Source organism: Gallinula chloropus, assembly GCF_964237585.1.
Source record: "Gallinula chloropus genome assembly, chromosome: 2".
Classification (NCBI taxonomy): Eukaryota; Metazoa; Chordata; class Aves; order Gruiformes; family Rallidae; genus Gallinula; species Gallinula chloropus.
In genome coordinates this window covers 77,295,951-77,440,129 of record NC_140086.1, presented here as the reverse complement: position 1 = coordinate 77,440,129, position 144,179 = coordinate 77,295,951, and the positions used below count along the sequence as shown (strand labels likewise).

Sequence of the window (144,179 nt, the reverse complement as noted above, 5' to 3'; positions counted from 1 at the left end):
GCATTTAAATTACCTCCCCTCTGTTTATTTGCACTTGTGTAGTACCAAGTTCTTGGGAGGAAATTTTCCTTAAACATCTTGGTTTCCCCTAAAGAGAAGTTGTATTTAGATTTCTTTGGTTTCCTTTGCTACAGTTTGTCTCACACTGATGAAGGAACTCACACATAAAAGGAAAAAGAAATAAATGTATCATCTACTCTGTGCGTGTCTGTGGACAGGATGAAAACATGGACTACCCTGATGAAGAGAGAAGAGGGAAGTTAAGAGCATCCTGCTTTCCCAGAGGACAGTTTAAGGGAAGGGAGAGGGCCAGACAACTCTGCTCTCCAGAAGAGGGTTTCCACTCGATTCTTTTCCAATTTCTGGTCCTTTCAATTCTGGTCCTTTTAATACTTCCCCTCACATCAAGACATGTGGCCACAGCAGAGGTTTCTCTATGACACATGAAAATATAGACATGACACAGAAAATATAGTTCTGCTGCCTAATTAAGCATTCAGTGGTGGAAGAAGACAGACACTTCCTTTATCTCAGCTCTGCATTCACAAGATCTGAGTCCCCCTCATACTGTATCTTTCTCTTTCCTTGGCAGAGGACTAGAGACTCCAGTCAGGTATCTCCTTTCTGGTTATTGCCTGGAGGTGGCACGTCCTGCCGGGAGGCACTGAGCATCCTCGGCATGTTCTGCCCCACATGTTCTGACCAGTTGGTAAGGGGGGAAACGAGCTGGAAGCCACTGCTGGGACGGGTGACAACTGTCCTGTCAGAAGCCTGGAGACGGTATTTTGGCAATCCGGGAAAGGTACAGCCTTTGCCTTAATTGTGAACTTGTTTTGTTATTTGACTTGTAAATGTTTCATTGCACCAGTTGCCATATTAACTTTACAAGCAACATAATGAAGCGTAATTGGCACAAGGGCCCAGTGTGAACTAATTGATCTGGAAAAAAACCCATTTCAGAACGCAAGCGGGAAACATAAGCCTTGACTTTCCCTAGATATTTCCAGGAGGGATTTTATTTACCAATAGTGAGAGAGTGCTGAGAACTTGCTAGCAAGCTGATTTAATTTTTGTTGTTGTTGATTGGTCTATAAAAATGGCACCTTGCTTATCACCTAGCAATGAGATTTACCAGCATGGACTTGTATATTGAGCTGTGTTTGACAGCGAACCCTGCTGAAAATGTTTTTTTTTTTCATGAATAATAGGACAAACATATTTAAAAAAGAAACCCCGTTGCTAATTTTTGTTGCAAAGGTAGATATCTTCAAACAAGGTTACTGAGATAGGGAAACCTGTTCTAGCTATTAAAAAAACCCTGTCAGCACTGCTGTAGGATTTTGCATTGTGCTAGGCTGTACAGCATGCTTTAAAGTTAAACCACCAGAGATAAGTTTTTGCCAATCAAAAAATAATGACACAGCCTTCAGCTTCAAAACCCTTCAGCTGCACCTCTCTTCCATCCTTAGCTAAAGCAAAAAGTACATTTTTCAATACTGAAAACCAACAACAGTAACAAAAAAGAGAGATCTAATGTTTGGTTTTACAAATTTGCCTTTTGTTTATGCACGTTAAAGGTAACTCTGGGACTGTGATAGCCTATAAACCCCTCCTTGTGTTAGAACCAAAAGCATCCCTTGTGGCTCTGTAATAAATAAATAAATAAATCTGGGGGTTTAGAACTATAGCTGTGAAAGATAATGGAATGCCCTTTAAATAGCTGAGAAATACTGTGATTTAAATGAGGACTTGTTACAGCAATCTTGGTGAGATTCAGTTGTGTTTATGTGCACAAAACACCATTATCCTTCTGCAGAGAGGATCCTTTGCCGATGCCACTGGGACAACTCCTGTAGGCAGACGCGACAGCATGTAATGGGCAGAGTTTTGGGTAATAGGTTCATCTCGGCTCATATTCATGTTTTTGATGGGTGTCATTGTTTTTTTGCCACAGAAAGTACTTCTAAATATTTGAACAGCACAGTCAGAAGGCTCCTGACACTCTCAGAGAGCAGCATGAGGGAGCTTTCCTGTGATTTTACAGCCAAGAGAGCGGGAAGTGAAGCCAGCACAGTCCCTCTAGTGATGGGGAGGCAGGCTGAGGGCTCCCCTGCCTGAGGGGGACTGAGAAGAGACAAACATGTGAACCGAAGGGAGAGCCACGTCACCCAGCTTGCCTTTGAGCAGGTTACATTCTCTTTCTCTCCTGGAGTGACAGCAGTGGGTCTTTACTGGGATTCAGAGTTCCTTCTAGTGGCATCCTCCATGCTCTTCACCCCTTAGCAGGCAAGACAAAAGATGTAGAAAACACATCAGGACTGTGAGAGATGCAGAGCTGAGCACTCTGAGAGCCAAACTCAATTTGCAGGTGATTTCCCCACTGAAATGTCTGGGAGTGAGTCATGTTGGGCTGTGTATGCCGAGTGCTGTGCTGGCACAAGCGCTGCCGTAGGTAGCGTTTCTTTTCCTGTGTGGTGGTGCGTTGGCTCAGCACAGATGATGCAAACCCCTGCCAGTGAAACACCTGGCTTCATGCAATGGGTGGGTGTGCAGGAAGAGTGGATGGGGTGGGCCAGAATAAGGAGACCTCCCCAGCCCACCACCAAAGCTCAAAACCACACCAGGCAGAGGGTACATCTGGCCTGTCAGCAGGGATTTGAGAGGAAATGAATGTTAACCATTCATTAAGTAAATCAATAACCTTCTCTCTAAATTGCTGCGAAGCCTGTTGCGACGAGAGGGAAGGGTGCAGCCAGCCAGTATGCTTTATCAACCGTATTGGCTGACCCATCTTGTAGCCTGGGAATCATGTCTCTTTCTCAGTCCCAGGAACATTGAATCCTTATCACACCTCCTGCTCCCACATCTTGTGACCATGCTGTATGATACACAAAATACACTGACGGATTGTTGCCCCTTCTGTTCTCACCAAGACGGCGTGGGGCCTGGTCTTACTAAGCTACACAGGCGACTGCTTGGACAACTGCTCCATAGGCTCATGGCCTTGCTGCTCAAGCCATTCTGCAACACTAAATTACAGCATTTGAGCTAATTAAGCAGGCCACACTACTCTAGCGTGCTCCTCAGGTTTGGTTGGGAAGCAAGGCATGGTGCTGACAAAGGGTCCACATGTCTCTGGAGAGCAAGAGGAGGACTATCTTCAGCATGTCAATACCTAGGCTGGAGACTGAAGCAGGGATTACCTCCCAGGGTAGGGAGGCTGCCGACACAAGCTGGGGGGGGTTGGTTCCAGAGCAGGTTTTAGTGAAGGCTGATGGTGAAAGACATGTTAATGGGCTTTGGAAAGCTTTGAGGTCCACTGGGACACACTTCTGACAAGATTCATGGGAGTTGGAAAAGTCCCTATGAATAACAAGAACAGACTCTGGTCCTCTGAAACCAACTGTCTTGGTTTCCAGTGGAGTCTCATGATGTTCCCATTATTTTGCTCAAAGTCAGAGCTCCTGAAATCACCTGCTGACATTGAAATCACATTTCTAACCTAGAAAGGTGAGTAAAGGGAACAATAAGTACTCTGTTTTAAATACCTGATGATTTAATATCTGGTGATTTGTGTTGCTGAGTACAAGATATTTGAAAGCTTGAGTGTGGCGGTCCCTGAATTCTGTGACACGTTCCCTATAAAATGATGCACAAATTGAGAGCAGTCCCCAAAGTCCCAGCTTGTCTGAACTAATTCTGCTGCAATCTGGGATACAGATCCCACTTTCCCAATGATTGCTCGATGACTTTGCAAGTTATCTATGAGTTAGGAAAAACCCTGAATAATTTGAAATGTAGCAGTTGGGAAACAGGTGTCTGGAAGAACAGCTGGCTGACAGCTCTGGTGAGGAATGTGTGTTTACTGGTTAGAGGTAAAACAGGCAATCCCATGCCACATTGCCCCATTGTTCTGCTACACAGGCAGAATACACTTTTAGAAATAATAGGCAGTGCAGCATCTGTAACCCAAGGAGTTCTTGGTTGCACTTAATTCCAAGTTCTACACTTCAAGCTTTTCATGTGAGGCCCAAGGACATAATAAAGTGACTTCATATGTCCAGCCTTTCATTACTGGGGAGCAGGTTTCATTAGCTATAGATCTGTGCTGGACTTTGAGAGAAGTTTCTGCAGTTGGTGATCAATATCACACCTTCTGTAAGAGAGATTCAGCCTCTTGGGCCCTGATGTAATTAAGGCAGCCTAACACTTTCCCATTATCAGGGACCTCGTTCTGTTACTTAAAAATTCATCAAGTTTTAAATGCTCAAGCAAAATGCCTTAGGTCTTAGGAAAGTTGTTTTTATGACTTTGGGGGTTTTATTGTTACCCTTATTTGATTTGCTGCTTTCAAGAAGGGAGAAGGAGAAAGGACAAGGTGCTGTTCTGGCACGTTAAGAAAACAACTCTGGTGTCCTCTTTGAAATTTGTTTTTCTGTAAATGTTTTGATGACTTCTTTTTCCCATGCAGTGCAGTTTTCCAGCCCTTTGAACCAAGCCTACTAGTGATCACTCACGGTGTGTTCCTGGTTTTCAGAGGGTCTCAGTTCCTTCTTGTCAAAGTCCTTGATCCATTTTTCAAAAACACTGATGATTCACCGCTGCACCTGAAACACACCCGTGCTAAAGAGAGGGAGCATCCTGTAAAATTCCTAAGGGAAAGATGAAGGTTAATTAGGCACATGTGTTATGTATCTAAACACATTGAAATTGCTTGCCTTCTAGGCATTGTCAAAATACAGGTCCTAAGCACCTCCGGGATGTACTCTCAATTTGCAGGCACACACGACCCCTGTCTCCTTGTGCTTCATCTCCTTTGAAAAAGCTTTTTAAGTGTGTGACAGGATTTATTTCGCAGTGAACCATTCTCTTTAAAAAGCCAGGCTTTACTTCACTTACATTACTCCATTTTTTCCCACCTTTTTCACCAGGAAATGTAAAAGTTAAGGTGAGATGGGGATTAAAATAGTTTCTGAACTATCTTAATAAAATCTGAATTTCACAGATTCACTGAATTGGATTGCAGGGGTTGGAAGGGACCTCCAGAGATCATCAGATCCAACCCCCCTGCCAAAGCAGGTTCCCTAGGACAGGCTGCACAGGTAGACATCCAGACAGGTCTTGAACATCTCCAGAGAAGGGGACTCCGCAACCCTCCTGGGCAGCCTGTCCCAGGGCTCTGTCACCCTCACCCTGAAAAAGTTCTTCTGCATATTGGTGTGGAACTTCCTGTGCTCCAACTTGAGGTCGTTGCCTGTTCTGTCCTCACAGACCACTGAAAAGAGGCTGGCTATTTCCCCCTGTCCCACACTTCAGATATTTATAAACATTAATCAGATCCCCTCTCAGTCTTCTTTTCTCCAGGCTGAACAGCCCCAGTTCATTGAGCCTTTCCTCGTAAGGGAGATGCTCCAGGCCCTTAATTTCTGCTGGATTGCCTTCACTTTAAGGAAACTCCTGTTTTTACCAGCCCCCCACCTACAAAAACGTAGCTCAGAAATTTTTTAACCATGACTCCTCACGTGCCTGGCACTGCACTGTGGTCCCTAATCAGGCAGTGACGTGATTTGGCCTTCCTACCTGTGGTGTGAGCAGCACAGGTAGGAGCTCAGATCCCGTGGGATGGGCTAAGTAGGATCTCCTCCTCTGTGCAAAGCAGCTTCTTTGAGAGGAGGCGACGTACATGCTGCTCCCTGCCAGTCCGTTACACAAGAATTTGTGAGACATCTGTGGATTACTGGCATGAGGATGCTTGGATTATGTAACGGTACACGGCTTCCAGGCAGCACTTCTCATGGGTAGGTGATAAAGTGCTAACACACACACAGATTAAAAACCCAAGAGGTCAGTACCATTGTCCTCAATCTACATACTGTGTGGCTGGCTTTGAGGAAAGAGCCTTTTGTTGAGGTCAGAACAGTGGCAAAGGAGGAGGCAGCTTGTGTGAAGATTTAAAACTCTTGAGCAGTGTGCCTGAGTGAATGAGGCTTACTTACTTACCTGTTTCACACTTAAGACCTATGTCTGGATCTGAAACGTGCCTCAGTTACCATTGTGCCATCTTCCATTCACAAAATTAAATACTGCTAGTTATCTGCCTGTCTCTGACGTATATTGGGCTGCAGAAGCAGCAGTCCCTATAACTTGGTTTCCTTCATGCTTTTCATGCTAAGACCCTGTCTTGAGTCACGTGTAGTCTCTGTGTGTGTGTGTGTGTGTGTGTGTGTGTGTCCAAGCACGTGCACACATGCAGGCTGGGATCTTCAAAGCTATCTCAACCTGATCTTGAAAAACCTTTTAGAAAAAAGACCTTTTGCAAAAATAAGTCAGGGAAAATATTTTTAGGCATATGTATCATGGGGGGAGTTTCAGGCTTTAAATTTGTTATGTCGGTGTCTGTACTCCACGTATGCCCCATCCCCACCAGGCCTCTGCTTTAGCCCCTATGAAATGAAACAAGACCACTTTCTTCCTGCAGTTTTTCCCGTGGTTTGCTTTTTTGGCCTGCAAGCCCTTGAGACCAGAATCTCTGACTTAAACACACTGTCTGGCTTGTCTGGGCCCCAGTGTTATTCCAGAAACTTGCTGTAGCTTCACTACAAGAGATTTATATGATTTTGATATAGGTTCTTTGATCAGCATTTCAGAATGTACTGAAAGAAAAATACGCTTAGGAAGAGGAGTGTATCTCAAAGGGATGATCATTTGTTTGACCTTAATCTGTCATTGGCAAAGCTTCCAGGCTACACTGTATTAGCAGATGGATAATCGGCTCCAGCTGAAATTACTTGCACAGTTAAGTAGTTTATTTTCTCATTTTCCTACAGAGAGAGTCTCTAAGAGCAGGGCTGGCACATCAGTGCTCACGTACATTCCCGTACTAACGTGTTGGGCTCATTGTTTCAACTGCTTGAGTGAGGACCTGAGGTGTTGCCATCTATTCTCCAGTGCTTTGTGCAAGGAACAAAAGCAGGATCCAGGTCACTGTTGCTTTCCTTTTTTGTGGGGGAGCCTGGCACAAAAGTGCAGCACCTACTTCTGCCTCATTTGAGACCTATTTGAAAGGACACGAGGAAGGAGGTTTTTCAACGACTTCACTGGATTTTGAATCATCTTCAGGGTTTGGGTTTTCTTTGGGGTTTATTGGTTAGAGTAGCCTGCAGATCTTCTCTGTATTGAGCTTTCCAGTGATGTTGTTGTGTCGTATAGAGAGAAATAATTAAAACAGAAATTTACCATAGCAGTAAGCAAAATCAGAGGTTCGGAAGAAATGGGATTCAGATGATAAAATCACAGAAAACTATAGAATGAGCGCTCATTCTGCATGCATGCACTCTTATTGCTCCTAACTTTTGTTAAGAGGTTAAAGAGGGCTCTTATGAAGACTTCTATAAAAGTGTAAGCAACAAGAAAACCAGGAATCATCACTGCTGCTAATTACACAGCTTCTGATGACTCTGACATCTCTGGAAAGGAATTCCTCGCACCATGACTGAATCAGATTTGCATGTTGTTTTGTCAAGATGACTATTCCCCTAAATTATTCGACTATTATTACAGCAGAATTAAGTGGTGTGCCATTCTTGTCTGTGTCCAAAGCATAGCATCTTATTTGAATACATTTGATCTAGAGTGATGTTGATCATCAGTTAAAACAATGTAGAAAAAAATGTGCACAAACTTAAGTGTCACATCCAAGAGTTTTACTGGGGAATAATGGATTTATTTAGGCAGAAATGACACAGAGATATTTGCATCTAATGAATTATAATACAGACATTAAGTAGTTACAGAAATGTTTTATTTTTGGTGTGGTAGAAAATTGTCATTTGAAGTTGACTTCATGCCTTGACATATAAACCTGACATAACTGTTACCAATGACATGGGGTAATTTTAATGAACATAACTGAAAAAAAATTAAAAGCAGGTTAGTTTTGGAACTCCCATCTCAATTATATGAATTCTGCCTATATTAACCCCAGACAAAAGAAATTAATTCTTAGTAGAACCATAGGTAAATGACATTTGAAGAAAACTGAAGAAGAGCAGCAGTTCCTCTTCTTGAAGTTGTAGAATCTGAATAAGAAAGGGATTTTTAATTCTTTTTTTTTTAATTTAAATAAGGAAAAGCTGTAGCAGCTGGAGAAATGGCCACAGATTTTGCAAGGATGTTCAGACAATCTAGATTTTGTGGCATAAAGAAAAGCAATTCGGGAACAGACAAAATGAAGCCAACACTGTGGAGACAAATATGGGCTGGTGGTGCTAGTCTTCCAAATTATTTCGTGTATGAGTTGCTGTGTTCTGTAACTACTTAATATTTAGATACTATCAAGTTTTTTGGAGTTTGCTTACTCTGTTGCTACTCCAGTTATTGAAACACTGGACCTTAGCACTGGCCTGAGATTCCTGCCAGGAGGAATTGTCCCTAAAGCTATTTGACCATCCTGTTTTATGTCCACATTACAGGTGAGAATTAAGCAATTTTTATTTGGAGTGCGGCAGACCTCAGTGGCACAAAGTGAGGAGAATTGCCTATTTCTTGTGAGAATTATTTGGAGACTGCTGTTGGTCTGATCTGCTCAGGATTCATCTACGGGCAGGGAGAAAAGGTGCTGGAGTAGACATACAAACTGTGAGTTGGCCAAGAAGGCCAATGGCATCCTGGCCTGTGTCAGGAACAGTGTGACCAGCAGAACCAGGAAAGTGATTGTTCCATTATACTCTGCCCTGGTGAGGCCATACCTCGAGTGCTGTGCTCAGTTTTGGGCCCTTCACTACAAGAAGGATGTTGAGATGCAGGAGTGTGCCCAGAGAAGAGCAATGAAGCTGGTGAAGGGTCTGGAGCACAAGTCCTGTGAGGAGTGGCTGAGGGAGCTGGGGCTTCTTACTCTTGAAAAAAGGAGGCTGAGGGGAGACCTTATCGCTCCCTGGAACTACCTGTAAGGCACTTGCAGAGATGTCAGGGTCGGGCTCTTCTCGCGGGTGACAAGTGATAGGAAGAGAGGGAATGACTTGAAATTGCACCAGAGGAGATTTAGGTCAGATATCAGGAAGAATTTCTTTACTGAAAGGGCTGTTAGGCACTGGAACAGGCTGCCCAGGGTGGTGGTGGAGTCACCGACCCTGGAGATATTTAAAAGACAAGTGGATGTTGTGCTTAAGGACATGATCTAGAGGTGGGCTAGGCAGGGTTAGGTTATGGTTGGACTTGGTGATCTAAAGGGTCTCTTCCAGCCCAGGTGATTCTGTGATTCTAAATGCAGTAAGATTGATGTAACTAGTTATTCACTATAGAGGCATGTGACATTTTAAAAAAGAAAAAAAAAAAATAATTTTTTTTGTTATTCTTCTGGCAACCTCGTAATGTGATGTCTGTTGTTCCACTGTAAATAATTATATTCTTAGTTGAGTGGCTGAATTAAGTATGAAATCATGAATTTTTTTGTTTACTGCAGAATAAAGCATGGAAATGACAAAAATACTTGCAAAAACTACATGAAACTGTTTTTGATGGACTTAAAATTTACAGGCAACATTTGCTCTAGTTCTGGACTTTGCATAAATCAGCATGCAGTGGCATTTTCTTAATGTCACTAATGACATTTTGGCCCAGAGGGTCTCAGCTGACTTTGTTCACTACAGAATTGTACACGGCGTGTCCTAAGGGCAGCTACTGCATCACTGTGTTTGTTTACATTACTCTTTAAGCTGCCATCCCCAGCAAGTGTAATTAGTTGTCCAGTGAAACAAGATCTTTCATTATCATCTTTCCTAATGCTTAATCTAAGAATAGTTCTCTGGGATATTTGTTATGTATGGAGTTGTTGTGGTTTAACCCAGCAGGCAGCTAAACACCACACAGCTGTTCACTCATCCCCCAACACACACATTCCTCAGTGGGATGGGGGAGAGAATTGGGAGGGAAAAGTAAAATTCATGAGCTGAGATAAAGACAGTTTAATAGGACAGAAAAGGAAGAGGAAATAATAATTATGGTAAAAGAATATACAAAACTAGTGATGCACAATTGCTCACCACCCGCTGACCGATGTTCAACCAGTTCCTGAGCAGCAGCCCCCCCAAACAGGTTTTCCCCTCGTTTATATGCTGAGCACGACATATGGTATGGAATATCCCTTTGGCCAGTTTGGGTGCTGGCTGTGCTCCCTCCCAGCTTCTCGTGCACCCCAGCCTCCTCGATGCTGGGGTGGTGTGAGAAGATGGGAAGTCCTGGACTTAGTATAAGTGCTGCTTAGCAACAACTAAAACATCAGTGTGTTATCAACATTATTCTCATCCTAAATCCAAAACGCAGCACTACACCAGCTCCTAAGAAGAAAATTAACTATCCCAGATGAAACCAGAACAGCAGCAAACGAAATGCTTTCTTCTCAGTGTGGTGAATAAAGTTACTGTTGTCAAATGCTGAATGATGAAAGACACAGTTTACCCCAAGGCACTGTTTTCAGTGGATAAATGAGGGAAACTGGACACTGATTTGATGCATTGTTGTTGAGGTTGTATGGCAAACTTAGCGAAGAATGTATTATTCCAGGCTGTTACAGGATTATGTCAGCCAAAGGGACAGCTAAGAAAGTAAAAAATCTCTTTCCAGGGGGAAGACAACCCCATTGAGTATCTGATAACAACAGTATCTGCTGTTACTCAAGCGATGCTGATGGGTGAAGGCAAGGTCAGTGTAGGCTAGCTGAACCCTGATATGCTCTATACTGATGTATACAGGAGGGAAGTCTGGTAACATCACTAGCCACCTTACCGTGCTCTGGAGAACAAGAGGAGTGTACCTACTGTAACAGAGGTATGTCTTCATCACAGCATCCGGGCAGACGGTGTGCTTTTCGGTGCCAGCTCTCAGAGCTTCGAGGGTAGGATAGGAGTAAAAAGTGCTCCCAACAGAGTGTGTTAGGTTTTAACAAAATGTCAAAATTCCTTATGAATCAGACTTGCATTAGGACTTGTGGACACAGACCACTTCAAGGGTGTTGTGAAGCTGCACCCAGGATGTCTGGCCTCCTACCCATAGGACAGACCAGACATGACACTGAGTGCAAGCAACAGTTTAGGCCAGTGCTGTGCTTACCCGACCTCGGTGGTTTGGTTTTGTCCAGTGAATGAATATTGCCCTCTTCCCTCTGACAAGGTTGGTGTCTGCCTGGACAGAGGGGATATGCTGTCACCCAATGTGTGGTGCCTTTTGGCACATCATACTTGTAAGGCCTTGCTGTCTTGTTTCTTCACAGCACGCACTATGTTAGTGTTAGTACTGAGATCCTACTGATCTCGGAATAGTGTCATAAAAAAGTGCACTGAGGGCCAAAGGATGTAAAAAACCGAAGTATCTGACTTCTGAGAAGGGCTTCAGTGCACAGGCCCCGTGCTTTCTGCATGCCACAAAGATTAATTATTGTTCAGGCAAAACCAGTGTCTCTGAACAGCATGTTCCCCGGGAGGTTGATATGCTCCCCAGTTTAATTGGGTTACTGATTCCCTTGCCATTAAGAAGAATCAGTTTTAGCTGGAGAGTAAGGCAGTAAAAGAGGTGACAGAGCAGCTCGTTAGCCAGGGCACTCTGGCTCACGACTTGGCTTCCGTAGGCAGAGAAGGTGGAAGAGGCAGTAGAAACTACGGATGTGGAGCCGGGCAAGCGGGAAGGCAGTCCTGACATTTCTCTCTGAATCAAGGTGGTGAGCCCAGTCTGTGTGTGCTATGTTTGACTGATAAAAGATAATGCCTTGCCAATATTTTCAAGAAAATGAGGAACAGGGGGGGTTGTTTGATCAAAAATAAATTTCTCAAATAATAATAAGCAAAACATGCATTTTACCAGGCTGGCACCAATGCGAAGAAAGGGAGCAAGTTAGCACTGAGATTCTGATGTGAGCAGGTTGGACCAGGGCAGAGGTAACTACAGCGCTCAATGCTCCCCCTGTAAAATGCCCTTCCCTTCTTGTCTGAACCTAGCTGCCCAGTTTTCATTTTAATTACACTGTTGAACAACTCTGCTGCAGCTGGAGTAGCTGGAAGGAAAGACAATTCACCTCCTCGCTTGAACTGCTCATCTGTCATGGCAGAATCTATGGAGTAAGGAGATGAAGTCTGGCATGTAGCACTTGGCACAAGCAGAGGACAATTTGCCTTGGATTGTGCCCCAAATAAAAGTCATGCAGTCTCTGGACTGCTGGTGTAACGTTGTCCTTCCCCCTAATTAGGTAAAAAACCCTAATCCATTCTAGAGCATGCACAGTTTAAACACATGTTTGGGAGTATTCATTAACCATAGCCTTGGTATGTACAGATGGAGATGAAAGAAGTGACTCATGGCCCTATTCACCTCTTCTTGCCCTGAATCCTCTGGCAGTTGTGCTTCTTTCCTACAGGGTAAGTGTTTCACTGCAAGTAGTGGAGAACCTCAGGCTCAGCACATGCTTGTTCTTTATGCCCTCATAGGATCTCTGTCTCAACTGGAGAGCTTCTGAGGAGAGGCTGGGCATGGCATTAGCCTGACACCAGGAAATTTGCAGGAGACCTCAGATGAGCAGTAATCCATCATGCTTCAAATTTATTCATACCCCCTCAAGCAGCCAGGTTGGAAGCTACACGTGTGTCCTGGTTCTGGCCAGACCAGAGTTAACCTCCTCAAGCAACCAGCCCAGGTGAGCTGAGTCAGCCCAGGCTGTTTCCATGCCACCTGACATCACTCCCCCATAAAAGGGCTGGTTGGGGAGGGGTGCCCTTGGGTGCCTCCAGGGCAGTCTGAGTGTGCCTGGGGTGCTGGGTCAGTTCTTGTGTTGTGCAGCACTCTAATTGTCGGGTCAATAAGGTACTCTGTTATCACTGGGTATAAGTGAAATTCACAGTGGGCAGTTATTGTTCCCCTTTCAGGGTGCTTTTGTCAGCAAACTATCCTTATCCCAACCCAGGGAGGCTCCTCTGGGACTGAGCAAGCGGCACGTAGTGCTCAGCCACTGCCTGGGGCTGAACCACCACAATGTGAAAGCAAAAAAGATGCACCAGTGGCGGGCGAGTCTCCACAGCGCTGGACAAGGGTTGTGTAAGCAAAGGCCTTTCCCTGGGTTGGGGCTCACACAGTCTGCCCAACAGCTTTGACAGTTCCTACCCCTGGCGATGTTGCAGTGGTTACTTAACAGGTTAGCAGGAGATGGCTGCGGGGGTTCATGCTGTGCAGACCTCCCTCCTGTGTGGCTGTATCTGGATCGCTGGCTCTTTCTGGGCCTCCTTTCTCTAACTACACACGTGTGAGTAGCAGCAGCTCTCAGGTGACTTAAAGGGGAGATGGGTTAATGAATGTGACACGCTGAAGTGTCATGGAGGAATGGCAAGGGGAACACAAATGACGCTGTTTCTACCAACACAGATTTTTTTTAACCGGACCCTGATGCCAGTGGGATTTCTCCACGTGTTCCTTCCGTGTTTAGGTGAGCATAATAAAAATCAAATGAACTCTGATGTGCATAGTTTGAGTCTTGTTTTTCCCTCTGTTTTCAAGAAAGCCACTGTCAGCTCGGCGTTAACGTGTTCTTCACAGCCTTCCATGAGAGGCGACAGCTTAATTTCTGATTTAATGAAGAAGCAAAACATGGCTTTTTTTGTCAAATCATCTTGAAATACTACACAGAGGGAAAAGCCAGATGCCCAGCTATGGCACTTTGTTTCTTGGCTGAATACCTGGAAAGTGAAGGAAAATAGCTTTAATAATAGAAGAAGATGTTAAGGGGAAGTCTTTCCCAAGCAATTAGATTCTTTCACAGTAATGCTTTCTTGAAAGATAATCTGATTAAATTCTTTTGGTCAGGAGCCTATTTTTAATTACATACCCTAAGGATAGCTCCAAGAGATAAAACACTTCGCTCACTTGGTTTTAATGGCTGTCACTAAACCCTGAATGATTCATATGATCAGAGAAGCTCAATTTGTGCATAAATCCTAACTCATCCCAGCGTGAAACTATGGCTGGGCAGAGATCTTTATTCAGTCATGGTGACTGGGAGAAATTCCTGGAGAAGTGCCACATTCTCACTGTGTGGGTGAGCAGGCACTGGCACAGGTTGCCCAGAGAGGTCATGGAGTCTCTTGTTCCTGGAGATACTAAAAAGCTGCCTGCACATGACTGTGGGCACTGTGCTGCAGATGGACCTGGTTTTGATCAAGGGGTTGGACCAGATTATTTTCAGAGGTCCCTTCCAACCCCGACCTTCGTGTGAGTCTTCCTGTTACTGCCTCAGGGCTTTCTGATGGCAAAATGAGAAATTTCCCAATTTTATTTCACTTCAAATTTTTAACTGCATCGGAAAAGTAAATTTGCAGATTTCTACCTCAAGACAATGCTCTAATGAGAATATGCTCGTTACAGATGGAGGTGTCTGAGCCCATTAGCTGTGGGTGTATCTGAAAAACAGTTCTTAGAGCATGTGGGTACAACACCCACGCCCCATTCCCTCTTCTTCAGTCACTCAGTACCGGTGCAATTTCCCTCCCCCCCTTTTCTGGGCCACATGCCCAGGCAGCAGACCAGAGCATTAAGGCACCCCATTAAAGAGCCTGGCTCTTACTTTGCTTGGGAACAGTAGCAGCCTGGTACTTGGACCATGACGTTCTTGCTGCCTTATTGTTTGGGAACAATAATGACAATTTATCACCTCCTGACGGCCTGGTACACCTGTAGCTGGGCCGTGGCCCAAAACAGGGTGATGCCAGAAAAGGTCTGAGACTGTGCAACTGGTGGAAAACACCAGAATATTTTGCCATCCAAGCTGGGTTGAAATGGAAGAGTACCTGACAAAAGTCAGTTGCTTCAATCCTACAAACAGAGATGCTAAATGAGACCCTTTGAGCTCTCCTGGGTCACAGCGGCCTGTGACCGGCATCTCCCCAGACCTGGGGCAGCACTCCTTGAGGAACGTCTGCTGACAAAGCCAACAGAAGGCCAGGGTGCAGTCAGCCTCCTCGAATATCAACCATCACCCGCTGAGGAATGTGGAAATTTTACCTGTAAGATAGCATCCTTTGATCACCTCTCTGCCTACCTGTGTGTTTAAACATACACACCTCCCTTTATGAGTGTGGGTGTTGTGTCTCTGGGCCCAAGCATTTCTGTCTGTCTGTGTGCACCTGAATATTTTGTGTCTATATATTTTTGTGGAATAATTGCTGGGGGTAACTTAGAAACTAAACTTAGAAACTAAACATTTGAAGGAGCGGTTCTGCATTCACGAAACATGCAACTGATACGCCGAGCATCCTTGTCACCATAAGTTCCTAAACATCCTTCCTCACAGTAAGTTCCAGGCAATCCTGAAGGTTGGTAATGTGAGGGGAGCTTGACATTCTAACCCTGAGAGAGCTGCACAGAGGCTGGGGCAGAGTGGAGACATCGTGGCCAGGCTCTGTGGTAACACAGGAGCTTAGAGGTTAGAGGGGACAGACAAGCTGCCTGTTTGCTACCCTGATCCCACAATCTGCCATGTATTTGACAAAACGCTGTCCTTGAGTAAACTTTGTCCATTACAGCATCACTAATAAAAAAAGCACACACTCTTTTAGGTGTGGCCCTGGTAGTTTATGGAATGTGACTGGAACGAAGGTTTATTGTGATATGGATTCACAAGTGTGCAACTGGAATTATAATGATAAATTTATAATGATTATAAATCAATTGCTACACTTAGCACATCAACTGTCCCATACCTCTCATAAGTTTTCCTGGATCGGACTGGGCAGATCCTTATCTTGTGACTTTGCTGAGAAAGGACCATTTTCTTAATATTTAGACCAACAACTGCCTTTTGGTGGACGAGCACTATTGGTTCTGTGAGCGTTGGTGATCATGTCCAAATTAGTGAGGCACTGGAATGGGTTAGTGAGGCCATGGCACAGGGTGCCCAGAGAGGCTGTGGAAGCCCCATCCCTGGAGGCATTTAAGGCCAGGTTGGATGGGGCTTTGGGCAAACAGAGCTAATGAGAGTGTCATTGCCCATGGCTGGGGGTTGGAACTAGATGGTCTTCGAGGTCCCTTCCAACCCAAACCAGTCTGTGATTCTATAGTACAGAGTAAAAGGACAGATTAGGTAACACACTGCCTTGTGAAGAGAAGCCTGTGGTTTGAAACATAAATACTGAGACCCTGAGGAGCAATTAGCACACAAGCTGGATGTACACATTTTCTAGTCCAAAGTGCTGTATTCCACTGCTAAACATATTGTAAAAATCACAGAAAAGAAAAAAAGAATGCCTTAAATGACCGTTATAGAGTGTTAAGCTTGCTTCAACGGGACAGTTTTATACCTACAAGACAACCAGAGTCCTATGAAAGAATCAAGGGAAAAATTAACATCAGAAGAAAGAAAACTCACTGCTGTGGAAACAAGTCATCAGCAATCCGGCAGCGCTGCAGCACTGCAGCCAAACCATCCCATTTGGCTGTGGGCCTGCTGGTTGTGACCATTTTCAGCATGTGGCTGGTTGTCATAACTCAGATTTGGTATTTTTTTCCTTCACACTGTAGGTTAAATCCCGATCACTCTTTATATCTGTCACCAGGTATATCACACTTGAATAGTAAAAATAAGCTGTTGCTCACAGGGTATCTTCAAGGTCGAGCTACACATTATTTAGTTACGTATGCAATAATGTCCTGAACTAAGGCCTATACATTGCTTTTAACTAAAAGCAGGGTAGCTGCATATGATCAGCACCTTTGTTCAAGCTTAGTAAAAGACAAATGGGCTTGATTATTAAAGTACCTACTGGAATACTCACTTTAATCAGAAACTTCACGTCAATTGTTTTAAGATATCAAAGAGATCAGGAAAAACGGAGGTTCACTGATTGCTTATTAGCAGCATTCAAACCTTGTCGGCTTTTGCGCCGCAAACTTTGCTTTGGTAGATCAAATAATTTCTTGGTTCCTAATCCAGAAGTTATTTTCTTGAGGAGCTTTCAGGAAACAAAGGTTCATAGCCAGTGGAAAGGTCTTGCCTGTATTTCTATATGGAACACAAATACGTTGTGTGACCTGGGGAAACTCATTATAGTGTTGATTGCATCACTTTCCTCAAAGAAATTGAATACATCCTTTGCTTTTATTTACTTGGGGAATTATTTCATCAATACTTGTAAACAACAAATGCTCAGTGGAAGCTAAGGCACAATACTGTTTCTTTAGAATTTTTTTTGGAGCACAACAATACGAAGTTAAATTTGAAACAGATGAAGGTTTATAATTTGGCTTCGAGGTGAATTGCATTTTCCAGGCTTGGCAACGTTTGCTGATGTTGAGCCCATGTGTCAGCCCCAAATTAAAGTAAACTCACTGTACCACCTACACTATGGCCACCTCTATTTTTAGGGTTGGTGAGTGCATGGCCAGCATGCTAAGTTAGCCACACATAATGTAAACCTCCTCAGCTGCTGAGCTCATTTAAAGTGCACGTATAACACCAGGAGATGAAGCCCATCACTCTCCTTACAGAGGCCAAACCTCCAGGGCTGCTGAGCGGCTGCCCGTTTGACGCAGTGTGGCCATCCATGGTACATGACCTGTGGGGCCACACCTCTGTGTTAAGCCTCTCAGCCTGTGCTGTGAGAGGCAGAGGAGGTTTTTCTTAATGCTGTGTCGTGGGTGAAAATGTTTGACACAGTTATGATTTAGTAGCAATTAGTATGAGTTAAATCAAAGGTTGAATTTTAGCAGTGTTCAATGATAGACTAATTTAAAGATTTAGAAGTAATTCACTAAAATATATTATGATCAAACCAGCGACTTAATTACAGATCTGAAGATGACAAGGCTCTGACTAGATGACTAGATTATATTGTATCTTAAATTGTATAGGTACATAGATATATAGATATGCATATATATTGTGTTAGGGGTTAAGATATGCCCAATTTATCATAGTTCCGGTCATGTTCCCTGCACTGAACCACCACAATTATGGATTCACAGATAACAAAATACACCTTCAGTCCAGTCCTATTCCATAAACTATCAGGGCTGCACCTAAAAGACTGTGTGTGTTTCGGTATTACAGTGACACTGTAGTGGGCAAAGTTTACTCAAGGACAGCAGTTTGTCAAATACATGATTGCCAGGTGAATAGTATTGCAGTGAGCCTCTGGACACCCTGGGAAGTGTCCCAGGTATGCTGCGCTCTTCCTCTAACTTGGAAATGGTTATTCACAGCCAGCAGCTGCACTGAGACTACGGAGAAAAGATCGACTCCTCTAACATGCCTCTGGTTTCTGCCCTCTGGACAGATGAGTCCCTAAAGCACCGCTCTTAGTAGTGGTCTGAAAATTGTCATTAATTACCATAATTTGCTTGTACTGACTTTACTGCAGGGCAAAATGCCTCGGGGAAGTTGTGGGATTTGTTTGCCCATAGTGGCTGATGCCGGTGAAACTGCCGCACGCTGCCTCCTGTTACACGGATAGGTCGGTGGCAGCAGGAAGGGAGTTTTGCCCCGTGCAATGCCATGTTTTGTTCCTCTGTTTCTGACTTTGCAGCTGGGGGCCAGGGGAGTCATGTGTGAGACAGTGTGGGCCACAGCCTGCTGGTCCTCCAGTCCGCCCCCTTGTTTTGCTGCCTGTGTGAGAACCACGAAGACCCATGTGCACCATGAGCCCTTTCCCAGGTATTTCGGAATACAGAGCATGTATTCCAAATATGCACCAGAGTACCTATTCCAGTATGCACAAGGCACTCACTTTCCTGGTTGCGTAGTCAGGCATTTTCTGACGTGAAAGATCTGAGTAAGGCCTATTTATTGCTGCTGTCGTAGGTAGCACCAATTAAAATAGCCCTCGGGAATCCCTGTGTCTCATCACTCAAAAGTGCACTCTGACTACTTCTTTTCTTCGACATCGAAAAGGGAGAGCCTGGACTTCCTTCTTTCCCCTCACCCCCAGCCCCTCCACCCCAGAAAAAAAGGCTTGGCTGGAGTAGCTGGTATTTCCATGGTATCCAGCATTTGATGCAGCTATCGCAACATAATGAAAATTAGGTGTTTGGGTTCTTCCATTAGCTCTGAATGTGCATAGCTAAAAGTGTGGGGAAATGAAAGTCTGGGGAGGGAAAACAGTGTCTTCATTTATGATAGGTTTGTTGGGTTTTTTTAATTTATAAAGCCTTGTAGGATTTTTTTTGCTACTCTTAAGGTAGGTGAGATGCAGCAAGACATCTCTGAGCTCTGCGCTCTTGTTTTTTTCAACACTGGGTATAGTAAGACTTTTTCAAAACTGAATTGCTGCCAGCTAACCTAAATTGGGGCTGTGCTTTGAGGAAACCAATTCCCCAGCAAGTGTGGGCACAGCCTGTTGAGGAATGGTAGCTCTTCCTCTCTGTCCATCTGCCAGCTGCCTCAGCCCACAGTCTGCTATATTCCCAGCAGGGAAATAACTAACGAGCTTCAAAACAAGAGAGCAAAATAGTTGAACATATTTTGAAATAGCAAAGCCATTAAACAGCGATTTAGAAAATGCCATCATATTGGCTATCACAGCTGAAAAAGAGAAAAGCAAGCTTAGTATTAGCCTTTGTGATACTTACAGGGCAGGTAAGAAATCATTCCTGGGCCAAGTTTATCTTCTAACATGACCCGTGAGAAGTACATAAAGCAACACATATGGCAGCTTAAAACTCAGTCCATTTGAAAGAAAAGGAGTAAAGGATTACGGTGAGTGTGATGAGAAGTTAAATAGTCTGTCCCCCCATAGCCTTTTCAATAAAAGCACTGAAAGCTTTGTTTTCTCTGAAAAATCTACACGTTGGATGCAATTTACTCTATCTGACGTGGTGATGTGCTGTTTCTCATTCTTTCTATGCATCTGTATATGAAAGGAGGATATTTTTTTCTCCTATACCAGCACTTGGAAGTTATTTGTACTGCTACGCACGCAGAATACGAGATCTCGGAGTACTATTCATCCTGGGCAATATCACATTTTCCCCTCTGGCTGCTTTTCTCCTTACCTCTCGTCCAGCCTGACAGCGAGCGCAGTGCTGCTGTCAGGTCTCATTGTTGCTACCAAAAGGTCTCCTTTCTGGTGTGAGACAGGCGGAGTACCACTCTGCGCAGGGCAGCTCGGGAGGAGCGGAGCCCAACAGCGCTGTAACGCAGAGTCTGGCTTGCAGAGAATGCTAAGAACGTTTAGTGACGGTCTTCATAGTTACAGAGCTGAGCCAGAACTGAAAAAGTGAGATTTCTTTAGGAATCCCTGTGATGTTTTTACTCACAGTGGCAAGGGGAGGTGCGACCCACCTGCACCTGAGGCAGTGACACCCCCCCCCAACTCCCCAAGGGGATGTCCCAGTGTGGTCAGGCTGAATTTGCATCTGGGCTCTGCTGGCCAGCCACATCATTGCCGTCAGCAAGCCTTCTGCCTCCCTGCCTCCGCTCTCCATTTGTCAAACAAGATTAATTGCAATCAGATTTTCCTTCCCGCTACTGAGATTAGAAGGGTAAAGCCAAGCGTGTCTGTGAGGGACTAGGGTGGCATGCTGTTAAGAAAGCGTTTTGTGGCCTTTGTGGAAGTCTGTCTTCAGCAGCACGTGGTCAGTCAGGAACGTCCCTGATCTCCCACGACCCTTCTCCATCGGGGAAACCAAGAGCATAATCTCATTAGCTCATCTGTGCCGCTGTGCCTTTGCGTTCTGCCTGCACGGCGTTCTGCAGGGGAGCAATGAAACCTGTCACAGGGGAACATGGCTTAAAGCCTTGCTTTCCTTTCCATAAGATTCCTCCCCAGTGCTGCTCCCAGGTTTCTACAGGAGATAAGAGGGTTTTGGTGACTGTGTTTTTATTCCCTCTCTCAGGATTTTTCTCTTGCACTTGTGGGATTCTCTGAGCCCCGTAACACCAGCCCTGTGATGCTAGTTACTACACCTAGTGTACTGTCTTCTGAAGTTCAAGCACACAGGTACAAAGATACTGCACTCTAACCACCAGCCAAAAGCAAAGGTTTTCCACACGTAGCCCGAGTGTGTGAAGTCTCACTGTCCCATCAACATGGGGTTTATGGCTGGCCACCAAGGAGGTAACATGGACTCCAGGGTGCCATCTGCTTGCGCACAGGAGTAAATATTACTGGTGTCAGTTCAGTATCCAGCTAAACTGTACGTACAAGTTTCTAGCACTGGAGTTCCCACAGCTTTTTGGGCATCAGCTTATTCCAGACCTCTTCCATTTTTGATAGGGCAGTGTACAACCTAGGTGTATACCTAAAGCAGGAGCCTTACAAGCATGCCACAGAACATAAGAAGTGCTTGCAGGATTACTCATAGGTCCTGTTCGCTATCCTCCTCTTCACGGGGTCCAGCACAGAACTCACCTATTATGCAGCTGTCTGCTGCAAGCTTGTGTTCAGTTCATGGTTCACTGCAATTCCCAGACCCTTTTCTCCAACACTTCCTAGATTATTTGGTCCCAACTTCATCCTCTTTGGTTTTTTTCCCCTCCTTTCCCAGTCTGTTTCTCCTATTTGTTAACTTTAAATTCAAATTTGGCCCCTGGTATATTTGGGGGAAGGAGGCAAAACACTGATGTCCTGAATGGGGTGAATATGGGCACAGTAACTGCACATCCCTTGGAAACTGGTAAAAGCGTGTTAAGAGGAGAATTTGAGACTTGCCAGCATTGCGCTGTCTGCTCTACATTGGCAGTGGGAGAGAGAAGTAGTGACTACAAACTTCATTTAAAATCTAAAAGATCAGCACAGTCAGTTGGAGCTGAGCCGGGCTTCTGCCCCCGGCTGCCCAAGGACGTCAGAACACGCAGAATCTGGCAGGTTGCACCCAGACACGCTCCAGCACACGCTGTCAGCGTGTGCCTCTTTCCTTTTGATTCAAAGTCACTGAAACTACAAAGCAAGGCCTGCTCAGAGATAAGCAGGCCTTTGCTGCTTTGCTGGATGAGGCCCTCAATCAATCTTTCCATGAGGTGTGAATACAGGAATAAAAGCAAGGTTACCTACTACCAGGTTTTTCTGCCTCCTAGTGAGAAGGATGAACTTCTGGGGTTCACACCTGTATTGGGCTGGCAGGACAAAGAGCAGGTTGTTACAGTAGCTCAGTACCGGCCCTTAAGTGAAGAGCAACGTGTGCTTTTCAGAGAGGCCCTCAGGGTAAACACGCAGAATAAGGAGGCTGCACTTTTTAGTCTTGCTTTCAGTAGAAATGTCACCTCACACCAGCATTTAGCAGCGGCTATGGTAGCCTGGTTATCTGGAAGGCTCTAACAGCTTAGCCTGGTTGAGCTCCTTTGCAGAGCTTCCCCTAGCTGTGGGACCATCTGTTACCCACCTCACTGGTACTTTTTCTTCCCTTGATTGGTTTCACACAGGCCCTTTAGTTAATTTTGAGTTAAGGTTGTTTGGAGAAAAATCACAGTGTCATCTGCAGTTGTGTTCCCCCTTCCACCCCCACCCCCCCTCCCAATTTGATGGAAAACATCCCATGATGAAAAGCATCACTGAATTCCCTCAGTGGAAAAAGGGGGCATGGGGGATTTTCTCCAAAGCTGGAAGGTTTCTGCAGGTAAGCCTATAAAACCTGCAGAAGAGAGTAATGATTACAAGCCTTTACTGCCTTCCTAGGTGACCTCCAGTATTTTTTCCATTAGACAGAACAGCTCAAAAAATCAAGTCTCTTTACTCATACAGTTGACCTTTTATGCCTATATGCACATACATTCATACATATATATGTGTGTATATATATACATGCTGTTGACCTTTTAAATATATACATAAATAATATATAAGCTTTAAGTATACATTATATATGTGTGTGTGTGTGATATTAAAACTCACCCAAATCAGTCTCATTTCCTTGGGGATTTTCTCTTTAATTTAAAAATCTCTGGCTTCCAACTCATACAGCTCATGAGTGAGGCTGTAGAAGGATAAGGGAAAGGAAGAGATATTGGACAATTCCTAGGAGCCTCTTGGAAAAGAACCCACAATCTTTGTTCCTGGAAATTGTTTGGTTTGGTTTGTTGTTTGGTTGGGGTTGTTTTTATAATTTCTGACTCCAAGCAAGAGCTAGAGAATGCTGGCCTAGGGAATCGCTACTGTGGAGAAGATTTTTAGAAGCAGTAGGTCAGAAACAGAAGAGCGATGCCAGGCTCATGGAACCTTGACTCACTTCTACTGTCATTTTGTCACAACAAACCGAGTCCTGTGAAGTCCTCTGGGCTTTAAACAATTCACATTTCAAACTGAGGGGGGGGGAAAAAAAGAAAATATCAAGGAATAGCTTTCAAATAATATCCTCTGTATTGTCTGAAATACTGTTGCAATAGGCCAAACCATTGACAAGTACAGGAGCAATCTTACTTTGAGATGTTAATTTCCAAAGCCAACACCAGTCACCTGCTGGCTGCAGGAAAGGGGCTTTTGCAGAAGTGCTCATTGCACGTTTCTGCTGTGGGATTTGTCTGAGATCAGCCATTCTGCCTGTCCCACCCTGCCTTCAGTCTGAGTTTGGCCTGAGCCCCTTCGGTTGAAATGCTCTCATATCTCCAGTTCACAGCCCCTGAGAAGAAAGCAGAAGCAGCACAAATGTCAGCCTGGAAGGATTTCCATTTTGGCTGGGTGTAGGTCACCACACGGCTCAGGCTGACTGGGGAGCCCCTCAGACGGGGGATTTGGAGAGCTGTTATGTCCCTCCTGTCCACCCTCTTAGGTCCAGACCATAGGTACCCACCTGCAGCCCCAGCCCCTGTGTCCTGGTCTGCTCCCCAAGCCTGTGTGGGGCCTCCAGGACAGTGGGAGAACCAGAGGAGAGCACTTAGCTGCTTGCTGGTGGGACAAAGGATTCCAGGGTCCCTAGTGGGGTTGGGAAACAAAACCTCAAAGAAATGGGACAAGGCAGAGTGAAGGAGGTGCTCTGGGCCTATGCCAGGAGGAGGTTGAGGGCTACCCCGATGATGTAAAGGCACCAGAGCTCTCCAGAAGCTAAGGAAAGGGCTTGTGCAACTGATGCATCATCAAACTATCCCTGCACCCATACTGCTGTGCCTTTCCTAAGCAGTGAAGCGGGAGATCCCCCACTGATGCCTGCAGCCGGCAGAGATGCGACAAAGGCTCACAGGAGAACGCCGCGAACAAGATGTTTTTAGGAAAGGGAACAGCACCTCGGTGCACCCTGTGCCAGCAGCCAGCTCTGTGGGGCTTTGCCCACACAGAGTGTTGGGCCATGGCAAGGGAAGTGCTCCAGAGCTGCTCCCATTCCAAAACATCCCCTGTTCTCCTCCCTGTGCTTAACACAAACCACTTCTCCATGAAAACCTCCTGAGGCACTCGGTGAGTGCTGCCCCATGCCCCGGGCAGCGCCCCTTGCCCCTCTTTCCAGGAGGAGCCCTTGTTCATCAGACACTTTCCAGCTTTGCACCTGCCATGGGCAACTGGGATTTCGAAGAAAGGATGGATTGGTTTTTGGCTCTTACACCAGGTATTGCTTGCTGGGGTAAACTGGTGGTGGCCTTGTTTATCGGTGTGACCAGACTGCGAGCAGCAAGAACCCCTGGGTGCAACCCACAGCATCATGCCATAAAGCAAAAACCCACATGGGCTCTGTTAATCAGGCTTGCTTTCTGTGAGTGCAAGGAGCCACAGCTAAGGCTTTTTTTAGCAACTGTGTGTTTGCAACTTGCTGGGCCACTGCCCCTACGGATCCCAAGGTGAGGAGACAGAGGGGGCAGCCAAGTAGCTCTGCTCTGCCACCTACCTTAGTGCTGCTGCCTGGGTGATGTCACCCAAGCAATGCCATGAGGAACAAGGGGGAAGCTCGGCTGTCGGGAACAGGATCCCCAGTCTTCAGCACTGGGGTTTTTGTCTGCAACCAAAAATCTGCCTGCTTTCCAGGATCTCATATTTTTCAATGGCATGCTGTAGCAGTTGCTTTCTTCCAATACCAAGTGAGGAATTTAAGTGCAGAGACAAGGCCATTATACTTTGTGTCAGTATCTGCTTTAAATCAGCATTTCTACCTGAGTCCTCTTCTGGTTTCCCATATAGGCACCTACAGCCTAGGAAAGGCAGGACTGCATTTAGGTATCCTGGCTTCCCTGCATCTCCATCCCTGTCAGGCGTGCAAATATCCTTCCTCTTTTTTCAGTGAGACCCTGCCGGGCTTGGGACTGGGGCAGGAGGTACGGCTTCAGAACAACTCCAAATCCCCCAGAGACAGCCATGCAGATTTTCAGAGGGACCCCTTCCAGCCCTGGGCTCTTATCCTGCTTCTAATCACGGCCGTTCCCATTAAGACTCTGCCCCCGGAGCCAGGAATAGACCAGAGTAATCCCGGCGCTCGGTAGCCTTACGGAGAGTCCTGCAACCCGTCCTAGCTCAGCTCATCCTGCCAGGCCTCGCCACACACAGTACTACGGGAACGAGCTGGCCCCCACCCGCCAGGGCCCGGCTGCTCTCCACGCGTGCCTCAGGCACCAGAGGCTGCAGCGCCCTCCGTGCACCCTCAGCTACAGTTCCTGCGTTGGAGTTTGCAGCTTAAATGATGTAGCTTAAAAGCAGCTCACAGCTGGCGACTCTTTGTGTGTATCAGGTGGACCCTGGATGGGTTATTGACTTGCTTTCGCTCTGCTAACGGTGTTTGCTGATGTGAATGGAGCTGTTGGCTTAAGAGCTCTCCTGTTAGTGTTTCTGTATTGCTCCTGCTGAGGCAGGTGAGAGGCACACCCGAGGTGGAACACTTGAATGTGCAGCACGTTTGAGAGGCACAGAGCACAGGTGAGGTTCTGCCCGAGTGCCGGGAAAGTGGAACAAACAGCAGCCTGGAGAAAACAGCCTTATTCTTCGTGCAGTCTTGCAGGGAAGCCCGTGCCAGGGTGCCACATGTGGGTGCTGGGACAGAAGATGCGCCCAGTGAAGTCAGTGAGGGCAGAAGCTTGTCCTTTTTACTGAGGGAACTGGGCTTGTTCAGCCTGGAGAAGAGAAGGCTGCGGGGGGACCTCATTGCAGCCTTCCAGTACGTGAAGGGAGCTTATAGGCAGGAGGTGGTTCGACTTTTTAAAAGAGCAGATAATGGCAGGACAAGGGGGAATGGACTAAAGCTAAAGGAGGGAAGGTTTAGATTAGATATTAGAGGAAGTTTTTTACAGAAAGAGTGGTGAGGGGCTGGAACAGGCTGCCCAGAGAGGTGGTGGATTCCCCGTCCCTGGAAGTGTTCAAGGCCAGGTTGGATGGGGCCCTGGGCAACCTTGTCTAGATAATGCTTGGAGGTTGGTGGCCCTGCCTGTGGCAGGGGGGTTGGAGCTCTATGATCCTTGGGGTCCCTTCCAACCCAGACCATTCTATGATTCTATGATTCTATGATTCTATGATTCTATGATTCTACTACAGTGAGGTCACTGCTTGCCTTGTGAAGTCACAGCACCCAGTCAGAGAAACACTGCCAAAACAACAGCAGGCTGAGCAAAACAGGGTGTTTGGCTTGGCTGGGGAACATCTCTGGTCGGGAGGTAATGCCACAGCAGCACAGGGGAGTGGTTCCTGCTTTTCAGTGAAGGCTTTGAGTATCGGTGAACAGCATCAGAGAGCCCTGGGAGCACACAGCTGGGATGGGGATGGGGATGCTGAAGAGCTGGGGACAATCGCAGAACCACAGGCCTGACGGGAGGAAATGAGGGGAAAGCCTGCAAAGAAGTAACAGAGGGTGGAAAGAAGCCTGCACTGAGGAACAGAGGGATGTGGAGAGCACAGCCTGTGTGGTGGGCACTGTACTTAAACTGCAAACTCATGGTGGCTCCTGTGTGTGTGCAGGGTCAAGAGGAACTGGCCGGGATGTGGAGTCTGATGCTTGTAACTCAGGCATGCACAGGCCATTTCTGACCCCAGGTGAGCAGCACTTCTGTTCCACGTCCCAGCGGAGAGTGGGGTGATGTCACTGGGATGCAGCTGGGGTGCAGTTTTTGTGCTGAGCCTGATGAAATCTCACCACTGATGAGCTCAGCAAATACAGTGATCTTGAATTATCGGTCCCTGTGAGAGGGAAAGCCACATTGTGTTTTTCCCATGGGCAGGTATTGAGCGGGGCCTCCATTTCTCCCCAGCCTTCGCTTTTCACTTCTCCCCGCCCCCACACGCTAGGGAAGCCTGAGATATGGTGTGACCATCTGAGCATCTGCCAGTCCCTTCAAAGGGCATCTGTAATCCCCTGTGCTAATCTTCCTGCAAGAGGAAGGGTGCTTGTAGGCAGTGCTTGCAAATCCACACCCAAAACATTAAGCTTGTTATAAAACCAGGCCTGTTGTGTCTGCTGACTCTTGTTTCCAAATAAATTGTTGCAGGTGAGTAAGTTTATCCTTCCTGTGGACTTCCTTTGAAATGTACCTTCAGCTTAAGGTAGCACAGCTTGTTTCACACACCCTCCTTGAGACGCAGTGGCAGCACCCAGGAACTGCTGTCATTATTCACTGCACTAATGGTGCTGAACGTGATGGGCCACAGCTTTGAAGCGACCTCTGAAAGCTGCACAAGCCTGCAGATGCAGCAAAAGCAGGTGGCTTGATCCACGTGTGTCTGGACATCACACGCTGGCCCCATGCAAGGAAGGGCCTGGGGTGTACACTGGGACCCCAGGAGAGGGGCTGAAGTTCCCTACACCAGCACGGAGTGGGGCACACTTACGACTGCCCACAGAGCAAATGCAAGGGGGGCTTTAGCATCAGCTGAAACATGTGGTTGGTTGACAGATGACTTCTGTGTTGCTCTCAACCTTTTTGAAACACTGTTAAGTCCTGAGAGCGCTGTCAGGTCTGCACTTACTCAGGTCACCGTTGCCTTGCCCCACGTGGCAGTTCATCTGCTGGGGTGTGGCAGGGCTCCAGCTGACCATGGTGCTGGAATGGAGGACTGGTGCTCAGCTGGCTCCTCTGGCAGCAGGAAGTGCTTCAGAGGTTGCATTGGCACAAAGGAAGGAACGGTGTCCCTCCCTGGAAGGCACTTCCATGCATCCTCCTGGACAAAGGGCTGGGTGGGCAGCAAGGAGACTCCCTGCTCCAGCTGATGTTTGGTGGGTGACCAGCTGGGCAGGGTGCCCGTGCTCAGGAAGCATAATCCTGTTCATGCACACCGCCACAGGCAGCAGAGACCAGAGGACAAAGGCCTGGCAGAAAGCTGGGACAGCGACATGCAGAGAAGCTCCTGCCTGCTGCTGAATCCCTGGATACATTCACGGCGGGAGGGAAATGTAATTGGGGTAACACCTCTCAGCCACACAGCAAATGAGGGAACACCTGCTTCATCAGCTCTTGCTCTGAGGTGGGGACCCATTACTGTGGAAAATGAAGCAAACAGGCAGTAAAGCACATGTTCTCTGGGGTGGGTGCATCTTACTGGTGCCTCTGCTGTCCTCTGACCACTGGACACTCTGACCTGCTCTCAGAACTTCCCACAGAAGCACTGGCCACCTCCGATGAACACAACCAGCACTTACGGCTTTGACACAGGAAGCGCCTCTCTGGTGCCCTCCACACCTCTCCCAAACCCAGCACCCCTGTCCTCACACAGATGCCTTTGGGGCTGCAGCCTGAGGTTCTGTGCAATCCCCAGTGCCTGTGGGTATTGCCAGGAGGGCTGCATGCTGATATGGGATGGCACCTGATGTCGGGTGTGGTGGGCTGACCCTGGCTGGAGGCCAGGTGCCTGCCAAACCCCTCTGTCACTGCCCTCCTTAGCTGGACAGAGGAGGCAAAATACAACAGAAGACTCCTGGGCTGAGACAAGGACAGGGAGAGACGGCTCATTGGTTACTGTAACAGGCTAAACAGACTCCATTTCAGGAAAAAATAATTTAATTTATTACCAATCAAATCAGAGCAGAATAACGAGAAATAAAAATTGAATCTTAAAAGCCCTACCCCTTCTTCTCAGGCTCAACTTTATTCCCTATTTCTCCACCTCCTCCTCCACAGTAGCACAGGGAGACAGGGAATGGGGTTTTTTTGTGGTCAGTCCATCACACGTCTCTGTTGCTCCTTCCTCCTCAGGGGGAGGACTCCCCACACTCTTGCCTTGCTCCTACGGGGTTCCTCCCATGGGAGACAGTCCTCCACCAATTTCTACAGTGTGGGCACCTCCCATGGGGTGCAGAACCTCAGGACAAGACTACTCCAGTCCCCCACAGGGTCACAAGTCCTGCCAACAAACCTTGCTCCAGCGTGGGATCCTGGGTTCCTCTCTCCACAGGGCTGCAGGTCTTGCAAGGAGCCCTCTCTAGCGTGGGCTTACCAACCAGGTGTCAGAACCTTCTTTAGGCACCCACCTGCTCTGGCATGGGGTCCTCCATGGGCTGCAGGTGGGATCTCTGTTCCCCACCATCTGCCATGGGCTGCAGGGGCCAGCCTGCCTCACCATGGTCTTCTCTATGCAGTGCTGCAAGGGAATCTTTGCTCCAGCACCTGGAGCACTTCCTGCCCCTTCTTCTTCACTGACCTGGCCGTCTACAGAGCTGTTCCTCACACATGTTCTCACTCCTTTCTTCTAACTGCTGCTGGTGTTGCAGTTTTTTCTTGCCCTTCATAATTCTGTTACCCCAGAGGCGCTACCACTGTCACTGATGGGCTCAGCCTTGGCCAGTGGTGGGTCTGTCTTGGCGCTGGCTGGCATTGGCTCTGTCAGATACAGGGGAAACTTCTAGCAACTTTTCGCAGAGGCCACCCCTGCAGCCTCTCTGCTACCAAAACCTTACCTTGGCAAACCAAATACACCAGGCTGCCTCTTTGTTGGCCTCAGCTGGCTGACCTCGGTGGTGGCTTTGTAACCCCAGAGTGCAGCAGCCTGAAGTGCCATCTGAACTCTGTGCAGCATGGGCTCTCTTGCTCAGCCCACAGTCACCACCAAGGAGCCATCTCTTTCTGAGCTGCAAGCTCAGGCAGGGTCTGAGGCACTGGCCAGAAGTTGCCAACTTCCACATTTACTGAGTCTTGCTCACGTTTCAGCTTAATTGGATGCTCAATCATAACAAGTGTGAAACAAATGACAGCGGATACCTGCCAGGCCATTAGCAACTTGGGTGGAAAAGGCAGGTGAGGAACCTCAGCCGTGCACAGGCAGAGGGTATTGCCCAGCCAGAACGTTCCAAGCAAAGGAATGGTGGAGGAAACAGGCAAAGGATCAAGGGAGCAGGCAAAGGATCACAGATCACAGCGCAGCAGCTGTGAGTGCGACAGGGTTTAAACAGAAAACCCCTTGCAGGCTGGGAAACACACATATCAATGCTTCAGCCTGCATGATGAGATGGGATTTACTCCTGGCCATTTAATGGTGAATTTCCAGCTCTGTCAAGTGAGAATGTTTTCTGTCAATAGTCCTGCAGCGATAGTCCTGTCACTATGTTTAAGCAGAGATGTACCTTCTATACAGATCCAGCACATGGAGACAACAGCAAGCTTTCAATTTCTTTATCTTTAAAGATAAGGTTGATAACCAACCTGATAAGCCTATCTAAATCTGATGAATCCATGAGAAATCACAGGGAGATACAGAAAGAGGAGTCAATAAGGCATTAACAGATGCTAGAGTTGCCGCCCGTAAATCAATTTGGAAGTGTCCAATGTGCTGCAGTTTGTAAAATATACCTTAGGCTGTAATTGTGACCTGGACTAAGTTAGGAAAGAATAAGCAGCAAGAGCCAGGAGTGAAGGACCTGCAGAAGGCTCTGAGCAGTGCAGAGCTGAAGGAATAAATCAGCTCCATTGCTCTAGCTGAGGAACCAGTGAGGTCTGAGCAGCCTCCGACTTCTCTGGTTGCCCCACGCCAGTGCTTTGGGATGAGCTGGAAGGACAGCAAAACTGGAACTGGGAGAGCAAACAATGAAAATTAAACTGCTCTGGTGAAGGGAATTCTGAAAACATCAGCCTATGCCCTGAAGAATATTGCTATAAATTGATTCATGTGTGCTAGAAAAATTCACCTCATGTCCCTGTAGGTAACAAAGCTGATTCAGCTGAACCTGTGCTATAGATTTTGAGTGTGGTGTCTTAGCTGAAGTCTGAAAGAGCAGGGAGTAATGGCAGCAATGACAAGAAAACCCTGAGATTCAAGTGTCTGTGCGTTTCATCTTTACAAAATCTCTCTCTAGCTGAGTAGCTGTTGCTGAGTGACGCCCACGCTATCAGCCTGGGTACCACAGGTCCTCCCCTGGAGAAAATGGGTTTGACATGTGGGCTCCAGGGGCAAGGGAGAAGCAGCAGCATCACTACAAAGGCAAGTGAGCAGAGGTGCTCTGGGATGAGTACTGTCCATCTCATCACAAGGGTGCCGGGGCACCCCCCTCCCTGCCCCATTCAAGGCACCCCATTTCTGTGGTCCGATGGGTGAGTGTTAACGAAGCAGCTGCGGTTCAAGCCCCCCCCCCCCCAGAAACGAGGTGGTTTCTGCATGGTGTGTGCCCTGGAGGGAGTAATCTGCTCCAGACTGTGGTCTGCCATGCCCTTTGCTAGGCTAGATGCTGAGAACTTGTTTGCAACTTTGCCAAATACCTTGGGGTGGAGCCCAGCAAAAATCTGTCACAGCTGCAGGTCAAAAGCTGTCTTTTCTGCCTGCCAGGCCTTCATGAGCTGTTTGGCATCACAAACCAGGCTGCTTCCCTTTTGGCTTTTGGGTAGTCCCAAGAAGTTCGTTTTTGTCCTTCAGCTTGCTTTCCCCAGCTCCCTGGCCCTTTCACTGCCCAGAAATGTGCATGCTGACCACAGTAAGACCTGAAAAAGCCATTATGAAGCTTATTTTATTTATCTCTGCCAGAAGAATGTTAAAAAGAATATGTGGAAGACCTTTTTCAGGGTGAGGGTGAAAGAGCCCTGGCACAGGCTGCCCAGGGGGGTTGTGGAGTCTCCTTCTCCGTAGATATTCAAGACCCATCTGGACACCTACCTGTGCGGCCTGTCCTAGGGAACCTGCTTTAGCAGGGGGGTTGGACTCGATGATCTCTGGAGGTCCCTTCCAACCCCTGCAATTCTGTGATTCTGTGAATGAATAATTTGAGATTTCACAGATTTTTTTCATCATTTCCAGGAAGAACTGTGAACACAGCACAACCCTGAGTAATGTTTTGTATGTAAGGAATAGAGGGAGCACTAAATATGAAAAGTCTTCTCTGCCATGTTAGAGAAAAATAATTTTATTCAAGTAGGCAGTATACATCTAAATATTCAAGTGGCTGCAGGAAGCCTGCAAGGCTTTGTTATCAGTGAAAGGAAAAAAATCCCCGAGCTGCAGGTGAGGGATGCACCTCCCCATGTGATATGTGATCCATGGGGGGAAGGGTGCTGCCACTCATGAACCTCCCACTCCTGGTGGATATCCACTAAAATGTTTGACCCATAGGAGAAGAGTGCTTTCAGCTAGATGGTCCCTGATGTGCCAACAGCTGGATTATCTAACCTGTATAAGTTCAGTCTGGTGTTTAAGGAATTCCCTAGGGGCACTGTACGGTTGTTACGTTGGCATCAAGGGCTGCGCTGTTTCCATGTCAGGCCTCCTGCTTACCCTGTGGGTTACGGTTGCTTTGCTGCACTGTGAGGATATCTGGGGCTGCCACCCACAAGAACATGCTCTGGAGATCAATATTGCCCAGATATTGATCTGCCTCTAGAAAAGCACCACGCTGCCAGCACAGTCAGTGTCACAGCTCTGCAACGGGGCCAGGCCATGTCCCTGTGGCCCCTTCCGGGAAGCTGCAACCTGGCAGCGGTCCTACCTGGGGAAACGCAGCTGTGGGATTTCCTCCCTCCTCCTCCTCCTCAGGAGGAACCATGGAGACTGGGATGTGTGAAACATGACGGTATTAATCATGCTGTTAATGGTATGGTAAAGGAGAAGAGGGTATGCCACAGACTGGAGAGAGATCAGCTGGGAAAGATGATGTAGCTGGAAGTCTGTGACTTGTTTGGATGGGAAACCAACATAAGCGTGCTACTGCTGGGAAGGGAAAGCGATCTGGGAGCTTACCTAAGCTGGTGGCCTTTGTCTCCCATCAGTCACTTTGCTCCCAGAAAGGCCACGGCCAGAATACACAGTAGCTTATACAAGGACCCTACCCCAGCTTATTACCCTTATTACTACTTACACCCTGTAGTATCCTGCACTACAAAAAGGCCGTGGTTTATCTGTTGTCCTCGATTTTCTTATAAGGACGCAGACACTATCTGCTGAGCACTCGGTCTCCACGTGGCAGCCATTACTTGGTTAGTCAAGGCATGTCCTCTGCAGCCCAGCGTGGGTGAGCTGTGCCGTTACCTGCATGCTGGGGGGACAGACTTCCTAGCACCAGCTGCCCCCTACCACAGGACGGAGGCTTCTCCCAGAGCTCCAGAAAGGAAAATGTTCACCCCCATGGGTTTGTTCCTCAGGTGTTTCCCCAAATCCATAAAGGGTGGAAGTGGGGGGAGAAGGAACAATAGTTTTGGATTGGTTTATGATCCCAGAATCCAGCATTTTTTAGGGGAAATTAAACCCCTAAGATAATTTTGTATCATTCAGAATGTTGGGGTTTAGTGGAGGAAAACGTCTATTCTGATTGTGATTCTTAACTACCAATTTAATTTATAAATTAAAAAATCCCGGGATGTTTAACCTTTACTCTTTAAAAAAACACCCCAAAACCCAACAACTGCTCAGGTGCTTTGTCAAACTTCTGCAATTCTGAATAAATGGCATTTTGTAGTGGAGATGGTCAGAACAGTTTTGCCCAGCTGCTCTTATTACTCTTTTGATAGAATGAGCAAGAGGACAGCAGGAATGAAGTTGGAAGGGCAGCTGGGAAGTCTGCCACTGGAAGTATTCTGTGTCATGTAAAGTCGAAGATCCTCAGGCAAACATAGCTAGAGAGAGCAAATCTCTCAAAGGGCTAAAATCCCAGCTGAGCCTCCAATTCACTGCGCAGGAGAGAAAGGGCTGTAATCTGCTAACGAAAGCAGATGTACGAGAGTCATTCTGGCAGCTACATCTGTCATGGTTCCACCTCCCCACCCCACCCCACCCCCCTGCCTTGTTAAGCCCACTCTCCCTTCTAGTCATATGTGCTTTTCTCAGAGATGACAAAAATAGGCGAGCACAAATGTCAATCACACAAAATCTATTCCTTAGGACAGGCAGTCTTTCCTTGTCCTACCTTAAGGTCTTACTGAGCCCTAAGGCTCCCTCATTCCTTAAGGAAAAGGCTCTCGTTGCTCTGGCTGGGAGTCTCTGGGGTGCTGCAACACACACAGGCGCAGCGCTGGGGAGACATGCTGGTCCTGGCCCTGCACTGGGCACCCCTCAGGCTCCCTGCACTTTGCTCCTCACCGTGCACAGAGGGGCACCAGGGACCGAACGGCTATGAGGAAACTGATGTTGCTCCCGCCGCATTGTGGAGCTCCACGTGTTCTGAGGGGCTCTGCAGCACCCAGGGTGGCACCAGCTGCACGCGTAAGGGAAACCGGCCCTTGCTCAGGCCTGGTTGCTATGAAGCTCCATCTGGCCACTGCTGTAAAAGATAACAGGAAGAAGGGCTATAAATAGGTTAATAACAAAAGGAGAGCCAGGGAGAATCCCCCACCTTCACTGGATGTGGGGGGAACCATTGTGATGGAGGATGAAGAAAAGGCTGAGGTACTTCATGCTTTTTTTGCCTCAGTCTTTAGTAAGTCTTCCAGGTTCCCAGGCCTTTTAGCTGACAGCCGGCTGAATGTGAGCCAGCAGTGTGCCCAGGTGGCCAAGAAGGCCAACAGCATCCTGGCCTGTACCAGGAACAGCATGGCCAGCAGGACCAGGGAAGTGACAGTTCCGTTGTACTCAGTGCTGGTGAGGCCACACCTCGAGTGCTGTGCCCAGTTTTGGGCCCCTCACTACAGAAGGACGTTGAGATGCTGGAGTGTGCCCAGAGGAGGGTGACGATGCTGGTGAAGGGTCTGGAGCACAAGCCCTCTGAGGAGTGGCTGAGGGAGCTGCAGCTTTTTAGTCTTGAGAGGAGGCTGAGAGGACATCTTATCGCTCCCTGGAACTACCTGTAAGGCACTTGCAGGGATGTCGGGGTCGGTCTTTTCCCTCGGGTGACAAGTGATAGGCTGAGAGGGGATGGCTTGAAATTGCACCAGGGGAGATTTAGGTCAGGTATCAGGAAAAATGTCTTTGCTGAAAGGGCTGTCAGGCACTGGAACAGGCTGCTCAGGGAGGCGGTGGAGTCACCGACCCTGGAGGTATTTAAAAGGCGTGTGAAGTGCTTCAGGACATGGTCTGGAGGTAGATTGGGCAGGGTTAGGCTGGGGTTGGACTCGATGATGCTCAGGGTCTCTTCCAGCCCAGGCGGTTCTGCGATGCTGGCAGCGCACAGCCCGCCCAGCGGTTGCTCTGGCCCTTCGCAGCCCAGCGCCCAGGAAGGAGCAGGGAGATACGCGTGCCTCGCCACACAACAGCTGCTGCTGGACCGCCGCTCCCCAGAGAGGCGGCGCGGAGCGGGGCCTGGGGCCGCCCCGCCGCTGCTCAGGCCCGGCAGCGGGTGTCCCGCTGCGGGCGCTTCCCTCAGCCTGCCGGCCCAGGCCCGGGCGCCCGCACTACGCAGCCCCCTCCGCCCGGGCTGGGGCACCCGGTGCCGCTGCCGGTGCCCGCCGGGCCTCGGCCCCGCGCAGAGCTGCCCCCGCCAGCCCTCAGTGACAGGGCGCGTCTCTGGGGCACGACCGCGGGCACCCGGGCCCAGCCCCCGCACCGGGCCCGCGGCCCCTCCCCACTGCTGTTACTCCTTCCCGCCAGCAGGCGACGCCCTTTCCCCCCGTTCGCCGCGCGGGGGTCCTGGCGATGTGGCGGCTGCCCCGGGGGCCGCCTGCACGGAGGTGACGACAGGCGGAGGGCCAGCGCGCCCCGTGCCGCCTGTCCGCCCTGGCTTTTCCTCTGAGATCCAGCCACGCCGCACCCGGCGTACCTGCAGCCCCTCCCCGCGAAAGGAAGGAGCGGGGCTGCCGCCTATAACGCGCAGGCAAGCGCGTCGGGCTTTCCTTTGAACTAACCGCCAGGCAAGATGGCTCCGCAACCCCAGGGTCTTCTGCAGCAGCGGACGCCCTCAGTAAACATGGCACCGGCTCCGCCCCCCGCATCGCGGGACCTCGGCGGCCGCTCCGCCCACGCCGCGATGGCCGCTCCCTGTGCGGTGTGGCTCGGGGACCCGGTGAGGCGGCAGCGGGGGCTGCGCTGGGGGAAGGGGAAGGGGAAGGGGAAGGGGAAGGGGAAGGGGAAGGGGAAGGGGAAGGGGAAAGGGTCTGCGCTGGGGGAAGGGGGCTGCGCTGGGGGGAAGGGTGTCGCGCTGGGGGAAGAGGGCTGCGCTGGGGGGAAGGGGGCTGCGCTGGGGGAAGGGGGCTGCGGGGGCAGCGGTGGGGGCTGACTCGTGTCCCGCTGGCAGGTGGAGCGGGTGCCCTGTCCCTACGACGTCCATCACCGCGTCCCCCGGGCGTCGCTGGAGAGACACGCCGCGTCCTGCCGGCTCCGCAAGATGGGCTACTCCGCCGAGGAGGAGGTGGGCACCGGGGCCGGCTCCGAGCGGGTCACCCGGCTGCGGGGCACATGAGGCTGGCGCCTGCCCGGCCGAGCGGGCGGCAGCGGCCTGAGGCGGTGGGGCGGGCCGGGCCGGGGGGGTCCCTGCTGGCGGGGGTCGACCCGGCGGCCGAGCCCGGAGCCGGTGTCGCTGCGGGTGGCCCCGGGGCTTTGACCGAGCCGCTTGGTCCCGCAGGCTGAGATGTACGACTCCAGCTTTTTCTACGAAAACCTGAAGGTTCCCACCGTCGCCATGGGTGAGCGGCAGCGGGCGCTGCGTGAGGGGACGCTTGGGGGAAGGGGGCATCGCGGAGGGTGGGGTTCGAGGATGGAGCCGGGTCCGGGTCCTTAGGGTAGCGCACACACGTCCCTTGCCAGCCAAAATTTCCTCAAGGCCTCTTAAAAGAGTGTTCTAATTGTGTAGGTGTGTTTTCTCACCCCCGTGTTGTGCCTTGATATACACTCGCTATGCTTCTGTCACTCTGTAATGCTGCTGTGTGTGTCAGTCCTGTGTTTTCATCTTAAAATCCAAGTAGTTTGTTTACTATTTTTTTAACTACTTAGGTTATTTTCTAGTTTCCGTGTCCTCCTTGTGCAGAAAAAGCATATCAAAATGCATGCTTAGAAGGTGGAAAAACTGGCTGGAGAGTTTGGGGCTACAGTACTAGTAAAGAATACAGTTGTAACATACATGTATTTCTTTTTCCATCTCCATATAACCTGGAATACCCTTCTTCTACCCACCCCCCAGTTAAAATATGGAATGGATGAAAATGGTATTTTCAGTTCAGACCTTGCCTTTTGCAAGAGTAAAACCACAGTGTTCTGTAACGTACCATAAGACTCGTAACAAAGGTTGGGGAATAAAGACCTTGGGGAATAAAGACTGACTCTGCCAAGTACTGGATGTAAGAGTTCAGTGAGTTTCTGCCCTCTCTACCTGCAGATAAAGATCTGCAGTTCCACATTGTCAAGCAAGCCAGAGCTCAAAGCGCGAAAGAAGGTACCGGCTACAGTGAAGGTAAGTAGCAAGAAGATGCTGAGGCAGCTTCCTCAGCTCTTGTGTGGAGAGCTGCTCTTGTCTTCCCCCCCACCACCCCCCCCCCCAGCTTCCTTGGTTCTGCTTGTGGCCTGCTGTGAGAAAGGTTTTAAATCTATTTTTAATATCTCTTCCCGTTTATATTAGGGAGCATATCTACTTTCTCTGCTTGGGGCAACCAGAATTTGAGTCTGTTGTATGCACGCTTCTAGTCCTCACTCAACGCTGCAAAATCCAGGGGTTTCTTAAAGCTCTAGTCGTTTACTTCCCATCCTACTAGAAACACTGTGCTTTCTCCCCCCACGTTTTCTGATATTTGGTGCTTTGTGGCCCAAATTCTTCTCTTGCTGCCTCCGGCCTTGTTCTTCAAGTGATGGGGTGGGGAGGAGGAGTGGATTAATTTTTATCTGGAGCCTACGGCTTGGAAATTCCTGCAGTGCCTGAAAAATATGGTGTTTTTGGCCCATGGTGTTTTAGTTTGGTAGACTTGTAACTATGGGAGAAGTGTGTTTGTTTGTTCTGCTCTCCTGCCTTGCCAGACAAATACAGCAGTACCTGCTCAGGCATGGAATTTCGTCTTGTCTTTGCTTCTCTGGCATAGCAAATTGAGCCTTAAGAGACAGTTGCTTGGGAAGGAGTTTTCCTGTGATGGGTGCTGTGTTTGGAGTGTTGTCAGGTGCATGTTCTTTGGAAGAAAGTGGTAACTTGTTAATTTGACACCAACACATCCAAGTAGAGAAGAAGCAGATTCACTTTTTATGGAGTGGTTGCATCGCACAGGTACATCAGCGAGCCACTAGGTGCCAGTGTTTGCCTTCTGGATTTCTCTGCAAGCTGGTATCTCCCTGAAGATAACATTAAAATAGCGTGGAATGGTTTTCATGAGGGTATCTTGGCCTATTTGAAGATTTACCATCTTGGAATTGTTTGTGTAATTAAAAGTCCTTGGCAACATTTGTTAAATGGAACTCGTATTTCATTGTAAATTTCCTTTTGACTAACAGTCAAGTGGGTTTCTTTCTTTGTTTTTAAAATTCTCACCATGTCTTGACTACTGGAACATTAGAATAGCTCTATAATAAGGCAGGAAGGCTGGTCTTCATCACAAGTTACGGAATTCCTGTAAAATCACAAGCGTGGAACTCTTAGGGCGCTTCTGCGGGCTTCTGTGACACAGCAAGAACAGTTTCATGTTTAAGTACCTTAGTTCAGGTTAGAAAGTTACCTGGTTTAGGTTCCCAGTGCAGTAAGGAGGAAACCTTGTGGTTTAGGTTGGTTGTTGTAAATTAGAGTTACTCTGATTCCTCTTGCTCAGAACCTGTAGCGAGAGCAGGATGTGAAGGGCTGCCCAGCTCCCATCATGACCTAGCGAAGCGGTAGCTTTGCTGCTGGGAGGGCTCCTCTGCACTCCCTGCCCTGCCTTAGGCACCGGCTCTTCTGTCTGCCTGGAGACAGAGGTCCGTGTGGGGTTGTGCCTGGCAGGGGGAAGGTTGGGCTGTGGGGAGCAGGATTATGGAGGTCAGGTCAGTGGCTGTGGGGAACTGGATGTTCTCGAGTAAAAGACTTTTCTGCGGGCAGTATCATAGAATACTCTGCCCTGCATCTTTAGGGAAGTCGCTTTGCTGCTGTTGCAGTGGATTTGTTGGATTTATTATTTAATGGATTTATTGTTTGGAGGATTTGTGTTTAATCCAGGGAATTGGAAGAGTGAGTGTGGGGCCTGTCACAGAATCACAGACTGGTTTTGGTTGGAAGGGACCTCAAAGATCATCTAGTTTCAACCCTCCTGCCATGGGCAGAGACACCCTCCACTAGACCAGGTTGCCCCAAACCCCATCCAACCTGGCCTTGGACACTGCCAGGGAGGGGGCAGCCACAGCTTCTCTGAGCAGCCTGTGTCAGGGCCTCACAGGCTTCACAGGGAAGAATTTCTTCCTAATGTCTCATCTAAACCTGCCCTCTCTCACCTTAAAGCCATTCCCCCTTGACCTGTCACTACACTCTGTGATAAACAGACCCTCTCCCATTCACTCAGTTCGTCCCCATCATTTGGGGAAAGAAGAGTGTGCAGGCAGCGTGTCTGCTTTCATGAAGTTGGGCATCTGAACTAATCTGGTGCATTTTGAAGGTGCTTTTGTAGCCCTTTAGGTATCGGTGCCTCTGGCAGTCTGTTATAAAAGCTCTGTAGAGAAAGTGACAGTGTGAGTGGGAATGGTTTGCACAGCGCCCAGCTACCTAGTCTCCTAGGAGCTTTTGTTCTCCCTGGCAGAACAGCCGCTGTTTTGCAGTTGGCACTTTACAGAACATTTTGGGAGGAAGACAAAACCACACGTTAGAGTTGCAGCTTCCTTTCTCTTGCTTTAGCTTGTGAGCCAAGAGCTGAAATTGATGGGACAGTACAGTGTGTCCTTCTGATCCATTCCAGTACAATCCCTTCGCTGTTAGTTACGGGAAAACCTGTGTGGGGCTGGGGAGGAATTTGGGCCTTTTCTTTTGTTTTTCTTTGAGCAATATTTATCCTTTCAAATTAAGGAGGATGAAAATTCTTAGAGATTTGTAGGGGAAGGATGAAAACAGTATGGGCATCTGCTGCATTGCTGCTTGTTTGAGCTTCTCTGTGTTTTCCTGTGTGCATAGGCTGTGTTACTAATAACAGCTGTTTGTTCAACCTCCAGGATCTTACTCATTGCTGCCTGTAGAAGTTCCTCAGAATCACAAGCGTTTCACCTGTGACCTGACTCAAGCCGACCGCCTTGCTCTTTATGATTATGTTGTTGAGGAAACAAAGAAACAGAGGTCTAGATCCCAAACCGTGGAGAACGACAGTGACCTCTTTGTGGATTTAGCAGCAAAAATCACCCAAGGTTTGGAGAATCCTCTGTTGCTGAACTTAACCCCCAGAACTTTCATTTTAGGTAGATAGATGAGTTTTGTTCCAAGCTGATAGGACATGCTTGTGCTATTTTTACTGTGAAAAGCACACTCACAGCGAAGAGCTGGCATCAAGAAGCGTTGGCTTGGTAGCTTTTATGTTGTCTCCCCCTGAGAGCACCTCAGTGCTCTGCTCTTGGTACACACACGCTGTATCTTAGCGGGTGGATCTTTCGTCTTTGCTGCAGCTGCCTTCAGGTTGCTTCCTGCTGCCAACTTACTGTGCAGCTTGGAACAGTGTTTGCTGTAAGAGATGATGAGATTAAAGATCGCTTAAGAGTAAGAGCTGAACAAGAAAGGTTGGCGGTCGTCTGATGGAGTTCTTGAGCAATATAGAAATGGGTGTATTGGACCAAGGCCTCTCATCCCTGTTGAGTCATGCTGGTCTGCAACTGTACCAAGTGCAGCATAAGCATCTGTGTTACCCTGTGGGCCCTGCCGTGCCTGGGAGGCAGGAGATGGTGTTTGTCATCCACACAGGTAAATGTTTTACAGAATCTGCTTTCTCTGTGGCTTACTGCAATACTGGCTTTACAAACAGGGCCTGTGTGTTGCAGGTGTAGGAACCAGCTCACAAGCCTGTCTATTGATTTGCATCACTGTCAGGAGACTGAGAGTGCGTAACATTTGCTCGGGGGCTTTTTATTCCTGTGTAAGCTGCTAGCAAGGAGGTCAGGGGGGACGCGTGTGCTAAATAGCGGCTAAGCTTTAGAAAGAACACCATGTATTTGACGTTTCAGACTTACTACTAAAGCACCAGCCATGCACACCTGCAAGTGTGTGTGTGTCCTGCTGCTAATGAGCATTTGCATCATTTCCAATTGTTTGCTAGATGACAGCCAGAAGGGTCCCAAGTCCCATCTCGAAATCCTGGCGGAAATGCGAGACTACAAAAGGCGGCGGCAGTCGTACAGGGCTAAGAACGTTCATATAACAAAGAAGTCTTACACTGAGGTGAGAATCTGAAATGTTTGGGGTTTTCTTCCCACAAAATTGCTTACTGTGCATCAACATGAACGGTAATACACCCTGTCAGACAAAGAAAAGGTGTCTCTGTTTCTGGTGCCCTGCTTTATTGGAGTTGCGAACCACAGAGGAATCTCTTCCTGGGTTTTGTTTGTTGCAGTTGAGATACAAAGACCACAACCCTTCCTGACTGTTAGATTTTGAGTGTGAAAGTGCCTGCAAGCTCCAACTGACTGTCTGTTGTCAAGTGGAGCCAGTTCTGCAAGCAAGGCTTTCCATTGGAACCTCTGATGTATAAGGTTTAGGCGGGGGGGGATTTTATTTTTTGGAGGTGTTTACCTTCTGCTGCCTGGTTGCTAGTTCAGGCCACTACCATGACATGCTGCTTTTCTTTGTTTTTAATAACCTATCTTAATCTCCAGGTGATTCGGGATGTGATTGGTGTGCATATGGAAGAACTCAGCAACCAGTGGCAGGAGGAGAACAGGCTGGATAATGCAGAGATATGTGAAGGAGGGAAGTCAAAGTCTTCGGGAAGGTATGTCACAGCTGGCAAATTCCTCAGGGATGGCAGCAGCCTGATAGCCTGTAATGTTATCCTGTTACCCCTTTCTAATAGGACACAGACCATGGTTGGCTGAGACATACACACCCTTTAGTTATACTAATTCTGTTAAGCTCTTGGCTGGTAAGCTCTGTCCACATGAAAGATGGGGGAGGAAAATGAATTACTAACTTTCAGGGGTGAGGAGATAAGTTGCAGGTGAACAGGTGGTTTCTGGGGAAGCTGGGCAATTAATAGCATTCCTTCTGTCCAAATACATGCATATATATATATATATATATGTATGTATGTGATAGCTAGGGACAAAAGGCTGCTTGAAAGTACAAGTACACACTTTCTTCCCCTTCCTACCATGTGACAGGAAAGGCTGTGTTCCACATAAAATATCCCAGACAAAATGCTTTCATAACTTTGTAAATGTGGGGACCCTTGACAGTGCTTACCCCTGTGGATGCTGCTGTGCTAACTCGGTGTGTGGCTTGTGCATACGTGTTTCTTCCTCTGTCAGGCAGCACTGCACGCTCTTCCAAACGTTCGTTGCTGAACTTACAACTAGGTCACGATTCCCTGTTTGTCTATGTGCTTCTTTAAGATGAAAATGTTGCTGAAACAAAAGGTTTGGTTCCAGCATTGAAGTGCAGGTGAATGATGCAAAGGGTCTAGAGGAGATCAGGCTTGCTGGGTTTTCCAGCTGTTGACAGGAGCTGAAGGAAGCTGGTTAAAAGCAAAACAGAACAAAGATGCCTATTCCATGAGCAGAGGTGATAAGGCTGAGAGGCAGCCTATGTAAGAAATAACTGGATTAAACAGTGGGGTGAGATGTGCTCGTACAGATGCAGGGACTTTGGGCCTCTCTTAGGAGATAGTGTGTTTCTTAGGGAGGTGGGCTTAATGCAAGGTGTATCCTCTGTTTTACACCATTGGTAGGTCACTGTATTACAAAACTGGTACAGAAAACCCGTGAAGCTATTTTATTGGATAAAATCAATGGCTTTTTCTTTCCAGAAAGGAGGAGAGGCGCTCAGCTTCGGTGGACTCACGGCAGTCTGGGGGAAGCGGTAAGGACACTGAACGCTCTCGACACAGGAGGGAGGGCAGCAGGAGTCCAAACAAACGGAAAAGGAGTCGTGAAAGAGGCAAAGACAGAGATTCTCGGAGGAAAAGAGAAAGGTGAGGAGAAATAGAGACAGATGACAACTCCTTCTGAATCGGGCAGCTGTAGCCTTTCTCTCTGAGAAGTTAGTGCTGAGAATTAGAATATCTGGAGCAGCTGAAAAGCTGGGCTGATCCCATATACAGTATAACAAGCCAGAGGCGTGAGGCTACTACTACTAGACAGAAATCGCTGTGAGATCATAAACTGTGATCCAGACTGCAGAATTTACTGAATTTCATCTGAAAGGTGACACTTTCAACAGCACACTACAGGGTTAGTGTAGAAGTGTCACAGGCTGGTTTACTTCCTTGATCAACATACGCGTTACCATATGCACAGGGAACCTATTTTCCATTTAACATAAACTGAAGTGTGCTTGTCATGTCTAATCCTCTGCTCTAGATTGCACTGGGAATAAATAGGGTTATTTGTTTCACTAATGTCATAGAATCACCATTTAGGTTGCAAAAGGCCTTGGTGGTCATGAGATCCAACTATTAACCCAGCGCTGCCAAGTCCTCCACTAAATCCTGTTGCTAAGCACCACATCTGCACATCTTTAAAATACCTCCAGGGATGTGGACTCAACCACTTCCCTGGCCAGCCTGTTCCAGTGCTTGGCAACCTTTTGCATGAAGAAATTTTTCCTCATATCCAATCTATCCCTCCCTGGCACAACTTCCATTTCTTTTTATCCTATTGTTTCTTACTTAGGAAAGAGATACCCACCTGGCTACAACCTCCTCTCAGGTAGCTGTAAGGAATGATAAGGTCTCCCCTCAGTCTCTTCTTCTGCAGGTTAAACAACCCCAGTTCCCTCAGCTGCTCCTCATAAGGCTTGTGCTCCAAACATTTACCAGCTTCATCGCCCTTTGGACTCAATCCAGCACCTCAATGTCTCTCTGGCAGTGAGGGGTCCAAAACTGAGCACAGCACTCAAGGTGCGGCCTCACCAGAGCCAAGTATAATGGCACAATCATTTCCCTGGTCTTGCTGGCCACACTATTCCTGATACAGACCAGGATGCCACTGGCCTTCTCGGCCACCTGGGCACACTGCTTGTTCAGGCAGCAATGTAACAACACCTACATGCAGTCACTTGACTAGTTTTTCTGTTGCTGCCTCAAAACAATGCTGTTGCTCTTCAGTAGTTCTGGACATATCTTTAGGCAAAAGAAAACAATACCATCAAGCAGCGCACGTTTGCATCTGCAAGACTGAAGCTGTTTGAGCAGAGACAGGGTCTTGTGCAGAAGAATTGCTGCCTTGTCCCTAGTGTGTAGGAAAGAAATACTGTAGATAACAGCATGGATGGGATGCTTGCTTGTCTCAAAATTGGCTTCATTACACAGCGGTGCCATTCATCCTAAGCTAATTGCCACTATAGCTCTGCCTGACAAGACTTTAATTAAAACAGCATGGGAAAGAGGCTGCCTTAAAATAGTTTACTTACTTTCCTTGGGAGAGAACGATTATATTCAATGAAAGCTTTTGGTTGCCCAAGGTTTTTTGGGGAGTGGGGGGTGGTTATTGTTGGTTATTTCCCCTTCAGACTCTCAGTCTGCACCTAACAGCTCACATGACGTTTGTGTGTTTGTTTCAGGGATGAAGACAAATACCACAGCCACAAAAGAAGAAAGTAGAATCAAGAACCTGAGCACTTTTTGTCAGCTGTTCAAAAAAATTACCTGCACAGGAACTGTTGTTACAGCTGTTTGGCCAGGGACAGTAATACAGCCTATGTAATATTGGTGTTGCATCACAGCTGGCTCAGAGACAGCAGTTGGTGGGTACAGAAGAGAGCTAATCCCTGGCATCTAGAATCAGCTAGAACTGGAAAAGGCATGAAGAAAGCCTTCCTTGTACACTCCCACCCGACACTGTCACTTCTGGGAACAGTGTTCCAAAAAAAAAAAACAGTGCTTGCTGTCTAGTTACAGCATCTACCAGAGGTGAGAGGGTGGATTTCAGAGTTTTCCAACAACCTAAAGTATCTTCAGCTGCAGCTAGTGGTAAAAGGACAATAATGGGAAAGTTACTGTTCCCAGGGTCATGCTTAAAGAAATTTAGGACCAATGTCATCTGGCAAAGATGAGAATACAGCTTTCCACAGAAAGCAGCAGGGTACCAAGGACACTTGCAATGCTACTGATTACCGTTTTTCAAACAGGGGCTGTGTACCCATTTCTTTCCAGAAGTAACCAAGAGGAGTTCCCATCCTGCACACTAATGTGTAAGTATTAGCAGTAGAGGTTGGTGAAACAGTTAAGACATGTAGGTGCATAATAAGGGAGTGCAGGAGGATTCCACTTCAGTGATATTTTTATTGTATCAATTTCTGGTCTTGTTAATGCCTCAAACAGTGTGCCTGCAGCACAGTCACTTGTCATCAGTCAAGCTTGTTACTTCAACAGCTTAAGTAGCTATGAAAGAACAAGGTTGTGGATCCATCTTTCCTAGAGTACTTTCTTGTGCTTGATGGAGTTGCCAGGAGAGGGTGCTGCTGGTTTTGGCTGCCACTGGTACTGGAATCTCTCCAGTGTTACTGAAGCCACTACTATGCTGTTTCTCATCTCAGTCCACCCCTCCCCCCAAGTGTGATTATCTGTCACTAAATATGTAGTCTAATTCTGGTTGGTTTAGACATCTGTACCTACTACAGCTGTTCGACTCAGAACCAAACTGGACTCCCACAGGCCTTTCTCACCTACATGACAAATGCAGTAGCTTTTCCAAGAGGTATTTTAAAACAGACCTTAGACAAGTGGATCCAAGAATGGAAAAGGATATGTAACTTCTCAAAGGGTCCTAATTTGAGGGGAAAACAACATGCAGCTATTGCTGTCTGTTATTGAGTTGAGGTTCTAAGGGCTCAGGTTCCCCTGAAGTTCTCTTGAGTAAGGTCTGGTAGAACTCGTAGTTTATTAGAGCTTGTTCATGCAGAGAAGGTAGTCAGAAGACAAACTGTACCTGTGTTAAGAGTCTAAGTCAGTGCTATCCCAAAGTGTAATGAGAAGTACACCAGTTAGAGCTGTCCTGTCTTCTCTAAGTTTAACTCTGCGTTTTACTTTCCTTACAATCACTTGTGAGGTATAGGTGAGAAGATCCATAACAAAATACATTTTACTCAGTGTAGAAGGTATCACTCCCTCGATGTGTGAGCATCAGTGTTTGAGAGGCAGGAGAACAGTGGAACTGTAACATCCACTGAAGACCATTTCAAGAGTGGGATGAAGAGAAGGAAGTGCCAGAGAAGAGAATCTTGTATTGCCATGTGCAAATAACAGTCTTTTGAACAGAAACATTCTTGCAGGTGTTTATTCCTTTCCCCCCGGCCCCCTCTGACCTGGTGAGAAGAGCAGGCTGGATCACAACAGTGTGGAGGGTTGGGTCACAAAGTTTCTCAGCAGCACCATGCCACTTTGTTGGTCGCTGGAGAAGAACAAAGCAGATGTTTCAGAACAACACTAACATGGCAAATCCTTGTGTGTTGGGCAAGATACAATTGAGAGTTACACTAATAGCAAGAGTGCCATTAGTGAAAAGTTCTTGCTGAAAGTTGTCAGTTGGGTAACTAATGACAAAATGAGGCAGTTCCTTTGTGTACATGTGCATCTCTGAGAGCCCATGTGTGCAGAGCTGATTGATAGCAATCTGAGACAGAGACTGGTTCCAGATGATGGTCAGGAGCATCAGCGTCTGTCTGCAAACGCACCACACAGGCAGCACTCGAAGGAAGAGCCTGTTGCTGAGTCTTTTAAAGTCATTTCCCAATAAAGTGCATTTTGTGTGACCAGATAGAACGAGTATGAGTTTATCTCAGGGCTGGATTTGAAGACACCATAGTTTTCACACATCCCTCACGCTAATCCCAGCAGGGATAGATGCCGTAGCTTGATGGAGTCTTTCCTCCATCCACTAAAATGTGAGGAGGTTTTGACAATGAATTTTGTGGGCATGAGACTTCACCTACCCAACCCAGGTCTATTAGAGATGAGAGTTTTACCTGTAGCAGTTACTATGACTTGGGCCTAGTTAGCAGAGCTGTTAGCACGAGCCTGTGCATTACAAGTTCTGCTTTTGCCAACTTTTACAACAGCAAGAACAGTGTTGTGGTGCTGAAGAAGAAAGGTGCCCATGCTATGCAGATACCCTATTGATCATGATGAAGTGCAGGTGTCCAGAAGCATTCAGGACAAACAAGCTGCAAGCACTGACGATGGTGACAGCGCATCAGAAACTGGCAGCACACTTTGAACGGACTGATCATCAACAGGGTGTTCTCCACCCAATCCTGTAAGAAGGACACCTAATAATACTGGGGTAACCAGAGTACAAAACCCAAACCAGCGCTGGTTCCAAGGGCTCCTGACCACACACGAGCATTTGGGACCATCTTGCCAACCCCCAGGGCACTGGAGAGCACTCAGGGGACCCACACTAGGACCACACACAGCACGGTTGGTACTACTGCCTGCCTGACTTTTCTGCTGGACTGCATGCTTTGAAGTCATTACAGAAAAGGAAAGTCACGGAGTAAGTCAGGACCTGGACTCAATGATCCTTATGGGTCCTCTCAGTAAATTCCCCCTCAGTATCTTCTATGATTCTATTCTACAGTTTGTGGAATCCATAAACTTGTATATATCTGCAATTAAAGTATACTGGGATCCAAATCCACGTAGCCTTCACACCGCCACTTGGTCTTCATTGTTTGAAAGGTGAGCATATGACATAGAGGCTCAAATACTAATGGCGTACAGGCTGCCTGAGATCCTCCAAGTCCTCAGAAATAGCACAGAGATTTTTAACTCCAGGTTTCATAGTACATATATGTGTGTGTGTATGTGTGTATATGTATGTACAGAGACAGTATACCATTAAGGTGATCCATACGCTCCCTTCGTGCCCAGTCCCAGCGCTCCCACCTGCCCCAGAGTGTGCTCTATGCAGTTTAGCAGTAAGGCCTTTGACACCACACTGAAAAGGCTCTATAGATAATTACCTGGCCTTGATATAGGAGAAACATGTCATTCACAGAGGTTCATCATCTGCTAACAAACTACTGGACAAAGTAGTTTTCAACCTGTGCGTCTCCTGCTGTGGAGAACTTGTCAGTTCATGGCAACTGAAGCCTTGAAAAGCCAGAGTCAAAGCTAAATAGCCTTGGTGACTTAAGCAAGTATTCTGTATTGCAGTGCTGGGCACAGATGATGTCACTCCTGTCACTGACAGGACTGATCATAAACTATAAACCAAGCTCAGAGCAAGCAGAAAGAAACAGAACAGAGTAGAAACCTACCCCACCAGCCCAGCTTGGTACAAATAGCAAAACAGGATGGGACTATGTCATGTCCTTGTCCTTTATATCCATGGAAGGCAACAAACCCAAGGACCATGCCAGGAAGGACAATTTGCCACCACAAAAATTGAAGAGCCAGGCCATTTAAGATCAAGTACATACTAAATGTTTTCTCAATAAAGTTTCTAGGGAGAAGTAATTAAGGAGAAGTGTGATATAAACTTCATGTTTCAAGGGGGAATCCCCAGTTTCTCTGATTTATAATCTATGTTAAAACAAGAGAGCAGCCCATAAGATGCTGCTGATTCCAGTTCCAGTAAGAGGCAGATAATATAAGTCTGTATAGAACTGCTTCCTACAGAAAACACTATACCACCCCATAGTGACTTCAGTATTTCAAAGGTGGGTGGATAAATAGCAATTTATCATTTACCAGTCCAAACCCCAATGTTGACCACTTAACAAAGAATAACTGTGTACACCTTTGATACAGTCTTAGTCAAACTTTACTCCTGTACCCAAAATGAAGTTTAAAAGCTTTATGAAATTAAAGGTTTATGGGGAACCCAGGAGCAGTCCCACACATTACAATTCCACACACGGAGTGTTACTTACGCTTGCTCTTTAATTTTGTGGAGGAAGGCTTCAGTTGTCTCCTCTGGTATCTCTCCATCGATGCTGGCCAGATAGGAGTAGAGGAACGAGAACGTTTCAAAGGGAATGCGAGCCGCTCCACCTTCCGGGTCCCTCGTTAAGATTTCACAGGCGTGTTTCATTGAACTCAGTAACGACTGTAGTGGGGGGTTAGTTGAGAAATGAGAGGAACAGTGTCAGAGCCACGAACATCCTTTGCACACCATGACAAAATCCACACAGTAAGTCACTAAAAGCCAGTGTAAATGAGATAAAGGCTTGATCATTGTTACCTAGGTCTCAACCCCAAATTTCCCCTCCAGTGCAGGCACAGGGATGGAAACAATAATGAAATTCTAGTAAAAAATGGGTTAAAAAAAAACCAAAACCAGAATCCCATGATGTGTCAAGACTGCATGGGGAGTATCATGAGTGTGGCCAAACTGCTCTATTCTGCTGCTGTAAAAGCTAAAACATCACTGTACCTAGCTATAGTATGTACATATATGTATTCCCATGTATCGCCTTGATAAATCTAAATGAAGTCTCAGGAGCAGTTAAAACAGACGTATCTACAATACCCAGAAAATTCATATGTTTCAGGCAATATATTTTGCTATGACATAATAAATACTATATGATACTAATTTTCAGGAGTGTTATACACAAGCTCCATTTTAGTAGCTAGCCGAAAACACGCTGAGGCAAAAAGCATTTGGACAGTGTTTCAGTTTAGTCAAAGCCAAATAGCATCCCAGTTCCCTTTAGAGCAAACATGACTCAAAGTATTAATTCCAAATATACTTTAAAAAAACCTTTATTTGATACAGTGTCTATAATCCATTCCACACAGGGAAACGTGTGGAAAAATTCAGCATGGAGCTTCATGGAGTTAAAGACTGGTTGGATGCCATTAAACCAAAGAAGTAAACAAAAAGAAAACACAGAGGCCTTTCTTAACCCAAGAGGTAATCTTTTTGCTGTAACTTTTTAAAAATTTATCCTTACATCTTCACTAAAAAGCAAGCAATGACTCTTTACAAAGACAAGTATTTCCTAACAGTAGAACAGCAATATTTAAAATAAATGCAGTATCTGTTCAAGATCTAGAGCACAGGCCAGAGAGGTGTCATTTTATAATCCCCTAATAGTTTTACTTCACAGTTCCTCCCCTGGAAGGCCTCTGTGGGGTTGGAGGGGCAGCTGATGGCAGCAGGCTCAGCACTGGCCTTCCAGCCTCCGCAGTTTGGTAGCGTGTTAGTGCTGCTGCCACTCACAGCACAGCAAAGTTATTCACACTGATTTACCCACTTTCCAAAAGCAGCAGGCTGCTTCTCTGCTCACTTCTCCAAGGATGTAAGAACACAGCAGTGCTTTACGGAAAGATACTTTACATGACTGGTGTTTCTAAGAAACTCTGAACCACAGACTGGTTTGGGTTGGAAGGGACCTCAAAGACCATCTAGTTCCAACCCCCTGCCATGGGCAGGGACACCCTCGCTAGCTCGGGTTGCCCAGAGCCCCATCCAACCTGGCCTTGCACACTGCCACCACTCTCACAGGGAAGAATTTCTTCCTAATACCTAAGCTAAATCTACCCTCCTCCAGCTGAAAGCCATTACCCCTTGTCCTATCACTCATGCCCTTGTAAACAGTCCCTCTCCATCTTTCCTCTAGGCCCCTTTAGGTACTGGAAGGTTGGTCTAAGGACTCTCTTCTCCAGGCTGAACAAGCCCAACTCTCACAGCCTGTCTTCAGAGGAGAGGTGCTCCAGCCCTCTGATCACCCATGACCCTGTTAAACTATGAACACAATTTACAGCTGCAGGAAAATGAATGTGAATTGCTTGTGTGTGCCTTTCTCTCTGGTTTAGGAAACTGAAGTTTAGGTTTCAGTATGTAGAGTGGAAATTAAATCACTCAGTATCACAAAGGATGGATTGATGGAGGTAAATTTAGACTTTAGCTTTTTCAGAATAATATTCCTGTCACTGTGTTTCTGTTTTCATATTTTTTAATAAGTAAACTTGCTGTTACTTTTTTTTTAATTAAGAGAAGAACCCAAAGTACAAAATCACTTTGGGGGGGATTGGAATCAATAAATGCAGAGTTGAAATAAATATATATATATACATACACACATACACACAATTGCATCACCAGGTCAGTTTAACATTCAGAGCTTCCAGATATTGCAAGTGTCTCAAAATATCAACATATATATTCTTTTTAGTACCCCTTCTTCCCTACTATGTTATTAAAAATATTACACTTCATAAGAACATCATCTTTGTGCTCTTTATAATACTGAGCTCTGTTGAAATGTGCTGCTGAGATTTTATTACTGACATTAAAAGAACTAAATGTAGATTTAGCAACATTAACTGCTTCTGTGAAAAATGTAACTGACTACACAATGAATTACAAATAGATGTTTTAATTCCTCTTTCCAGTTCCCCTCTGTGGACATTTACACTGATGCATGGGAACACCATTCCTCCTATCGCCCTCTCTCACAGTCCAAGCTCCCTGTGAACACACTTACTCTTCTACTGCCCCCCCCCCAGTCAGCGTCAGACATAGTCCCCTCTTTCTGGTTAAGCTCCCCTGACCAGAACCTGATGGGTAACAGAAGTAAACACACAAGCCACTTGGCCAGCTGCTGCAAAAGCAATCACTGTTCCCCAAAGTCCAGTTGCATTAATTGTTCTATGATTTACCTCATATGCACTCATATATGACCATTTGGATACTGGGGCTCCTGCTGTGAACGTACCTCTCCCAGCACGCTGCACCCAAGTGCCAGAACCTTCATCCATTCCACTTCCTCACCAAAGTCATCCAACTGCAGGATGGCTTTCAGCTGCTCCTCTGGCAAGCACAAGTGCCTCCATTTTTCCTTCAGCTCTGCAACACTCACCATGCCTTTGGGAGAAAGCTTTAAACAAAGACAGGGCACCACAATAAGAACTCCAAAACACAGACAGCCCCTCTCCAAAATACATCAAATACTTGACAGTCTCCCCAGCCATCCCCAAAACATTAGCTAGCACCCTCAAATGCACAGTGAATTTCATGAAGTGCAGTTTGTACCTGTTTGTGCAAGACTTTAAGGAGTCCTGGAGTCAAACCAGCGTCTCTCTTCTCCCTTGCTAAAGGCATTTCAATCCTCTCCTTGACGGGAAGGGGCTCGCCTTTTGACAGCGCTGAAAAATACCTGGGGGAATGGGAAGAGCCAGACACCTCAGTGCCCGTGGCTGCTACAAGCTGCACAGAACTAAAGCTTCTACAGTTCAGTAAACAAGTCCGTGTGCACTCCTGTGCAGGAGTGGCAGTACAGCTCCCATCTCCCCGTGCCCAGGTACCACCTCTATTTTTAGTGGAAACCAAACCTCTAGGTGTTACACATTCCTTTCTACAATGCTCTAATTCTTAAGGCATTTTGCTTATTTTGTGCCTGATATTACCAGCCCTTCTTGGCAAAGCCAGAGAGGGATACAGTAACATCAGAGCGTGCTTCCAACCAAAGTGCAGGCTTTCCCCATTTGATTGATGAGCACTTGAGGGCTCATTCGTTTAACATTCCCCTCACATGCCCTCTTGAAAAGCACAACTGGGTATTTATGCTGTGACTGTCTCATCAGCATTTCTGCTAGTTCTGTCTGCTCCAAGAAAATATTTAAGCACAGAGCAGACAGGGAATTAGATGTGTGCCCTTTCAACCATCAGGCTGCCACTGCCTTAAGAGCAACCACCTCTGCCCTAACTGGCCAGCAATCTGCACCAGGCAAGGACAATTCCATTTTCATCCAGCCAGCAGCGGGTCTAACCTCAGGGTTTCTCCACTCATCCCCTCTCACTTACCCTGGCCACCCATGTCTGTGCCCAGGCCACCCCACTGCTGTGCAAACACTCACCGACAGGCACAGCGAGCAGCACTGCGGTACCCAGTTAATATGCAGAGATGCTCAGTGGGTGTGTAATGCCTGGGCTGTTTTTCCGACGGATCCATTTCCCTGTCTGATTGTTCACAGGGACAAGCACTGCAATGCCAGCTGCCTGGGTGAAACCACAGCCTTGATCTGCTGCTGGTGGCTCCCAGACGCAGACCTGGGTGCCCTCGCACAAGAGCACATTCCAGAAAGGGGTACGCAATGGGTAGCAGCCCCCAACCCATCTGCGGGGTACCCTCTGACCAACCTGGTGCAGCCTCTAAGCAGAGGGCAGGGTCTGGCAGTGGCGTGGCCGTGGCAGTGCCACACAGCCCCTCTCTCACCAGCCCCACGTCCCAGCAGGCTCAAGCGACCTGATGGTGGCCACTTTGGACTATGCAGCTGGGGCATGTTCCCTGCGCATCCATCTCCCTGAGGCACGCCCACTCCACCCCCATCATGTTCCTAAAACACCCCACGCTGTCCTAAGGTGTTCCTGCTGCCTTTCTGCAACGCTGCAGCTCCAGGAAGCTGGGAGGGGATACAGCCAGGACAGGTGACCCAAACCGGCCAAAGAGGGTGTTCCATGCCAATCACATGATGCTCAGCATAAAGGGGGGCTGGTGGGAGGAGGAGCACATGGCTCCAGGACACTCAGTTTTTTGGAGACAGTCCAACTTCAGGACAGCTCTGAGCTGTATGGCCTGAGTTGTGTGGTTTGGTGAGAAACTGCACTGGGTATCACCAGTTTTGTGTATTTTGCTATTAAGTCCTGTTACTGTTATTTCTCTCTCTGCTGTCCCAGTAAACTGTCCTTATCCTGAGATTTGGTTTTGGTTTTCTTTTCCCTTCCCTCCACCCCCCACCCTCCCCTTAGAGAGAGCAGCTGCATGGTGCTCAGCTTCTGGCTGGAGCAAAACGATGACACTAAGCAAAATTACAAATTAGAAAGCTATTTTCTAGGTTTCCTTTAAGCTCCAAGAATTAAGTCTCATGTTAAAAAAAAATGTATTTTTTCATGTGGAAATCAAACTATTTTGGAAATAGACCGGTCCTAAACCTCAATGAAATATAAAATAAATCAAGTACTACAGTATCTTTAAAAGGCTTACGTGCTGCATTAATGTATAGAAGCATATATGTAATATACAGGGCAGTTTAATTTTCAAAGCCAGCTCCAGTGTACAAAAACCAGGAGCAGTGAGATTCTGTGGGTCCATAAGCACATCACTACTTCATCATGTGATCGTCATACTTACGCAGCTGCCCACTGCAAAAGATCCTGAGGTTGAGTCCTAATAGCAGCTTTAGTAAATTGCTTCAGGATATCAGGTAGCTCAGGGGGGATTTTGATCTGCTGAGCACAAAATATGGTTTCTGGAAGAGGCATGGTCTGCTCCTGTTCAGTTATGAGGAGCTGAAATAAATAATAGTAAAACAGGAGTTCACAGATGCAGAATGTCACTGAAAAACTGTACGGGCACATGAGAGCCAACCGCGCTTGCACCCAGACTCCCTCCGGTCCTACTCGACAGCTGGAGCTACTGGAGAACTGACTGCCTCAGAAGGACAAGTAGACGAGCACTGTGCCTCCCTAGGAAACTTAAACTTGATGGCAACACCAAGTAAAAGACTGGAGCTTGGACACCAACCACAGCTCCAGGCAAGGAGCCACTCCACACGTCAAGATGAAAGCTAGCTATGCTGACAACCCACCGCTGCACGACGAGGAGGGGCCTTGTCATTTTTGTACAGAAGCTAAGAGTGTGCAGACTGCCAACTTTCTAATATGTTTATATATATAAACAAACACACAACGATGTAGCAAAAAGTTAGTAATTTGTGCTCCTGTCAGACTCCACATCACAAAATTAGCGAGGAACAAAACACTCAGGTGTGCTGCAGTTAAGCACTGTGCTTCACTCATAGAACTAACTCTGCAGGTAGGTCTGTCTCATTCACCGTGTAACTTATTTGTTGCAAGGAACCCTGGTACCCAGCACCTAAGCAAAGGGACAGATATTGTATACTCCTTCTCCCATTATAGCCATGGAGCACACGTGGTGGGAAATCTGGGTGCTCATCACTGCAAGCACCAACTACAGCCTGCTTAAGTTGATTCAGCATGAAGAGCTCAAAACATGTCAGATATTTGCAGGGGGGAAGAAAGGTGAAAGCAAGAGTATCAAGAAATTAATCAGTGTAACACTATCCTTTATCCCTTTAGGGTTTTTTATTTCTAATTTTTGAGATGAAAATAAGAGTATCTGGCAGGTGATGTCTATCATGTGATTACCGCTATATTGGGGAAAATAAAGTCAGTGATGGAAAAATGGGACTGCCATGACTCAAGGCTCCTTTGGGGATCAAACCATACTCAGAGCTTCGTTTCTGGAGCAATGCAGACAGGGTACCGCATCTTCATTACTCTAATGCAGCAAATATGCATTGGGGACAGACGTCAGAGCACCTATTTAATTACTACATCAGTCATGCACTTTCAGTAATGATTCAAAAATGCAGCTCTAGCCAAGGAACTAAGGCTGAAGGCAAAAACTTGGTAATTGAGGATGAACTAAGGAACAGATAGACCTTGATGAAGGCATGCGTGTGTGTACGCATGTGCCCCTGGGAAGTAGTCAAAGAAAATATAACTAATCAGGGAAGAAAAAAGGCAGGGGTGGGGAGTGAGACCTGCTTTCCCATGGTAAGCCATTAATCATGGAGTCACGGAAGGGCTGAGGTCGGCAGGGGCCTCTGGAGACCATCTGGTCGAGCCCCCTGCTCAAGCTGGGCCACCCAGGGCCAGCTGCCCAGGAGCAAGTCCAGGCAGGTTTTGAGTTATCTCCAGAGCAGGAGACTCCAGAACCTCTCAGGGCTGCCTGTGCCAGTGCTCTGCCACCCTCACGGTGTAGAATGGTCACCTGATGCCCATGAACGCACCCGGTGAGCGGGGAGGAGCGCGGGCAGGCCTGTCAGCCTTCGCAGCTTTTCCCACTGCCCCGGGGCATCACTCACCATTTGCCCGCTAGCAGGTGTTACCTTCCCGCTAAACACAGAGGCCACCTCATCCCTCTCCTCTCCTGGTCACCTTTACTTTCTCTCTCCCCCTCCACATACCCCAAACCAGCCCGGGTGCTGCAGCTCCCTCCCCAGACCCGCAGGCAGGGAGCGGCGGGACAGCGGCCCTGTGTCGGAAGGGAGCGCGGCTGGCCAACGCCCGGCCTCAGGAGCGGCCCGTACCGCCAGCTAAACGCCGGCTGCCCGCTCCCTCCTCCGGGCCGCCTCGCTGCCTCGCCGCGACCCTTCGCAGGCCGCCACCAGCCGCCGGCGCCTGGGGAAGCGCAGCCTCCGTCCCTTGGGACACCCCCCCGCGCCCACTCACAAGGGCAGCACCCGGCCGAACCGCTATCGCTGCGCCAGGCCTGGGCAGGGCGCCTCACCTCTCCCTGTGCCGCCGTGCTCCGCGGCCCCGCTGCCCGGCAACGGGGGCGGAGGGGAGAGGAGGGGTGGGTATGTGCTGGGAGGCCGGCGCTTGCTTAACGGGGTAAGGCGGCGGCCAGGCGAAGGAAGGGGGCTTTTGCCGACGTTGCAGGGCAGCACCTGGTTTCGAGAAATGTACGAAGAGACCTGAAACACCTGAACACCCTCACGGGCAGAGCCGGGAGGCTGCTGGAATGGTCGCCCAGGCTCCCTGCAGCCCACTGCCCCCCGCCCCTGCCCCCCGTGTTCCTCAGCCGTGAGGCCATACCGCTGGGTGCACAGGCACAGCGCGGCCCATCTCCCCGTCCTGCCTTTGGCTCTCCTACCGCCGTTACAGGCTCGGATCAGATGTGAACAAACGCTGCGTGCGTGGGGCAGCCTCTCCGCCATTCCCGGCACTTGTGGTGGCTGCTGCCTCAAGGGAGAGCTCAACCAGAAGCACAACTGCAGCTGAGCCGCCACAGGGCTGGAAATCCAGGACAGCAATGGCACCCAGGGCCTGCCCCATGCTGCACAGTGCAGCACCCACTGCTCCAAACCGGGCAGGGTCAGGGCTTCACAAGGCAGCAAGGGCTGCCCCACTGCCCCAGAACGCCAAGGAGACCAAGTGCCCCTCTCTGCTGCAAAGCCTTGGTAGGGCGTTACAAACCCACTGCTTTCCCCACCATGGCCTCTGTAAGGACATTAGCAAGTGGCAGGCAGAGCAATGCCTCCCCTCCCACCCTCTAACTCGGGCTCTAAGTAGCACAAGCACTCAAATGAACTTGGTAATAGGATTATCCACTTCAGAAAGCCTTCACAAGCCCTTCCTCCAAAGAAACTTAGATGCTGCACACTTGAAACAGGCCAAGCCATTACTGAAAAAGACTGCAATCTTATTTGAAGCCAGCCCTCCTTAATCCACACTGTATCCCCACTGGTGAATGCGTAAGGCCATGCAGGGCCAAGATAAAATAGTCTCTGGAAAACAAAAAGCACACATTTTAACAATGGTTTAGTCATTCATAAAATGTGAAAACTGCGCAGGCTCCAGGCCAAGTATTGAGCCTCGGTACTTTGCAGACACCTCCAGCTACAGGTAAACAGCAAACCCCTGACAGATCATGACATACCTGTTCTTTAAATGAGTAAGACCACTCTAGGAAACAGTACCTGTGGCACGCATTATCCTGCTGGGGTTTATGGAATGAAATTAATTTCACAACGCAGTTTTCCAAAGGTGTCTAGGGGTAACATGGAAACAACAGAAATTTTGTATTCTCTATGATCCCTGGACACACATAGAACTATCCTAAAGATGCTCAAAAAGTAAACCTTGCACCCTCATTTCTTCCAGCTGTTTGGTCCAGTGCTGGTAAAGCTGGAAAGCTGCCAGAGCATATTATGTGAAACAGGAGCATGTAATTGGAAAGTTTTCCTATGACTATTTCATTGAAACTCTGTGTTTTGAAAACAATGTGAGTTGCAAACTGATGGAAAAAGCAAAAGGCTAAAACTGTAATACAAGAATGAAAAATGATTGGAAAATGAGACCAGTTAATTGCATACTGCTCTAGAACATGCTTCATCTATAAAGGCATAACTGAATTCAGTTTTGAATAAATACTTACATGTAACAAAAATGAACAAGATGTACTGCATCAAGTAATAAAAAAAACAACTGTGGGGGACATGCCAAAAGAGGGCCGTGGGCACTGTTCTCCTCTCTCCTTTGACTCCAGCTGGCCAGAGATTGTCATATACTTGACTGGAGGGTGGAGGGGAGAAAAAGAAAAACCAAAACCCAGCAGTTACACAAGTTACTATTGTCTTTACTACACAGTGTCCAGATTTACAAGCAGAACCATGTGTCCTGCACATTTTCCACTTGTTAGTCCCATATTAACAATACACAAATTTATGTGCGTAATTACTCGTGTTGGTTAAAGTTTGGCATATTGGGGTATCACCGAGTCCTTTTTAAGAAGTCACTCATGCTTCAGGGAACTAATAATTTTAGCTAAAAATAACATGCTTTTCACATGCAGCTATACTAAAACATCTGCCTACAGACTACTGCAGTTCATGGATATGTGAAAGGAAGGAGACAATCCATAACAAACTAGAAAGAGTAAATCATAGAATCACAGAATCTCCTGAGCTGGGAGGGATCCATAAGGATCATTGAGTCCAAATCCTGGCTCCCCTCAGGGCCAGCCAAATCAGAGTGTGGGACTGAGCGCATCGTCCGGATACTTCTTGACCTCAGCCAAGGTCGGTGCTGTGACCCCTTCCCTGGGGAGCCTGTTCCAGTGCCCGACCACCCTCTCAGTATAGAACCCCTTCCTAATGTCCAACCTAAACCTCCCCTATCACAGCTTTGTACTGTTCCCTCAGGTTTTATCGCTGGTCACCAAAGAGAGGAGATTAGCGCCTGACCCTTCACTCCCCCTCATCAGGAAGCCACAGACTGCAATAAGGTCTCCCCTCAGTCTCCTCCAGGCTGAACAGACCAAGGGGCTTCAGCCTCTCCTCATAAGACCTCCCCTCCAGACCCTTCACCGTCCTCATTTGCCTCCTCTGGACTCTCTCCAGTATTTTTCTGTCCCTCTTGCACTGTGGCGCCCAAAACTGCTCACAGCACTCGAGGTGAGGCCGCACCAGCACAGTGTACAGCGGGACAGTCACCTCCCTGGACCAGCTGGCAATGCTGTGCTGGCTGCACCCCAGGATGTGGTTGGCCCTCCTGTCTGGGAATAACTTCTGAGATAGTTGATGAGTAAAATTAAGATCAAAAGGTAGCTGAGGGAGGGAGGCTTCAGTTTCAAGGGCTGGTGGTATGACAACAGTTGCTAACTATATGCAGGTTAATGCAAGGTTGCTTAGGGAAACCTGGGATTACACAGGTAAGTGATGCAGCTGTTAGGTCAACAAATCCCTTTCAAGAAGGAAGAAAAAGAGATCACAGGCAGTAACAGAGAGGGACAATGATGAGTCCTGTAGAGTGTCTGGGCCCAAAGTTATGAAGGTTGTAAGGCTTAAACCAGTTTCGGTTGGGAAAATGCTGATGCAACTCTATGAAGACACAGGGATTAAGTATACAAGTGGAGCTTCAGGGAAATGAACAACTCAATCTTCTTAGATCCTGAATACTCTCACCCATTTTACTGATTATTCTTTATATAAAACAACCACAGCATTTACCAGTATACCCTGGACACATTGGTTGCTTTATAGCAGCGTTACCAGATTTCAGCTTTGAAATTCTTCCTGTGCCCATGACTCCTGGCCACGACTAGCTGAAGTATCCCATAGGTACTTCATCATGAAGCAGCAGCATTTTGGGATTTAGCACATGCTGTACCCAGCTCCAGCAGGCCACTTACACCATTTGCACCCCCTGAACATGGCACGCCAATGCAGATCATCACTGTCTGGGTTCAAATACGTAAACCTATTTAATATAAACAAATAACGGGCTCCTTTTGTAAGCAAGGATGGCTGTTCTCTATAGCTAAAGCTAGTGTCGTTTTCCAGGAGCAGGAACACTCCTGGAAAGCCAAATGATTTATGTAAAGCAGACAAGTAAGGTTAAGTGACTCCTTCATCCCAACCTGATGTCTGACAACTCCATATACATTTAAATTTCCCCCAAACAGGGGAAAAAAAGCATGCCTGTGCAGCTTGGGCATTGGCAGCCACTCAACAAGTTAGTGCAGTAGCAGAGAAAACACCATGCAGAGCTGTGAAATAATCATCTTGTCGCTCCACCCCTCAGTATCATACTGAATTAAAAACAATCAGCTTATTTTGGAACAATATCTGACCTTTGGAAATACCATCTTCCAAAAATGTCCATTATTGAGTAACATTGCTTTTGGCATGTCGTTTCTCAACATATGGTGACTTCTAAATGAACACATCAAAACCCAAAGCACATCTTCTCTAGAGTAATCTCAGACTTAATAAAATTGCTGTTAACCATGCACTTCTTCAGTTCCCATTAACTGAAATCTCAGAGTAAGAGAGCCCTGAACTAACTTACCATTGTGCTTGGTAAAAGTAGTTTCCTTACACGTTTCAGAACACAGCTTCCTTTTTTCACATCCTGAACATCATTCTACTACCAAGGCTGCTCCCTGTTGAATGTTTGTTTTCTCTACCCCTTCTAAGTCCCCCACTCATGGCCAGGCAGCACAGTTCCCAATCACACAGCAAGCAGCACACAAACACTGACCCTGCCACAAAGAATTTCCAATCTAGATATAAACCGACAGACAGAGGAGCATGAGGAGACCAAACCACACTGATCCACGTGCCAGGCAGTGGGATCAACAAGCCACAGTCACATGTGCTTCTTTTTAAAGGTAAACAGCTTGGTACAGAGTTCTCTGAATAACAGTAGGGCTGCTGTGCAGATTTTTATGAAGACCTTTGCTGAAGCTTAGGGGAAAGCAGGTAAAGAATTAATGCACTCAGCTGACAGGTGATTCAATTACTGTACCTGGTATCTTACTGAGGAAGTTACTGACAGAAAACAGTTATAGGTTCCAGAGGGCATGCAGAACTAAAAGCTAGTAACTTAGGGCTTACCTAGAGGAGAAGGGGGAGTCAGAGAAAGGATGCAGAGTTTTAACTCAATATAAAATCATCTGTGTAAAAACAGGCAAAGCCATGCTGCAATTAACTTCTTCCAGTACACAAAAGCTAGCTACGGAGCCACCTGTCAGTTCTTGGAGGAAGGCCTGAGGAACTACTGACAGCATTAGATACTCCGCACCACAAAGGGGATACAGTTAAGCCAGTACACATCTCCCACCCCTCCATTCAGGAGCCAAGGTCAACACAAATTGTGGTGAAGGCACACATGCAGACAGACAGAATTCCGTCCCCACCTGAAGAGTAATCACAGAATCATAGCAGTTGGAAGGGACCTCCAGAGATCATTGGGTCCAGCCCCTCTGCCAAAGCAGGTTCCCTAGGACAGGTCCCACAGGTAGGTGTCCAGATGGATCTTGAATATCTCCAGAGAAGGAGACTCCACAACCTCCCTGGGCAAGATGTAACGTTAAGACCGCTGCACGGCTCTAGCACACGTGGAAGCCGCTGGCACAGAGCTTGTCAGCTGCCTCAGGAAGAGTCAGACAACTTACACGCTCGCTATCAAGTTTCTGTCCCAGAGGAGCACACACAGCACAGTAAGGCAAATTATTCCAATTTAAACCAGCAGAAAAGTAGTGCTATGTAATTACTATTCTATACCACCTCTGCCTTCTTTCCCAAAACACACATAGAAGCAAGGAGATAAGGAGATGAGGGGGGTTTTGTGGGAAGTTCACAATGCTTGTCGCTTCACCTGGGATCTATAAAGCGGTGCAAAAACAAGCACCACAGTTGGATTTGAAACCAGCTCTCCGTTACAAAGGGTGAGTACAGACAGTGTAACCCCCATTAAAACAGCTATCACATCACACGAATGGCTCGATGCGGTTTTTCTCTGTATAACAGTAGCAAGAACCAGCACAAACGCTTTTTCTTAATAAATTTTAATGTTAAGACCAGTTTGTCTGGATAAAAACCATGAAGTTACAAGAACCACACTCCTGTAAGTTCTGCGTGATGCGCAGTAGTGCTCACAATATTTGAGTGGCAAGACCATTTCGGAACCAGTTATGAAAGGGATGTCAAAGACAGAGTCTTGGCATGAAGTAAGAATGCACGTTACCAGTGAATCTAATCTTGTGAAGATGTAGCTGTCCCACAACGTACACCACTGTAAACAGTCAAATGCAATATTTATGCACATCAAAAATATATGGGGAAAATACTCAGTTTAGCATTTAGTCAGCAACAGTGAATGAGAAATATTTTGGTTATTTTTTTATGATTTAATTTAACTGGGAATTTCCTAAGAAATCACTCCAAAGAGGACAACAGTGATTTTGTAAAATAGTAGTTTCTGACTTGCTGATAGTGACAGCCAAATCCCCCTACCACTAGATTCAGATGCATTTGGCTTGTGCTCAGTGCCTTAGAACATGAGTCCAGACACCAAAAAACACACTACCACCATCACAGCCTGGACCACATTAGCTGAAAAACACTCTAGATCAGAGATGCAACATCAGTAAGAGATGACACTCTCAAAGCACCTGCTGGAATCTCAAGTATGAATTATATACACATGCAGTTAAGTACAGAATACTGAGGGACAGTGTACCGGGTCACGAGTTACATGTTCCATCAACTTCCTGATTAGTGTGATGGATCCTCACATTGTCCCCATTTAATCTAGGAAAGATACTGCAATCCAAGCATGTGATTTGATGCTACTTAAAGCTCTGTGATACTGTTACGTATTTTCTTTAAAATATCTACATAAAAAACCCCAAAACATTACTGCAAAAGACTTCTATCTACATATAGAAAGGACACAGACTTGATTAGGTGGCTCTTGTTTGACTGTGTCCTTGCAAAGAAATCTGCTAACTTTTCCTTGCCTGTTTTAATAGCATCTGTGTTTTCCTGCCTCACAGGCAATGCAGTGAGAGGCAAGAATCACTTCTCTCAATATTACTTCCATAAAAATTCACAGTGACCAATTCTGAAAGAAAAGAGATCTATTTTTTGTTGTGGTGGTGCTGGGTTTTTTCTCCTTTCTTTAAGTAATTGTGCAATGTAAAATTCATACTACAATTTGCAACTTTGGTAACTTAGAGGAAAAAAGATTTCAAGCTCTTTAGTTAAGGACCAGGTTAGTATGCTGCTTATGCTACGTTCTTTGTTTCTGTGCAAACACATCAGAAAAGGTTCAGCACTCCTCTTGAGGGACTGAAAAATCCCATTACTGATGAGAAGTCGGCTATAATTTGTGAACCTATCTAATTTTCCTTGGTAGCTTTACATGCTTCTATCACCTAGCCTTACTAGATTTTGTACTTCCTGTCTCAGTTCCCAAAAGAAAACCCAGCTGAGCCTCACCAAGTACATCTGAATTCTCAGAAGAGGAAATATTTTATTGATTTAACAGCAACTGTACAATATTACAAACTCAGACACATGAAAAACAATTAGGCAATAGAAAAATGTACAACAGCTTTGGTGTTATACAAAATAATAAAAAAGACTTGACAGCAAGATACATAGTTCATTATGTTCTCACCACAGCCACTTTGTTTCCGACTGTAAGACAGTGACTTACTTCTGATATTCTGTGTGGCCTTTTCCACTTGTGAAAAAACCATCCTATCTTACTACAATAAGAGCTGTTATGAACACCATAAAGTAAGCTCCAAATTTTATAAAAACCATCTTGCCTCTTTGCACTATTGCTTTGTGGCACATTGTCAACAGAACAGCAGTCCAAAATAAAGTGACAACTAGATTTAATAAATTAATATACTTTTTTTTTTAAAGATGTACAATGCACATTCTTTTTAATCCAAGGTTTTAGGGTGTCAGGATACTTCTATTTACACATGTGCAGACCTCAGACAGCATTGATAACATCAGAAAATGCAGATAAGGTAGAGAGCCTTAACTGCTATCTGGATGCTACTAACAGAATCCAAAACAATGCTGAGAGTATTATTGAGATACCCAAAGACTGAAGAGTCTATGAAAAAAAAGACATGTAAAGGCAAAGGGAAGGTCAAGATGTTTAATATGACCATCTATTCTTGTGAAGACTGAGGTGGAGTTGTTGATGTGCCTTGTTTACCAGACTTCCGTTCGTAATTCACAAGTCGCTGCCCAACAAGGTACCTGGGGTTATGGCAAAAACAGCCAGAAGTTAGCAAACGTTAGTACCGTTCTGTAACACAAACCCACCACCCTCTTCACTGCCCAAGCAGCTTTCTTATCTCAGCAAAAGTTACTCTATAAGTAATCTGTCCCCCCTTAACAGTCTTCAACCATTCTTCTCTTTTTCCTCACCATTCAGGAATTTCGTAGTGGAATACAGGGATTACAGGCTTGTGCTTGCACCCTTAGCTTTGGTAGTCCTGCAGTTCAAATCTATATAAACCGAATTAAAGTTTGAAGTGTAGTATGTCTGTATTATTTATATACCCAGCCCCTACGCTGGATGATTCTTTTAAGAGCATCTTTGCAGCATCTGAATCCCTGCCTCTTGAACATCTGGAACAACCCAGCTATACAACAAAATCAAAGTGCTAATGAGGTTTTAAGTTCAAGAAAGAATCTGCCACAATGCAGAACATGCATTCGGCAAGAGAGGCTCAGCTCATGTTTCCAGTGAAAACCACTCTGGTTGAAAAACAAAAAACCTAACAAAGACTTGTATGTTTCTATAATGTATTACATCAAAAATTTAATTAAGCACATTTCTAAACCAGAAATCTCTACTGGCTATCATGACTATGTTTGCTCACTTCCCAAAGTGAGATCATTAAGTTGTACAATCTTCTTGTTATAAGATTTAATAATTTATTATCAAAGTAATTTCCACTTATATTTTCACAGCTCTGTGTACTGTCTACATGCCTTATTTACACAAGCAAGCAACTTGTAACACTAACACAAGTTGCAATTCCAGCCCTGTTCTAACATTTGGCTCAAAACCTGTTTCTCAATGTAACTGCCAGCTATACACACTACAGGAGGCCAGATACCACAGAACATGTTATGAAGGCAAGTGGCAAAGAGTATTTCAATCAGCTGATCAAATTAAAGGTGTTTAAATATAAATTGATCTGCTGAGAGTTTAGTTTTAGTTACAGCTCTTAATATTTCTAGAAACTACTAATTTCACATTTATACCAAACAATGTATAGGTCATTTCCTAACATTTAAGATTCAAATAAGGTTTTAGGTTTGACTCCTTATGTAGTTAGTGGAAAGCAAAATCATTCTAGGGTAACTCAGGACAAAACAAAACAAGCTCATTTATTTGTTTTCAATACAAAAGAAGCCTTGAAACACTTAATGACTGGGGTCCAAAATAACCAACACATAAATTGATTAGGGTGATGAGATAAGGTAGTAAGTGTAACAGAAGAAAAGCTCAGAAACTAAGCAGGATAACCAGAAAAACTAACACTTTATCAGGCATCTAAGTAACACAGAATAATAATTACTGAAGACATCAGAAAACACTACAAGATATGGTAAAGACAAACCTCTAGCAAATCACATTAATAGGATAATTGGACTAATGAGTAAAAAAAGTAAGTTATGCAGAAAAGGTTGGAGAAATGGTTTTATTTCCAGATATGTCATAATTATTATATTCACTTGTCCTTTATGACTACAGAGGGGGAGACAAACAAGCAATCAGCTTTGTAAGTTGGACAGAGTGGAGTGCCCTCAATTCATACAGTCTAGTCCTATGTTTATCTACCTGAGCCACAAAGAAAACATTTGCCTGCAACAGCTTAAACAGGTCTCCCTCAGTTTGTCTAGAAAGCTTCTTAAAATCCCTTATAGCCCTAAATACCTACACCACCTGAATTCAATCTGAAGCTGTTACCACAATTTAAAGTGGAAGAAATAAAAGTCCCATGCTATATACTCACTTGTCATTTTTAATATGTTCGTAAAGGCGCTTGAACTGTCGGACTTGGAAGGAGAGAATTCCCATCAGAACCACCACCATAAGCAGGAAAGGGTAAATCCGTCGCTGAACCAGGTTTTGCATCTCAGCAGTAACTCCTGCAAAAGAGAGGCACAGCCTTCACAATCTCACACTGCTAAACTCACACAGGCATTTCTGCCACTGTACCAGCAGAAATGTCCTTTTTGTTACGCTGTAACTTCAGTAGAAGTGTCGTGAAATCAACAACACATCCATTTATCTCTGAGATCTCACATGACAGCTGCTGTGCTTTTTCATCTAAAGCACCAATGCTGGAAGTTTTCATTTAACACAGTGAAAATTCCATAGTAAAAATCCACAGTAAAAAAAAAAAAAGAATTGGCTTGTGAGGTCTTATTGTCTTCTGGACACCTCGTATCAGAAACAAGTTGAGACTATAAAATCCTGCAATCAAGTGAGGTGTTAAAGAACAAAATGGATTCTTGATGTTAATCTGATGTCAGCATGCAGTTAACATCAGAGTTAGCTAGCAACAATGACAACTGTTGATGAAAAGGCTCATCTCCCCGCTTCTAATAAAATTGTTTCCCTCAGTTATGAGACAGGAAAGTCTGAAAAAAGCCCACCAACATAGCTTACATTTTATTTTAATACTGAAAACCTCAAAACAAACCCTTTTTTCCCCACCTGTTCTATGCTTCCTTTAGAATCTGACAAGTCAAAAAAAGTAGCCCCTGTATGGATAGCTCTTAAAGAGACTAAAATTAAAGGCTGATTGTCCAAAGACGACATGAATTTATCATCCCTTTCCCAAACTAGCTAAATACCCATGTTTCTGTCATTAGGTATTAGGCAGTCCCGTACTCTTGGTGTATTCTGCATTTGTTTTATTTAAAAAGCTTGTCATAATAAGGTATTGCATTTCTTCAAAACACCTAGACATTTAAAATGACACAGGAATCCTTAAGCATTTAAATTTGCTGGCAGAGTAGTGGGATTGGTTTGGGACTGGGTTTTTTATTTTTTCTTTAAATAACTTAGAGCTTGAAGTTCTACGTCCACAGATATATTTACATTGCCCTAAACCATCAGATGGTAAACAGGTACTCTGAATGTATACATACCCAACAGAGGTACAACACCAGAGGCTATGATGTATGGTACACACAGGGAAAGTAACAGAACAGAGATGACAGGTGCTGCCAGTTTTCGGATTATGAAGTGTAAATCAATGTTCCGAATCCCATTTGCATATACCTAAAAGGAACAAGTTAGAAGGAGAATGGATCGATCATGAAAGCCATGCTTTGCACTTACAGTAATAATTAAAAGGTTTTACAAAATTCTCCTTATGAGAGGAAAAGGGTGTTCCCAACTGGAAGAAAACCACGATAGCCACAGGCAAAGGAAAAACTCTGCTAATCTGCATCAGCAGACTTCCAGGAAATAATTTAAATCGTGCCAGGAGAGCATCTTAGTCTGGAGGAGCGTTGGGATTTTATTGGAGGAGTGGAAGGGGCCAGCTGAAAGATTGCTAGAGCTGTGGATGGTGTTTTTGTGGGTGACTTGGGATCACTTGTTGTTAAATTACTGAAAGAGGATCCCGTACACGCTAACAAAACAAATATATCTAATTTGGTAACACAGGCAGAAAATAAGATCCTATTTTGTACTTGGCTGGGCAGCCCAGAGCCTCTGTATGTGGGGTCTTTGCCTGAAGACAGGGCCTTGCCAACGTGCTAGACTGAAGATGGGAAAAGAAAGGCCGATCTCAAATAACTACAACATAAAGCTAGACAATGGCCTGTGTCCCACAGCCTGGCTATAACAATTTATAAGAATGGCTCCAGTGTGTGTGTATAAAACAGGTCCAGGGAGAGCATTCAAAAGAAGGAAGAGCCGTGGTATAACATACTAAGGCTACTTTTCTGCAGTGTGACACCTATAAAATGATCAGTAAGTGGTTTAATAACCAGGACTACACTCATCAAGGAGGCACCTTTCGTACAAAGGTCTGGACAGGCGCCCCAGCCATTACATAGAGTGCAGGGCTGAAAAGTTACCTTTCCACACAAAATATTTCATTGAGGTGACAAGTGTAGAACTTAAAGGTTAAAATTAAGATAAAAACACAGCTGCCAAAGAAAGCAAGAGGCTGTGTGACTTGGAACTGCCTCCTTGCTTGTCAAGATAATGACAGCAATATATTATCTAGTAATAGTCAGAGATGAATGGAAGCACTGTCTTTCATATGCAGTCATCTGTGAATGAGGGAATCTCTACAGCTCTGGAGAAGGCAGATTGTTTTTGGTTTTGAGTGGTAGACATAAATGTTTCCAGTATTTGGACATATGTTCATTCATCTGAAGAAATAGTGAAGCTTCCTGCTTTAATACAAACCTGGTAAAGCTCTATATGTATATATGTATACATGTATATATATGTATACACAGCATTTTCTTGATTTCAGATTTCTAAGGTTTATTATATATGCAGTATATAGAAGTTAAACAGATTCTACAAGACCAGGTTTTTACTCAAATTACTTAGCTACTACAACAGTAACTCCCTTTTCTGACTCACACATTCAAAGAACGTTCAAAATGCATCATATAGATAATTCACGAGTAATTTTTTCCTACCTGTTCAATCACAGTTTTCAGCCACCACTGGGGACCCATCAGTGTTATGGCAGCGATTATTTTGGCATGCAAAACTCCAAGAGCCCAGTCCTAATTTTGGAAAAGGGACTGTTAGCATTAACCTATTTAAATAGTTTTGACAACCAAAAGCTTTTACAGCAACTGACTAATGTTACAAGTGAAAAATAATTTCCTAAGAGAAAGAGGATGCTTGCACACTTAACTGACACCTGTTAAAATACTCAGCTCCCTGGATCCAAGAAAATCAGCTACTATTATTAAACCCGAGTCAAGTGCAAAATAAAAGCTTACTTAAAGCAACAGAATAACGTTCTGATTCAAAATAATTAACACTGGCAACTTTTATCTAGACATGTTATCTAGAAGAGAAACAGGGTACAAAGATGCTCACACAAGTCAGCAAACAGTTTCTTTTTTAATTCTTTTAGAATTTAATTGTTCACAAAACTCTACCCCCTGAGAAAAACTAAATGAAGCCAGGCAATGCTCTTCACAAAAGAATGTCATCCTCTTTGGAGGAAAATTTATGCTTTAGCATATACCAAAATTATTATGGCTTGGAATGAAAAAAAAAAGAACACAATATAACTACAGCCTTTTAGTAAACACAGCACATGAGTCAAGCCTTTCTGGATGACAGATATTTCAGTAAAACCCTCCAAAAATAGAGTGCAAAGTATAAATTGACAAGGCAGAATAAACAGCTACAGAACTTGTAAGACTTATGACATCAGTGGTTAATTAACTTTCTTAAACCAATGGGGAAACGTTGGGGTTTTTTTTTAACAAACAACTTAAAAAGACAGCTTCTGTTAACGTCTATTACCCCAGATACATTAAAAATTTTTAAAAATGATTACAAAAAAGTCAGTGTTCAAGTTGTTTTGTTTTCTCAGGTATATATAACCTTTGTATGACTGCTGTCTTTTGTGAAAAATTGAAATTTTTCTCAATTTCAATAGCTCTTCATTAATTTAGAACAAGTCTCAAATGCCTCTAATCCCATATTTTGAAGAACCTCTGCCACGTTAAAGTATTTCAGTATATTTAATTCCAAACTTTTGAAGAACGTGCAAAATTTAAGTTTTCAGAATCTCTAGCTCTATAAATTCTTCCCAAAAGTGTGGATCATCTACCACCACTGCAATCTTATGATGTTCTGACTTATTAGTCATTTATTTAAACAGACACCTCCCAAGTATACCTGTGTTATAAAATAATGGAATATTCAAATTAGCAGTCAAATTCTTGTTTATATTGTGGTTTTCAAACATTTGGACACTGAAAGTAAATGAAAGCTTATTTGCAGACAGTGTAGGCTAATCACTGTCCCTAGACATTCTCTTGTTATTCAGTAATATGCCTTGTTGATCTTTTGAGTTGCAGTTCCCTCAGGGTTTGAGTTACAAGTTCTTTCATAATTCAGCCTAGGTGATGCAAGCATTTGTCACCCAACCCACTGCTCTTCAATTTCTTCCACCAACTTATGGGAAAAAAGTTTGCATTCCCTTAACTTCAGAGTCTTGACTGAAGAAAAACAAGAGACTGTTGTATTCATGATGTGATATCTCAACCTAAAAACCAGAATGATCCTAAAGCCCATAAAAATGTCATTCACAGCATGTATCAGCACTCAATTAAAAACTTGTATGGAAAAAACCCCATCAGATGAAGTTCTGACAGCAGGCAGAAAGCTTTCCAGAAAGGTCAGACAGAGTATGTACATCTGTGCATAGACAGCTATACCAAACTCTGCACACAACTGCACAGTTATACTACTGAACTGCAGTCCACTTGATCACTGAAATACAAAGATCCTCTGACGTCATCCCACAAAGTTCAGCTTTTCATACTTTAAATTCCTAAGTATATCCTTTTGGTTTAAATAACCCTCACATCCAGACTGGTTGCCTTTTCTCTACCACATAAAGCCATACTTAAGGGAAATGCTCTGAAACACCAAATCAGCATGAAACAAGAACTCCTGTACCCCTTATACTTCTAAGTCAAGAAACCTGTCAAGAAACTTATCAACAGCAGCAGAACACCAGGAGCAACTGACCTGCCAAGGATAGAAGAGAGGTGTTTGATCCAAAGGAACTCTCAAAGGTGCAACAATGACCAGTTCAAACAGAAGACCAAGCAAAAGTGGGACCACACCAGCTAGTAGTATAGCCACTATTAATGTCTTCATTATCTAAAAAAACCCCCAAAACATTTAGTTAGCATGTTTAGCAGAGGATTCTTTAACTTCAAAATGTAAATTAAACATGAGCAGTGAAAATTTTTATTACACCCATAGTTTTGCAATGCAAACTTTCAAGCTTGGATCCTATTCCATGCCCCCCTCTCCAGAGACAATGCTTACTGGTGTCCATACAGTTTTAAACCTTAAAAATCACTTTTGACTGAGTAGAGAATACTATCTTTGCATAATGTATAAGCAGTATATAGATACATACACTTAACATATATACACAAATATGTATTTGTGTGTGCATATATAGTCTATATGTACACATATAACTCTGTATATTGGAAAATTAAAGAATCTCTCAAAAAACTACTGGATTTTCTCCAGTGGAAACCAAACGTTAAAGATTCACTCATTATGAAATATTTCTGATGAAACAATTAAACTCTCCGAATACCACGTCTCAATCTTTCTTTAGTCTAGAACTCTCTTAATTTACATGCATCATCTAGAAACTGGATACAAAACTAGTCTGACCTAATTCACATGATCAGGAGAAGAGACAAAGGACAAGTAGAACATTACATTTTAACTCTGAATAGAACTAAATAGTATAACTAGCTTAAGATTTCCCACATACCCGTAATTTTAATGTAGGAAATGTAGGAATACATTAAATACACACAGATTACTCTTCTGTCTGTAACAGCCCAATAAGCCCACAAGCATGTCCATCACAAGATAACATTTATGCTATGGGTATTCTAAATTACTATACTTCAGCAAGAGACGTAACATAATCCTCAAAACCACGATAAAAACTGGGATACAAATTTCTTGCTGTGGTGAGAATCTAAACGCCTGGTAATAAAAAAGGGATATTTCATTTAAATATTAATTTGAAAGATCCAGCAAATCAAAGATCTTTCTGTAAACATACATTAAGCTACTTTGTAGACACATGCTCATCACTACAATGTCAGCTTTAGTAGGGTTTTTTATTTGATAATGTCAAGTTGCCAACTGAGTAATAGTTAAGCTTCCAGATGGATGTGAACATGTAAATGTATTTTAGGACACATCACATATGGGAAAACATAATGCAACATATTCCTTTTTAAAGGAGGACAGAAAAACATACATGTAAATATATAGGCAAAATTTAGGCTGATTGCTTAACCTTGTGCTAAATTGACTTCAAAGATACAGGTAACCTATGCAATGGAAAGGCAAGCTGCTTTAAAATGCTCTGAAAAGGAAAGCATAGTATACATTACTATGTATATATTACACATTATTAATTAATGAAACAAGGTTTTTTAGTTATTTTTTTTTGATAACTCAGTAAAAACCTTTGTCAAGACTCACCATAAGAGACCATTCTTTGACCTTCTGAAAAATCACTCTACGCCCCTGTGGCATCCAGGCAACCAGCACTGTCACCGCCCGGATAGTCAGCCAACAGACATAAAGCCCACAAGCAGCTGTGTACAGTTCATGGATTTTGGCAGTCCCCGTCCAAAATGACATTAACCATCGGCCAGCAAATACTGAAAACACAAGCACTGTTAATTAAGGAAGGATACCTATTAAAAAAATACTTACTGAAATTTATTGTTAAATATCAATGAACAAACAGCATTCATCATAAACCACTCTCTTGGTACTATACCCACAAGGCAGGAATGTGTAAAGCACTATGTAAATAGTTGCATAGATGATGCCAAATACATGTGCAGAATTCTCCCCCCAAATTTCATTACACCAGCAATGATGTGAACTACAGCAAAAAAAAGCACCAAATACTGCACTATTCAGCACATAAACACTCATCTTCAGAACTGCAAAGTCAATAATGGATTAGTGCATAAGCTTGAATTTAAATCTCACGAGCTATGTTTGGGTTAATGCACTGCCTCACAGTTTAAGATTTACTGATGGTTCTTTCAAAACCTCTCAAAAATAGTAGACTTATTTGCAACATTTCATTTTTAATAGCATTTCTTTGGTTGTATTATAGTTGAACTATTTTATGTATTACTATTAAAACCATCCATAACTGATCTCAACACACTGTTGGCTTTAGGATCGTTAATACAAGGACCTAAAACCAACATGGTACTCCAGTAGCCAGCTTGTGAAATTCAAGGGAGTTTACATGTTAATTTCTTCCAAATTGTTTTAAAATAATCTGTATAATAAAGTGCTTTTGATCTGCTTAATGTACTTATATATATTTACTACAATTTGATGATGTACCACTAAAAATGAGACAAAATTTTCCATGCTTTCTCGTTTTAACTATCAACAATGGTTTCAAAACATCTGTCATTGTTGAGAATGGCAACGTGCTGAGTTGTTTTCTAATCACAGTTTAACAATAATAGACTTACCTGGTAAGGTAAGGCAGATAAGACTAGCAATCAGTAATGTTATGCACATGAAAACAATCAAAAGAAATATCTGAAGGAGGAAAGAAAAAAAGAGAAACAGGTAAGTTACTTGACCAAAGCAAAAAAAAATCCCAACCTCCATCCCATAAAAAGCCATGTCATCCTAGAAAGGCAGCTAGACTGGAACATTCAAATAGCAGCTCATGTTTCACCATGTAAATAAATCAGCGATGTGAGATGTTACCAGCAGTAACACCTCAGGTGTTGTGTATGACTTAAGAGTTCACATCAGTTGTCACAACAGTAAAAATTAACATTGGAATATAGAAAGACTGAAGTTCTTTGTTATGTTACATTAAAAAGTAACCTCTACTTCTGCACTGACTGGCATAACTCTCAATTAACCTTGAAAAGTTTCTAGCTCTGTATGCCAGATAAGCAGGACAACGGTTTTATAAGAAGCAAGACCCTGCTGAGAATGTTCTTCCAGATGCCTTCAGGTTTACGGGACAAGCATCTGACAGCAACAGCTGGTGGCTCCTTGGCTGGGTTTACATCTTAGAGAAGTCTGGGGGTACTGGACTACTTTGAATATTGGAATATCTCATGTGCTATTGAGTTCTGCTTCATTAATCAAAGACACACAGCAAGCAAGCTCACCATGGGAAACCTAACACCTTATCATAGCAAGCAGAGAAAGTTACATCTGTAAGACACATTTTCCTTGATGAGACTTGTGGGGACAAGATAGACCAGTCTCATCTCTACGTCAGGATCTTCAGCACTGCTTAAAGAAAGGAAAATCTTGCAGATTTTTCAATCTGCAAGGATAAAGGATGATCCCACAATAGCCAAATCCTTCCCAGATGAACACCACATACCCTTTTTCATACAGAATAGTCTCTTTAGGGTTAGGGATCCCAAAGCACTGGAGAAGCTTTGGGAGATCCCCACAAGAAAAAAATTATTTAAAAAGGGAATGAGTTGGGAGAATTAGCTAGACTGCATGATAAAACTGATAATGTAAGTAGGATAGTAAGAAAAAAACCCAGATCTTTTAATTTTGAGAACACCAGTATTTATTTATTATTTTTTAAAACTTCAAACCCAATTGTTTTACATGTTTATTTGTAATTGAAATAACATGGAGGATCAGTTCTTACTGCTTGCTCAATCCATATGAACATGACTGAGTTCCAGTAGAAAACTTTCATACATAAAAACACCTGAATATAAACTACCTTCTTCTATGTTCTTACAACCTGGTTGAAATGAAAATAAAAATCAAATAATGAAAGCCTAGAAAAGATCAGTTGTTTACACTGGGGTTTTTCTGTTTGGTTAGTTTTTGCTGGGTTTGAGGGATTCCCCCGCCCCAAATGCTTAAAATCCTAATCTAAGTAATTAAAATATGGTGGTATTTGGTAGTGGAAGTCTGTGCAGGACTTTTTTGTAAGATGAACTTAAAGTAGGGACAAGGTAAATATACCAAAAATGACAACTGAAGCACATACAATGACCCTGAATGAGTCAGTAGTTAAATATCTCAAACAAGTGGAACCAGGAACACAGAATCACATCAGTAACTAACGTGTTTGAGACTCTGCAAGTGCTTTGTCATACCTCTTGATGAAAACAGTGGAAAGAAATTAAGTTAGATCAATTTTCTTTTTATTTCTACATTCTGTAGAAGTCTTCAAAGAACAATTTAAAATGTCTAGACAAAGGTAAGCAAGCAAAACCAACTTCTGACAGCTGAATAAGCAGCTGCTCAGTTGTTATCATCAGTTCAATGTCAGCACCCCAAATTACTGCAAGTTCCTACTATGCAGTGGTCTGAGGGACAGAAGATTCCAGCACTTGTCCTTATACAGAAGCATCCACAAAAATAAAATATCCCATGCAAAGGTAGTTCCAGAAAGGATTTAACGAGTGCCTTGGTTAACACACCCCTTCCTTCAAAGCAGTATGTCCACATTACGTTTGTTACATACTGCCAGGTCACAGTCAGTGAGAATCCAACTTTAATTACCTTAGCAGCACAACAGAGAACTAATTTCAATTAACCTGTCTGTCATCCCATCCCATTTCACACGATCTTGACTCAGTCCAAGGGAAAACATCACAATTATCGTATTTGCTTTTAAAATAACACCGAAGTCTTATCTGAACTTTTAAACATGTTTAACTAATGCCTTCTGCGTATTTCCTGAGTTTTCAACTGGACCAGTTTCCTGTCCCAGCTCAGCATGTGTATGTTTTAGCACAGGCACCCACACTAGGAAGGGAAGAAAGGAGCAGCTGCCACAGAAAGATGACCCTGTTCCTTTCAGCAGTAAGTGTGCAGTTATGCTAGATTACACTGGCCCTCCTCAGAGCATGCTCTGACTCCCTGTTATGATCTAACTGAGGTAGCAGCAGCTGCTATGAGAGGGGCAAACTAATTCTGCTTGCCTAGCCTTTTCATCCATGAGCTGCTTCCTCCCACTCTTTCCTTGACAAGAGTGTTGTAACTCATGCATTCCTGTGGAGAGCCATTTTACAGGCTAAAAACAGTGGAGGGGATTAACTCCTCCTCTTCCCCACAAAAATATCAAACCCAAAATCAACCCAACTTCAGGCATCCAGAAACTCAACAGTTATGAAATCATAAAATATTTCCAAATTTGCTTTCAGTTCTACTGGATTGAGATTTGTAGGAAGAAATAAAGCACAAAGCTTTATTTTGTACTTTGTTAGAAGAATTCCAGTAGTTTCAGCTGTTTAAGGAAACTTCAGAAGCAACATTACACTGTTCTAACTTTAGCCATTGCTTCCATTCTTGAGTTACACCCTGAAACCACAGTAAATGTGCTGTGTTTAAGTTTGTATTTGATTAACTCAGAGTTCTGGCAACAACAGTTTATATTGTTTGACCTATATATATATTATTCTAGAATTTTAAGTATTTGCCAACACCATTTCCTTTCTCATGACAGGGATTTTAGAACTTTTGAGTACTGTAACTCTTTTCTATGTTTACTAAAAATGGAACAGAAGTTCTCAATTTAATTGAATAAAGACAGAAAGTTTAAAATACACTTCAGCTACAAGGCCAAATTATGCCCTTTGAAAGTCACACCTTGTTAGAGACATTCAAACTACCTGCTCACTGGGGGATTATTATATTTCTCTCTTTTACTAACTTTCAGGAAAAATAAAAAAGATATGACCTAATATAGAATAGAAAACACATACAGGATGTATAAATAAAATGGTAATTGCAGGCCTTAAGTTACAGGCTGAAAAAACCCTATGTGAGAATACCTGTGACACTTTCTAGAAAGATGCAAATTGTTCAAACTGTTCCAAACACAAAACAGCATGACCCACCGCTTCAGATAACATGAGGGCCAAATCTTTCTTACAACAAAACCCCCCCAATACCCATTTTTCAAATGTCCTCCCTTTCCTCTTAATGCATGAGATACACCTACCCTGAGCGGGAATTTTAAAGGCCTACGGTAAGGCTGGAACCCCACAGGTCCTCCTTGTTGAAGTATGGCTTGATGGGCTGCGTGAAGACCTTCTCCCACGACTGGAATGGCATTATTGTTGCGAGCATGCTGGTTGTTAGGCTGCTGGTTTGCATTGTTTTCATTCTCTTCCTGGTCACCAAGTAGGTAAGAATGGAGATCCCTGGAAAAATAAAAATCTGAGTTTAATTCTATTTGATATGAATGAGAATCTTACAGAAAAAGACAGGCCTACTCAGAATGAGTTCAAATTGTACAAAACTTAAACAGGAGTACTCAAAACTTATACAGGAGTACTGTCAGAATCTTGACAAGTAAAATACACCGTTTTCTGGTAAGGTATTCAAATGTAATCCTAAACACAGAATTTCTAAGAAAAACACCAGTGTGGATGCAGATTAGAACCGTGGGAATACAGCCACAAATAATGACCACTTTCTCTTTGCTTTGAAAACAACATATGGTATTAAAGTTGACGCATATGCAAGGAAAACTGCATTGATATTTCAGTTCATATGAGCAGGCAGCTTAACTGACAGCTTTTATTTTACTACTACTAAACTCTATTGGAAGCAATTGCCTTCAAACCTAAACCATACAAGGATGATACTGTATTGCTATAGACGTGTTTTCCAAAGTACAGTCAGGCAGAGTCTTTCAAGAAGATTCTAAATTGCTCAAAACCCAAAATCAAGGTTAATTTTTTCTTGACTAATCTGACAAACAACTGGTGAAATAAAGGATACATTCAAGTGCTAGAACTCTGGTAGTCTAAATTAAAGAACCTTAGTTTGTGTAATCATTTACTGTAGCTGACAAAGATAGTTTTGCCCCTCTCTAATGGCTGAACTTTTAACTTTAAGCTGAAGTGAATAGTTTTAAATTGGAGATTTTCATGTTCTACATTTTTCCTTTGCATGCTTTCCTTCTTATAGTAAGAAATGAAAAGAATTTTACTTAGATGACTCATGGAAATGCCCTGCTGATACCTCTAATTTTTTCATATAATAGAAGTTAGCAAGGTATTAGTCACATGTCCATATATTTTATACTAAGCAAATGCTGTAATAATGTATCAAAAATTACTTGTCAAAGACTGGTCCAGAAGTAGGTACAACTTAGAGGAAAGTAATTCCATAAATAGTCATATAGTGATTTCCTCTTGCGTATTTTTCTGCAAAATAGCTATTAAAGCTACTTGGTGGGATAACTCTCTTGAAAGCATGCTGCTTTTCAGTTAAAAGGCTAAGCTGGCCACAATGTTTGCAGTTGATTTTGGCTTTCTGTACTTACAGCAAGTATCCCGCAGTCACAGTCCATGCTCGTACAAGACCTTTCAGCCACTGCCTTGTATGTCCTTGTTCTAGCAAAGCCGGAAGCACCACCTGAAGCAAAAGGAGCTCTAGGGAAAGTTCACTTACTGGAGCGTCACTAGAAACAACGGGAGGAGCAGAAGTCAAACATAAGGAACACCCTGATGGTAGTCTTTTACACTGAATTATATCTTAACACCACCACAATAAAAGAAATACACTGGATGCCAACAGGAACAATCCTCACATTTTTGCAGACATTCTTCCTTATCCAGAGCACAGATTAAATGTGCATGAATCTTTAGACACACAAGAAGTTTCAGAAAAAGTGTTGAGAAAGATGGTATCAGAATGTGATTTGCTTCTATTATTGCTTTTTCAGTGGTTATTTAGAAACAGAAAGATATATCTAGCCTTAAAAAAGAAATCAAATTACACATATTATTTTGTTCCTGAAGAAATGATAGGAATAAGTGTGAAAAATAAGCATGGCAGCAACTTCACTATCAACAGTTTAAAGGGAAAAATGTTTTGAGAGCATATAAAGGCCAAATAGTTATCATTACGGAACTAATTCAAAATGCCTTGTATTTTTCTTTGTAGCTACTTGATCTATCCACATCCTTTATGTCTTTTTGTTCTTCCAGACCAATGAAGTTTAGATTACTTGAAAACAAGCAAAACAACATCCCAAACAATGTCACATTGACAGTCAAAGAGCACAAATATACTTTTTTCCAGTTACAGGGAGACTGACATTTTAAATGCCTTTTAAATTACATGCTTACCTGTAGAGCATCACATTATATGGAAGAAAGTTAGGCAGGAGATACTTGATAATGCGTATAGGAAGCCAGAGCATGAGCAGTACAATTGATCCAAAGACAATCTGCAACAAGGAAGTTACAAGTTAGCCCCAACAGCAGAAACAACCAAACCTAGTTTCTCACCCATCTCTCTGACATGTTTCCTGTGCATGCTGGGTTAGCCTTGGCTAGCAATGAACCAGCTGATTGCTCATTCCCCTCTCCAGCAGAATAGCGAGAAAACAGAATGAAGGCAAGGTGACTTCTGGATTGACAGTTTAATAGAGAAAGCAAAAGCTGTGTGTGCAGACAAAACAAGTATTTCATTCACTACTTCCCATCAGCAGACAGATCATTAACAACGTGCTGTAAACCAGGGCCTCAGCACACGTTAAGGGTTGCTCGGAAGGCAAACACCATAGCTGTGAGCATCTGTGCCTTCCTCCTCTTTTCCCACAACTGTTACTGCTGAGCATGATGTCGCATGGTATGGAATACTCCTTTGGTCAGCTGGGGTCAGCTGTCCCAGGTATACTCCTCCTCCAAACCCTCACCTTATTCACTGGAGGGGTGAGGGAGCCAGGCAGAGAAGGAAAGAGGGAAAGCCTTGACGCTGTGCTATAGCCAAAAATGCCTGTGTGTAAACAACACTGTTTCAGCCACTAATCCAAAGTGCAGAAGAACGTGGGCTGCTATGAAGGAAATGAACTCCAGAGGCAGACCAGCACACTACTATGCCCTCACTAAACAGGGCTGTGGCTGAATGAGCACTGGCTGGCCAGCTGACAGTTAGGGTAATGTCAGTTTTACTTTCTTCCCCCTCCCCCATCACTGTGGTTACTAATTTTGGATTCTTCTCTTTCCTTAGCAGTTGAGTTTCCAAGCAACCTGCAGAAGCCTCAAAAAATTATTTCTATTTCCTCACATTTTAAAGTGGCTGAAAGATCAAAACGTAGTAGGGTAGATCAGGTGCATGAAGACGATGCACTTTTATAAATCCTGTTTCCTAACAGAAACAGATTAAAAACCGATTACGTTTTAAGCACTTTCTTACATTTCTTATAAATGCACCACTAGAGACAAAAACCACAAAAAAGAAAGTGCTTAATTGTACAAAAAAAAATTAATACCCATTTTTCTTGAAATTTAATAGGTTATGTTCTGCACAAGAAACTTAAAAATACTGAGAAAGAAATAACTTGAAAATTAGGACTTGTTTTTTGAAGTGGTAAGCTGTAAATGATTGCCATTTGGGTCCTGCACTCCAGCACGAGGCTGGCAAAAGTTCTGAACCAATTAGCTAAGCAAATCAAAAGGTGAAGTTCAAGTAGTCACCAGTTCCAACACAGCCTGAGAACCTTTAGTAATAAGATCTTTGCTCCTATTTGGGCCACTTGCTGCGACGCAGTTTAAGGCAGCTAAAGCTTTATGATTACCTAAGGAGAAAATACTCTTGAAAGGTGGACAGGTCAGCTCCACTCACACAATGAAGGGCTCTCTAACAGAACTAAGATCCCTCTATGACCTTTCACCGCTCAAAGTGCTTCAGGTGTATTAATACAGAGCATCAAATGTACATGCCATGTCTGCTGTGCAGACTGGTATACCAGAAACATCAAAGATGGCCCAAGACCCTTCCCTTACTGGATGCCCTGCTCTGAGCACACCCAGTTACATCAGGTTGCTCAGAACCTTATCCACTAGAGTTTTGAGTGTCTCAAAATATGAGGCTCTTGTTGGCAACCTGTTTCAGTGTCTAACCACCTTGAAGGCCAGAAAGTTAAATACTTAAATACACAGTAGCACATATAGGAGCTAATATATGAAATTTTCTTTCGAAACACAGGAATTTGAGAAACGTCCTTACCACTGATAGGATAAACCTCCTGAGATGTCTATAAATGGGCAAGTGAATCATTTCCTGCACTGGATTAAAGTCTGGATCATTCAAATTCCTGAGAAACCATAAGACACCAGGTCTCAATACCTGAAATAGGAAATGGAAAACAACCGTGAAGAGAAAGTTTTCTTTGTATTCTTTGTTTTTCATTTTGGGTAACACTGCTGCAGCAAGTTAATTTTAAACATAAGAGGGAATAGAGGTATTTCTTGAAGAAGGTTCAACAAAATGGTACAGAAAGAAAGAACTGAAATGTATTTATATTAATTTAAAAGCAACACCCATGTTTAAGGGCTCTCTGGAACCTAAAAATCTCTCAGTAAAATAAATTGTAAAACATCATTATCCACTGCAGTAAGTACTAATGTGGACCCTTTTTACATGTAAGTCTGAAATCCAATATATACACAGAAAATACAGTAGCAGCAATACCCACAAGTGAAAGATTTAACTGACAGGTCAACATGCAAGCTTCTCTAACTATGTTACGTAGCTATCTTGTTCTTATAGACTTACCTCTCTCAGTAAAAGAATGAAGGATGCAAAATAAAAGACGTAAACCATTCCAACTAACCAGTGCAGAAACATTGTTGTACCTGGGGCAGACTGAAAGCTCAATTCTCTATCTTTCAAAGTGGCATCAAACATTTCCTAGAAGGTAAGTAGGAAACAAATACGTATTAACTTTGTCAAACCTTCATGGTTACTCATTTTGTTTACCCTAGTTCATATATACTACTATTAGGCATTTAATTTAAATGTCTGCCTTGTGCTAACACAAATAATTATAGCATTTAATTACAAAACACAGAGTAAGTTACAATAAGAACAGTAAATAAAGATAAATTTCTAATCCATTCCTTCTGACAGAAACTACAAAGTAGTCAATTCATATACTGTATAAGTTATTAATCAGTTCAAGTGGCACTTTGATGAAGTAAATACTTCATTAAGTAAAACTATTTCTCCTGAGGCTAGAAGAAATTAATTTCCTCCATTTGAAATGACTCAATTTTTTTTCAGGACAGAAAAAAATTCCAAGCAAACACAGCATGCATCTTGGTTAAAACAGAGATTGGACAACTATTAAAATACGAAGCCATTACCATTTCACATAAAGTTCTTGTTGTAGCTATCTTAAGTACACAAGTTTCCCTATATGTAAGCTCATTATCACAGTGGTCTTCTAAATGCAGTAAAAATAATCTTATTATTTCAATAATAGCATGTTAATGTGTATTTATTAATATGAAGGAAAAGAAAATCAGCATTAAACAGTACCTTAACCCCCCTTACCTCTGGAAACACTATTTTATAAAAACAGAAGGGTGCCTCATCAGCATCTCTCGTCTCATCAGAACTTTTTTTCCTTTAAATAGGAACACCATTAAAAAACATATTATCCCATTTATTTCTATTCTTACCAAAGAGCATATATCCAACCACCAGCCACAGATAAGAGGAAACACACCAATTTCAACCACCACTAATAAGGAAACCTTTAGGAAAAAAGAAAAAAAGAACATCTCACTAGTTTAACAAACTTCTAAGGAAATGATAATGCAAATGTAAATTCAGAAGGTTTTTTTTGCCACACACAGAGAAATAGAATTACCTTGACAACAATATAGCAAACTCCTAACAAACGTCGTGACCGCTGGAACTTAACAAGTGCTGCCAACCCCTGAATAGTTTCGTCAAGAAAATAATACTGAAAAGTACTTTATAACACAGTTTAATATGAAACATGATTTAGCAACAGGGCATTTTTTTAAAAAAAAAAGTGAAATTGGAAGTATGTATTTTAACAGGGATGCATTTTCAAAATGGGCTGTGACTCTGGAAGTCAATCTGATGAGCTGCATAACTTCCCAAGCATGCATCTAAAAATGAATAAACAAGAATAGTACCATCCTTCTCAAATTAAGCATCCAAAAGTTCAAGAAATAAACAGTTGCCTTGAAAACATCTGCCACTAGTAAGTAAGTTTCAAAACTGAAGGCCTACCTCAAATGGTAGCTTTCCTTTTTCATGCAGTCTGAAACAAATTTAACCTTTTCCAATAAAAGCTAGATGTGTATTACAGTTTGAGGGTTTGTTTTATTTTCTTTTAGGAGTCAAAAAAGACAAGCCAGTCAACTGCTTTACCACATGTGCTCTGCACATTGACACAGTGCAGTCTAAAGTTGTGTACTCTTGAACAGAGAAACTGCTAACAAACATTTATTCTCTCAAACAGAAGCTGCTGCAGTCCCTTCAAAACACATGCAGCTAGAATGCAGACTTTTTACTTGTGACCAAATCCTTCCAGCTTTCCAACCTCCACTTAAATTTCTCTGTAATTATGAGCATTATCACCTATAAGAAATCCTTGCTGTGAACTCTCAGTGGTTCAGAGACAAACAGAAACAGAAATCTACATTCTAAAGGTCTGATGGGATCAAAAAGATGTGAATAAACTTCCAGTCATACCCTACGCATTTTCATGACCCCATTTCTCTTTCTGCTCTTATTACACAGCCCATGATAACAGTGTAAGGATGGTGAGGAAAAACAATGGTTCTACACATCTCCTCAGACAGACCATCAAAGTTTAGTTGGAGGCCTTCAAAGAAGGATGAAAGTCCCTGATTTTGTGGTGCTAAACATGTACAAGTGTTTTGAAGAATTAACTCAGTCATGCTGGCAACTTTTGCAAGTCCAAGTGAACAGAAGAGACCTTTTCTTCTAATTTCACCAAAAAAGCAGTGCAAAATGATATGTTACACCATGTGTATCTTCTCAAAATAGTGAGAAAAGCAATTTACACGTAAAATCTGAACTGGGTAACTACTGACAAAAGGATACATGACAAACAATTAGAGTCACTGCTAGCAGAACGTATCCCACTATAGTTGTAATCAGGCCTTCAAAGTGAGATGCTTGAACCTGGAGGAGAAAGAAAAAAAGCAACCCATCACCAAACAAAAGTTCATGTCTTCCAAGAGATTACATGGTTGTTTTATGTAATTAAGATAAACTCCAAATCTCAACTCTTCAAGAAGAGTCACAAGTTTCCTTAGTTTTCACGTATTTTAATCATCTACTACTTTTTGGTATCTCCATCAAGAGTAGAACATCTTTACATTTACTGGAAAAGTGTAACAACTACTTTCTTCAACACAAACCAACCTCCAGATAGGAAACAAAAATTGGCATCTTGTACTACCTCACTGTCTCCCAGCTTTCACCACCTATTATCATCAATTATGAAAATTACTCAGTACACACACACAAAAACCCCACAAGGAGTAAGAGGCTATTAAAATTCAAAATAAATACATCATTAGGCATGCAAATAATTAATGAAGTGGGAAAGAATAAGAGAATATTTTTACTTAAAAAAAAGTTTGAGGAGAAAAACAAGAGGCACTCCAGATACTTTTGCCATAACAAATAAAAGCAGGAGGATGCTACAAAATTACTGTGATTAATTATCAGCAGCTTTTACATTTTAAAATTCTAAAACTGTACTTACATATTCCTCAAAGCCCAGGCCAACAATGGAGAAGTGACCAATGTGGTATGGACAAAATGCTGCATAATGTAAGCAGAAAGGGTAAAAAAAGGTCATGACAGGATGTGTATTGTAACATGGTAATTATTCTACTTCTCATTAACTTGGTGAATAGTACCAAAAAATTGAAAAGTGTTATGTTTCTAGAATTCTTACAATCACTGAAAGCCAGATCAGAATTGACACTGAAAGATGATACATAATGTAAAATTAGTTTCATCTTGCTGTGTTTAAATTAATTCAATTTCTCAGTCTTACATACTAAGGTCTGATAGGCTGCTGTAGGAACCTGCTCCATATATTCACTCCCTCATGCACTAAAAGCCTTAAGTTGGCATTTTACATCTTGGCCACATGGGACTCGCTTCAGCAAGGTTTCAGTTTTAGTGCTTTATTTCTAAGAATACCGTGAAAAATGCAAACCCTGCAGAAATTTGCAAATGGAAGGGAAGATGAGGGGGGAGGAAGACGATGCTCCAGCAAAGGGATGAGGAGAAACTGAGAAGTGCTTTGTTTTGAATTAATGTGTAAAGAGCCATCACCATCAATGAGAACGAACTCTTGCCAATTCTGAGGTCTCAGGAGGAACGAATTAAAAACCACAGCACTTTCCCTGTTTTTGGACACCTGTGTACTTGCAAGAGGATCAACTAGCTGCTTTAGCTCACCCTGTGGTCTTCTAACCAAGCTGTGATGGACCACAGAATTTAATGTTACTTTGCTACAGGAGTAGAGGGGGTCAACAGGAAGTAAAGGGGCTGCAGTAATTGCAAACTTTAGCTTGCCTTCACTGTACCATGACAGACTACTGTAAATACCCTCAAAAGAAAAGGCTGATGATTCCCTCTCCCCCTCATTTCCATATGAACAACACGTAAAAAAAAAAACAACCTAGGAAAAGATTTAGCAGGACTTCTATTACCCCAATCAATCATCAGAAAGTTTTAATTTATATCCCTTTCAGAGAAATCAGCAGTTACTGGGAACAGCAAAAATATAAGAGATAAAGGGAGGACTTAAGCTCTTCCTGCACAGTTAGAACAAGAGAAAGAAAAATGAGATAAAAAACCAGAACAACAACAAAAATCACTCAAATCCTATAGACAGACTCATTACTTAAGTCGTATTATTTTGAGTATTTTATGGGATTATAGTGCACAGCTTTTAACATTTCTAAATTGCTTTAAAAGAGAACTTTTAATCTATCCCTTTTAATAAAAGCATGAAGGAGTACAAGGCTCATCTGAAAGTACTAAAAAGAGCTACAGAAGACATGAATTAAGTTGAACTTAATCAACTTGCCCAAAAGATCATCATATGAATATTTCTGAACCAGTAATTCATATTCCAAAATCTTCTCTGCTATCTTCTACCTAGTGTCGCCTGTGGCATTTGAACTCACCAAGACAGTAATTAAAAATAACTAGAGATTTGGCAGTTGCAAATTAGACAGTATTACTTAGAAAGATACTAAAAATAGGCTTGTGAGACACAAATTAAATTCCCAGACCTCCTGCTTGCTTGGGAAAGTCATTCCTCTTCTCTATGTGTTAGTTTCCCAGCTTTTGAAGTTACTTAAGAGCTACTGAAAACACATCTACATGACATTCTTCTTAAGTATTATTATTACTCATTCATTATTCAATTTAAATAAAGGATTCAGACATTTCAGTTATTATCTTCTACTTATTAAAAATGTCTAAATTAGCTAAAAAACCTAATTAGTTTCTGATAACTACATATTAAAAGACTAGTTATCAGACAGAAATAATTCAAGTATTTTCCAACTCTCATTAGAAGATTTATAGTCTTTTGTGAATTAAACATACATAATCATTCTTTTTATTTTCTTCTGACCTGCTGATTCCTTTCAGTAACTAGACGCTCAAATCACTGGTCCAGTATTGTGAGCTTTACATCAATTACTGCTTTACTAAAAATACTGCAAGTTAAATTCCAGAAGGTTCCTTCTGTAGTTTAACTGTATTCCAAACCACTATTATTTTCCATGCTTTGGTTGCCATCATTAATCTTTCATTCCATTTCCTATTTTAAACCTATTCACTTAAAGGAATTAAAATAACAAATCTAGCCTCAATAAAGACTTATTATTCATATTTCCAGTTCATTTGTAGTTCCATTTTTAGATGTCACAGCTTCACTTATTCTGAGATAAGAGCCTTAAAATTAATCTGCATTATCACTTCACAAAGGAAGATCTTTTTAAAACCTAAGAGCAAATGATACTTACCAAAGACAAGTATGAACAACGTATTTAAAGATACCACCCAAAAGACATGCTCCTGCAAGGAGTACGGGGGAAGGAGGGAGGAAGATGACAAGGCAACAGTACATAAGTATCAGTCATTTAAATGTGTGACTTCATTTCTGCATCTAAGCTTTATTTCAACTGCTTATTATTACTATCAGGACGTGCACATCTCGTTAGAGCCAAGAAATTTGTTCTAATACAAAGAGCAAAACATGCAGGATAAGACTATGAAAGCATCTGTTTGCATTCATGGATATTTATCTATGCAAGAGTATTTATATTTGCTTTAGCATTCTTATTTTGTAAGAATAAGCTTTTATTTTAAAATCAATATAACCAGTTCCACCCTCAAAAACAGTTACATTGAATGTATAGGTAAATCTTATGAGAAAATGTTCACCTGAACTTAACAAGTAGACTTTGTCAAAGGAAAGGTTAACAAAACAGCTCCCACTCTAGAAAAGGGGTTGCCTATTTTTTTAATATTACTTTTAGCTAAGAACTGTAGTTCTTTTAATATTAAAGGTAAATCCCTAGCAACATAAGAAGCTACATCTTATTTTAAATATAAGAGAGTACATTAAAATATTAGACATTTCATTTCAGACATTTGACATTTATCCCCTACAGTGTCTAATAAACAAATCCATACTTTAAAATTATGGGTTTTACATATTAAATAAAGCAAAATACATGCTGCTGGAACAGATCACAAATCTTTTTTCCCTTTAAAATATAAATGACTTATTCTAAAAAGGTAAGTGATCTGGCACATGATAGCAAATGAATGGGTTAAACTTTTGTTGCCACTGACAACAAAATGGACTCAGATCTCTTGAGGTCCCTCCCAACCCCTACAATTCTGTGACTCTTTTCACTGTCCCTCTCCCAGCCCTGAAATCAGAGCTAGGTATCTCCAACATCCAAGTAGGATGGGCAGCAGAGAGACTCCTTCAAAGAAACCATTATAAAGCCCACCAGAACATCTGCATTACATATAACAAGAGTGTGTCAAGGTGATAATCAGTGTATGTTCACCCACAGACAAGTGTTAAAAAGCCACCAGTCTCTTTAGGAGTGCTTTGCTGAATTATCATAAAGATTTTTATAACCAATTTAAATGATGTTTTCCACTACAGAAACTACTGTGAAGATTTAAATTAGATTTAATACTTACATCAATTAAAATAGTATTAAAAAGGGGGAAATTAGAGGAACAAATGAACCCACATCAAGTCAAGAAACATAATTGAAGACTGTAAATTTTAAAATCTAGTCTACACTAAAACTTCACTAGTGATGTTCTGGTGGTATGGGGCAAATCAGAGAAGTCTGAATGAGGACACTATTTTAATCATTACAAAAGCCATGATGTTTATTTTCAATATACCCTTTTTTAAAGCACCTAATTTTTATTTACAATGGAGCATGTGTTCCAAAGTTACCGATATCTTTTAAGAAATTCCACTTTTAAGCCAGACACACCACTCTACTCTGAAACACCTAAAAAGACATTTTGCTTGAACATGACATCATATGAAACTCTCATTAAAGAGTATCTATAATATGATGACAGAGACTTCAAACAGAATTGTAAGATTTTTAGGAAATACAGTTTACTTCAAAAAAAACCAAAAAACCAAAACCCAGTTACAGCTAATTCTTGAAATGCAAGATTTCACTTACTAAAAAAACCAGAGATCCATCAAGTCCAAGCATCTGTGAACACAAAGTTAATTTATTTATTCATCAGAAAAAATCCCCACAAGTAACATGCATCTAAACCAAGTCTCATAGATGTCCCTTTCACACCAATTTTTTTATAGTCAAAAGCATTTTTTACTGCTCAAACAGAACGTGGACATCAATTCTTAAAAGGTAGAAACTAAGTTCTCAGTAAACACAGCAAACTCAGTTGATCATTGATACACACGTTGAATATTTTAATACATATGTACTTACGTATAACAAACCAAATCTAATCAATTTTTAGACTCCGTTTTTACGCTATTTCTCCCCAAAGACTTTGAAAACTCTGACAGAAGATTTTAATGATTGAACTGCTACTCAAAAACATTACTAAAGAACTGACTATTAAATGAGATTTTTTGTTTGTTTCTAAATGCAAACTATGAGTTTCTGTTTTACTGAGAAAAGTTGAAAGTATTTTATCTGAAATTGCATAAAAGCAACTTCTAACAGGATAACATTCCTACACTCTACGTTAAGTTTATAACAGAATTTCTTTAAAGCTAGGGTAGACAGGAAACAAATCCTTCATTACTCTGCACAGCTGTTACAGGAAGCATCCACAGAACAGCCAAAAATAAAGCATCTATTAAAAAATTAATATATTTATATGTATCTATATATGTGTCCTTTCCTGTCACTTCAAGGATTTAATTACTATTTCAATCCAGTCCACGATTACTGTTGTAAAGTACCAGGTTCAAGGCTACTCTGTACCAGGATATTGCACTAAGTTGTGCAATACCAACATTGCACACATTTTACAAAGTAAATCAAGATGTAAAAACTTGAAAATTCAGAAAGCTTGCATGCTGTTTTCACAAGATGACATAGCAGAAAAGGCTGTCCTACTTGGACACTAAATCCCAATCAGAGGTCTACTGCCTATGCCAGCACACAGGATTGGAAATTGTTATGAGAGCTTGCTGAAACTGATTTTTATATTCATGGAGAGGCAACAAAGCATTTTCAACTAGAAGTACAACAACATTTCCCAGCACATAAATTGGGTTTCCTCTTGAGAAACATAGTAGAATGGTTTAGAAACCTGATTATGTATGACCTTTTCCATTAAATACCTTTCAACACAAAATAAGATGTTTTGGCTAGATATAAAACAAAGACCAAGACCTGTCCCTCCTGATGAAAACTGTATTTCTACTACACTGCAGTCAAGAAAACTACATCACAGCCTAGGAATACAGCAACTAGCTTTACAACTGCCTGCCACAGCCACTGCCTGGTGTCACTGGTAAATCACATGAAGCTGCTGTACCTAACTTCAGGTAGGTTTTGTTACACATGGTGAGCTTTAACTCAGACATTGGCTACATCTAAACCAGCTAACACAACACCAGCTCCTGAGCACACACTCGTCTGACAGGAGTGTACATGCACCACACTGCTCTAATTATGGAATTTGTGATTCATACACAACCCAGAAGCAATAGTACATTAAAATGCTCCATCATTCTTTAAAGAAATACATTTGCTTTTTGCAAATACACAAATAAAGAATTACCTTAACTTTCTGTTTCTCTCTTTGCTGTAGTTTAACACTTGCATGAACACAAAAATGAAGCATTAAACAATATATAATGGAACACTTATGGGTTCCTAATCTGACCTTGCTTCCCCAATACAAGCTGCAACTCATTTCAAAACCTGAGTTGAAGACTCCAGAAAAGCCCATGCTAGAACATGTTTTAAGCAGCTACTAATTTCAACTCAAAGAAATGCCTTTGTGAGAGTTAACAAGTAGCATAATAAATTTTGCTTTCAATATAACAACTTTTTTTGGTCACCAAAGCCTCTTACTGACAGTTTTCATGCTAGACAACATCATCCAAATCTATCCCAAATGGATTTTGACATAGCAATACTACAAATCATTTCAAGTATGAGTCTGAATTAATCAATTCAAGAAAACAGTTCTTACTCACTCGTTCCCAAGTAAGCTCTTCTGCTGCTCGATCCCATTCCAAAGCATTCCAGTTCATGTCATCTGAGGAGACAAAGGCCATTTTTACAGCAGACTCACCCAAAACAAGATGCAAACCACTCCATGCTATGTTTTAAATTAACAGAAAGACTGAAGCACATAACATTCAACTCATAACTGAAGATAGCTTTTCAGCAAGCAAATGCCTCAGCACTCAAAAGAAATTCACAAACCTTGCAAAAACAAATAAGTTGAAGTGGCATTTGCAGAGTTTTCTTGAATTATGACAGTTCTGTTTTCAATAGTTTCATTTATATCTAAAAAATAACTAGTACATTATTGTTTCAAGTCACCTGTTACCTTGTGCTCCATTGTTTGCATCTGCTGCATCTTCTACTACAGCATCTTCTTCATCTTCATTATCATCCTCCTCTTCATCTACTTGTTCTTCTTGAATTTCAGGGTTCTCACCTACAACTGCATTCTCAGCAGCTGGATTAGCAGGCTGATCAAGCACAGCATTTTCAACACCTCCATTTACGACAGCCTGAGCCTGCAGAAATAGGAGTCAGTACTCAGTTAAAATGATTATACTTTCTCTGTACTTTTACCCTGCAATAGAAAGAAACAAATAGCATTAAAACATTGGAGGATTTCTGGTGGGTGGGATAGGGGGATGGGTTGAGATAAGCAATTTAGGACTGCTAAACCTCTTAAGAGAGGAAGAAGCATTCAGACTTATTCACAGAATAGCTGAGATTGGAAAAGGCCTCTGGAGTGCTCAGTGATATCTCCAGTTGGCATCTCCAGAGATGGAGACTTCAGAAACTTTCTGCACAGCCTGTTCCAATACAAATCACAGTTACAGTAAAAAAACCCAACACTCCCACAAACTGGGGTTAAGGTTTTTTAGGGGTGTGTGTGTGTATTTGTGGGTTGGTGTTTGACTTTTTCAGTCTAAAGGGAATTTCCTGTATTTTAATTACAGCCTGCTGCCTGTTATCCCTCACTCAATACTACCAAGATGACACTGGCTCTGTCTTCTTTCCATCTTCCCATCATGAATTTATGCATATTGTTAAGATCAACCCCGAGCCTTCTCATCTCAGGCTGAACAGTTCCAGCTCTCTCAGTCTCTCATCATATGCCAGATGTTCCAGTCCTTCAATAATTTTTGCTGGGTCTTCACTGCACTCACTCTAGCATGTCCCATGTCTCTTGTAACTGGGGGAGCCTAGAATTGGATACAGCATTCCTGCGCTCAGTAGAGAGGAACTCTCTTGATCACATAAAAACTGTCATTATACTAGAAAGGTGCTAATTCAAGGACAACCCAAGTCAGTTAACAAGCTAAGGATGTCTATCTCCATCTTTTAAAAGTTGACACTCATTACAAAACAAAGTTTTAGTTGTTTCCCCACGTGCACTATGCTTGTATCATCTCTTCTCCCGCACAAGAGGCTCCTGCAAGCGCTAGAAGGATGCATGTCTGTGTGTGCTGGGGGTTGGGTTCTGATAAGGAATTCACTCACACAACCATGGTTTTTAAAAATTTAACACAAACTACTGAGTAGTTAATTTTTACCTCATTTTGTTGACCGACACCATTGAGTGGCTGTTGCTGATTTTGTTCCAACCACTGTGGTGCTCCTCCATGGACGATCTGTTCACGTAACCAAACAAGGCTGATAAATGCACACAGAGTGCATGTTACCACAAAACAGCCCTGCAAACAGTCAGCCAGTAAGTTCTCCCTGTTAGAGAAAGAAAAAAACAATGTTAGAGACAAATATTTTGCTAGTAAGACTAAACATAGTAATTGTTAACTATCATGAACAGACTCTCTTCATCCAAATAAATACAAATGCCAGTTTATTTGTTGAAGGCTGAATTTATTTATGTGTCTAGGTGAAGAAAGAAGATAAAATCCTTATTTAATTTTAAAAAAACTGTTCAAAGTAGGGTATTTTTATAGGAAGCCTGGATTTGGAAAAGGCTTTATTTCCACCTGGTTTGGTTTGTGAAATTATTACTGTTTAAACATAAACATTCCTGCAAACCAGGGTCTCACTTAAATGACAAAAAGCTTCAAGAGTCCTTCAGGAAATACAGTCTTCCAAGAATAGAAAAGGAAGCACAGTAGTCACTAGGAAAATTATCTGCTACAGTAAAAGGCCTGTTTAAATGACTAGATATGTGATATCTACTCCACCGACACATTCTATTGGCTGAGCTACCCTAACCAAAAGAATGGAACTGCAGAGTTTGCCTTTCACTGCTCTCTACATTTTGGTTGGTCTTTTATCTCAGATACTGCATCTGTACCTTAAAACCCCTCATCTATCAAGTCATACGTAACTAAAGCAGCAGCAAAGCAAAGTTCAGCTATCCAACTGAAACTATGGTTTCATGCAATCCAAGAAGTACTTAAATTAGCTTAAGCAGCCCTCATCCCTAATTCCAGGTAGCCCCCTCCCACTTCTTTCCACACCCTTACGCTAGTGCTTGACCGCAGTACATTCACTCAGGAAGCTCATCAACTGCAACACCTTCCTGAAAATAAGCAAGAAACATGCCACCACCGTGCTCAGCCATCCCCAGAGGGGTATAGGACTGGCTCCCCGTGGAGCTGCACAATGAATACCCATGGGGACAAGAATGTCACAATGAAAAGATGACACAAGATAATACTGAAATTGACTCCGTCAAAAAAAAGCCACGTGAAATCACAGCTTCATATACCATTAAAACCTGACACGTACTTGAAACCTTTATTGTCTCCCTAGCCTGAAAAAGACATGAGAAGAGATGCCCTAAGTTCAGTTGTTTCAGATTTTTCTTGCAAATAAAAAAAAAAATCATTACTTGCTGGGAGATATGGGGAAGATACTCTTATTCATCTCAAGCAAGCATCTCTCTCAATTAGTAAAAATTAAACATAACAGGACCTGATGTTTCAAATCAAATAGCCCAACTGAGATGACACAGTTGAACTGCACAGAACATGAGCTTAAAAATCTGCTTGACTTGCAACTGATTCTACTCAAATTGAGTTTCAGTTCCTCAGGTTCAAGATAATGAAAAAAAGTAAGAAACATTATGAAACTGCTGTATTGGCATTTACGGATCCTTTAAGCAATATTGATTTTATAGTGACAGACAATATTCAGTAGTACAGAATTTCAGCATTAAAATCAAAGTGTCAGCTAGAAGGCCGTCCAATTAAAAAATTAGCAATATTAATATTCTACTAAGCAATATTAATATTCTACTAAGTGGCATGTGACTTAATTAAAAAGAAAATTCCTACAGTTTAAGTGTAATTTTGCAGCATAAGCTTTCCTGACATCAAATACAAATCTTCATTAACCAGGGCCCATTTTGTGAAGTCAGTTTTCTGCCTCCAATGTTCCTGAACACACAAACTTCAAAGCAAAATGAGTTCTACTGTAATACTGTTGGCCAAAACATCCTGTTATGCAAAGGGTAACGGGCAGCTGCTTCACGTAAGATGATGGAGGGTAACAAGAATAACTGGAAGAAAGGGACACCAAGTTCCAAAGCAATCATTTTCATTTGCATCAAACTACTGAAGTACTTACGTTGACAGAATATCTAATGGCAGTGTCAGTAGTGAGCTCACAGAGCCAGTAAACAAGCACTTGTAGATACGACCTGCATGAAGACACAGAAACATTTTGGTTACTGCTTCACTTGGAAAGGACCATAAGTACCCTCTTGTCACCTGGCATCCTAAATTCATGACAAGAAAAAAAAATGTCAACTTTCAGTGAACTAACAGAACTCAAGACAATATACAACTACATGGAACAAAGCTGCATTTATTTTACCTGAACTTTTCTGATAAAGTATACATTAAAAGTGCAAGAACTGACATACTAAGTTAGACCCAAGATTAATCTAGACCTGTCTCCAGCACTGGTCACACCAACAAATGCCTATAGCAGAGATTATAAAAACAGGTTAAGGATACCTGCAGCAACAATTCCTTGTTACAGTCTCACATGCTTCACACAAAGCAGCTCAGTTCCTGTGCCATTATTTCTCAGTGCTAACTTTATCCCTGATGGATTTTTTTCCTCCATTGATTTGTTCAATCGTATTTTGAGCCTGTATAAACTTTTGTTATTATGATACCTTGTAGCAAGGTGTCTCACCATTTTGTTACCTGGTTTAAATAATTATTTTATGGATTAATACTTGATGCTAGTTAATGTTAGGGTTTTTTTAACCACAATTGTTCAGTCATGCAATCTTAAAAGTAGGTTATCCGTGTACATTGTCTGGTTCAGATGCATAAGAGCATGACACAGATGTTCAGAACAGCACAAGGAAAGAATTAAGGCACCCACACACTGACCTAGAATAAATAGCTCAGATACTATATCTTGGTTAAACCTATTTAGAACTTATAGCAAGTTTGTTTATACATCTTCTCATGAGCCAATCCACCAGAAACACCCAAGAGGTCTACTGCTTAAACTCGCCTTTTACATAGAAGGCATAATACATCCCTAGTGCACACTGCCCCTCCTGCTGAACTTCTGACACTGGTCAGAGAAGTAACAAAATAATAACACAAAACTAAAAGGGCTAGAGGAAGTTAGAGCATAAGAGACAATGGCTGTAGCTGATCTAATGTACTAATCAGTAATCTAATCAGTACTGCTCACACATTTTATACTGAGCAGCCACTGAATCAAATTTAGCAAGGTGATACTGATCCTCTGCCAGTGTGTCTCAACAGTTTGCCTCTGCCTACCACCTAGCTATATGGTGAGGACACTTCAAAGAGGCAAAATACCGCTGTGAACTCTGCCAGACTGAAGGGTCAAAGAACATGAGCCTTCTATTTCCCAATTAGGCTACACTGGTAGGAAACCCAGGTAACAAGACTAATTGTGAGACTTTATGGAATAGGAAGGAAAATTTTATTACACAAAATCTTTAAGCAAGCTCTTTTTTTCTTGCAGTTTTCACTAGTTCACTCTCATACAAGCACTAAGACACGTAAACCCAAGTGATCTGGACAGGATCACTTATAGATAATACTGAAGACAAAAGACACCAGCAAGTAAAAGCTCATCATTCTGAGACTCTTCTTGGCTGTCATTTAGGAACTGATTTTAGGCTGGCGTTTCATACCTTTCATTACTGGATACTGTATGGGATCCTGGCCTCATTGCTTTGTTTCACACCTCTTGAGTCGGAGGCAAAATTCACAGTTCTCCTGTTTTCCTTACTTTTCTATCTTACAACTTGTACTCCTGCTCTTCATCTTAACACCTTTAGTCTGTTCTTACTGATTTGAATGAAATCACATATACAGTTCTCTTTGGCAAGCAGCAAATATACCCCTTTTATTCCTTCTTAGGCTGGTTCCTCTGGTGACCTTGTGCTCACATACATGATTCCATTCAAACTTTACTCATGCCAATTTCAATAGTTCTGTGTGAGACCTCTACAGTTTTAACCACCACACAATCATATAAACACATAACACAACCATTCTCTTGAGCTACATTGTTTGGGTTTTTTTGGGGGTTTATTAATGGCATCTCAATCCCTCCAGAAAAATACATTCATATGCCATATTGGCATGTGAACAGTGATTTCTAAAATTTGATACAAAGGCAGTATTTTAGGCAACCCAAGTCCCACTCCAGCATTTCTTACTGCTTTATGGTACATATTCACTTTACGCAGTGCGCACACCTCTTTCTAGCCCTGCATACTGTACAAGTACCTTGGTTACTTCATTCTAGGAACCACATAGCTAAATCACAGATAATACAACAATTTTGGATTACACTGGCCCAATTAATACTACTTCTCTGAAGAGATTACAGCAAATTATAAACTGGCTTTTCTCATCCACTAATGTAAATATGCTTTATGCTAACAGAATAGCAACAGCATAACAGCACCTGCTGGCATTAGGCTGAGGGTATACAGAGAGATGAGTTCCTTTTACTCAACTACATGATGGCAATGCAAGGAAGAAAAAAAAAAAAGTGCAGTTACCAAAAAAGAAAGTAATTTTATCCCACAATTGGATAACTGCAGCAGTAGCACAATTATCTGGAGGACAGATTTGTTCAACTATACATGTCCTTTGGTATGTCTGACAAGTGTTTATGCTGCACCTTCTTCTTCCAAATACAAAGAGTAGACTTCTCCATGAAGCCAGCCACACACAATTACGTGAGTCACATGACAGAAATGGGGAAGGCAAAAGGATTACAGTAAAAAGTATTTAAATATTTCAGAAAATTAAAAATTACATTAAAGACATTTAATGTAAGAAGGTAAAACTGTTACAAAATCACATCCATGAAACAGATCCTGACAAATTTTGAAAGTATATGATTTTTCGAGGTTTGTTGGCCTGAATAACTTTATTACATTGGACATCTTTCTGTGCATTCACAGTACGTTAATTCTTAAAGGAATCCATAAACAGGGGACAGGTGCAACGTTAGAAACAGAAATTAAATTTAAAAAGTCACTCATAAATCAAAATCATAAGTCAGTTATTTTGCCTTAATAAATAAGGATTAAAAAAGTGACATTTGTGAAAGAAGTGTTACCATACAGTTGTAGGTGGTGACTTCTGGGAACATTTCACTATTATTGAAGAGAAGCACCAGGTTTTCAGACACTTAGAAATATAACTACCCTAATAAATACTGAATAGGATTTTGTTATCCTTTAAAAGTTTCAGTAGTAGAAGCATACAACATTTGCATTTTGAAAGACAACAGTAGAAAACCAAGGGTTGTCCAAAAGCTCAAGGAAGAAATTTCAAATATTGTTTTAGTTTCAGCACAGAGCAGTTTTTAAACCTTGTTTACTTCATGCCCAGAAAAAAAATTTTTCTTTTGCACAGGAAGGACAGGCTGAGGAAACAGGGTCACACTTTTATGGCTGATGCCAGTATTGTGCTATTCTCAAACTAAGTCAGTGCCAGCTACAAATAAAAGCACAAAACATATTGAGAAACTGTCTAGGGAAATGCATTTACTGGCTCCCTCCTCTTTTGCTCAAGGGGTACATTACTGTTTGTAAAGACATGGTTCCAATCACTTCCTTGACTGTACCCTATATCCCTTTTGCCTTTTTTTAATCTTCTCTGTATTTTTAGCTTGTTGAAACATCACTAGTTCTCTTTCCATTCGCATTTAAAAAGTGAATTTCAAACTGGATACTACAATGTTTAAAATGTGTCTTTCTCTCAAATTCTTTACTACTTATAGTAGTAGAGTTTTACTTACCAATGTCTATATGACTATAAAGGAATTTCACTTTTCATACCAAAAAACACATTGCACTTTCATTTATAGAAGGTTAGAAAAACCAAGACAATTCTAATCTATTATTAACATATGCTATCAAATAAAACCTTCCATGTAGATTTTAAAGACAATAATTCAAAAGAGGCATTTTATCAGAGTAAGACATTTAAGAGCCCTTTTATGCATTTTCTCCTACCTCTGTAACACCCTCCCACATTATACTATTAGCTTGAGTCAAATACCTCAAACTCCTGAGCAAAAATAAGTGAAATAACGTCTTTGAACTGATCACTTATTTTAAATAAACCAACAACGGCTTCACAAAGCTTCACTGCAGAAGTGGCATATTTTCCTGCCTGTAAGAGTATTACAGCATAAAAAATTAATACTTACATGCAGTAAGAGGTACTACTCCCAACCATGCAAAGGCCACAAGTGTATAATGAAACCAGTATCGTATTGCTGTGCCAATACTCGTAACCAGTCCAGCAAAGATGTCTTGGATTGGAAGCCGCGAAGGCATATCTGGAGAATAAACTGTGTAGAAAAGGCACTTATGAAACAGTTCCTCCTTTAAAGAAGCAGTTATGCAGAAGTCCTTCCAACTACAAAATATTTGTATTTGGCAAAAGCTTAGGAGAAGAATAAGCATACTTTAGAGATTCCCAAGAGATGACCCCAAATAAATAACAAAAAACCCCTTTCATCACATACTTGGTACATTGTGCACTGAGTGGAATGCAAAAATTAATAACTCCATGACAGTTTTTGACTTGGGTAAGTTTTCTTAATAGTTTTTTTTTTTTTTTTATTAGCTGTAAACTCTGCTTATCTCAAAATAAGCTCAAGCCTGCAAGGAAAAGCAGATTCTAAATTCAGTAGCCCTCCCACTCAGCATTACGTCAAAAATATCCCTGTTACTTAAAAGCCTTGTTCAAAGAAAGAACAAGGAACAAAAGCAATTAGCAATTCTGCATAATGTCAATTTGTTTGTGGTAGATAATTTAGATTTCTCTTGCTATCTAACACCACAGACAGACACACAAATTAAAAGCAAGAAGATGAAGGCACCACACAGACAATAAAACTGAAGGGAACTGATCAAATATCTACAAACACTGAAATTTACACAGAATAATTTTTACATTCAGCAGGTATCCATTTCAATACCATGTGAGATTTCCTCTAAGGTCACTCCCATTACAGAACATAGTGCAAATCTCTCAGCCTGTATATACGTTTTCAGAATAGTAAATTTTCTTGACTTTCACATTTAATTATGGGACTATTTTTAAAAACATCATATTTTTAACTACACAAGGGAACTAGTTTTTTATTAGAACTACTAGACAAAAGTTTCTCTTCCCTCCCACAAACAATCCTTCAACTTAAAAAATCTGAGAAACACAGCTTTGTGAAATCTACCTGCACACCCTCTCCCCCTTTTCTCTAACGAACATCCCCTGCTATCTTTATGTACACTCCTAATCATCCTTTTTTTATTCTCAGAGGACTTGTCTCAAGGAGGAAAAAACTCTTGTCTTTTGGGGGGTAATTCCCTAAGTTTCTGTATTGAGAACTCAAGAACATAGAAAAGCAGTATCAAACATGCAAAAGTAGTCAAAGAAAGCAGAGAGCTTGGTGCACTTCAACAAGCAGCTGCTTGTATTTGACACAAAGTAACAGCAAAGCAGTAACCATAAGACAAAAGTAACCGGTTTTAAATGTCAAAGGTCCTTAGTTGATAGGAAACTGGCACAGAACTGGTGTTTATTTTTTTAAAAAGGTCTAAAAATACAACACTGAGGAAGGGCAGCTGCAAGAACATAGAAGTCCAAATTGAAAGTAGGGCACAAAGTTATTTTGACATGCTCTACCAATTTACAATTTTCTTATTACAGAAACAGATCTAGTATACAATTTGGTAGCACCACAGAACGCCAACTGAAGAATTATCAGTTGGCTCTTAGCTCACACTGAATGAACATTCTGGAAAATTATCTGCAGAAACCAGCAGACCTTTGTTAGGGGTTCTTAAAAGCACACCGACCTAGAGTGGATTTGTTACACATTTATGGTAGCAGTTGAACAACACTGAATTCAGCAGGTATTTGCATGGGTTTGTTTTTTTTTTTTCCCTTTTCTAAAAATATATTTTGATCAACACTTTGCAACTGCAGAAGAGGCTACAAGGAAAACATTAACCATGCATTAATGATTTGCTGGGGGGGGGAGGGTTAAAGTTGAAAAGAAAAAGCATCTTTCAGGAACTATTGGATACTCAAATACAGAACTGTAAAAACGGATGCCCATCTCAGTGAAGCTGCGGTGGTTATAGTGTTAGCACCTCTACATACTCAGTTTGTTAAAGGCTTTATAAAGAGCATTCAAATAAAAACACTTCCCAAATTTCAACAATTTGGTGCAATTTTGGTGATTTTTGATGATTTAGAAGCTGGGGTGGGAGGGAGGTGGGGCAGGGAGACTGCTGTTTTTCCTCCGCGTTGCCACGCCGCAGAATAGATTCAGCTTCTACCTCTGGCAGCTTTACACCACGATAAGAAAAAGCTGTTCTGTGTCTTACAAGATTTGGGTGGGTGAAATGCAACAATTCCCAGCACGACAGGAATCCCTGGTGAGCGAGCACAGCGCAGCAGTGAAGCGCGCAGCCAGCGCCTTCCACAGCCTATCCCCACACTCGCCTCCGCCATCTACCACCGTTTTCTCCCCATGTTCCACCCCCTTTTATCCACTCCCCACCACCACTGTGAAGCGGGACACTGACCCCTGTCACTGCAGCATGCCTCCTCTTCATTCCTTTCACACACTTGACCTCCTCATCCTTCCTCCATCCCTTACTTCCAACCACAGTAACCTTTCCTAAATCAGCCTGAGGAAACAATTTCCTACATCACTCACCACAGACCCTCCAAATTAAAAAACAACAACAAAAAAAAAAATCACTCCACTGCAGTCCAATTAAAGCAATATTTTTCTTTATCTCAGCATGAAATTCAAACAGACTTTGGCTGAGCATAAGTAGGCTTTCATAGTTCTAGTTCAGCTTCTCTGAGTTTTCCAGGTCATGTGAAAACCAGAAAGGTTTTTAGGTACTTGTATCACACGTGCAGTGTAAGTGCTACTTGTGAATATTAGATTTTTGGTTGCTTGGTTTTTGTTTGCTTTGTTTGGCTGGTTGTTTACCAGGGGTGGGTTTCTGTTCCACACACACCACCCCCACCCCAGGTAAGCCTAATTTTTTCAGGAATAAAAATGAATTTTGCTTCTCTGAAGCAGAAAGCTCAGGACAAAAAAAAAAACCAAAACACCACCAATCTGCTATCACATTGGCACAAAAAAGGGAGGAAAAACACAAAGATGTCTTTAGTAATTTTCATTCTCTTAGATAAATAAGGAAGAAAGAAGACAATAACAGGTTTCAGGGAAACAGTATGTCAACAGGTATCAGCTGTCAAAAATACCCAGAACAGGAAAGTGGGAAAAAAAATGTTCCAAATGCTACAGCTTCCCAAAGTGATACCTTTAAGTTTATTACTGGAAGCTTTCTCATCATTCTCATTTCCTCAGAGGTGATTCAGTACAAACTTCACACAACTGCACTTTGACAAACACAATAGGGACAATCTGCTGCAGCTGAATGCTCTCATTTCCACCAAACTTAAAAAGAAATAAAGAAAACTTACACTTTCAACTTAACCTCCCTAGCCTTTTCAAAGTACCAAAACTTAACCCGAATGAAAACTACCCTGCCCACACAATTTCCCTTGCAAGGAGATAGGATACTCAGTCATGACATGGGCAGTACAGAAAGGAGCTCTCACTAGACTAGCATCTGAGCAGTAATAGGGGCTTTTTGAATACCTGTATGCTGCGTTACAGTGATGTACTATGTACTGATAATTATAAACACTAGAAAATCTGGATAGTTTCAGACTTCCCTTTTGTTGCTCATATTAAAAAAGAGAGGAAAAAGCAGGAGCAACAACAAGAGCACGGGCCCTCTCTCTAGTTACAAACATCAGTGACACAAGAAGAAAAAGCGACCATGTGACAGGCTCTCCCAAATCCCCAAATTCTCTTGCTCCTCTTTCCAGTCCCACACTGGCTGTAGACTCCCTGTACAAGCCCACCTCCACAACAAATCATGACCAACATATAACCAGTCCCAAAGCAAAGGCCTGAGACTCTGCCTGTCTCCTAAGGGCTTGCTTACTCCCAATGAACATGAACAGGTTGTGCAGGTTTAAGGGTGTTTCTCTCCCCTGTTAAAGCTCATTCCACCACAAGGCAAAACCCAGATAGTTTCTGAAGCATTCAAACATTTGCAGAGAAGACAGATATATGATAAATATGGAACTATAATATAAATAATATAAAATAGTTAGCCATAGTTTTCATGTTACTGGCCAGTAGCATTTGGAAAATGCAAATCTTTCCTCTTCAAGGAAATAAAAGATTCTAAATATATCTTCCCAGTTTATGTCACACCTACAGATTTCATGCTCACCACAAGTCCCTTCCTATAATCCAAGTGCATAATCTTCACAGAGGGAAGCAGAAAGACACTAGAGAAGCAACACCCTCCTGTGATATGCTGCAACAAAACCCTACCACTATTTAGGACAGGATGTAAGCTTTGAATTAGCAATTTTGCATGCATAAATCAAAAGCTTGTTACAGATTATAAGAAGTTATAAACTAAAGAACGTTCTACCCACTTGGCTTCCTTAAATTTTGCAATCTTTGTTTTAACCAAGTTCTTGACACAGCATCAATCACCTACCAGCAATGCAGCTGCTTAAGGAAGCAGAGTGATCGACCCACCCCCATCTCCAGCCAAAGATCAGGCTACGCCCATATTTTTATTTTACAAACTATTTATGCTCACATTCTCTTCTACAGAAAAGAGAAGTCTTGAGAACTATGTTCTCATGAGAAATATAGCCTCACCTCGTTTCATACACCAGTGCTTATGACAGTGTGACATCAAGAAAAATGCATACTAGCACATGACAAAGCCCATGTATGGGGAAGAAAAGAATATACAGCTGCTCTTTAAAAACACAGAAAGAAAATGTGTGAGTCAAACAAGCATCTTTATACAACTCAGAGTCCAAAGTTATTTTTTTAAATATTTGTGCAATTCATAACTTTAAGAACTCCTTGAAAACGAATGAATTTTAAACCATATAAAATTTAGCTTCAAAGTGTGAGTTTGAAAAATCAAGACATTTGCCTTCATGACTAAACATTTTTAGAGAATTATGGTATTTTTCAAAAGAACAATCAGTTCCTTTGAACTCCTGGCAAAGTGCAAGTTGAACCTTCCAGTCTTTCCATCCTTCCAAACAGTAGCTAACCTAGTAGTTCAGGTGGTAAACAAGTCACAAGATGTTACAGAATTTAAAGATAGTAAAGGGCTTAAAGAATATATGCTCTAGGGATATTTTATGAATACTACATACAGAAAAAGTTACACCAGCAAAGGTCTATTCTTGACACAATGACAGCAACAGCCTTAACAAGCAAACCAAGCTAAACTAAAAGAGGAGTTGCTGGTATTACTGCACTATTATTCTCAACTCAGTGCCTCTCTGTTGGAGCACAGACACTAATTATGCACATGCATCTCTTCTACCACATCCTGTGGTGTTCTAACTTATCTGAAAGTGCTTTAAACCAACATGGCTATTGGCCAGACCCAACTTCGTTCTGGATGACTGACACAAACATGACTCCTATTTTTGATTTATTCTCTCTCCAGCAGCTCTGACTCTTTCCCAGTTCCCACAAGCAGATTCAACTTCCAGGCTGGACATCCACATAATCTTCCCCAAAAGATGGGTAGGAGAAGTTAAGGAAACCACAACTGCACAAGTGTTCTGTGTGAGAGAAACAGTGAAACAAGACACAGCGTGTAGAGAGAGCTGGGGGAATCAGTGCTAGGCACCTGACACACGCTACCACTGTGCCCAGCCCAGCAGGAAAAAAGAATGTTGCAATGTGGGGTGCCAAGAAGAAAACCTTATCAGCTCAGGGTGCTCAGTCTGGGGAGTGGCCAGTGTGTGTGGCAGGAGGATAAGGAGCCTTTGCTGGGGGCTGTATGTGCATGAAGTACTCTTTTTAAACCACATGAATTAAATTATGTTTTCTTCTCTGTCTGCAATTAAGTTACACACTCTGCTGGAAACAGCTGTCAGTCAAGGACTAAACTTCTGCAGGAGCACCTCTGTTGAGAAGGGCAGTGAATGAGTTTTCTCGTATCACTCGCCACACACACATAAAATGCATTTCATTTAGAATTTCTCATCCTCTTTTTTCTTTTTTCTATATCCTACACTATACACTTTTGTCTGTTTTTCATACAAAACTAGGAAGCTTTCCTTCTTAACAACTAGTAAATCACTGAAATGCAGTGTTCTGGTCCTGCATGCTAAATTCCGTAGAGTACCTAGTAGCAAAATGCAATTTTGGAAGTGGCTAATTAGCTTGTATGGAGCTCCAGAACTGGGGATCACTCTTAATTTGCAAAGCTTCCAAACAGAAGCAAGTGTTTAGCATTAAGCTTACCAGCAGATGATGTCTCATACATTGCTTACAGAGGTGTCTCAAGTATTTAAAAAGAATAACCTGAAAGAATTGCTGTGATCACAGTAATAACGGAGTTAATAATGTACATTTCCCTGTTAATCATTTAAAAAATGGTCTAATTTGTTTAATTTTTAGCAGAAATGGAAAACTCTGAGTTTCAATATATAGAAGAAAAGTGGATTACATGAATTTTGGAAATACATGAAACTAAGCTGTCTGGCTCCTTAGCCTCGGTTTTCTCTATGAATGTACAGAACTAGTAAAAAAAAAAAACCAAAAAGACAAGAGGGGATCAGCAGAAGGTATGAGTGTTCTGTCCTTCTAACTGGGACCAGCTACTGTGAAAAGGAGCTTTAATTTTTATTGTACCACACACCTAAAATTGTCAGACCTCATCATCTTTCCCAACTTAAGACAGCTCCTACAGGGCAGATACTCAGCAGTTTTAAAAGAAATTTAAATTATGTATCTGCACCATGAAGATCTGAGCCCAGCAGTTGTATAGAATAAATAAATCAGCACAAATAATGAGAAAAATAAGTAGCACAAGAACCACTGTACCTATTCAACAGGCAATCAGTTGGCAATACTAAACAATGAGCCTAGCCAGCCACCAAGCTAAAGGACTTCACCTATTTCTACTACTGTCTGGTAAAATTTAATTAAGAACCATCTAGGAGCTATATAAAGATGCAGTCGTTCTTCATCGTAAGTTGCCCAACTTATTTAGTTGAATCTAAGATAAAAGGCAATGTAATACTGGGTAGTTACTGTGTCTTGACTGAAAGGCAAATGGAATAGTTATAATTTGCATAATCTGCAAAGATCACTGAATTGAAACTGACAGAGGTCATGTGGCAGTGTTGCAGGTGGGTAGCTCAAAGGTATCTGAAAAGTGGTTTTCAAATTAAAAGTCTTCTGTTGCTTTACTTTAACATCCAGACTTCCAGACACTTAAGACATCCACACACTCAAATTTATCAGTGAAGCTGAAAACATGCCATATGCTGCAAGGCTGGCAACAAAACAATGGGACTGAGGCAGTCAGACAAGGTGCAGGATAATACTTCTTTTATGACTCCCATAAGATAATGAAACAACCAGATTATCCATTATTTAAACAATGCACAGCTTGCAATAATGTGTGTAAGATCTGCACTTCAAACAAGAATACAGAGGTTAAAAAGCCTGGATCTATCATGCCACATGTAATTACTTAAAACATACTAAGAGATAAAAAGAAACGAAATTTGGAAATGAGAGCAGTAAAACATACTTACTTGGTGTGAAAGCAAATCTGTGCTTACACAATTCACAGTATTCTTTTCTGCTGTGTTTAAGCCACTGAACTAAGCTGCAACAAAAAGCGATTATATTAATACAGGCCATTACATCTCTCCACCTCACCCCTCCATTAAGAAAAACATGGCGATTCTCTGTTTTCAAACATAAATCAGGATGTTGGTACTATCAAGTAGGGCTTTAATTAGCATGTTTATTACGCTCACTCAGGCTATCAATTAAGTTTCAAAAATTAAAATAGGTGAGCTGACGATAAGTAACAGCGACTCTTCAAGTACCTCCCTCACATTCCTGACAAAGATCCTTGTGTGGCGTTGAGAAGGCCAGCAACTGGAAGCATCTATCCTGACACTGACGCAATGACAGTCGCTGCTGACACCAACCCTCACAAATATTTCAAGGTATGACACACATACACACACAGCTAAGGTTTAGAGCTGCTGTATTTGTGAAGAATGGCTGTTAAAATACCATCAAAAGGAACGTGTGTTAAAGACCAGAACAAGAGTTTTCACTTAAGCATTTCCCTGAACGAAGATACACCTCAAAGTGACCAAAAAAGTACTAGGGTATTTTTATTTCTTGCTGTGAGGTCAGATGTTGGTTTTATTCACTATAAAGCTATAAGAGCACAGAAAAATCCTCAACATACTGATTTTTCTCTTTAGTTTTTATAAAGCTGACATATGAGGAGAATTGTGTTTAGGACTACAGTTACCAGAGCGTTCTTTCCAAACATAGTTACTAAATTCTTTGTGAACTGTAATGTGCCATCATGTAACCCCCCCCCCCAAAAACCCTAAAATGTTTCAACTGAAACCCAGATTTGCCTACTAGTTACCCTAAAGACTTCGAAAATGGTTTTATAAACATGTTAATATGTTTTATTTTAAAAAATTACATTATAAATCCACAAACACAGAACTTACCATTCCTGATGAATAAATTTAATACTGCCAGTACACACACATGGATGATAGAGGGGTTTCTCGGGAGTTCCTTCAGATCGACAGACTCTGCATATATCTGCTGACAAGGACACACAGCTTATTATGCTGCTGCTTAAAGAACTCAAATTTACAAGACAAATTAAATTTACAATACAATTAAATTCTAGAAACTTTGTCATGTAGCAAAATTAAGCCAGAATAAATTGAAAGAGGATGAAAGGCAGGTTTCATCAGGAAAAGCGACAAGAACCTTATCTGTCTAATCATGTTATTAAAAAAACCCCATCACATCAAACATGTCTTACTATATTTATAAGATCTCTAGGACATAGACACATTAAAACTACTTTGAAGAAAGAAAAAAAAAAGCCAACTTAACATTAAAACAACATAGAGACTGTTAAGGGCAATCTTCCTGAAAGTGGAGACTTCAAAATGAAAAACTTCCATCTGAGTTTTGAACAAGTGAAAGAAAGAGGCAGAGCAAAACAGATTTACTGGTGTCTGACAAAGACTTAAACACACCCCTTGCTACTCTTGAATCTAACATGGATGTTTCTCCATGCTCTTGGTGAAAGGGAAAAACACCGTTATAATAAAAAGAAACAGGTAATTTGTGAGTCTGCTACCCAAGTCACATTTAGTAGTCTACAGTCTAGTCACAAGAGAAACAATATTTTCTATTTCTTATTTCATAACATCAGTAATATTTCAACAGGTCCCACACCTGCTTTATTCTCTATTTTTTACATTTTCTTACAACTAAGTATTGCAAAATGTTTTGTGGCCAAAGGAGTGTAAACCTCTCCCTCTGATGAACAAATGTGTATCTTAATATCATCAGGATACCTAGAGCATTTAAACACCCAACTAAATATAAATAAAAATCAAATATTTGATTTTTTTATTGACAGATGCATGTTATCTTCCCTTTACTCCTCCTTTTACTTCTGTTAAGGAACATAAAGTGTCCATTTTTGTAGATTAATTTTTGAATTTTCTTTTCTGTTAATTATGTCTCTATCAACCAACATGAAGCAAACCTGCAAGAGTATAACAGATACACATCAGAGAACTGTGTTACAAAAAAACCTAAGGTAAAGTACTGATGTAAGAATACTGAAAATATGTCGGTCTGAATCACCTATCTTTGGTCTTGGTTGAAGTCTCCCAAAGTTCCAGAAGGTACGAAACCTTAAAATATGAGTATTTTTCTACAAAGAACTCACAATACAACCACATCCATAGCTCACACAATATTAGAAGAATTCTACACACAAAGCATAAGAATTCAAGGAATTCCAAAGGAAAAAAAAATATTTTCCTATCTGTAAGAGAGATTTGAATTCATGCATGCAGGCTGAAAGCCCACAATTAACAGAAACACCTATTTAATACCACATCAAGGATACTACAAAGAAAGAGTAGCCCCGTCACAAGCCGTAACGGGTAGCGACGTATCACTGCAAGTATCAAGAGCCCCCGGTTTCTCTGCCCACAAGGGCGCCCAGAACCGTTACTTCGGGCAAGAAGTGACACTTTTATCAGAGAGCATTTCCACATGGCTGCACAGGACAGGTCTTTTCAACCCACAGGCAGCACCTACCCACCAGCTGTGTCACACCTACCTTCCTCCACCATTCTTTCCGACAGAGCTATTTCACTACTGCAAGCTGACAACTCTGCAGGCTGGATCAGCACATAAAGGGGCCAGATGAGTGCTACGGCCAGCACGAGATGTGGAAACACTACTATAAGAATACTTCCTGGTACCCAAGACAGCAAGTTAAAAGAACACTGTTCTCTGAAAGACCCCCATAGCTCTCTGAATCCACTCATTAATGGTCCATTGGCTTCACAGCAGCCTGTTCGCTCCTTCTCAAGACTGCTGGGCAAAAAAGAATTTGTTTTTCTGAAAGAAAATTAATTATTTGGAAAAGGATTTCCTCTTTTCGCTTATTAAAACAAGTTAAACCTAAGTTTAAAGGCTATGAGAATTTCTACATATTCCCACTTGTTTTATAAATTTGAATGCATATATGATGAGTGTAACAACCTGGGTTGTTCAGCAGCCAATACCTCAAAAACAATAAACACCACCAAGGGCCATCATGTCAAGAAAGCTGTGCACCTTCTGACTGACTGTCATGTTCAGAGAGATACCACTGCATAACAGACACTATTTTCCTACTTGCACACACACTTTGCACCCCATTCTTCAAGTATGTGTTTTGGAAAGAATTACCTCTGGTAATACTGATCTTTTTTGTCTCCCCAGTGACTGATTCTTTGCCTACAACCTCTCTAACTGAAAGTTCATCATTGTATTATCTAAAAAAGAAGATTGCATTACTTAGCAACCAACTGATTTAACTGTCATGGCTTCACCCCAACCAGGAGCTGAGCACCATGCAGCCACTCAGGGCAGGGGGTGGGGGGGAAGAAAACCAAAACCTCATGGGTTGGGATAAGGATCATTTATTGGGACAGCAGAGAGAAATAACAGGAACAGGACTTAATAGCAACATACACAAAACTGGTGATACACGATGCAGTTTCTCACCAAACCACACAACTTGGGCCGTATAGCTCAGAGCCATCCCAAACCCCAACTGCCCCAACATCTGTGCTCCTCCCACCACCAGTCCCCCTTTACACTGAGCGTAATGTAATTGGTATGAAATACCCTCCTTGGCCAGTTTGGGCCACCTGTCCTGGCTGTGTTCCCTCCCAGCTTCCTCGGTGCCCCCCACCTTCTTGTTAGCAGGGCAGCATGAGAAGCTGAAAAGCCCCTGACCGCTCAGCAACAGCTGAAACATCGGTGTGTTATCAGCACTGCTCCATCCTGACTCCCAAACAGGCACTGCACTGGCTGCTGGGAAGAAAATTAACTCTATCCCTGATGAAACCAGGACAAACTGCAAAGAAACAAAAGTACCTCTCATCAGCAAAAGCTGGTGTCTGGTGCAACAGAGAAGCAACTCTCACATTCATTTCAAGGCGAAGAGGCTGCCGTTATTACCCTAAACCACTTCTCTTATCTGAGCTCCTACCATCCAGTTAAGTTTTCTGGCTCCAAAATACACTCAAGCACAAAACCCGTCTGAAACACAACGGCCATAACATGATTAATGGGCTATCAATGGTTAGATAAACCCATCTGACTTTATAACACAAGCTCAGGTACACAGTCCCTTGTGTAAAGGGGAAGATATGGAGCTGTTGGAGCGAGGCCAGAGGAGGGCCACAAAGATGATCAGAGGGCTGAAGCACCTCTCCTATAAGGACAGATGCAGGGAGTTCAGGTTGTTCAACCTGGAGAAGAGAAGGCTCAGGGGAGACCTTAGAGCAGCCCTCTGGTACCTGGAAGGGCCTACAGTAAAGTTGAAGAGGGGCTGTTTATCAGGAAGTGTAGAGACAGAACTCTCCTTCAGCTGAAGGAGAAACAATTTAAATTAGATACAAGGAAGAAATTCTTCCCTGTGAGGGTGGTGAGGCCGTGGCACAGGCTGCCCAGAGAAGCTGTGGCTGCCCCCTCCCTGGCAGTGTTCACGGCCAGGTTGGATGGGACTTAGGGCAACCTGGTCTAGTGGAGGGTGTCCCTGCCCACACAGCAGGGGGTTGGAACTGGGTGATCTTTGAGGACCCTTCCAACCCAAACCATCCTGTGATTCACACAATAATATTAGAGCACACATTTCCTCCTCCTTCATGTAGTAATGCAGTCTTTGCTGCTGCTGGTTTCTAAAGCTTTCTAACCTTGGGAAGTCTCTTCTGCACCCTGGCAAGTGTCACGAAATTCTATTAGTGGGAATTGAAGCTTGAAACTGTAGAAGTAGTTATAACATTCTAGTGGTATTTATGGAAAGTGAGTAGACTCATCCTACTACTCAGTCCTTTTGAGGGTAACACAGATAAGACTACAATACAGTATCTAAGGTTACATGTATATGTGCACATTAGATACACAGGTATCTAAACCCAGAGAAGTCCAAATTCAAAGTGTAGAGTTTAACACGAAGGTTAAGGGAGACAATGCCTTAAGATGTAACTAACAGCTCCCTTCTCTTTGTCTTCCAGATCTCTCTGTTCACATAATTAAGCCCTGTAAAAGCAAGTATGATCAAAGACTGACACTGTTAACAGCCTGTAATGCATTATCAACTATGCTGTTTGAATTGCATCCACAGAGAAAGATTTAGCAGCTACTGGAGTGGTGGGAACTCAGCTGGTCATCTCTGAGTATCCACTTCAGGATTTACAATAATGTAGGTCTTCTGAGCAAAGAGAGGCCAAACAATAAGTTTCACATTGTTAATTTCATCAGTATAAGTGTTGGTCTGTAGAGGCAGGACTGAGTGGCAGCAAACAGTTTTAAAAGTCGCTGGATTTTGAAAACACTAATATTTAGATAAGCCATCTGTTTTCAGTACCAAAGATGCCACAGCAGAGCCCAAGGGACATTTGTACAAAAGTACTGTCTTATTTCAGCCAGTGTTTCATGTTTTTACAGGCTTTTTTCTTTTTTAATCCTCTCAAGCTGGAAAATCAAGTGCCACTGTATAAAAGGGATGCCAAAGTAACAAAAGCCAAGACAAAACACTTTCTTTGGAACAGTTTTGCTACTGCAATATATTATTTGTAGCTATTGCTTAAGACGACAAACAAAGCTCAAATACTGCAAGAAACACAGCACAAGGCACATCCTTTATTTATTTTGGTTTACACCACAATATGAAGTCCTGGCTTCTGGAAGCCCTGCATTATCAGCTTGAACTACACAGTTCCTGAACATTATCTGAGCAAACCAGAAGTGCTGACAAGACACATCCACATCTGATCTCAGGTAAAGTAACCGCCTTAAAAATGGAAACCACACGTCAGAACAACATGACAACAATCTCTTTGAAAGCTGCTGGGTTGTTTTGTTTTTTTTTTTTCTTAAGTGAGGTAGCTTACTATGTGTTAAGACGCTTGGGGAAGGGCCAGAGAAACACGCCAGCTCCTGCATCACCTCGCCACCTCGGCTCCTGCACACCGCTTTTCCCAGCGTACACAACAAAGCCGACCCCGCAGAAGAAGCGGCAGCCAAAGCCGCTGCTATCGCTCGGCTGAAGGGGAAATCTAACACTCGCCAAGTTGCAGGACCGGGTGTGACGGCGCCTGCCTGCCTGCCTGCCAGGAGAAAGCCGGGCCGGGCGCGGGCTCTGCAGGGCGCCGGGGAGCCCCTTCCTCACGCCCTCGCACGCTGCCCCGCCGCGAACCTTTCACCTCCCGCGCCGGCATTTCCTCTCCCCGGAGCCCTTTGACTCGCCTCGGCTGCCCGAGAACGCAACCGGCGGAAGCCTCCGGCGGGGCCCCCGCCACCCGGAGCTGCCGGGGCCAGGGTGAGCAGCAGCAAAGGCCAGACCCTGGCCCACAGCACCGCCCTGCCCTCCCGCGACCGCCCCCCCCCCATGCAGCGCCCGGCTACCGGCGGCCACGGTTATGTAACGGGCACCCGCGTGCGCGCCGGCCCGCCCGCTCCCACCCACCGGACCCCCCGTCCTTCCCCCCCCGCCGCCCGCCAAGGCCGGTGTGCCCGGCAGAGACGGGGCGCGGGAGGGAGGCGGGGGAGAGGCGGCCCAGGCACCTGCAGCCCCGGTACGCGAAGCCCCCCCCACCCCCCCCCAACCCCGACGTGTACACAGTGCCCGCCCCGCCGCTTGCCTGCCTGCCCCAGCGCCGCCCTCCCTACCCCTTCCCCACCCCTCCCCGCTCCGAGGCGGCGCGGCGCGGACCGAACCCCCGCTCCGCCGCGGGGGCTAGCCGCGGGCGCAGAGCGGCCGCAGTACCTTCCTCGGCAGTCTCCATCTTGCCTGGCTGACGCAGCGCCGGCCGAGCGAGTGGTGTGACCGCGGGGGGCGGGGCCGCGCCGGGAAGCGGCGCGGGCACCGTAGAGACCGCACCACCGAGCCGGCACGGCTAGAGCGCCGTCGTTCCTGCGGGCGCCGCCTGGCGGAAGTGGCGGTGCTCGGAGACCTGCGGGCAGGGCTGTGCCGGGCAGCACCGTGCCGTGCCGTGCCGTGCCGTCCTGGGGCGGGGTGCCGGGCCAGGTCACCCGGCGTGCAAGCTGGTAGAGCGATGAATGCTGCTGCGCCACTGTCCCCTCCGGCAGCGCCTGGCCCTGCTTCTGCGGGCGGGGAGGCCGGGCGGCAAAGGGCGAGCTGGACGGGAACGTCCCTCCGCCGCGGCCGCGCCGGGCAGAGCGCGGAACTCAGAGGAGTTGCAGCTAAACCCGATTCCGACTTTACGCCCTGAACCAAAGAGAAACGCCGCGTTCATACTTGGGGCCGGCCAGGCTTTGGGAGGGTCAGCGTTTCGGGGTCAGGAACGCGTTAGGCCGCAGCTCTCCTGGCGCCCCTGGAAACCGCTCTCCTCCTCCTTCTCGGGGCGGGGGGGAGCTGCTGCCCACCTTCTCCTTCAGATACCATCCCCTTCCTGAGCCTGAAATTTCCAACAGAGCGAACAAAGCCTTCAGCAGAACACAGAGCTTAATAACTCGGGTGTTAGGTCCTGCTGGTGTGAGTAGGCCGTGCAGCCTTCGTTAAAACTTTGGCAAGCGCACAGAAAATCCCAAGGTGCTCTCAGGCGGGTTACTTGAATCTTAGTAAGGAAGAAAACAGAATTTCATTGCATTAAGGTTAAATAAAAATTCTGTATTAATTAAATCCGTGTGTGTGTTGCTTAGTTTTCCACTGCGGCATCTATCCCCTCTGGTTGATCAACAAATCATAGCAACTTCCCACTCTCTTTACGATATGACCCTTTGTGTCCTACCGGTCATTAAATCCTGCTCATTAAGCCTTCAGCCATGTCAGCACCAGAGTGGATGGTAGTTCATGTCTGTACTCAAAAGGGCAGAGGTGGCGCAGACCCAAGTTAAAATTTCATAACTCTTTTTCCTCAACTTAAACTACGTTACTACCTTGACGATTACATTCTTCATTCATAGAATCACAGACTGGTTTGGATTGGAAGGGACCTCAAAGATCAACCAGTTCCAATCCCTGTGCCACAGGCAGGAACACCTCTCACTAGACCAGGCTGCTCAATGTCCCATCCAACCTGGCCTTGGACAGCTCCAGGGAGTGGACAACCACAGCTTCTCTGGGCAACCTGTGCCAGTGCCTCACCAACCACATAGTGAAGAATTTTTTCCTAATATCCAATCTAAAATATCTAATTTAAAACCATTCTTCCTCGTACTATCACTCCATGCTCTTCTAAAAAGTACCTCCCCAGCTTTCCTGCAGGCCCCTTCAGGTATTCTTAGGCCATAATTAGGTCTCCCCTGAGCCTTCTCTTCTCCAGGCTGAACAAGACCAAATCTCTCAACCTGTCTTCATAGGAGAGGCACTCCAGCCCTCTCATCATCTTTGTGGTCCTCCCCTGGACCCTTTCCAACAGTTCTGTGTGCTTCTTACGTTGGGGACTCCAGAACTGGACACGGTACTCGAGGTGGGGTCTCATGAGATGGAGAAGAGGAGCAGAATCACCTCCCTCAACCCACTGGCCACGCTCCTTTTGATATAGCCCAGGATATGGTTGGCCTTGTAGGCTGTGGGTAGGCCTTGGCTCATGTTGAGGTTCTCATCCACCATCACCCCTAATTCCTTCTCCTTAGGGCTGCTCTCCAGGACATCATCTCCCAGCCCGTATTGATGACGAGGATTGCCCCGACCCAGGTGCAGGACCTTGCACTAGAGCTGCCAATAGGATATATGATACTTCCCTGTGTAAGCAAAAAATATTTAGGAAAGCATGAAGGCTTGGGGTGGCTCTCTGGTAGCTGTGTAATTACAGTAAAGTGCTGCAATAAAACATACATAGGCTATGCTGTCATATTCAGGTCCTCTGTGCCCTCCTCAGACTGGAAAGGTGAAAAAACTCACACATGTTAAAAAAATAACTTTATTTTAAAAGCAAGCTCATTTTTATCTTGAGAAATTATCTTGACATATTAAAAAAGCGCCGGCTGTAGTACTGATTACATGAGAAATGCCAGTGCATTCAATTTGTCTGGACAAGGAAAAATTGATGAAAAAATCAAATGAAAAAACCCCAGGAAATGGGTCCCTTGAATTTCCAAGTACATCTGCAATTCCCACTCTTTATTTCCCAAACATGTAACCATTGTCGTTATGCTGCTGTGATAAATATAAATTAGATGTCATACAAAAGTCTCTAAATTTTCATTCTCATTCAAAAGGCCATGGCAGGATTAATGCATAGAATTCCCCAGTTTCACTCTTTCGTGGTAGGCTTTTTAAAGTTAGATGAGTGCTTTTCAAAATAAATTGCTAGTGAATAAATTAATTCCTGTCTGTATCTATCTATTCAGCTGTTTAAATTGCCTAGCAAACATTACATGTATACCATCTTCTCAGATTTAGAGAGAATTCATCCCAAAATGTTGTTCTTACTCAGTGTTTCAGTGTGCGGTACACAGTAACTTACTGGTAAAAATGAGTTGAAGGTAGTCCATTGTAATTTAAACAGAAAAGGAAAACGATACAATATTTCATTGTAAGTTAAATTAAATCTCTCTCATTAAACCTTCTTGGTATTGTTGGTGAACCTATTATTAATCCTTGTCTGTTTGGTAGTATGTTAGGTGGTGTTCACCTGAGAAATATCCACAGGATAAGTAGATTTTGGTACAGAGAAGAATGTCTGGAGATTGTTTCTAGCTTCTGACTGTCATCGAGGGCAAGAATTAGTGCCAACAGGCACTGAACAAACATACTGGGGAAAAAATACCTCTGCTCCAAATAAGTTATTATCTGAATAACAGAGGAAATATGGAAGTTCTGCAGGTGGAAACCGAAGACAGCGATAGAGGTAACCCCAAATCACAGAATGTTACGGCAAAAGGAAGAGCATATATAGAGTGGGTGGGAGGAGCTGAAAAAAGGCAAGATTATTTTGAACACAGTTGTATTTTGGTAAAACATTTTGGGTTTGTAACATTTAAATGCTTAGAAAAATTTTCCCCCCAAAGTTCTCTTAAGGGAATACAAAATAAGTATGGTCAAATTGAAACTACCTGGACATTTTAAAATGATTTCATAAAAATTATTCCCTTAGTCTTTTAGTAATTTTGGAAGTTTGAGACATTGAAAAAGCCAAATAGCAAAACCTAATGCTTTTCAGTTTTTCTTTAGCTGAACATTTCAGAATGCATTTATTTTCCTATCCAGCTTTTCAACATTTTTTTCAGCGCTGCTCTAACTCTTTTCCTCAGCTGTCCCCCAGACTGTCACCACAAAAATGGTTCAGCTGTTTATGAAAAGTGAGTTACAGAACTGTGCAAAACATAATGGATTATTTTAAAGAAGGCCAAATGATATATCCTTAAAAAATAAGGCAATATATGGGGTGAGCATGTATCTGGTACAGGTACATGTATCCTAAGCAGGAGATGCACAACTGCTAGGGAGGTCTAGAGTTCCCGTGGCAGGAACAAAGCTGTCAGAGCAGGCAATCTGGTGTATAATACAGAGGAATCCAAGTTCCTGAATGAAAATAGGACTTGTGACTCAATGTTTTGTTCACCTGCTATATGCCATAAAGCATGTGGCAGTACTGCACTGAACTTAAATTTAGTGATGGACGTAGTGGCTCAGCACCATCAGACATAGCCGTGATAGAGGCTCCAGATCTGCTTATTTTATAAGGTTTTGGGGGAGATGCTTAGGTATGCGCCAGGCCTTGTTCTATGGATTATTAACATTTCAATCAAGAAAGGAATTACGCCCACTAGCATTGTCAGCAGGTTTTACTAGAGGGTGAAACACCTAGTCTAAAATGATACTATAGGAGAAATCACAGTTTAATAGGTTCTGGGAAGAAAATCAAGGCTGTTTATACATGTCTTGATTTCTAGGAGCTAGGTAATACTTGGATGATCGACACGTACTTGTTTCCACTCGTTCGAAGATTTGCAGAACTCCATGGCTCTTCTCAAGGGCTATAGAATGCACATCACCTAACTGTATTGCTTAAACAAAGGAGGAATCTTTCCACGTGTACTAGTTACGGTGGACTTTCCTTTTAAAATACAGGCTCTATCAACTTGCTTGAGATTCCCACAGTCATGCTGAGAGAGGAGCCGATGGCTGCAATTGACCTACCTGTGACTGCTGTTGTTCAGTGAAGGACTCCTGGGTTCAAAACAACAACAACAACATCAAAGGACTCTATTTGTCTCCCAGAATACTCCATTTCAGGTAACTGTATGTCCTGGTTTTCCCCAGCCAGGTGGCCAAGCCCTCTGCAGCTGCTCATTCACATTTCCCCAGCAGGATGGGGGAGGGAACTGGAAGGGTCAAGTAAGACCCTTCATCTTCCCCATCTTTGTATGCTGACCATGTTGTATGGCATGGGATATCCTTTGCATCAGTTGGGGTCAGCTGTCCCGGCTGTGTCCACTCCCAACTCCTTGTGCACCCTAGACCATCCTGTTGGCAGGGCAGCATGAGAAGCAGAAAAGGCCTTGGCACTGCTCAGCAGTAACAAAACATCTCTGTACTATCAGCCCTGTTTTCAGCACAAATCCAAAACGCCACCTCATACTAGCTACTAAGAAGAAAATGAACTCTGTCCCATCCCAAACCAGCACACTGTGGTATCTTTTGAGGCATATGATTCTTTACCTAAAACACTTGAAGTAGTAGTGTTAGATAGTTAGATATTTGTGTCATTAGATCAGAATAATTTTTTTGTTTTGCACACTTCCTGCTCTCCTCAGTAACAGAGAAACATGTGGTGTGAAAAACAGGGCTGGTGTCACGTGGCTGCTTCTACGTCCTTTTGAGGACATGTTGGTTCTTATGTCTTTAAAAATCTGTGAAAATATCTTTACAGATAACAGCCGTTAGGGATTATCCTCAGGGTTTAGCTGGAGCAATCAGCAATCTTATTTTGCCAGAGACCTTTTTCTTGACCTTCCAGATGTTATTGGGGGTTATGACTGCTAACCAAATTAAATTGAACTCCTCAGGGCAGGGTTCAGTTCGACTTCATTTAAAACTCTGAGTGTTGCCAAAAAGAGAACCTGTCTATTACAGAGAATGACCCACATTGTCATCACAGACAATTTCTTTAGCAACCCCTATTTTACTGCCTCTGCTTCTCCTGCACTGACTAGGAGGGAAATTCAGAAGGGCTTCTATTTCTAATGACTTGTCATTTGCTTCTCCTCAAACATTTGCAGCAACAGGAAAAAGGATGGGAGTTGTCTTGGCCAGGGAAAAGTGAGCTCAAGTCTAAAGGTCAGTGTGACTCCAGGTTGATCAGAGTCGATGACCTCTGTTTTATGATGTCTGTAGTAGCTTTCACTTCACTGTAGCTTGCACACCGAGGATTTGGGCATAAACCCCCCTGCTTTTGATTGTTTCCCCGTGGGAATGATGTATTTGCTGTGCGTGCTGCTTTCAGTGTAGAGGCTGCAGACACAGCGAAGAAGCCGCTTAATGCTTTCGATGCTGGAAGAGGAGAGCAAAATGCGTGGCTCAGGTGGAGACTTTCAGTTGGGTGGCTGACACAGAAAACGCAGGTGCAGAGCATGGTGGAGAGGATTATGGTGGCCAAGATGAATGTGGTTTAGTCGAGAGGGGTGTGTGTACAGGTGGCTGAGAGGAGAGGCGCTGGGAGATAGAGCCGTGGTCAGTCAGGAACTGGTTAAGAGTGGGAGGTAACTGAAAATGGGACAAGACACATGTCACAGCCATCTTCAGTGTGCACAAGGAGAACCCGGGGAACTAGAGGTCCTTTAGCCTAATCTAAATCCACAGGTAAGAACATGGAATTATGGAACGTGCAGTGAAAGAGCCTCAGGGCAGCTGAGACCTGGAGACCGACGAGCAGGACGAGAGGTGGTAGAGCTCCGCGGGTGCCACGAGAGGGCACCTCCGGTCCAGCCCGGGAGGCGGTTCAGCATCCTGGAGAAGAAGGTGCCTGCGGAGATGGGACATCCCTGGGGACTGCAGTGGGACAGCCGGGCCGGGACCGTGGTGATATGTATCGGGCTGAGCGTTCGATGGGCCATCAAATAAGCATCTGCCCGTGTTTGGAAACCTATTGCCTTGAACACTGCCACCTGATTAAACCTGTTGCCTGAGGGACCCCCAGGAATTACCGTGTGTCTGTCTGAAGCCCTCACTGTCTGAAGCAGCATCCAGCACAGTTCCCCTGCACCTTCCCAGCACCCGCGGTAGCTGGATGAGGGAGTCACTAGGGGCTGCCGATCTGCTCTCCTGCCTCAGGCTGGTGAATCTTTCCTTCTCTAGAATAACTCCTCAGGTCATACCCCATGACCACCAGAACCCTTTGAGCTGGATCAGTTGTTGCCTGTGCTCAGCTTGGTCTGGAAGTGATTGGGGTGAAAGATCTGAGGACTTAGTGCTTCCCCCAGGAGTGCTTGGGAGATGTGTCAGTGTCCCATGGTCTCTGCCTCCAGTCAGCTCCAGAAAGTGCTACCTTCCTTGGTGGGGAGCAGTCCCGGCTCCTGCACAAGGAATAGCCCTTGTCTGTTCAGGGTGACGTGGAAGAACGTGCAGGGAGTTTCAAACCCTGACTTATTGTTGAAAGCCTGGGTAGAGGTCATCATCACTTTGGTACCAGATTTGTCCCTTCTCAGGGAATTTTTGGTTCAAATGTAGGAAAGTCCGTTCAAAGTGTCCTGTCAGCAGTACCAAGCAGTCCAAAGTCAGGGGGAAAGAGAGAGGCTTTAGCTCTCCCTGGGAAGGAGGCAGGAGGCAGGGACGGGGTGTGGGAGCACTCCAGCATGGGCACACCGAATGGTCTCACGTAGGGGCACCTGTTCTGTGAGCCTGGCCATAAAGGATCGGATCTAGTCTGGCAGCATGACAGCACAGTCCTGCTGAGCATCGTGGGAATCGATGTGCTATCACTGGCAGCCTTTATCTTGCAATGACAGGGGGAAGTCTGAGTGGGCCAAGAGAGAGGGGGCCCAGAGATACCGAATTTATGTGAGCAGCAGGGATCTGAGAATGCAGGTGAACTGGAAATCTGTACAGCCAAGAGACCTTGCACTTGGCGTTCTGCTTTAGGTTTTCCCATTGCGGTCTGAAATCGGGTTTTGAAAATGTGTGCTTATGTTAAATGTGCTGATGTATTTAGGGTAATGTGTCTTTCATGGTTATATCTGAAATGTTCTTGGGCTGGCAGTATACTTTGGATTGGCTTGCAGATTTTGGATGTAGGATCAATTCCAGGTCAGCTATCATGACCAAAAATAGGTTGGATTTAGATTGTCACTGAAAAACACATGAGAAGAAAGACTAATTAATATTAAAGACCTCTTTCTGTTTTCGAAGCCCCGTATTTATAATATGCAGAGCAACATACCATTTGCTAAAATGTAACTACAGATCACTGAGCTTTTTGTCTGGTTTTCCATCATGCTTTCTCTACCTGCTACATTCCAGTTGCTACTGACAATTTTTCAAAGGTATTTACTAATGTCCTGCAGTTGACTATTACATATAATCACAGACACTCGATAAGATTCTTTGTCTACTCATTTTCAATTATTATTATAAAATTTGGAAGGTTAAAGATACAAACTTTCACTCAACTAAATCCGTTGTACTTAGAAAATTGCCTTATGTATCTTCTGTTGAGCTCCATGGACAAATCAAAGTACCTCCCAAAGTCCAAGAAATAACGTGCATGGGGCCTTGGGAAGTGGTGTGCATTATAGGACTGGGAGCTGTACTGGCTTGACTGTTCTGAGCTTGGCTTGAGCTTGACTTCTTCAGTATCTCAGTCATGTTCATTTATTTGTTGTTTTTTTTCTTAACCTGGAGACAACAAGCTGGGACACCCCCCTCCCATATTTTTTTTTTTTTTTTCACAAAAAAACCCCACCCAACAAACCCATTCAGGAAAAAAAAAAGTAATTCTTTCTAAAATGTGCCTTTAAGGTACATAGAGAGCCAGATGAGTACAGGAGAAAAGAAAATTATGAGAGTGATAAGGAGATTATTATAATTGTTGGCTCTCAGCTGAAGTTGAGAGATCACAGTAGGAAGAGTTCCTTAAAAAAGATACCATATCTAAAGAGCATGAAGAGTTCTCAACAGCCTTTGAAGTCTGCGGATTCTCTGGGAGGTTTCCAGGAGTAAGCAACATGACTGCCAGTAGCTCAGCTGCCTGAAAGGATAAACGCACCAAAATTGCTCTTAACTTTACCCAGGTGAAACACACAGGATCTAGTTTGCATTTAGGGAAACCAGTTGTTTCCCAAACTTTGCAAAAGCCTTGTATCCCATCAAAGCAGACAACACAGACCAGGCCTTTTAATGAACCTATATTAGAAAAGCGTTTGCATGGTAATGAAGAGCCTTAATTACAAAAGCAGGAGTCTGTTGTTTAATTTCTGACTTTCCATAATTCACAAGTTCACAGAGCAATGTGCAGACTCATTGCTGCTCTCCCAACTCACACCATGCTTACTGTTTGCTCTCAACTCACATATTACATAGTTGCTCCTGGGCATTCTCTCAGAGCTCACAGAGCTTGAAGTTTGAAAAGAAAAAAGGCATTTATGTCCATTCTCAGAGGAAAGAACCTGCCATGATCACTCTATAATATGCAGAAATGGTTGTGCTCAGCTAAACCACTGTTTTCAACTCTGAGGAAGTGAAATGAGCTGGCTGTGATTTTTTTTTTAAGGATACATACGTATTGTCAGAAAACTACATGTGATCAAAATTCAGCTTTGGTGCCATTTTGGAAGAAATGTCAGGGGAAGGGATCAGCAGCAGGCACTGATTTCTCCTTGAAACCAGAGAGGGAGTATTGGAATAGCTAACGGTGTACTGGCATCTAGGTGGATTGACAGGAATCAGGCTTCTGGTTCCTGCTCCTGTGAGAACTTCAGTGGCTGTGCAATGGCAGGATTTCCCAGAGCAGACAGAGGGCAGGAATTAGCCACGTGGGCATGGCAGTCTGCAAGAATGAGCATGGTGGAGAAGTAGCGTGGACATGGATCCCTGACTGACCACGTTTATTCTTAAATCTTCAAGGCTACACTGAGGGCATAGGGCTTGCATAGAAAGTCCTGCATTCTTCCTTCAGGACTAGCCAATCCAAGACTTCTTCCCACAGCATTATTCCTTTCTCCTTTGTATCCAGGTTTTATTTTTTGTATGGACATTCAGACAAATGCTATTCACACACACAGAGAATCACAGAATGGTTGGAAGGGACCTCGAAAGATCATCTAGTCCAACACCCCCTGCCAGAGTGGGATCACCTAGATTAGGTCACCAGGAACACATCCAGGCAGGTTTTGAATGTCTCCAGAGAAGGAGACTCCACAACCTCTCTGGGCAGCCTGTGCCAGTGCTCTGTCACCCTCACAGTGAAAAAGTTTTTCCTTATCATTCTCTCATGAAAAAGAGTACGTGACAGTAGACACACACTATGAATTCCTTCTGTGGAGAAGATAGCTAATTTCCTTTTTCATCCCTCCCCCTCTTTATCCAGATAACAAGCCCGAAGATCATTCACACCCTGGAAAACTCACTTGTTAGTATCTGGGTTTATAAGAAGGTTTGCACAAGGAGGAAAGGAAATCGGGTGGGGTCTGGCTTGGTGGAAGCAAGCAGTGATTTCACACCAAAAAAATGGATCTTGCCTCCCCAAGCAAACCTGCAACCAAACTGGGAGATCCGGGGAGGCTAGTAAGCTGTGGTGCAGACTGCTGGTCTCTTTGAAGAGAGGCAGGTGACTGGGGATTTGATTCCAGTTTGCTGGGGAAGGGTTTCAGGTTTGGGTTGTTTTTATCTCCCGAGCCAGGAGAACAGGCTGTAAAGAACAGATGAGGTCTGAGGCCTGAGGTCTGAGCTGTAGCTCAAGACAGGGCTCTGGCAGGGTCCTGCCTTATGGTAGCTGCTGTGTCAGGTACAGACAGGCCATCATCTCTATAGTTTCCTGAGGAAAAAAAGGGAAAATCAAAGCACCTGTGAGAGGAACCTTGTGAAAGGCTGAACAAGGTGGCCCTAAGCTTTTTGCCTCACAGCCCATAACTTGTCAGGTCTCTCAGATCTCATTAGGGGTCCATCAGGCGACTGAGGTCCATTTGTTTCAGACCAGAAGGAAGCAATGTGCTAGAAAGTGTCAGGAGTGGAGGTGGTAATACCAGCCCTTAAGAGCAAATCTGGTAAGGCCATGAAGCTTGAGCTCGTGCTTTCTCTTCGCTGAGACCTCCGGTTTGAAACTACCGAGCTCACAAATGAGCTGCGGATGAGTGAGCTGGGGAGTTCACTCTTCATTGGCATGGCTGGTTGTGCACCATAGCCTGTGTCTGGTTGGGCAGGGGGAGACAACCTTTCCACACCATGATGTTTGATGGCACAGGCAGCAGATATCCTCTCTGAACCGGATAATCATGGGCAGCAACTGGAGTCTGGCTGGCCTCCCTGACCCACCCACAGTGTCCATCTGCCTGCCTGGGCCTGCCCGGGACAGTGCTGGGCAGGTGACACGTGGTGGGGCAAAGTTCATTACTTTGCTTTAGGAAAAGGGTAAGAACAGGTGCTCTCTGCAAATGTATTTAATAAAGTACCTTGATTGCACTGAATTTATTTATGTATGATAATTACCTTGTAATATAATTAGAGGCTCTTAATATTTGCTTTCCTTGAACTTGCTGCTTTGATGTTGCACTTGGGCGTCTGTGTTGCTTTGTGGGCTACAGCCCAGAGCTGCCTGGATCCAAGATTACTAATGCACAGACGCCTTTGCAAAACAGGGCTCTTGAGCAAACGTGGGAAGAGGAGTTTTATTTTCTGGCACTCTGTAGAAAATTTTGGATTTAGTATAGTAATTTAGTATTGTAATTTTTGCCAGAATTGTCCAATAATCAATGACAGCAGCAAACTTTTCCCCTTTTTTCCAGTTAGGGAAAAAAACCCCTAAATGGTCATCTAGGAGATGTATAGCTTATGGAGGGTTATACGTCAGTGGAAATTTTGGGTTCATCGCAGCTTTAAAAAGGATCTCATGGAAAATCTCTGAGTCAAACCATTCAAGAACACGCTGGGAATTTACAGGGGAAGAGCTAGTTTTCTACTCATTGAAGTTGCCTCTTCTGGAGAGTGTAGTAAATTCTACTGACACAAGGTGCAGCTTTTTGTCCAAGGTAGCTTATTTGCACTGAGTAATGAAATTGTGTTAACATCTTCATGCAAACACAACCTAAATCACAAACAAATACAATGACCTGCTTCCAGCTGATTAACCTGTGCTGGTTTTGGCTGGGATGGTGTGAATTTTCTTCCCAGTAGCTGGGATGGGGCTGTGCTTTGGATTGGTGCTGGAAACAGTGTTGATAATACAGGGATTTTTACATGTATATTTTTTGTTACTGCCGAGCAGCGCTCACACAGAGCCAAAGCCTATTCTGCTGCTCACCCCACCCCACCAGCGAGCAGGCTGGTGGTGCACTGGGACTCGGGAGGGGACACAGCCAGGACAGCTGACCCAAACTCACCAAAGAGATGTCCCAACCATACCATATGACATCATGCTCAGCATAGAAAGCTGGGGGACGATGAAGGAAGGAGGAATGTTCAGAGTGATGGTGTTTATCTTCCCACTGTTAGGCGACATGGATCCCTGCTTTCCTGGGGATGGCTGAGCACCTGTCCGCCCATGGGGTGTGGGGAATTAATTCCTTGATTTCCTTTGCTTGTGTGTGTGGCCTTTGTTTTCCCTGTTAAACTGTCTTTAGCTCAATGCAGAAGTTTTTTCGCTTCCACTCTTCTGATTCTCTCCCCATCCCATCAGGGAGGTCGGGAAGGAGTGGCTGCGTGGGGCTTAGTTTCTGGCTGCAGTTAAGCCACAACATAACTCCAAAGAGTTCCTCAAATATAAAATAAGCATTAAATAAGTTTTGTTTGAGGAAAGAATTAATAGAAAGAAAAGTAAAAAAAGAAAAAAAAAGGGTTGTGCCTTGAAACAAACCAAATATATGTATTTTTAAGTCAATGTTTAATAGGGAAAATTCTGCACACAAAATGTATCTTTCATAAATATGTGGAGTGAATTAATCCTTGAAGGTAATAGTCTGAAAGGTGGAAATCTGCAGTGAAAAGTATCGTATAGTCATTTATAGATGCCAATTTTTGTAGTTTTACTGAGGAAGACAAAATATTTGGTAAGAGAAAATAATAGACATATTCTTAAGTCATGCAAAAATAGTTGTTAATGTTTTAAGATAGCATATCCTGAGTTGGAAGGGACCCATAAGGGTCATCAAGTCCAACTCCTGGCTCCACACAGGGCCAGCCAAGTCAGAGCGTGTGACTGAGCACATCGTCCAGACGCTTCTAAAGAAATCAGGCCTTAATCCATGCAATTATCTATCTAATCTTAACGCTGTTGTCTTGCTCATGTCTCTATTTTGTCAACAATGATGCTGCCTCTGATTTCGTTTACCTGTTCTTGAGCTGTTGCTCCAAAGTTTACTATTTTTCCTATATCTATTAATATTAATTATTATTTGTAATATTTGGAATCCCACGCCTTGTACTGAAATCCCGGTAAAAGTGTTTTTTAATGAGTTAATAAATAACCTAGAAACACCTGGATAGTGTTAGGTAATTTTAATACATCTTTTTGCATGTCATCTGCAATATTAAAATAGTTTTCCTGTTATTGCTTTGGCATAATTAAAGTTATGCTCCACCCTTTTTCTATAAAGTCTATGAAACACACCCACTGAAATCCCACAAGCTGTTTCAGCAAATGTGAGCCTAAACATTCACTATTTTAAGCAAAAATTTGCCCAATCAAGGCATAAGAAATGCAGAAGCTGTTGGGTCAGCCAGTTCTACATGCCAACAAGCAAATTAGCGATATACCTATTTCAAGTATTTTTTTGCAGATCATCCTTCTGTCCCTGGGTCAGAACCATACTTTTGATTATTGGGAGAAAAGGAGATGTATGCTTTGAGAACTGACCCTAGCCTACCCAAAAAGAAAAACATGACACTGAGGGACATTAAAAGGGGTGTCCAGAAACCAGATGACACCAGTGACCTAAAAGAAATAAATAGAAATAGATTAGAGTGGAAAGCAAGGGAGAGGTGGCCAAAGGGGACAGATGAAGACAGATTTGGTCTGTTATCTTTTAGCAGCAAATAAATTCCCAGGGGAGTGGGAGCATAGCAAGAGATGCAGAGATTAATGGCAAAGAAGCATCAGTGGCCCCAGATCCTGATGCCCCATGAGGAATGGGTGATCTGCTGGGTGCAGGGAACACGGAACCGAATGGAGCAGATAAGGTCACTCCTACAGAGAGGAGGATTTGGAGCCTTTCTTCTTAGGCTTACAGGAACGCATGGGAAAGAGCAGGCATATGGCTCACTGCTAACCAAATCAGATAATTCCTGGAGACTTTTTTTTTTAGTGCTGCAGGGAAAGGCAGCCATGAGCTCCAGACTGTCCTGCTAGGTAAATGGTAAGGAACAAAACTCTAAGTGTGAGACTTGTTTCCCACTGTTGGCAGTGAAAGTATCTGTACATCCAAATCTCCTGCTGGGCCTTGGTTTTCAGTAAGAAAAGCTGGCCTGATTTCCAAGGGTCTTTATTCAGTCACTGACCGGAGCCTGGAGCCAGAAACCTGGAAAATTAAATAGGATTTGTTAAACTCTATTTCTTCACTCCCAAGTGATGACTCAGTAGGTACGTTTAGGTGCACCAGCATTTTACTGAACAGAGGGAAAGGAATCAAAATAACATCCAGAAACAAAAGCCCCAAACCCAGCTCCAAATTACATGCCCACTAATTAGCCCCTCTCTTCTCAATGAAGTTATGTGAGGGGGACTGTGCCCCCCTCCTGTAGCCACCCAAGCCTCAAAGGATGCCATTTGCTCTCAGGGCAGGCACTGTGTACACTGGCATTACAGCTGTCCCCGCAGAGCTGAGCTGTTCTGACCCCATCCTACTGTACTGCTCTGGTAACCCTCCCCCAGATCCTCTCCACGTGCTCCTCACAAGGTACCCTCCGCAGCGGGAACCCCTTAACAAGGTGGCTGCTGCTGCAGGGCCTGTGTAAGAGGAGAGGGGAAGGAGCCACACCATCAGCTGCAGCCTCTCAGCTGCATGCGGAGCATCACTCATCACAGGTGCTTTGAACAGGCTTTTCACAACATAAATATAGCATTTGTAATGATTTCAACTTTCTGACAAGCCTGTTGCTACAGCAGCACTCCAAATACTGTACCAGGTGATGGTAAAAGGGCACGTTTAAGCCTGTGCCTTGCTGTCTCCATTGGACTCTCTCACTTCTGCACTAGATGCCAGCAGAATACTTGCCTTCCTGGGTTTTTATTCATCAGTAGATGCCTGGCTGAGAATACCTTTCTATTTTGCCTCTGGACAGCAGGCTTGCACATCCTAGGATCTTGTTTCTTATGTTAACATACAGCTAAAAATGCAGCCAACAGTTGTGAGGATTTACTTTGGGGTTCTATTCCATGCCCGTTTCTATAAAACCAGGAGGAGCAACTGGGGGAGTATTGGTGTAAACCTTCGGGAAAAACAAACAAAACCCAGGAGGGTGTGTTTCAGGTGCAGGAGAAATTTGACCACTGTGTCAATCTGCTGTGCTCATTCCAACCCTCATCTGTCTTCTTCCTTTGTCTTTTTTTTTTTTTTTTTAAACCCTAAAATTAAGAGATGTTCACAGCGGGCTTAAAAATAAATGTGTAAGTTGATTGAGACTGTAGGAAACATATAGGTGCAGTGAATTAACTCCATAATCCTAAATCCATGGCAGAGGTGATTATGTCTTACAGGGAAAGAGACAGTCTCTTCAAGTGTGTGAGATCTAAATGATTTAGAGTTTGCAGGTCAAACACGGTCACGGTGTACAGGCAAAGGCTTGCAGTACAGCAGAGCGAGTCCTTTGCTCTCCTTTCACCCTAGACACCCTCAATTAGAGATGCTGGGCACAAAGACAGGATTTGCAGTCACGGGGTGCATGTGCACTCAGATGTCTGCTTCTGCTGACCCAATCTGTTCCACAGGAGACTGCAGCTTGGATGGGCCCAAGTTCTGGGGGTGCAAGACAGGAAGACAGCACTGTAGGCTTGTGACTCTGAGTACAACATGCCCACCCAGGTGGGGTTAGACAAGTTCAAAGTATAAACTGGATCTTTTCAATTAAGTTTCCCCACTCCTTCCCTTGCAACACAAGCAATCTTTTTAATGGTTTCTTGTATAATCCTGATGTGTAAAGGTACAGACAGGTACAACAGGACAAACACCCTCTGTCTGGTCAGGACAAACCTTAATTTTGACTTGCATGTAGCTCCCACAGCACACAGAGGTGGGACTCACCTTGTCCCAGTGATGATGCACCTGCACTAGTTGGGCAGGCTGCCATAAAACTCCTGGATCGGTACAGTTGGTGGCATCTCAGGGACTATCCATTTCATTCTAAAGAAGACACCCATAGAGTGTGAATCACACCTAAATCTTAATGACAACTGTGGGAGTGTAGACAGCTTGCTGGCATGTAGACATTGTAAAGGTCTGAAGTTTTGTGAACTGAATCCACCCATCACCTGTTTTACATAGTCCTCAGATTACCCAGCAGTCACTACCACACAGAGTACTTCTGAGCTTCTGCAGAGTGACTGTGGGACTGGTTTGTCCTATACACTTAGGATCAAAATTTCATTCTTGATCTTGGACTTGAACTGACATGGTTATTTTCTTTGACCTCTCTTGTCTCTCTCCTTCCTGCTCCCCAACATGCACACGCTCACACACACACAAACCAACCACATCCACACACAGAGAAAATGAAAAGCTATTTCAGCCTGAGGGCTGAGCTAATGCTTTTCATACAAGGCCATTATGGAAATAGGAATGGAAAATTTCAACGAGTCACCATCAATAACAACCAGCTCAGACTCAGATGTTTCTAACTTGTTGAAAGCAAGTCTAATCAAAAATAACCTGGAACATTTTTGGACTTGTTGGGAATACTTGTGGGTGTGGCTGTATATGTTTAATCTGCGTACTAGGGAGACTTCCACAATTATTTTTCTTTGTACCGCAGGTTTGCCTGGGCAGATGAATCTCATTTCAGCACAAATTGCATGATGGACATGTATTATGCACAATAAAAGTGCATGAACATACTGTAAGGAAATGCATCTGTGAATTTAACGATGCATCAACAAATGCACCACTGATGCTAAATGTCTCAGCTATAAACGCTGAGGTCCAAGGATTCTGCAGTGTCTTAAATGGCTGTATCACACCCCCCAATTGCTTTGCAGTGTGCAGGTGTGGAAGGGAAGAGTTCCCAGGAAACTGAAGCGTGCTGATAGTAACACTCAGAAGCCTTGATTCAACTTCTCTATGCTATTTTGTTGGGAATCATGCATATTTAGAGAAATTAAAACCAGAAGTGCAATGTAGTGCTTGTGTGTATCTTCCTCTCTATACTCCTTAAATAATACATACAGTAGAAGGTGGCGTAACAGGCAACTGATGCAGAGCCTGCTGCACCCTGCCTCTCCGCACGCTCTGTCCCACCCCTTCCGTTTGGGATGACTCCTGTGCTAAGCCTCTCCTCCTCATCTCCCAATCCCAAAGGCTGCAGAAGATTTGGAGAGCACCTGGAAACTGGATGGGCAGCAGCTAAGAGCAAAACTGTCAGCAGAACTGGTTTTCTTCTTCTTGTGTTTAGAGAAATCTAGCTGGTGTCTCTCTGAGCAGAAGGTGCGAGCGGGGCTAAAACAGGATCCTGTACTCCAGGTATGTGATGGAAATCTGGTCCACAAAGACTGAGTTGGCAGCAGAGGAAGGCTAACTACTTTTAACTGTTTTGAAAGGGATAAATCTGAATTTGCTAAGCCATTAGATACAGCTCTTTGAAAAGGCATGAAACATTCAGCAAAACCCATTCCTTTAAAGCCACTGGTTTCAGTTAAAAAATGGACAAAGTCAGGTGTTAGGGAGCAGATCAAGTGAGATAAAGGGTGTCAACTTTGGGAAAGATTGGATTTCATTTTGAATGCTTGTGGCAAGCCATGGCACAGCAACAGTTCTGATGATGTTGGTAATCATATTATGTCCATCAGGAGCAAGATGCCATTAAAGGACCATAAAAATTTCTTTTGCTCTTACGGTAATGATTTCCCATTCTTTCCTTTGTTTGGTCTATTGAAGCACTTACCACTGGAGTTTGAAGTGTTATCACTGGACCCAGGAAAACATCAGAGATGTCACATTTTGGCATCACTAGTACAAGGTCCTTGCAAACAGCACAGCACTTTGAGAGCATGTGCTCATCCTCACTTTCTGAGAAGTATGGATTATCCCCAGGGCTACTTTTGCCTCTCTTTTACCTGATTGCTTTTTTAGTGATTTTTGTTCCCACCTTCCAAGCAGGGATTTGTGTTTTCCTATTGAAAAGTAAGACTTAGCAGGATTTAACCATGTGATTTGTTGCTCTTCAAATGTTGTCACAGTTCGTGTCTGTCCTAGCACCTGAGGGAGCCCACCTTTGTCTTGTGATAATAGGAAGTAACTCTCCTCAGTTTTTATGTTGCTTGCATGAAAGCTGAATGGCACAAAGAGCAGAACCACTGGTGAGAATGAGAAGCTATAAGAAGGCCTTCTCTTAACAAGCCGAATGAAGACTTGTGGATATCACTCTTGTTTTCCCTGTTAGCAGCAGTCAGTTTTTCCCCTGTTCCTAGCTTTGTGCCCGGTCCCGTGTCTCCTCTGCGCTGCAGCTCAGCGATGAGGAGCGGGGTGTAAAGGCACTGCCTGCTTGGAACCATGCCACAGGGAAAGCAGGAAAAGGAAAAGTGTAGTGGCTGACAGTGGTGGGAAGAGGGAATGAGGTGAGACAGGACAGGTAGGAAATATCCTGCCTTGTTGCTTTGCCACACTCTGTTGCGTGGGACAAATCGGGCGGGAAGAAACAGAGCTTCTGACTGAACAGGATCCCATCAAAGACTTCCGAGCAGTTCAGGTGTGGCTGACTGTTTACTAATGTTCTCCACAGCGCAGTGCCTGGAGGAGAGCCAGCTGGATAGGCATCAATCAAGATAGGCCAAAGAAATGATTTCTGGGAAGCAACCAACAGATAGGTGTTAGGCTGCTTCGCTGCTATTGCAATGCTTAATGCCTTCTAAACACGACTTCCTTGAAGGGGACACCATAGGTTGTGCCCTTCTGAACAGATGACCTCAGCAGGGCAAGGTTTTGGCGCCATCTCAGAAGCCATGGTGCCAGCTGTCTCTGGAAGTGCCTAGGAATTCTCCAGGCAGTCTCTTGCACCTCAACAACCTAATTTATCATAGGTTTAAAAGAAAAAAAGAGGTAGGAAGTACTTTTGCATAACCAGACACATGCCTGTTATGGGGGGCTTAAACTAGGAAATACTCTCCCATGCATGTTACAACTTCCACTGTCATACAGTTCCAAAGCAATGGACTTTTTAGTCTTGAAGACCAGGCTACTTTATGTTTCCTAGCACCAACCCTGACAATCAGATGTTGAGAAAGGTGGGACAACAATTAAGAGATGTAATCGGCTCTCAGTTACCAGCGCAGGGGATTACTCACAATGTGAGATCATCCACCTTATGGCTATTTCTGAAGCAGCTTGATTCCTGCAGGAAAGCCACACTAGCCCGGTTCCTGTATCTCTACGCTTCACTCTATCAGCCAGGGGTTCCAGTTGTAATCAAGCATATTTGCTCAAACTTATCGCTGGCCCTGCCAGACGTGGTGACAGCAGCCCCAGAGTTGGGAGAGGATGAGGAAGAACAGTGTCTCTGCACATTGGGAATGCTGAGTATCTTGGGTATAAGGCGGTCTAAATGTGCGTAAAATGTGGATGCTGTTAACGAGCCTGTGTTAATCGTGCAAGCCAGGAAGTGTTGTGCAAAGCTCAAGCAAGGGGTGAGCCTCTGTGGCATTGACTGGCTGTTCTTCAGTCTGTGTGTACCGTGGTTCCAAATTACTCATTATTTCCCATTACTCAGTGAAACCTAGCGCTCTGCTGGTGTGGCTAATGGAGAGCTGATGAAGGTGTATCTATTTTTACCAGAGTTTGCCGCGTTTCTATGAAGACTGGATAGTTTTCTGAAGTACATGTTGCAATGCAAACAGGCTGATGTAGAAATGACCAGGTGGAGGCAGTCATAATGTCTGTGCAGCTGTGTGTGTACCGCATCCCCAAGGAGAGTTTCAAAGGAAATGCCCCTGCAGACTTAAGTGGGCTCCTTGTATAAATGCATTATAACGCTACTTTTAATTACAGGATCACATTCTCCTTTTGGCACAGAGTCCACTCCAGGCTCCTGACACAGAGAGCCAGAATGACTCCAGACTTTAATCTCTCTAGGACAGCTACTGGCTCATTGTCTTAATTGCTATTTTTGGGAAAGAGACAAACCCACATACTCTCACATATTTTGGATGACATTTGTGAATCTGCTTGTTTTCTTGCAATTCCTTTCAAGGGCATATGGTCCCAAAGCATTGGAATCTAATACACATATCAATGCTGCAGTCCTTCACCAACTGCACCTGATACCTCTGCTCCCAGAACAGCTGTGATGCTGCTACTGAAAGCACAGAGTGCTTAGCAGATCCAGCCCTGGGAGAAGCACCACACACTGTACTTTTCCATAGCAGCTGAATGTTGTGGTCCTTACCCACCATGTAACTCAGAAAAAGCAGCATGGGATTCCCCATGAAGACACGTGTCTGGGGAGAGGGTGACACCTGAAGCGATGGTGCTTCGCACCAGTAAAGACAGAGGGGCATGGGAGCAAAGCTAACGTGATGTGAGAGTCAGGACATATGTATGCAGGTTGCTTGTCACTTTATAATTTTGCTGTTGGTATTTCTCTTCATTCTCAGCTTAATAACAAGTGATGGACTAAGAGGTGTTCTGCATGGGAATATTGCTTTTGCTTTTTCCTAGCTTCTCCTTTCGGACAAGGCTGTCAGTGTTATTTACAGAAGTTATTGAACTACTTTCTGCAGATCATATTTGCCTTTGTTTGCCCTTAATAATTTGTGTTAACAAATTGTTTTGACTTTCTTGCTTTTTTTTTTTTCCCTTCTGTTATTAGTTTTCCAAATGGCTGACCCTTTTCTATATGATACTGGAAGAAGATCTCAGTATGGATGCCTTGGACATGAAGTAGAAATTGAGCACATCAAGGCCTACGTTTGTAGACCATCTTATTTCACAGACAGAGCTGTGATTGTGATTCATGATATATTTGGTTGGATGTTCCCAGACATCAGATACATAGTCGATTTAATTGCTGGTCATGGATACATGTAAGCAACTGTCTTTCCTAGCTTCCTCTTAAACACACTGATAGATGGCCAGACCCAAAGCTAAGCGTGGCACGTGATGTGTCCCATACACACAGGGCAACTGTACCATTTCAGTCTGAATGAATCAGAACACAAAGGCACAAAACGTTCCCATGAGGCCACCAAAGCTACTTAGGATGGGAATGGTTGGACTTGATCATCTTCAAAGGTCTTTTCCAACCTTGTGATTCTGTGATTCTGTGAAAATCGACCCATCAGAAATGGCTACCTGAACTCAAAGCCACAAGCAGAGTCAAGGAGTGACAGTGCTTGTGCTTTAGGTGTCAGCGTGGCTGATTAGAAGATAAATATTGGTATCTATCTTTAAGTTCTATGAGCTTTTCAGAACCAAACCTTTTGAACAGTTGCTTTAGCTTTTACTAGCAAAGAGATATATATGTGTTTATATACAACCAGGAGGGTCACTTCATCCCCAAGGAAATGATGAGAGTTTATTTGTAGGGGTTTGGTCTGGGTTGGGTTTGGGTTTGGGTTTTTTTTTGGGGGGGGAGGGGAGAGGTTAATAGGCATATGCTTTTAGCTCTGCTGATTGCCAAAACAGGAGGAGTAGAATATGATTCAGATAGTAACCATGTAGATGTGCACTCTGGAGTAGAAAAGACATTGCGAGATATTTAGACATCCACAGATTTTCTCCACCTGGACATGAAAGTTGACTTGATTCCGTGTCTCACACAGAACCATCTGCCCAGACTTCTTCAAGGGGACAGACCCCTGGAAAACTACTGATCACTGGGGTGACTTTGCTGACTGGATGAAAGAACATGATCCTATGAAAGTAGACAAGTAAGAGACATATTTGTACTTAAAAGAGCTTCCAGTGTCCAGCCAACAAGGGAAACTTACATGAAATGTTAAAAGTGGCACCTCACAGCAGGGCAAACTGGCTGCACACACACAACTGCTTATTCTGGGAAGTTCTTCTGGGGCTCTGGGCAATTTCCTGGCTGGGATTTGGAAAGGATCATCTGCTCTGTCCATTACTCTGCTTACTGTCCCTGTCCTGTTTTCCTGGGCCCTTTCCTAACTGCGTCATACTGGCCACACAGGCTCATAACCAGTGTTTCACCGGTTATGAAATACTCAATGTTGTCGCCCACAAGTGCTGATTCTGCCTCCAGTTCCACAAGATAAGGAGGAAAACTCTTCCATAAGCGCTTGTGTTATCTGCTAAGTGTCACTTGCCCATCTTGCTTTCTGCCTTGCAGATAATGATAGGTGCAGATGAAACTTTGCTGAGCAACACTAGATCAAAATTTACAAGACTGCACAACACCTGGGGTACATCTGATCACCTATACAGTTTTGCTGAGTATGAAATAGAGGGCCCACACTCTCTGTGGAGCCCAGCAGTGCCCGTAACAAGGCTTCCCTGAATTACAGGAGGCATCACTGTTTCTTCATCTGTCACCACATCCTAAAGGTTCAGACGATGGTAGCGAGGCAGTGACACCCTATTATTGAGCTATCACCTTTCAAGCCATAAGTATTCATCTGTCCCTTTCCAGAGGACCCAGTGGACACAGCCTAGCCTCAACATCTCTCAGCAAAGCTTTTGACCACAGGGTTGCAGAAGCTGTGGCTGAATTTTTTTGAAAAGACAAATCATAGAATCATAGAATGTGTTAAGTTGGAAGGGACCTTTATAGGTCATCTAGTCCAAACCTTAACACTTGTATAAAATCTTTCTCCAGAGAGTGAGCAGATATGTGGGCACTTGAGATCTTGTGGTAACCAGGATCTCAAAGACCTGCCTGTGCTGTCTTTCGAGGGTTCATTTGTAGCTGCCCTCCTGGTCAGATCCATTGCTCTTTGAGAGCACGAAGAACGCAACACATCCATGACTTGGTACCCTTCCAAAGCTCATCCATTCACAGCACACATGCTACAGCCCAGGACACCCCCTCCTGAATGTGTCACTCTCGCACTGCTTTTCTGTCAGCCTAACCAAGCCTGCGATGACCATACTAATGTGCATAGTATTTGAAACAGAGCTATTAGTGTATGCACTCTGCATTTAAAATTCCTTCTAAACCCTGTAGTTAATATAGAACTAGTGAGACCTAAGATGTTAGCAATTAAAAATAATAGAAATTACCTGCTCTGGCCTACACTACAACCAATTTGCATATTTTTTGCATTATATCTCATGCAATACCTGGGTCTTTTAAAACATTATAGGTACTGACAGTTTAATTTTGAGTAATTGCTACTTCGGTATAGTCTTACTGCATCTGGGCTTGGTAGGACATTTTAATATTAACTCATGCAACAGGAATGACATACTCCACATAAATCTTTATCTAAATAGGTGGACTCTATAGAGATAGCACAGTTAAGCTTAACTGTTCCTGCAATCCATAATGCAAGATGTTGTTCTACTTGCAGATATGTCTTGTCTTTAGTTGTCCTGTCCTAGACAAAGTGATTCAATTTAAAATTTGCTTCTTTTGAAAACAAAGGAGCAGGTAACAATTTGGGTAAGTATTTAAGTACCTACACCTGTCCTTCCCTTACTTAGGACCGGAGACAATAACTCTCGTTTAAGAATTGAAGCCACTGCTCTGGGCTGAAATGTGGGGGTATTTATGTATTCTGTGTTTTAAATGATTGGGGGTGCAGATGCAGAAAAATCCATGTGTCTCTCTTAATTTGCTTCTTAAATTGTCTAGTACCTATTCTGCAATAGATTCCTTAGTTTACTTTTGTTTATATGTCTTAGGGAAGCTGATGTTGTCTTGAAGTATCTAAAGGAACAATGCGGTGCAAAGAAGATTGGTATCGTTGGGTTTTCCTGGGGTGGAATGGCAGTACATCACTTGATGCTGAAAAATCCTCAATTAACCGCTGGGGTGTCCCTCTATGGTAGTGTAGAACACATGAAAACTTGTATGGACTCACACAACTATGTGTAGTTTTTAAGTCTAGTTGTTGCTTTGTAACAATTTATGTGAATACTCAACTCAAAGGTGAGCTGCAGGTTGTAATTACGATTATTGCAGCAGTAAGCTGCATTGGTATCAAAGTGTAAGAATGGTGGATTCCAGAAAAAACAAACAAAACAAAACCTTTCCTTCTGCATAGAAATTTACTAATCTGTGGTTTTTAGTGCTTGGAGAATGGGGAAATGTATTTTAAATTTTTTTTTCTCCATTGGAATAGAAACCGTTCTCATGTAAAAAAAAATTAAATTAATAAGTAAGCCTAAATACAAGTTTTGTCTTTTAATTTGCCATTTATCTTGCAAGAGTGTTAACCTCACTAACAGCAGTCTGTTTCTCAAATATGTTCTAGGAATAATTAGGGACTCTGAAGAAAGATACAATTTGTTAAATCCCACATTTTTCATTTTTGGTGAGAAAGACCACACCATATCTTATGATCAGGTAAGTTTCTGTACTGTTAATGATTCTTCTTTCCCCGTAATTCTTTTACCCTGCACAGAAATTGTGGCTTGTCAGAACTGTTTTCAGATATGAAAAATCAGACAGGCTGGGTTGTTTTGCTTGTATTTTAACTTCCCATGGATCTTGTTTAGGTTATTCAAAGCTGCTTTTTTGAAGTGAGAAGTGCTTTAAAGTCTCCAGTCTCTGAGTGGCTGGACAAGCAGAGTGTTAAACTGGGCAGGGAGACAGAACTGGTACGGGCCAAACACGTCAAGAACGTGGGTATTACTGCTATGGTTGAGGCAACAGGTAGTTAAACCACTGAATCTGGCCATGAATTTTAAGCAGGACAGCGACAACGTGTGAACCCTGTCTTGGCTTCTGGCTGCTACCTACATATTCTGACATAAACCCCCCGGTCAGCCTATATCTATATATATATCCTATATATCCAGGCTGGATAAATGCTGGGGTAGGAAACTGGTGCCCTCTTCTGTGCGTGAATTCCTTCTCTTCAGTGACAAGGGTTAATGTGCCACCTCTCACACAGGTGCTTGTGTTGGAGTAGGGTCTAACTGGGGACCTGGCAGCAGGCACTGGGAATGCAGCAGCTTGGAGCACTTCCAACAGTTCTATTCAGCATGTTGATCTGTACCTCAAACGTGCCTGCTCTGCATGGGAAAACAAATCCTCCACTCACTGTCCCTTCTTTATGGTGAAAGCATCTTTCTCATAGGGGCACAATTTTTATGAAAACATTTTTTTCCACTGAAACCATACCTTTTTCTCTGAGCTATCTGCTTGGACTGTGTAAGAAAAAGTCCTGTGTTTAAAAAAAATAAATAAATCCTCAGTTACATTGTTTTCTGCACTGAGCAACAAAAAGCTCCATGAAAAAAAATGAACATGAAATAAACTACAGCACTGTCTCTAATCTGCACAATGGGTAGAATTAAGCTTGCAGGGGCAAAATAAGTTATCATTCTCCTTTTTAATGGAAAGGAGCACAAAAATGTGTTTGCATATGCATACAGGTATGTAATCATATGAGGAACACTCAGTGTGTAAGTATGTGAGTACTTATCATCAACAGAGTGTGCAGGAGCAGCGTCTTTTTGTTACAGATAGTAAACTAAAAAAAAAGCAAACCCTGAACCTGTGTTTTCTTAAACTCTATTACTAATCCTGTCAAAATATTTTGGACTGAGAATTACTGAGGTTTATGGAATATGTTATCTGAAGATTAGAGCTTAAAATTAGGTTGCAACCCATATTAAGTCTCTGAATAGAAACGCACCTGTTCCTTTATGGCACTGAGATTTACCAAACCATCTCAGACTTACTCGTACTTCTAAAAATCACTTAACTCTTACATTCCAAAGAGGGGTTTTCTCATCTTTTGAGCAACAGAACCTGTTTCCAGTGTGACAGTTGAAAAAAAAGACAACAATGTAATGATATGAGAAATGGCAAGCTTGGGAAACCTAAAAAAAAAAAAAAGCCATAATATAATTGAAAATTCTTTCTTTTACAGATCATCTTACTGGAGGAGAAGTTGAAACAGTACTGTAAAGTTGCATATAAAATTAAAGTTTATCCTGGACAAGTTCACGGGTTTGCACAGTTGAAGCCAGAAGATATGAAACCTGATGATAAACCTTACATTGAAGAAGCCAGAAAGGATATGATTGATTGGATCAAATTATTTATTTGACAAAAGCATAAAGTAGCACTAGGTTTCAAGATCAGGATTAAATTAAATTAAATTTTAGAGAAGAAAATTGTCATGGGTAAAACTATCCTTTTTAAACTGTCACAAACAAAAATAGGAACATTTTAATTTATAGTTCTTAATTCTTTTTTACAAGATTTACACAAAATTGTGAAATCAAATTTGGACTGAAGGATGATTAGGCATTAAAAAATGTTTGCATTTATCTTGCTTCGTATTTGCATCATTATTCTGCGTTACAGCATCAATATTAATTGTCCTGGGTCCTGCTCTTTCGTCATAATGAAATTAAACCTCAAGCAATGCTACAGGGTTGGGGCAGAGTGGCTGTGAAGCTGCCTGGCAGAAAGGGACCTGGGGATGTGAGCATGAGCCAGCAGTGTGCCCAGGTGGCCAAGAAAGCCAACAGCATCCTGGCTTGTATTAGGAATAGTGTGGTGAGTAGGATCAGGGAAGCAACTGTCTTCCCGTACTCAGTGTTGGTGAGGCCTCATCTTGAGTGCTGTGCTCAGTTTTGGGCCCCTCATTACAAGACAGACATTGAGGTGCTGGAGTGAGTCCAGAGAAGGGCAACAAAGCTGATAAAAGGTTTGGAGCACAAGTCTTATGAGGAACGGTTGAGGAAACTGGAGTTGTTAAGCCTGGAGAAGAGAAGGCTGAGGGGAGACCTTATTGCTCCCTACAACTACCTGAAAGGAGGTTTTCGTCAAGTGAGCGTTGGCCTCTTCTCTCAAGTAACTAGCAATAGGACAAGAAGAAATGGCCTCAAGTTGTGCCAGGGGAGGTTTAGACTGGCTGTTAGGACCACTCTTTCTTCACTGAAAGAGTGGTCAGGCATTGGAACATGCTGCCCAGAGAGGTGGTGGAGTCACCATCCCTGGATGCGTTCAACATCTGTGTACATGGGGCACTCCAGGACATGGTTTAGTTGACATGGTGGTGTTGGATTGATGGTTGGATCAGGTGATCTCCAAAGGCCCCTTCTAATCCCTACTGTACTGTGATTCTGGGATCCATTTGTCTGTTCTAGTGATCATGACTTCATCCTGACTTTACCCAAGTATTTTGATATGATGATTAGTGGTCATGGGTATTAACATGGAAATAGCCTGTTTTTTCATACAGGCATTTTTTTTATATTATTAACTACAAAGCATTTGCCTCACATATATTGCTGTACCGAATTTCCCGTGTATGAAATGAGCATTTGACTATGTTAAGGAGTTAGGAAGGAATGATGTTGTAGGTAGCAAGCTCCAGGTATTCCCTTGGCAATTAATGGTGAGAAGGGCACTTCCTTCATCAATGCCTCAGCAAAACGTAACCAGCCCCCCCCACCCTGGAGCAGTAACTCAGGTATGAGTGCTGTGCAAACGGGCTTTACCATTCTGATCCAAACTCTGCTGATCAGGCACAAGACTGAGAAACTGGTGGCCCCACTCAGTTCTGATTACATTGTTTGCTTTACATTGTTCCTCTCTCAAGTTCTCCCCTTTATCACCCTTACCTCCTCACAAGTGCACAACATATAGACAGCAATAAACACCCGTTTACTGTTTTTACTCTTACCCCACTGGCTGACCCTTTTGCTGACCTTGTCTTTTAAATTCCTTTTTTTTTTTAAATTTAATTGCCATGGTGATGAATCACCACCTTGTGTTTCCTCAGAGGTCCTCTAAGTGACCCATACCCCCTTTTATTGTCTTACACCACCTGTCAGTTCCTTACCCGGCCGGCTCTTTAATGTAGCCACAAATCAAGGCCAGCTACCTTCGTGGGTATGGCTTTCCCTTCGGTACCAGGAATGTTTCACACGCCCTGGTCTGGTCGGTGTCGCGATACAGTCACGGTACCGTTTGCATGCGTCAGCAGCCCCAGCACACTGCGCAGTATTGCCGCGTGAAGTCAGGAAGTTGGAGGCACTCTACAAACCCTATGCTGCTCAGCAACATTCCCCCCGAGATAGAAGGACAAAGGGAAAATAGGCGTGTGCATATGTGCTGTAAAGTACCTCTCTCTCTCGTTGTACTTCGCGACTCTAAGCCGGGCTCTGGACAAGGCGGGGCTGCCTGGAGAAGTGCTACCAATTCCCCCCACCTCCCCTTTTTCGCGAGCGGGCCTCGCCTCTCCCGCAGAGGTCGGGTCTTGGCGGCTTTACCCCGGGCCGGTTCTCTGTGGCCCCTGACCATGGGGCCGCCTTTCGCTCCCCCCCGCCCCACTTCTCCCCTCCCCCGCGGTGGAGAGGTGCCTGCGGGCGGGCACCGGTTGCGACCGGGAGTCCTTCCCACCCCGGATCTCGGCACGCCTGGCGCCGGGTGGGCCGCACGCCGCGGGCGCAGCCCCGACACGGCGACACGCCACGGGTGCCGCTGACAGCTGCGCCCTGAGGCGAGGGAGAGCCGGCGGCGGCACTGCTCCCACCCGCGCTGCCCGCGGAGGGGTACGGCTCGGGCCCCGCTGGGCGAGAAGGCCACTGGAAAGCGGGAGAGGGGCGGGCGAGGTCTGCGGCTGGAGGCCGGCGAGGCCGGGGACGGCCAAGCCGGGGGTCTGAGGCGACCCCAGACTGCTGCCGCTTTCGTTCACCGCGGGGACGGTGGAGGGTGCCCCGTCAGGCAGGTGCGGGGGAAGGCGAGGAGGCAGCAGGCGTCAGGGGAAGCGCCTGGCTCAGAGGAGGGGAGGATGTTTCACAACCAACCCAGAGAAGTGGTGGAATCTCCTTCTTAGGAGAGTTTCAGAACCCCTCAGGGAGAAGCCTTGAGCGGTACCATGTGTCTTAGAAGCTGCCCTGGACCACAGTGGGTAGATGAGTTGACTTAGAGAGGCACCTTCAACCCCAAACCTCCTCTGATCCTTCAGATCCCCAGGCTGACCTGGTGCACTCTGCATGGCAACTCAAGTCCATGTTAACCCATGTCCCTCAGTGGCCATACTGGCTCACTAGCTGTACGTTGTGTGGCCAAACATCCAGCTTCCTGCAGCATTCCTGTGTACAGGCTCAGGTCCTTGACAACACTCTTGTCCCGTGTGGGCCTTCATGAACTCAGAAGGATCCTCCAGATCTTGTGGGTTTGTTAAAGTGATGCCATACATCATTTTTGTAGGACACAAGGGGCAAGTAAGATGGAGCTTTTGCTAACTGGGAAAATATAAATTTGAGGGAGCAGGGAAAGGCACTGTTTGCTGTAGCCTGGCCTGAACTGAAAAAGCCAGCTGCATGATTGCTGTTAAAAACCTGCTTGAGGCAAGCTACACACAGATTGCATGTGCAGCAATTTTCTCCTGTTTCTTTTCCCAAATACTGCACAGCTTCTTTAAAAGAAGCATTCAGTGGGGAGCTTCCTTAGATGCAGCCAGTGAGCTGGGTGTTCTAGCTGTGGGATAGCATGGGTGGGATCGAGCTGTGAGTTGTGTAAACAGCTTTTATAGACTAGGTGTGAAAGCCTGCCTGTACCCTTTTCCACATGTACTGAGACTGGGTCATCAGGACTGGCACAGGGTATCTCCAGCCACACTGGGGATCCAGGCTTTCCTGATGTTCACAGCATGTGGCCATGGGTGCCATGGCTTTTGGGACCTATGATAAATTGTTCTTGGGCTTGTTTGGCTGGTCTTCCTGCTTTGCTCCCCTCTGCCTTCATACCCCCTTCCTCAATGTGCAAGTAAGGAGTTTGCAAGCAGTGTGTCAACTTTCCTCCAGGTCTTTAAAAGCCAGGATTCCTCACACCCGTGGAAAGGGAAGGATGGTTTGCCGAGAGAGAGAGGAAGGAGGTGGTTTTTTTTGCGCATAACCCCCAGCTGCTCAGCTTAGACATATTTCTAGTTTAGGCAAGATCTGACACCATAGCTAGCTTTCCAGCACTGCATTAGAAGCACTGTATTGAAGAGCTTCGCAGCCACAGTCCCTCCAGGAAACGTCCACGAGGTGGGGCCCCTCTCCTTGATTGTCATCAAGACTTGGCGGGGGGGTTTGCTGTAACTACAGTAAGCAAGACTCTGACGTCTCTGTCAAATCCTGCAGTAAAGGAACTCCCCTATCAGAGGAAACCTGGCTTCCTGGGAAGTGTCAAGCTGTTGCGAGCAGAGCTGCTGAACGTTGTCTCAGTGTGCAGCGAGGCAATGCTGGATTATGATAAAACGTGTAATGCCACCTCCTCCTTAGGACTCTGTAGTTACTCAGAGGGAGCCCTGGTTGTGATATGACATTGTCACACCCTACATTTTGTTTGTGCTACTGAATGTTTATCGGTTTATCTCCTGTACATGGCAAAGTCAGATTGCCTTGGGATGTCATTAAAGCTTGATAAGCCAATGAGTTGGAAGAAGCATGATTTGAATTGCACCCTGAAGGTATTCTGTTTATGCTTGCTCATCATGAGCAAGATCTTTTTTCTCATAGAAGCAAATATAAATAGAGGTATTCTGAGCTGCCTGAGGGAATTTTAACTGTGAACAACAGTATTAGTTGTAAAATGCTGATTTAATCTCCTCATAATTCTCTGTTATTTAAGCTTGATTGGCCAAATAGTGCAAAATCATGTTAAAATGACGCAGGAAACTAAAACTCATTTGAGAGGGGATGCACCTTAGGCAACCCAAATATATATCACTCAAGAAGTAGCATTCAGTGGATAGCAACTAGTAAATTCAGAATTTCTGCTGTTTAGGCACTGCTGGCCCTCACAAAAGGTAGGAGAAGCCTCTGCTATAGTATGGACGATTGAGACTTTTTTTCCAGTTTTGTGTCTGGCACTCCTACCACTTGAGGGTCAGAGCTCACTGGTTGAGAAGGCAAGGAGCTGCTGCCTTGATGGCACACCATAGAGGAAGTAGGAAAAAGGGTGATGAGGTGTTTCTGAGCAATAGAATAAATAGAGGTGTGAAGGAGAAAGCACAGAAGCATCTAAAGCTTGTTATATATTTCCATGTTGATGCTGTGTCCCCAGGCTCACCACTGTAGAACAGCACAGATGCTGTTTTGCTGTGGCCGTAATACTTGAAGTTCACAGATTGGACTCTGCCTAAACTGTGTCTTGTCAAAATTGTTTTACTACTGTGTTTTGTTTTATTTTATAGAGGGCACTTATGTGAAAGCCTAAATCTTGAAAGTGGGAAGGGTAAATCAAGGCAAGGGAAATAACCAGATCTGGGCTGTAAATGTGTCATGTGTGGGCTTGATAAAATCCATCAGAGTATCTAAAACTGTGAGTATCATGAGTAATTTTTTGAAAAAAAGGGAAGGCATTCAGCATTCTAAAGTCGTGATGAAATTCACACTTCATAAAGCTTTGAAAGAAAAGTCAAAAGAGATGGCAGTGCAGCAGATTTCCTAGGTGGAGATCAAACCTGAGCAGTTGATATGTTAAAAGTCTTCATGTGTCTGAGCTGCAACAAGTTTGAGCTGTATTTCATTTGAAGCTTCACAAAAATGAAGAGCTGACCTTAACTACAAGTGCAAAGAGCTGATCTAAACTGCAAATACAATCAGAGTCCTAAACACACAATCTACTTGTTTAATTTGTGGTGATTGCATTACATATAGGTGAAAATTTGAACTCAATTAATAAGCAATTTTAGAAATTCTAGGTTCCTGCAATTTTTCTTTAAATGTGTTTTAGCTGTACCAGACAAATTCTGTGGGGTGTGGGAAGAAGCAAGTGTTTTTGTCATGGGTCAGCTCAGCATCTTTATTAATCCCTTCTGTGAACTGTTCTTAGGTACTTTTGAAAATCAGCATCCATGGCAGCTTGATGAGTATTTTTACCAAGCATTCACTTTACTCAAAGGAAGATTATACTATGAATTTTGGTACATTTGAAGGGGTGGCCTCAGCAGTACAAGAAGATTTACCCCTTTCTATGAATAATGTGTAAACATTCTACAAGTTGATGTGTTTTTTTGAAAAAAAATAACTAAATAATGCAGCATGTTGTTCTTGTTTATTGAAACTTGGGAATAAGCCCTATGTTTCTTTAAACACATCCTGTGTGTTAAGGTGTATTTTTAAACAG

General features: G+C 43.5%; 4 protein-coding genes across 4 annotated transcripts; 2 read left to right on the top strand and 2 right to left on the bottom strand.

Moving 5' to 3' along the window:
* Positions 1-36,165: 36,165 nt before the first annotated feature.
* Positions 36,166-44,871, top strand: SNRNP48 (small nuclear ribonucleoprotein U11/U12 subunit 48; the record flags this gene model as incomplete). The annotated part of the gene is made up of 9 exons (XM_084280105.1): positions 36,166-36,201; positions 36,433-36,546; positions 36,760-36,820; positions 37,510-37,584; positions 40,278-40,466; positions 41,366-41,487; positions 41,922-42,037; positions 43,070-43,234; positions 44,824-44,871. The coding sequence occupies 9 exons, from the start codon at positions 36,166-36,168 to the stop codon at positions 44,861-44,863; spliced, it is 918 nt and encodes a 305-aa protein (XP_084136231.1). The 3' UTR covers positions 44,864-44,871.
* A 1,370-nt stretch (positions 44,872-46,241) lies between these two features.
* Positions 46,242-61,526, bottom strand: ROPN1L (rhophilin associated tail protein 1 like). The gene is made up of 6 exons (XM_084260322.1): positions 61,444-61,526; positions 54,346-54,503; positions 52,248-52,371; positions 51,931-52,092; positions 49,138-49,313; positions 46,242-46,652 (listed from the first exon to the last, which is right to left on the bottom strand). The coding sequence occupies exons 2-6, from the start codon at positions 54,474-54,476 to the stop codon at positions 46,589-46,591; spliced, it is 657 nt and encodes a 218-aa protein (XP_084116448.1). The 5' UTR covers positions 54,477-54,503; positions 61,444-61,526; the 3' UTR covers positions 46,242-46,588.
* A 2,007-nt stretch (positions 61,527-63,533) lies between these two features.
* MARCHF6 (membrane associated ring-CH-type finger 6) lies at positions 63,534-112,440 on the bottom strand (the record flags this gene model as incomplete). Its single annotated transcript, XM_084279924.1, has 26 exons — positions 63,534-64,312; positions 66,085-66,220; positions 67,229-67,361; positions 68,747-68,836; positions 70,830-70,964; positions 72,330-72,511; positions 73,355-73,424; positions 76,831-77,032; positions 78,163-78,300; positions 78,971-79,071; positions 80,856-80,975; positions 81,405-81,539; positions 82,313-82,387; positions 82,504-82,572; positions 83,736-83,816; positions 84,406-84,464; positions 86,696-86,747; positions 88,403-88,435; positions 90,409-90,470; positions 90,768-90,960; positions 91,993-92,161; positions 94,010-94,082; positions 98,117-98,260; positions 105,616-105,689; positions 106,567-106,666; positions 112,422-112,440. 26 exons carry the CDS (start codon positions 112,438-112,440, stop codon positions 64,222-64,224), a joined length of 2,736 nt encoding a protein of 911 aa, XP_084136050.1. The 3' UTR covers positions 63,534-64,221.
* A 20,347-nt stretch (positions 112,441-132,787) lies between these two features.
* Positions 132,788-138,153, top strand: LOC311205919 (carboxymethylenebutenolidase homolog; the record flags this gene model as incomplete). Its single annotated transcript, XM_084280458.1, has 5 exons — positions 132,788-132,993; positions 133,732-133,839; positions 135,776-135,918; positions 136,348-136,439; positions 137,974-138,153. 5 exons carry the CDS (start codon positions 132,788-132,790, stop codon positions 138,151-138,153), a joined length of 729 nt encoding a protein of 242 aa, XP_084136584.1.
* Positions 138,154-144,179: the final 6,026 nt, after the last annotated feature.

Bases quoted from the DNA above. Each gene is read 5' to 3' on its own strand.
- ROPN1L (XM_084260322.1), bottom strand. From the start codon at position 54,476: ATGCCTCTTCCAGAAACCATATTTTGTGCTCAGCAGATCAAAATCCCC. The intron at 52,093-52,247 runs GTACAAACTGCA...CTTTGTTTAAAG, and splicing joins TTAAAGTCTTGCACAAACAG to CTTTCTCCCAAAGGCATGGT. The intron at 46,653-49,137 runs GTAAGTAACACT...GTTCTTCTCCAG, and splicing joins CACAAAATTAAAGAGCAAGC to CGACCAACAAAGTGGCATGG.